The sequence below is a fragment of the Patagioenas fasciata genome, chromosome 1, assembly GCF_037038585.1.
Source record: "Patagioenas fasciata isolate bPatFas1 chromosome 1, bPatFas1.hap1, whole genome shotgun sequence".
In the NCBI taxonomy this organism is placed as follows: Eukaryota; Metazoa; Chordata; class Aves; order Columbiformes; family Columbidae; genus Patagioenas; species Patagioenas fasciata.
In genome coordinates this window covers 147,344,531-147,488,065 of record NC_092520.1, presented here as the reverse complement: position 1 = coordinate 147,488,065, position 143,535 = coordinate 147,344,531, and the positions used below count along the sequence as shown (strand labels likewise).

Sequence of the window (143,535 nt, the reverse complement as noted above, 5' to 3'; positions counted from 1 at the left end):
ATCACTATCATGACATCTTGCCTTCTTCATTTATGTTTTTCTGTAGGAGAATTCTACATCACACGCCATTCAAATCTTTCTGAAATTCATGTCGCTTTCCATCTCTGCGTGGACGATAATGTAAGGTCTGGTAACATAACTGCTCGGGATCCTGCAATCATGGGACTCAGAAACATTCTCAAAGTTTGCTGCACACACGACATTACTACTATTAGTATTCCTCTCCTGTTGGTGCACGATATGTCAGAAGTAAGTAAATGTAAAGATTTGGTTTCTTTTTTATCATCTAGGATGCAACAAAAGGGATTTTTTGCAACGCATATGTTTCGTGCTAGTTTAAGTCAAATGGGACAGTTTATCCTAGTCACGTGCTCTTACCACATCATTGTTCTGGCATTCATATCTATATGGTGACCCACATTAAGGAACCAAACCAGTTAAAAACATTTCAACCAGAAGAATCACTTTTTCTTTTTTAATTCCCACACTGTGTTTTGGACATTTCACTTACTTGATCCAGCTCATTGCACAGTTACACAAGTATTAAAGACGGGACTGCTTGCTTGGGAGTCTTCTGGCAACAGCTCTTGCTTACAAACTATACCTTCAGAGTCACTGATGCAATAGTGCTGCCAGATCACCAGTTTTAATAGTTGCGAGTTAGAAAGTCAGTTTTAAGGTTTAAGTTTTATGAGCAGCAAACCTAGTAAAGCTTGGCTTGGAGTTCTGTATCCCTAAACACCACCTCAGCCCTATGCTGCAGCAAGCAAATTTCACCTCTCCTCTGAACTGTCTCCTTCACTGCCTAATCACTTGCATCCTTAATTTCTTTCCCTGTTTTCTCTCTTAAGTCCCTCAAATGCCAACTAGGCAAGAAGCAGCATACTGCTGAGGCTCTTTGTAGATACAAGTGTGCTTAATTATTGTGCTGAGCTCTTATATTCTCTTCTTTAATGGGACACTAATGTGCAGTGCTTGTCTCGTACTCAGCTGTAACTTTTTGCAGTGCATAGTAATTTAATGCCATTGACAACCTCTTTCCTCCACCACATGTGGCTCATAAGATACTAGCAGAGAAGAAAAGGGTGTGTTTTGATTTATGCGTCTTGCCCTTATCCTGTCACTAGGCATCACTGTAAAGAGTCTTGCCCCATCCTCTTGACATCCACCCTTGAGATATTTATAAGCATAAATAAGAACCCCTCTCAGTCTTCTCCGAACTGAACAGATTCATCTTTCTCAGCTGTTCCTTGTAAGAAAGATGCTTCAGACCCCTGATCTTCTTTGTAACCCTCCACTGGACTCTATCTAGTAGTTCCTTATTTTTGAAGTGGGGATCCCAGAACTGGACACAGTACTTCAGATGCAGCCTTACCAGAGCTGAGGAGAGGGGACTGACAATCTCTGACCTGTTGACCACAGTTTTCCTAATGCATCCTGTGATGCCATTGGCCCTCTTGGCCAGTGGGGCACATTGTTGACTCATGGTCAACCTCTTCTCCAACAGGGCTTCAAGGTCCTTCTCTGCAATGCTGCTTTCCAGCAGGTCAACTCCCAACCTTTACTGGTGCCTGGGATTATTCCTCCCTACATGCAGGACCCTACACTGGCCTCTGTGGAACCTCATCAGGTTCTTCTCTGCCTGGTCCTCCAGCTTGTCCAAGTCTCGCTGAATGGCAGCACAGTCTTCTGGTGTGTCAGCCTTTCCTCCAAGTTTGGTATCATCAGCAAAATTGTTGAGTGTGCACTCAGTCTCTTTGTCCAGATCATTGATGAATAGATTGAACAAGACTGGACCCAGTTCTAGCCCCTGGGGAACACTTCTTGCTACAGGCCTCCAACCAGACTCTGCACTATAGATCACAACCCTCTGAGCTCTGCCATCCAGCCAGTTCTCAATCCACCTCACTGTCCACTCATCCAACCCGCACTTTTTGAGCTTACCTATGTGGATGTTGTGAGAGTGTCAAAAGCCTTGCATAAGTTAAGGTAGACAATATGCACTGCTCTCCCCTCATCTACCCAGCCAGTCATGCCATCATAGAAGGCATCATATGAGTCAGATAATGCACACTTGCATGGATAATTAGTCTGTTTTGGGTTTTTTTAAATAACACTTTGATTTTTTTTCACATGTAAATTTTGGTACTGCCTTTCCTTCTTTTAAAGTGGCTGACTTATAGCAAGATAAAGGCTCACCAGTGAATTACCTTTAACAGTGACTTTTTTAACAGAATTTGATTGGAACATCATGTAGACGTGTCCCCCTTTTGCAAGATCAGCGTCTATTATTGTGAAAGTGCAAGCAATGCAAAAGTTAAAAATGTCCAATAATGAAGCTTTTAAAGGATATACTTCTGTACATAAAAGTAGACTTTTAGGAATGGATAATATTATTTCTGATTTTTTTTCATCTCTAGGGTTCCAGTGCAAGTAATCAACTTGCACGACAGCAGCCTGGTTAGTCATGGGACTCAGTTACTCTATTTCGTATGTTTATTGATGTTTTTTCTTAATCAAGTCACCATCTCACTATATTCTTATGTAGAGGTTTTGATTGCAGGGTGACAATAAAACCGTGGCAGATGTATTGTTAACCCCCTCTTCCTTCCTTTCCCCCTTCAGCTCCTCCCTCTCCCCCCGTCCCACTAAGGACAGGCGATTGGGAGGGAAACAAGGACAGAGAGAAGAGAGTTGGAAAAATTAAAAATGTTTTACTAATGCTACCAATAAAAATAGAGAAAATAATATAAAATATACAAAACCAGTCTTGAAAGTCCTGGCAACTGCTCCGACAGAATGAAGGGCCGGCACCCAAAGTCCTGGACTGGAATCTGCAGCCAACCAGAACTGGATTCAGTCTGTCACTAGGCCTCAGTTTGCAGGGGCGACTAGCTAGGTCATCTCGTGATGTCGGCCATAAGGAAAAGGGATGAGATCCTAGTGATCTCCCACTTTTATATGAAGTATGATGGGAATGGGATGGAATGCTTCAGTTGGTCAGTTTTTTGGTCACCTGTTTCTCGTTGTCTCTCTCACAAGATGTACATCCATTCTCATCCATCCTTATTAATGACCTTACATACCATTTTTTTGTCTACCAAAACATGTATCTGTTTTTTCAGAAAAAAATGCAGCTAATATGCAGACTTTAGCTGACAGGCAAATTCACTAAAAGAGAAACTTGTTTTTAACAAAACCAGGACATCTTTAAACTTTGTTAGTTTTAGCTTTCATTTGCACATCTGTATTTTAAAAAAACAAATAAAGCACAAGGCCACATGTTCAATGTGCTTTGAGAGTATGTTGCTGCTTGAGTGTGTAAAACTGAAGAATTATCTTCTTGTCTAATGCTGGGTTCTTAAAAGATCCTGGTAAAATGGTTTACCTTTTATATTAAGTTTTCAGTCTTTGCAGAGTAAGCAGAAAGTGACCTGTATGATAAGTGTATGTTTAGCCAAAACTGCATTGTGTGAATTGCATTAGCAGCATTGCTTATTACAGTGCTCTGCAGCTGGCTGACCTAATTTGAAATGAACACATATGTAACTTGTTGTTGAGGGAAAAGTGAATAATAACAGGTTTCTGAAAGTTAACCTGGACTTGGTGCCTTCAGCAGCCCCAGTTTTGAATCGGCATTTACCACCTACATAAAAACATTTTTGCAAAGTGGTTAACCATGAGCACAGCTGCAGAGATGTTTGGATGCTTCACTGTGACAGGCATTCGTCATAAGTTTTCTCTGTGCTTTTCCCAAAGGTTTTCTTCTTTTATGGATGGAAGAGTTTATAAGTTCACAGAAGTAAGGAGGGTATTGATCTCAATGAGGCTGTTACATTTGTTATTCTTGGACCTTAATATAAAGCTAATTTTTTTTTTTTAATTAGGAATTCTATTTTCCTTAGTTTTTCTTATGACAAGAACAACAAAACAGTATTTCTCTGTTCTGATCATTAAGTTAAATGAAGGAAAGAAACAAAATCAGACAAGTTCAAGTTCAGGACAACTAAGGTGTTACTGTCTTATTACTGTTCTGAATCTAATATAAACTGATATATAAACTGGGCAACAAAATGGCTCTAAAAGCATGGCATTGCTAAAAGTGCTGGTGCGCTTCCTTCATAGTTACAACATAGGAGCCATTGCTGCTGTCCTCCCAGCAATACCATGAAAAATGTGACTCTTCAAGGGTCATGGGCAGCTGTTTCTATTACAATAAGTTAAGACAAGAATGTTTGGGAAAAAAAGTATAAATGGAACATAAACTGTGTAACAGATGCTTATGAACATTATTTATAGAGAGAGATTATTGATGGGTTTGTTAACCTCAAATAATTCTCATCTGAGTTTCCTGCGTTTAAATGTATAGCTGCTCATACAGTATTTAGCATTTGCGTAGATATAGTTTGTGTCAACATCTTGCTAATTATTAATAAAATTAACCATTTAAATTTGGTTTGAAATCTTTGTCCCACAAGACATTTATGGATATTTAGTGTTTTCATTGCCTGGCCAGCATTGTTCTGCAAAGGTACAAACCCTTAGCTTTATAAAATCAGCAGCCCCATGTAGTGAGTCTGTCACAAATTTGTTTGAATAAAACGGTTTGCAGCTTACCTGTCTAGTGAGTGAAATTGTCCCTTTTTTTTTTCTTAATAAGCAGAAAAAATATCTTAATTTGACAACAAATCATTGCATCCTAAAAAGGCGCAAGGTATGGTCTCTGCTAGTGAACAAAACTAAAGGTCCCAGGTGTCTTTTCACTTGTTTAAATGCTCTTAACCAAACTTTACTATAGAAGATGGGGTATTTGACTTTTTTCCCCATCCCCAGCATTGTATTTTTAATTGGTGCTTAGCCAATCCTTCATCATTTCCATAACTGTTACTTAGTTTGCATACAGAGAAAAATCCTGATAACATGGCAAAATCATGAGAACTTACATTTTTAAAGATGGTTTAGAACTGAATCGCTAGTGTGTCATTTTCAGTTCTTGTGGCTTGCACGCAGTGACATTCTGGATTCAACCTGTTATTTCCCTGAGTGCCCACAAGATTTAACATCTATGTTCCTCTGAAACAGTCCAAGGAACAGTGTCATATCCTGCTGTTTTGATCAGTCCTTTTAAGGCTTAGCTCCCTTTATTGATTATGCAAGGTACTCCTGAGTTGCCTTCAGAGCAACAGGACCTTTCTTTTTACACACTTGTTTTTTACCTAAGCCAAAATGGTGATCAAAACTAACAATAAGCGACTCCATTACTTGTGACAGAAAGCATGCTTAAGCAGATAAATTATAACAAAGACCAAGTATTTATTCCAGAAAGCTTAGAAATGAAAAAAAAGAAAGTTATCCAGCATTGTTCTGTCTGATTAATGTATTTTATGCCCTAAAAGCAGCATCTATTGATTCTGTGATTTACATCACGAAAGAAAGTTTTCAGAAAAGTTTTTTCTAGCTTATGCTTTTTTTAATGTAATACATACTTCGGGGATGGCAGGAGATACTGCCTCTTAAGTTGGAACTTTGGCATTCAGTAATTGTTTAATGCAGCTTTGTTCAGTACACTGTTTCAGTGTTATCAGTTGGCATTCTTAGATAATCTTGCTTCTCAACGTTGTTTTTTTTTTAAATCCTGAAATCAAGCTCTTCAAAAATGGAAGATTGCACGGTGTTTGGCATTGCAAAATAAAGGCTGATTTTATTGAATAGAAAATTACGTAAAGTATAAATTTGAAAAGGTACATAGAATAATGAATTTGTTTCCATAATGAATTTGTTTCATATTCCACCTTGGTATTTACCTTTAGGTGAGAATTTACTAGCTGTTTATATCTGAAAATCCTTCATCAGATGAAAATGGATTTTGTTTGTTTTAACTCTTAACATAAATGCATCTTTAGGGGAGAAGGTTTTGTTCCAGTATTAGGGAGAAGGTTTTTACTGAAGGCAGTGGGTATGCCATAAAACCTTAAACAGAATCATAAAGAATAGCTGGGAATCATCAGTTACTGCTCTTCAGTTATCATCAGGAACCTGTGTTTGGCGAGCTGAAGCACAAATCTTACAGTTATCCCTTGGATGTTATACATTTTTCTGAAGCTCTGCAGGAGAACTAATTAGACCTATTTCCAATAACATTAATAGGATTGGCAACAATATTTTTATTCAACATCTCAGCTTAAAAATTTATAGATTGTTCTGACACTGAGCTCTCCTATCAATAAGCAGTTGCAGTGTGTTCATGGTCACCTATAAGGTATATACTGCCTGCCTAGAATACTCTGGAAACTGAATCACTTTTCATGGTCTGTAATGCTGCTTGAATACCTGATGGGAAAATGTAGTTCTGTGGCAAAACTGTATTCTTTTTAATAACTTCCTTGCTATTCTTGTTGGTTAAATCCATTTGGCATTGAGGCTTTTCATTTATTAATTTTCAGGAAATGACCATTCCATGGTGCTTGAAAAGAGCAGAGCTTGTGTTCAAGTGTGTCAAAGGTATGTTAGTGAATGATTCATCTGGGGTTTTTTTTGTGTTGCATTTGGTGACATCCAGCCTTAACTCAGGCTGTATATTAAAAAACAAAAAAGGTGTTTTTCAATAATTTATAATTTGTTGAAACATACGCTTGTATTGTGTCTTTAAAATTATTAACTATCCTACCAAAAAATGGTCTCAGACACTTAGAATGGAGACTAAAAATGTTTCAAATGGATCTTCACCACTTAGACAGTAGAAGAAAAAGCCCTTGCTGCTATGAGTAATCTCTGAAGGAGAGCAAGAGCTGGTGGTTCTCTACAGTGTAATTTCCAGTGTCTTCTGTATTTGGTTTGCCTCAAACAATGAGGACTTCCAACATTTTTCCAAGGCTAATTTATATACTAATTCATCTCTTTGCTGGAAAATCCTCAGGACTCAACTTGTTTTTCTGTCTTTCCAAGTGGTGTTATTTACTGCATTGTTCTGTGTTGCACTTATAAATACTTGAACCAGTGATTTAGAGTGTTAAAAATGTTAGCAGTGTTAATGCTCTTTCTACCACCTACTCAAGGAACATCTTCCTATTGTGACCTTTACTAATTCACTAATGGAATATCATCCACATAGCCACTTGCATGAAACAAGTATTTTTCTGGATATGTTTATTTGCCCCTAGTGAGTTTCTGTGGACCTTGTAGTTCATTTGTAAGGAGAAGCTAGCATAAAAATGCTGGAAAGTAACTTGAGCAATAAAGGAGAACTGAGCTTTTTCCATATACGTCAGTTCAGATAATTTCTGTTTCTGTCAGATTGTCCCTTTGGCAACAGGCTTGTAGTCCTTCACATGGATGTGATCCCATTAGAGCTAATGGAAAGAGCTATTTCTCAGTGAAAGCAAGCCATTGAAAGAACTCACAGATGTGTATTTGGAGAAACCTCTCAATTCTGCTGTACAGTAGGACTGATTATTCTGCTCTTCAGGAGTATATTGACTTCATAAGTCCTCATTAGATTTTCCAGCTAAAGCAGATTTCAGTCAGGAAATTGACCAAGTCTGATTTAAATGTAATTAATGACATCGCTAGTTAAGGCAGGGATGTACAATGTACAGGGATGTACAATCCTAATTGTACATGAAAACTGTCTCGCCGCTTGTTAATGGTGTAATTGACAGGGAAGACTGCATAGGTAATGCATATAGTATGAATACTGTTTTTTAGGTTTCATGATGGAAATGGCCTCATGGGATGGAGGAATTTCTCGGACTGTACAATTCTTGGTACCACAGGTAAGTTAATCTAAGTTCATTTCTAACATAGGAGACTGTTGGAACGAGAAATTAAACATCAGCAGATCTAGTTTGATTTCTTGGCTGTGCCCTGCTCTTTTTGTATGAGCTTAAATTAATCACTGTGGTTTTGGTCCCTTGCCTATAAAATGGGAATAAGAGGGGTTTCTATTTTTTAATATCCTGTAGTATTTTCTGAGGATGCTAAAATCTCAAACTGGTAAGTTCAGAGTTCAGTCATGTTTCTGCAAAGTCATAAGTGACTCTAGATATTTGAAGTGAATTGTAATTAAGATTCTGAAATGATTTAATTTGGAGTTACAGCTGATCATCAGAAACAGGAAGTTTTCCAAAGGTGGCCAGCACTATTTTTTACTTGTTCTAAAAAGCGGTACTGGAAGTAATATAAAAATCAGAGTTATATTAGGAAAGAAATAACATGTGTTTCTTGATAAAGTAGTAAATGGCTGAGCAAGGAGTAGGCCAAGAATAAGCTAAATAGCGAAGTTGAATCTAATTCTAGAATTTAGAGAGCAGGAGTCCTGTGGATATCAAATGGTACTGTCCTGCTTATGCTACGCAGAAATAATGGATTACTGGAACAATAAATTTACTGGAAACAGATATGTCACATAAATACACAAACACTATTTTTTTGTAAATCTTTTTCCTTTTGATTAAATTAAATAGAATTGTAACACATAGTTTGAAAATTATTTTCGTGGTCTTCTGAAAAACAACCGTTCTCTTATATCAAGAAACAAAGTTGATAGACAATTGATTCTTCCAAACTATAGCAAAAAGCCAAAGCTTAATGATGCAATTTTGGGGTTTTTTTTCCAGACAATTTCTGAGGAAATGTTTTACCAACTGAGTAATATGCTTCCGCAGATCTTCAGAGTATCCTCTACACTGACTCTCACCTCTAAGCACTGAATTTTGTGCAGCAGTAAGATGTATCCTGTTGACAAAGGATGAGATTACAGAGATTCTGAAATAGAATGTCTCTTTTCTGAGGGATGATGACCCTGAAGTGGTATTTGTTGCAATTTCAAGAATCATGTTGTCATAATAAACGATAAATGCTTTCTGTACTTGGTGTCAGCAGTTGATTTTTGCCACTTGCTTTCCGATTCAGCAGAGTATTAATGCTGAATTCCTCACTTTCATCTGAAAGATGTTCAATGTAACGTAGTGTATATAATCTACAGAAATATAAGTGAGTCTCATACTTAAGTAGTAGGAATAAGAGCCTATGATAGGAATTGGATCTTCTGAATGGACTTCAGGTTGTTGAGTTTTAAAAGCGTTTTCTGAATTTGCTCAATGATATTTTAAAAATATGAATAATGTCAGGTGTCTCCTTAGAATAACTTTGACATAATTAGTCAGAGTTGTATTTCCAGAGTCACAGTGACCACCAAAATAAAATGTATTACTGCTTCATTTTACCACTTTGCTGTTATAAAATGGAACAAGCTTTTATGCTGCTGCATTTTGTACATCAGAGAAGTGTTTAAAAAATAAAAATAATATACCCGTGACAATAATTAGAACTTTTAATTTTATTCTTTTTTCCCCAGATGTTAACTTTTTTGCTTTATTTCAAGATAGCACATTCGCAAGTCTGTCATCTGAACAACTGAATAGGAACACTATAATGATCTGGATTCTGTACAGGTATATTTTGCTGCTTATTGATTATTAGTGTTTTATGACTAAGGAATCTAATCAGAAATACCAGGGAGACAGGGGAGGTTCGAAACTGCTTTTCCCCCATCTAGGACAGTCAGACTTTTTAAAATCAGCTGTGGACCCAGATGCTGGAAGCAATGCAGAGATTGGCCACAGGGAAAGTCCTGTGTCTGAGACTGGGGTTCTTGGGGTTCCTAGAAGAGTCAGGCTCACAGTGAAGCAGCTGAGGGTGTTGGAGGTCCCAGGCAACTTTCAGGAGTCCACAGTTTAGTTGTGTAGGAAGCATGAGGATCCTGGCAGAGCTGGCTTTGAATCTGGAATCTCTTTCTATGTATTACTGAAATTCTGCACTTGAAAAACAGGGATCCTGGCAGCCAAAGAAAAATCAAATTATTTTCTATTTTCAGTGTGATTTTTTTTTTTTTTTTTTTTTTAATTTATTTCTTTTGATAAATGTGAAGATTGCAAAGCTCTGTTCTGGAGAGACGGTACTATTTAAAATTCTTACAGAGAATAAAAGGAATATTAATTAGTTCATTATGTTTATAAAGTTGCCATGTAATTAATGATCTCTTAGCTTAGTTTTTTATCAAGTCCTGCATGCTGTACAGAAACTATGTAAGTGACCCAGCAAACATCTATTGCTGAACTGTCAAATACTTTATTTTCCTCTGCCAACAACTTCTCAAGAAGAATCATGCGAGTAATGTGACCTAATTTTGTGTTCTAGAAAAGAAGGATGAAAATTCATCTAGAAGGAGCTGGATTAATCCTGTTAGAGCTCATTTTACATTGCTGGCCCTACACTGAAATTAAACTCTGGTCCCAGAAAAGCAAGTGCTCTAACCACTGTTCTGTTTGGAAAGGGTGCAGTAGCAGAAGTATTCCTTTTTATAAGTTGTGAGACTTATCTGTGTTGTGAAAAAGGTCTGTGTTACATATTTGGTACTTTTATTTTACTTTTTCTTCAGTTAGTATGTCTACCAACAAATAGCTGGTGGAACACCAAAAATTCTTCAGCAAATCATCTTGCTTATACTTTTAGACTGTTAATAGAAATTATGCCTGAATTCTCCTGTTACTTTTATCAAAACACAAAAACACCGATTAATTTAGTATCACTTGTGTAAAACTGGCAGTAGTTTCTAAGATGATAATTAAATGTTTGCCTTTCATTTTTTGAATCTGTGTGTTTTCAGTTCTTTGCAGTTTACATATGAACTTTCCAGCATTGGTCTTTGGTACCAAAAAGAACAAACAAGCTCTAGTGGTGAAGTTTTGGAAAATCAAAGCGGTACGAATGGCATGGGAAAGCTATTAATTATGCTTAAAATTGTACTGAAACCTGGCCCATGTAAATCCTGAATTGGCCTGGCAGACAGAACCTTTGCCTAAAGGACTCTTGATGCATGATCTATTATTCCCATTTTTTGTATCTATTCCCAAGGAAGTAGTGCTAACAGCAGATTTTTAGCTGTCTTCATTGAAAAACAGAACGTAGAGATGGGATGACCTAAACTATACTTTCTCTTTGATCCATACCTGGCAGCAGCACAGAACAGTAGCAGACAGGCTGCAGTTTATGGAGTAAAGTCACATGAGAAATCCTGTTTGGGTCATGAGAAGCTGGATTAAGAGGAAAATGACTCAATAGGCATGAGGTTTTCTATTTGTATATGCAGTGCAGTGTTCCTTGGAAGGATGACAGTATTTAATGCCTTGAGAACGTGCAAAATTGTACGTGTAGCTTGTGTTGAATAAATTGTTCTTGCCACAAAGAGAAATAAGAAGCAAATGCCATTTTCTAGCTTTTTTTAACCTGCTCATGGTGACCATGATCAACTGCAGGTGCCCTTTACAGAATCTGAACTGAGGTTATTACAAGAAAAAATAATTTTAGAGAGTCTCCATTTGTCAAGGATATAGCTAACTGACCTTCAGCCTCTTGTCTTGAGCTGTATGACCTGTGTCCATCTCCTCACGTGGTGCCTGATGACAAACAGGAGGAGAAGAATGCAGATGGTTGAGAAACTGATGTACAGACCTTGTCCTGACCAGGCTGCTGTTACCCTCTTGTAATTCCAGAAGTTTCACTATTAGTAGATACCGCTGCCTGGAGAGGTAAGAATCACATCAGAGTCTTTCCCTCTGCAATAGTTCACTCTGGTAGCAGGACGCAAGTTAATGAAGCACATCTGAAAGGTGTTCTTTTCCCATTGTGTGAGAGGTGAGTGAAGCCGCAGAAGGTGATTATGGAGAGGGGATATAATATAAAGGAGGAAATCGTGACTAACATATCAAGTTCTAACCCAGTTCTGTTTTTTCTGTGAGCTTAAAAGTTTATCACTTCATTTGATCTGGACCTCATTTTCCGCTCATTAAAGTTATGCTTGTGTTGTATTTTGAGCATTAGTCTTGCATGCCACATTTATTTCTTGCCTGTACTATATTCAAAAATACAGTGCTGTTCCCTGAGATTCACATCAGGTCAGAAGTGTGAAGAGATGTCTATCCTTGTCTTGTATCTTTGCCTCACTGACGTATCAGGACAGACCATCAGTGCTGCATAAAAATAAACCTATTTCTTCATACCATGTACTGGATGTGGTAGAAGTCAGCAGCAACTGCAGAATTGTGGTCCCATGAGACCACAGAATTATAAGAATATATTATTATGCACAAGTACAAACAACCTCATTTCTGGTTGTGTAAGTTCTAGTGCCTGACTTTACGCTATAATAGCATTTGAACACCAAGTTGTAATCTTACCCCAGCCTTTAGAAGCAAGTGGAACAAAGCGAACACACATCACAAGGAGCAGCACCTTGGAGACCAGCCGCAACAGCCATTAGAAGCAAGGTGGTGATGGACTGAGTACTCTTGTGAAACTTGCTACACTTGAGAGAAAGAAGGGACTACCTCCAGCAGCATGATGGTATTCTGTATGAGGGAGTCCTTAGAAGAACAGGTTCTGTCCTGCTGATGGCTTAAGCTATTTGTGAGCAAAATTACCGTGGAAAGCTGAACTAAACCCAGAAGGCAAAGAGGTCCAGCAGTTACAGGGAGCGTGAGCAGCAGATGGGATCAGTTCATCCGTCATAGGTTGTGCTTCCCCCTTGTGCTTGCTGGCAAAACAGGCACCAGGCAGCTCCAACAGGCCAGGTGGGGTGGGGTAACAACTCTTGATCAATAAAGTCCATGGCTGGAACTGTGGTGTTGAACCTGCTGAGCAAGTGGGCTTTTGGATTAACTGGAGACCCTCAGATGACTGCAGTGTTTGCCAGGAGGCACATCAGAGTCAGCACATCTACCAGAGAATGTATAAGCAACAACCTAACTGATAAGCTGGATGAGCTCCGGCATAGCCAGTTGCTGATGTGCTTGTTATCCTTGAAATGGAGATGAGTTTATGAACGCTCAGAAGCAGACCATTTAAGTTCCTGGGAAAACTTGCATTGCTGTGCTTTAGTACCAAGCACTTCCATAGATGCTTGCTGTCTAAGCATGGGTGGCAGTCCCACAGTTTCTGAGGCAGGCATCTAAATTACACCTTAATTCCTATTTGGAATGTGCTAAATTTCTTCTTTACACATGGTGCAGGCTGTCATGGTGTTTTTAGGCTACAGAGGAAGCCATAAGAAACCTGTAAAGCTTTTTTGAAGATTAGTTTCTGGACATTAGGCCAGATTCTGGGTAAAGAGAGGTGGTTCACAGTTCTTTACTTCCTACATCTGTCAGGATAACCTGTAAAGGGAGAAAAACAGTGTTCACCCTTATTATAAAGGCTCCAAAAGATAAAAGCTGTCGAAACTAGTCAACATAAGATGTGAAATAAGTCTTACAAACTCTGCCTCATTATTTAAGTTGTCCCATACAATGTGTAATGTCTGAAGTGCATTGCTAAGGAGGACCTAACAACAATGTCATAGACAATGCTGTGTCACCTACCCATCAACTCAGATACATACACCACTGTACCCTGAGTAGGGAAAAGGATATTTAGTCTGTTGCGTGTGTCCCATTGAATGAGCATGAGGAAGGTGGCTGCCACCTGTGAAGGAGGAGAAAACCTCTATCCATCTCCTGGGAGGTGGTTCCTGTCATGAGGACCATGGGAAGGCTGGGGAAGGGGATGATCTGCGGAGGGGATGGCAGTTCATGCAGCAACAGGCTTCATACCTGAAATAGCTGGGATGAGCAGTCAAGAGATGAAGGGCACCTGCTGATCCTACCTAATAAGAGTGTCGGGGGTAAAGCATAAAGAAAATAAACCAAGTGGAAGAATGCAGTATAAACAGCCCAGAGAAACTTGTCAGTGAATAGTCAGCTCTTTTTCTGCTAGATTTAATAACGCCTTTCAAGCATTGACCACATTAACAATCTCTAAGGTGGCTGTGATAGAAGAGTGACAGTACAAGGAAGTCAGCTGGGACAGCAAGACAATCTGGAGAAAGCCGAAGGATATGGCTGGGAAATAACTGATGTAATTTTGCAGACCATGAAACATTCACTAAACACTTAGTAGAATGTAGCAGAACAGACTGAGTAGGCCACAAAAAAGACTGCAGGGGTGGTAGAAGGTAATATAAAGTGTAGGTTGGCAAGTGCAGCTTGGGGAAGATGAGACAGGTTAAGCAAGCAAAGCTGCTTTTGGAGACTTTCTTCCCATTTGAATTTTTTTTTTCATTGGAAAATGCGCTATGGACTTAGGTAGGTGATGCATAGTTCTTGTCTCACTGACTAGTTTCTCTTATTTCAGAAATGACATGGAAGGGAGCTTTCAACCAGAGCTATGCAGGGTTAATAAGAAGTGGAAAAATTTTCTCTAGTGGGGATAATTATCAATACCCATAGGGAAGGAGAAAAATCACAGAATAAAAGAAGGTTCTTGTGTCATGTTTGTAATGCAGACATATAAATATGAAGTATTTAGTAATCAAATATTCTATGTAACATAGAAAAACCCCAAAGCTAGCAGTGTTAAATCATGAAAGAACTCAGCATGGACTCACACGTAATGGTGTGCTATATCTGCACTTCTCAGAAGAGCTGTGGTAGATACTGGCATGCTTCAGACGGCTGTTGCAGTTCACAGTGTCTCTTAAATCTTTGCTTCAGTCACTGGGAATGCAGCAAAAGATCCTGTTGTAGAAAAGCCACCGACCTTGTGCAGTCCAGGGCCTGGAGGACGTGATGTTAGTTTTGATTGTCTCCCTAGAGTTTATTTAGCAGTCACCTTTATTTATGAGTCACCTTTTGCTCTGCATTTTGCTGGTGTAAATTCAAACTCTACTGAAGTTCACTGACTTACTCCAAAATTGCACGGATGTAACTGAGAGCAGAATTTGGCCTTGTGTGCCCTTCCAAGGGTGCTAAGTTTGAAGAGATACAGAGTAACACTGGCTAAATGACATCTGAAGGGGAATATGAAAACCATCCGTAAATATTTAAAGGGTGCAAAGATTAAAGAGGAGGCGGGTTTTTACTGCATGTTCCAAGAAAGGTTTTAACTAACAGGGATAAAACTGAGCAAAGAAAAATATGTAATAAAGTACAAAAATTTATCTGAGAATGGAGAGATATCCACTGTCTAATTTACAAAATGACAGGAGGATACAGCTGTGCCTTTGTGTTATAAAGAACTCTTAAGATGCCTGAGAGATGGCAAGACAGGCTTCATGTCTGCCTTTCTGATTGCTCAGCTGAAATGGATAGGTTTCTCCCTCCTGCTGTTCCATCTTTGGGAAGCACATGCATGACCATCTGGATCAAGACAGACATGGTTTGATCCCAGTTGGCTTAATGTGTTGGTTGGTTTTAAATCTGTATGAAGCAGCATGCCATGGAGAAAACTCCCCATTCCTTCCAAACATAGTTTCTGTGAAAGGCAAAACCTTGGGAGATGAAATCCTTTAGTTATATTAATTCAGGTTTGGATAAAAGGTGAAGAGAGTTATGTGCTACATGACATTGTCAGCTTTTTCCTAATGAGCATTGGTTCATTTATAACAGTGCCAAATAACATCAGAGCATCTTTGAAACCTAGTGGTTTCAACAGGGGTTCAAGGTCCTTGGCTCATGGGCAGGAGTGGACCCTCTGCATATATATTTAGGAGTGTCTTGAACTGGGAAGTTACCAGAGTTGAAGCTGGTTTGGTTGTCTCCCAAAAGACTTATTTTAAGTGCCTTAAACTGAACCATAACAGCTCCTGCCCGGCATAAATTATAATCCTCCAAAATGCTCTGTATTCACTCATGCAAGTCATTTATAGTGACTATTTCAACTTTGTTCCAAAGAACACTTTTAAATCCTGGCAGAAATAGCATCACTCCACAAACAGGGGCCTGCTTCCTTCCGCCACACCTCGTGCGTGCAGCATCCACGTTATCGGTTTTCGGTGTGCCTATTTCCGCAGCGGAAATCCTACCAGCGCAAGCCAGCCAAGCCTCCTTTTTTTGAGAAATGAATCTTCCCTTGCTCACCAACAAAAGGTGGAAATTGCAGTGGGTCAGTGACAGGAGCTTGGCCTCAAGTTTGAGCAGCTACACAAGAGGATGTGAGTGCTTCTGTTGAGTAGTTGTTTGGAAACCGCTGCCTGACCACCAGTTGTTATCTTGGAAATGTTTTTAGCCGTTTCAGGCAATTCTCCCTGCCCATGGAAGTGGTTCTTTCTTTCAAGCAGTCCATAAATTATGGGCAACTCTTTCAAGCTGATGTTGCTACATGCAAAATGGTACAGACCACTCTTGCATTGATAGCTAGTCCTTCTCAGCCCTGTTTATGAAGCCTTCCTGTTAAGACATGTGAACTACAGATAAAAATAAATTGTTGGAAATTGCTGCATCTTTCTGAGGTCCACTTGACTTTGAAACCTTCAAACAGGGAAGTGCCACCTAGCAATGAAGGATATCGTGCTTTCCTTGATGCAGATGCTTTTACTAGTGTCATTTTCTGCTGTTTCAGTAGATGGAATTTGCTGTTCAGATTGGGCCACTGCTGCTTCAGTTCTGCCTTTCACAATGGATGTGCTCTGGAGTCATCAAGGAAGGCAGTTTCCCCATAACATATTTCCTATCTGTTGTGTTTCTAAATCACTTGGTAGCTGGCAATTATCACGAGTCCCAACAGAGATGACAAAGCTGAGTGATGGATGTAGCACTCAACACGAGTGGCATAAAAACTCTGAATGTTCAGCATATGGCACACAAGTGATCACAGCAGTACAGTTCTGATTACCAGAGACTTAATGGGAACTAGCTACCTCTTTCTGAAGTACCCAGCACCCAGGAAAGTGAAACCTCCCTGCCTTTCAAATGATCTAGTCCTTTTAAAGCTCCTGTCATTGGATTGAACAATTCATTCTACTAAGTTGATTTAAAAATGGAAGGACTCAAGTGATGGAATGATAAATTGTCAGCAGTTGCACAGAAGACTGCCGGCAGACTTTTTGGTTTTGTTGTTAGCACTAAATCTACAAACTGTGGGCCAGATAGTGATAGGATGACTTATGAAGAGATAAAATGGTAGGATGAATGACAAAGAGATAACATGTAGTTGATCAGGAAAACTTTACTGACTGGGAACATTATCAGGATGTAGAAAAAGGTAATCATCTGGACAGTGGATGGGATGTTCTGTCATGCACAGATAGGAGAAACCTTCCCCCCTGTGAAACACAGAGGCCACCTCTTGTTCCCATAACTTTGTTGTCAGCCTTAGTTTCAACTCAACCCCACCACAGGCACCCTGAGAAGAAAGGAAACTTGCTTGTTGCTTTTGTGTTTGTTAGTTAGTTGGTTTTAACATTTCATTCACTATTTGCAGGACACTAAGTTCTGTGAGAAGAGAGCAAATCGCATACTTCAGGACACCCAAGTCCTAACTCAAAGGCTACTGGAATTAGTGAAAATGAAAAGCCAGTGACTTGAGAACACTGGAGTTCTCTAGATCAAATCCTAGGAGATTGGACCCCTTAATTATTAAATGGATTTCTGTCTGGCCAGGCTTTCCTCACAACCTTAGTCTTTTATGCCTCTCTAGCCAAAAGCATGACCAATCATGGCCTGTGGTGGTGAAAGTAGTGTGCCCAAACTCTGATAAGGCCTCAGGAGAAAACACCAGCACCCATGTGTCAATTGAAGCTAATTACTTGTAATTGCAGTCCCATAGCAGAAAAAAGACCATTATGAGGGTCTTCTAGCCAGACCAACGTACATAAGCAGTCACACTCTCTCCCCCTGAAAACAGCAGATTTTGAACTGGAATAGCTCAGTTATTCTGTCATGACTATTATCTCCAAGCTATCAGATTAACTACAGTTCAGTTCATGACCCTGTCTTAATTCTGACATACATACAATATTATCTAGGGGAATTTAATAGGCTTTCCCCCCTCAAAAATATAGAAAAACATAGTGAAGAAAACTCTCTGCTGATCAACTGAATTACTCAGTATAACTTAGAATAACATATTCTATATTCAAGAGAATGACTCACACCAACTCTAAGAGAATGCTTGCAAGTAATTTTTGCTTAATGTGATGCAAGTGATGAAGCCAGAGATTAATCTTTCCAGACACTTCCTAGAAAATCTCTGTCCACCTGTTTGAATTTCTTTGCTCGGTGTTCAAGGTTCAATGGGGCTTTGATCAACCATGTGCAGTGGAAGATGTCCCTGCCCATGACAGGGGGATTGGAACTAGGTGATCTTTAAGGCCCCTTCCAACCCAAACCATTCTATGATGCTATGATTATATGATCTTTGCTAGATGTCATTATTCAGGCTGACTTTATGATCTCCTCCGCTCAGTTGCATGCCTAAGCCAAATTCGGGGCTTTTTATGACAAAGTAATGTTAAATACTGGCCCTACTGAACTTTGTGAGAGTTCTGCTATTTGTTGCAGTGGGCCCAAGATTTCACTTCCCAGCATATCTCTAGCAGCATGTAACGGTTAAATAAGAAGATGAATGTGTGCAAAATATGCAAGGCATCAAAGCTTTGCAACTCTTCTAAACAAAAGACTGTCTAGCAGACAGATCTAAAGGCTCAAAATTCAGACTGAGCATCAGAAGAACAAAACTCAGTTCCTCAGTGTCAACAGTAACTCATGACATGTTTAGCCAAAATATCCCCTCTCAACTTCTTAATTTGAAAACCATGGATTATGAAACTCACTCTTGCAAAATTGAGATATGCAGTGCAAGAGTGCTGGGTAAGTGTCATAATATACTTAAACCAGCAGTGGGCAGACGGTTTTTCAGTAATAATATACACAGCTCTTCACCATGCAAATATATATTTCCCAAAGCTCCCTTGTTAGCAGTGTATTGGTGTAGGTCATGTAAATCTAATGAAAAAAGAAACAACAGACCCTTACACATTTCATTTACATCAGTAATGCTCTTCAGATGTTCATGTTTTCTCCAAGTCCAGGCCTCTGCAGAAGAAGAGAAAGCTCTGAACATTTAACTTGCTATTTAAAAAAATACAGAAAGACGGAAAGAAGGAGAAAAAGGACAAAAAGAAAGGCAGAAAGAAAGGCAGGAAGAAAGAAAGAAGGAGAGAAAGAGAGAGAGAGAAAGAAGGAGAGAAAGAGAAAGAGAAAGAGAGAAAGAGAGAGAGAGAAAGAAAGCGAGAAAGAGAGAGAGAAAGAGAAAGAGAGAAATAAAGAGAGAGAGAAAGAGAGAAAGAAAGAAAAAGAGAGAAAGAGAGAGAGAAAGAAAGAGAGAAAGAAAGAAAGAGAGAAAGAGAGAAAAAAGAAAGAGAGAAAGAGAAAGAGAGAAAAAAGAGAGAAAGAGAAAGAGAGAAAGAGAAAGAAAGAGAGAGAAAGAAAGATCCATTGCAAAATAAATTTCCAATAAATTTGATCAGATACCATCCAGTGTATTTTAAACATCCCCCTAGTCAGAGAATTATTCTTAGCCCTATAGTAATCATATGTTCAGTTAGATGGATATCTCTCTACGGCTAGATACACAGCATGAAGGTCAGCCATGGTCTGATCTTTTCTAGAATTGGCAAGAGTCCCACTTCAAGTGGGAGGTTGAACTAGACGACTTCCAGAGGCTCCTTCCAACCAACATTTCTATGATAGCATGATCTCATGCCTAAATTACAACTAAAGGAACTGTGTTAATTTTTTAAAAATCTTTGTGACATGCAGAGCTTGTTAAGTGTATTCACATATAAAGAGTTTAAAAGAAGGGGCTTTCAGTCATGTCGATTCTTTATCTGTGTACACCGCACTTTAGACAACAGTATACTTTTGCTTATAGTAGGGAATTTGCTGAAAGAAGATTTTCTAGCTTCTCTTCTGTGCGAGGAGGTCTGCAGGACACAGGGGCTGGTATGTCCAAGTGCCAGCAGCAGGGGAGATCAAAGATGGGGGGAAGTTACTGGATAGAGTGTCTAAAAGCACATCAGTTACTGGAAGGATACATATAGCTTATATATGTATGTATATGTTTATGTGTACCTGTACCTTCATGTATACATGCACATACATTTTCCACTAATGGGCTTTCCTCCCAATCAGTCAGGGAAGGCAGCAGAATGAGGCCATTGGCACTGTTTGCATTTTACTGAGTGCTGTGTTGTCTGCTTGTGTTGATCTGTGGGACTGGCCACGTAGATATGTACCTACGTATTGTGTATTTTTGTGGCTACTGAGAACACATGCTCAGCATTGCTACTCTCTGTAGCTGAGGGTGCTGAGCTGCTGCAGCCTTGGCTGGATCTGGGCTGGATTCAGCAATTCCCAGCACTCTGAAAACCTCTGACTTTCAAAAGCTCTGACATCTTTTAGTGCTGTTGGAGACCTTACAGCTCATCTGTCTCAGAGCTAAAATAAATAAGACCCACCCTATATACAAAATGTAAAATCAAGGTAGAGAACTGATTTACTTATGACTGCAATGCTGCAGACCCGTGAAGGCGCCTAATTCAGAAAACAAGTTATTTGTCCAACTGCAGACATATCAAGTGTACCACGTACCCATAATATAGAGTTATTCTTACATTTAAGTACCACTTTAATAAGATTTTATGACAACAAGGAGTCATCTTCATGACTGATTACAGAGTCAAGGGTGTTGTTCCTAACTCTACTTCTATCCACAATAGCCTCAGCATTCCGTAATACTTCCAGCTCAGGTTAGGTGTCTTTTTGAGTCTTTTGACTAGACTTCACAGAAGGCTTTCAGATAGACTGGTAACACGTCTGCCATGTAATGAGGACACTTGCCTCATCCACATGTTCCCTGGATTCCAGGACATGCGCTGAAGAGCAGTGGTTTCTCACTCATTCGTCTGTTATTCCATCCAAGCCTGGCTTTTTAACATGTTATTTTCCCTTGACAGTCAAGCCATTCTCAGGAGAGAGCTGGATTTAAATGTCTTCAGGCTGAAACGGGCCTGTAATCTGAGTTTCCTGCATCAAAGAGATTGAGATAATCTTATGTACTGGCAAATATATGCAAATATAGGACATTCCTGCCATGGCAGAAAAAAATCAGGTTGACCTTTCTTCCTCTTTGGTGCTTAACCTCAAAAAAGGGTTTGGGGTTACAAATCCAGACCTGAGAGAAGGGCCTGAGTCCAGTGGCCTTTGTAGGTACCCTTTAGTATTTCTTTATGACTACAATAGATTATGCTTCCGTAGTCTGCTGTCTGCTGTTATTCCTGGGTGACTAATGCTCCTCTGCTGCTGTCAAGGAGCCTGAGTGGGCTCTGGATTCAGCCCACGGCAAGTGAAGTACTACAGTGCTGAGCAAGTGCTGGGGAGCAAACACTTCGGGAGTGGGCAGGGGGCCTTACCTAAGGGAGACTGAAGAATTGAGGGAGCTCTGAAGTCTCCTGGTCCTCTGGCTGCAGCTCTGCCTGCTGAGAAGGGCGACTACTTGCAGCTGGTCACCCTGTCTGATGCCCTTTCTGCTGAAGGTTGCCACCTCCAGTGGGTGAAGCGCTCCCCAAAATGCTCCCTGAGCCTCTGTAGGCAAAATAACGTGCGTCAGAAGAGCTCCTCAGTTGTCCTGTATAAACTGACCCACCTTCATTTGAGTGAAAGGCAACAGCAATGAGCAGCAGTAGGTGATAATCTTTCAGCTGATGTCATGGCAGTGGGAAGAAAACTCAATCAAGGCTGAGTTATTTATTTGAGCAGGGCAGTGGAAACAGCCCTTTCATTCCTATGAGAAGACTAAAAAAAAAAAAAAAAGCACCTTTGGATCTTTCCTGACTGCCCTTTCCATTCAACAGCGTTTTCACCGTCCCTTCAAAAATAGGTGCCAAGAATGTGGAAGTGCGGGCTGCCTATAATACATGCTGGATACATGTCATTTGTGTATTTTCTGCATTTTTATGGGGAAAGATGCATTCAGTTGTGATTCAGGAAGCTCAGGCCATGCACACGAAAAAAGGTCTCTCCTGGCTATCCAAACACCAAGCAATGTCTTCGCTTTTGAGTATCCAAACTAAGGCAGCTTAAGCAGGTTGGCTTTCAGGTGGAGGATATTCAGCACTTTCTGAAAGCAAACCCCACATATCTGAAGTTTAATGCATCTCGTAAATAGGGGTACTTGGAATTGCAAACCTCCTGGGAAAGCCTTGGTCTGCACGCAGTGAAACACTACACTATAAGGGCGCAATCTGGCTGTTTCCCTGGGGTTGACTCACACCAATGGCAGTGCTCGCTATCATGAATAGCTCTGTAAAGAAGCATTCTACCCAGTAATAACCGCCTGCCAGATCACCTACTTGCTACCATCTTAATTTTTACCGTGGAATCATACATAGGCCAGACCTGCCAGACACTTAGAAAAACAAAGCAGGACAATAACAAAGGTGGCAAACACAAGGTAACAAAAAAGAGGTAAAGATGGGTCAAGCTGGAGATGGCAACCGGATTCAGCAGGAGATGGTGTAAGAGGCTTTAACCTCCTGTGTTTGTGTCAACCAAGCAGTAATAAAACATAACAATCCAGGACCTGTTAACAGGCACCCCTGTGGGCATTTCTTAAACTGGTTTCTCAAGGTGGATTTTATTGTGCCATGAGTACAGTTATTTCTTACAACATTATTTTCACGAGAGGTCATTACACATTAAATTAGAGCATTCCCATGCGTTCAAGCTTTTTGTAACAGTAGGAGAAATGGTGGGCTGGAAAAGACAGCTGGGTTTGCACGTGGTATATGTCAGTTTACTTAAGCAGAACCATTTTACTGCTGCTGAAGGAATGCAGCAAAAGGTCAATGCTGAAACTCCACTAAAGTAAGTTGAGCACGCATTCCAGCTGTGAACATATGCCCACTACTTGCTTGATCAAAAAGGAAATTTCAGAACTCTGCTACATGCTTGCCTTGACCCTGCTCCATACCGCCTGTCTAGTGTGCATCAGACAATCTATTCTTTAATCCTGCGTGGAATACACATTCTGGTTAGAGGATGCTTGGAATAGTTGCATATCGTCATTAGCAGTGTAATCTTAAACTGGGCCAATGCATATGGAGAAGTACATGATAGTATGGAGAGGGATGTCAAGAGGGGAAGTGTTATATGAATGCATGAAATGTGTGGTTTTACTTCTTAGTCCTGTGTTCCCATCACAACCTGATCCTGTCCAAATGAGACTCATCTTTGCAGGCAAAAGATAAACTCAGCTATGTTCTTCAGCTCTTGCATTTCCCTTGCCTGTGTCTTCTTCAAATGTTTCATCTTCTAGAGTCTGCCTGATCTGGTCAGTGTCAGAGCAAGAATTCTGTGCTAACAAAACACACAAAGAAGCCACACCAACTTAACTGGGCTCTTAAAAATTGCAGAAGTGAAGCTCTTGTTGCTACAAGAGCTTTTGGCTGATTTAGAACATGCCCTCATAACATCACTTGATAAAAATAAGACTCTGACTTTTTAATAGAACAAATTACTTTGGTTTTATATTTAACCGCAGTCACTGTTAAAGCTATAACTGGTTTTCAGAATATTTTAGGAATCCGATCTTGATCTTCCATATGTTAGAAGCCATCATAACAAATACCTTACATTGCGAGGCCTGGTGAAGAAATAACAAGGTGGTTGCAACCTTAAATACAAAGCGTTTATTTTGTGCTCAGATTTGCTACTTTCTTATCAGAGTAAGTATCAGAAAATAACATTTCAAGGCAAGGAAGGAGGCAATCTTGAACCAGAGAAACTTCCAAATCTTCATAATATTTGGAGAGAGGGCACTGATGTTCTAGTTACTCACAGGCAGCTCTTCAACAGCTCCCAGACTTCAGTGTGAAAAATGGTACTGGTAATAAGGAGCCGTGGTGCTGAGAGCAGAGGATATTTTGACATGGAGAGGTGAGTTCCCTTCTGAAAATGGGAGTTGCAGGCTTTAAAAATATTATCCAATGGCCATTGTAATCAACCAGATGAAAACTTGGTTTACTGATCTCACCTTGTCTTTGGGTTTTGCCTTGGAGGGAAGCTTCAGTCATTTTAACTGTATCGTACAGTCACGGATTAGTAGCAAAACAACTAGAACCATACACAGATTTAAAAGTGGATGTTAAAAATACAAGGCTAAAGAATGAGGTGTTTTCTGGCAAAAACCCATCCCATCTTTTTTTATATTGTTTTTTAATATGGGTACTATGTGGGATGACCACACATAGTACAAAATCACAATGGATAACAATTTGGAGAGTAGAAACAACATTCTGGGTAAGCATAGTAAGCATCTGAGGAAGAATCTATCATTAGCTCCAAATTACTTTCACTGACTTCACAAGCTCACAGTTGACAACAACAAATTTCAGGAAAAGCTGATACAATGAGGGTAGGTCTGGCATCCAGATGGATCCTGGAAAGCTGGAAGATTGGATTGACAGGACTCTCATGCAGTCTGGCATTAACAAATGCAAAGCCCTTTCCCTGGGAAGACATTATTCCTGGCAAAAATACAGGTTGGGCACTGACTAGTTGGGGAGAAGCTTTGCTTTTAGAAGAGGCTGGTGATGCTGGTGAAGAGTGATCTGAACCTAAACTAGTAGTTGTGGCTAGGAAGGCAAAGTACATACTGGACTGCATTAGCAAGATGGACTTGTTCAAGGACCGAGGAAAGTGATCATTTCCCTTGTAGCTAGCACTGGAGAGGCCACATCAAGTGTGCTATGTCCAGTTTTGAACACCCCAGCACAAGGGAGAGATCAACAAATTGGAGCCTCTAGGATACACAAGGGGCTGAAGGATATCAAAGATGTTCAAGGAAGGGCTGAAGGTGCTCTCAGCAACTTACCAAGGATCAAAGATATTGCTAAGCTGTTTGCAAGATTTTAGAGCTTTAGCCACCTAGCAAAGAGAAAATATTTTTGTTTGTATCAGAAAGATGCCTTTTGAATACAATCCTGGATATCATCAGGAAAATTACTCTGTCATACTTCTGTGGAGAACTCACAAACCTTGAACTCTGCAGGTATGTCATAAATGTGTCCTTTCTTCAAGTGTAGAAGATACCAACAGAGCTCAACTCTAACACCTTTCCTCAGGAACTGTACAGGTCTCATAGAATTACCAGAGCTTCTATTATGGTTCAGTTCCACTTCTTTAATTTCATGTTTTAGATTTCCCATGTTTCTTTTTATAATCTCTTTAATAATCCTGTTATTGCACTGAGATATAGGCTGTCTTGACTCCTTCACCTCTTCTCTAATACTGATACCAAAATGAGTTTCACTAACTCTGCTTATTTTACACCCTCTGCTCCTTAATGCTCTAATCTTAAAACTACTTCTACATGTGTCTGTCTTTACTGCTGTAAGTCAGGCCAGTTCAGCAATCTGCAGCAGCAGATGACTAATTTTGAGTGTGAACAGTCCTAGGTTTCACAGGAACCGATGACCACAGACTATAAAAGTGCAGCTTGCTGGAAGCTAGGTACTGGTTGATCCCAGCTACATGCCACTTATCTCTGGTCCTTGATGATGTAAGCCACAATACTTACTAGCTGTCTATTCTCCATATATTGTTTGGTGTTGGCTTTGTACTTTAAACATTTCTATTTTTTTTTCCTGTGTGCCTCTGCAGATCTGATATGCTCCTCACAATTTCCAAGATAAATTTCCACACATGTGCCTTCAAAATTCCTTCCACTCTGTTTTAATATCTTTGAATACCACTTCATTATCTTTCTGTCTCAAAATGATGTGGTTTTGTTATTCTTCTCCTTTTTTCTCCATTTCCTGGACAGACTTTTTCCCCTAATCTTTCTTTGCAGAACTATTTATTATCAGTTATATTGCCTTAAACAGCTCACCTGTCTTGCATTCCTGGTCCCCTGCAAGGTCTCGACAAATTCGGAGCTCCTTAATACTCTGTGGCACAGCTTGAGTCCCCTTTGCTGTATTACTTGCTCTGCTGTTGAGGAACTAAAAATTACCCTGTTCTCTTTCCTCTATTGAGAAAAGGAGCTATAGGAACAAAACCTGAATCACTGCATTTATATATGAAATCTCATTCTGTTTGCTTTAGCCTGCAAACTTGACTAGAATTTAAGTCACTTCTGAAATTGCCCCATTTCTTCATTTAGCCAATGAACTTTCCCTTTGGATGAATTTCTGGTGGCTAACTGAGCTTCAGCCACCCATCTAGGTAGCTTTCTGAGAATGCAGCCTGCACCTTTAATAGACCTCTGTTGATGAGAACAGAATATAGTTCCATATGCACATTTTCAATGAAGAAATGAAAAATCTGCTGTTACTCCTATAGATCCTGTTAAACCTCAGGTCTCTATGTATCAGTCCTGGGAATCAATTTATACTAAATAACAACGAAAAAAAACTCCCTTGCCTTCCCACTCTTATTCTCCTATTTATAGAGGTTCACACAAAGACCAATATGAAAGGAAAATACCAGCTCCATCTTTAGGCTAAAATGACATTTTGGAACCATCAAAAAGTTCAAGCTGGCAGCTGTGTGATCTATGATCCCATGGATTAAAGGCAGAGAATTTAATCTTTCAGCCAATTTTAAGGACAAAGTTCTAAAATGAAAACATATTTACCCTTAAGACTCGTGCAGCATGAGAATGGGCAACCAGAGAGGGCAGAGAATCTCCTGTCTTTGAAGATACTTCTTCAGAGCCCTCAGTGTACCAGGTGTAATTACTGCATACAGCCCCACCTATGCCCTCCAAACTGCACCCTTTGCCTGTTGCTCCAGAACTTCTCTTTAAGCTCAGGGATGCACCTTCAGTCCTGGCCTAAACTACAGCACAGGTGTTTCTGTTCCCAGTCTGGTTCCAAAGGGCTCCTGTTCCATTGTTTGGATTTCCTAGCTTGACCTGGGACCTGATTTATTACCTTGTATTTGTGTGTTGAGCAGTGAACCATTGATGGGGCCTGTTAGTATCAGCACCCCTGCTCTGCTCACTGAGTTTGGGTGCTGGTGAGGACCTAGGACTGTGCCCTGGTTGAAAGTACTGCCCCTGTACATGCTGCTGTCACCCTCAGCTGCTGCCTTGCCTTCCTGTGTGGAGCAGCCCTGTTCTTGCTGCTGCCTGATGAGGTTAAAGACTGGGCAACCTGCTCTTGCTTTGAAGTTAGCACTGCTTGGAGCAGGAGGTTGATGAACTCCCCAGGTCCCTTCTAATGTAAATATTTCTGTGACTCTGACTCATTAGTTACTGAGGGAGTTAAGGAATTAGAGAGAAGATTAATGGGGAAGGGCAAGAGAAGACGAGTTCTTCAATAATATCGTTGACAGTCTAAATTTCCTCCCTGTATGAGTTATTACATGATTGCTCTTTTTGTACATGCAATATGGTTATGGGCACATTGCAGATCAGATTTGAAACCAAATAAATGGAAGAGCTGAGGAAGAAATAAGGTATTTCTGCAATGGGCAGAACAAGATTGAGTCTATGAAACCTGCCATGGGCAGAAACAGGGAACTGGAATCCCACAACTCCTGCAATTTGATTTCAGAAACATAAAGGATCTGGAGAATCTATTTTTCTTGCTCTGGTTCCACAAAGTATTCAGAGCATGACCCAGCTTTTGGGAGGTGGCTGGTGACACTTGTGTCTGTGAACTGCTGCTAGCTATGTAGCCCTAGGGGGTCTTAATGACACTGAAAGAACATGCAGCTGACAACAGAAGCCAGGGGTTTCCAAAACTCTGAATGGTTCACTTAGCTCAGCCTGGAGTTTTGATGCCCTTTAAAAGTTCTCCCAACTGCAGATCTGGATGCAAGGAGGGGGAGAATGAGGCACATTGTGCAGCCACTCTCCGCCCACCCTTATGTAGCTGAGAATGTGCAAACGCTCTCGCACAAAACAAAAGGAACATGGTCTTTGAAACACACCCCCGCTGTCAAAAACATCCAAGATACTGCAGCCAGGATAGTGAGACAGCTGCCTAATGCAAATATGTGTGAAGCATCTGCAGGGCTTCAGATTATGGATTTGAGATTGCCTTTCAGACTTGGATTGAGAAATGTGTCTGTGCCACTGAGAGACGGGTGCAAGAGGTTTCCAAGCAGACACCATCCCTGCAGATGTTGCTGAATCCAACAGCAGTCTGCACATCTTTACCTTCAATCTGCTGCTCCATTGCTAGGTAGGCTGCTGAGAGCTGGGTAAAGGATTCATTTCCAGAGTGAAAGACTTCCACTTAGGTGTCTCCATGTGTCGCAGTTCCTGTGAAACACAGACCTTGTCAATGAAGGTAGTGGAGTCCCGAGAGTGCTTCAGCTCACCCTGAAGAGGACACTTAATGGGTGGTGAGCTGTGTCAATTACTGGGCTCTTTGTATTAACTAGGCCCGCATTGACTGTACTGCAGGCTTAGACCCTCAGTGAACATGAACCCACTGAGATGTAGACATCTCCACAATGCTGTCTGAACACAAAGAAGTTTCTCACCCCAAGTAGCCCAAGGACTCTTTTCCTAGAATGAGGCTCTGCATGACAGGCTCTCACGGCAGGAAGCCCTGCATATTGACCCCTTCTCCTCTCTCTGCAGTAGCTGATTTGGTCTTCCTCTGTGGAAGAGCAACACGACAACAGGGGTTACACACCTGTCTGCCTTAGAGGATTTTGAATATTTCAGATGTGGTGAGTCCAGCCAAAATCTGATGTAGCGTTACTCTTCCTCACCTCCTGGGGACCAATGAGCAATCCAATTGTGTGATAGAAACATCTGTTATGCTTCGGTTCAAGTCTTATGTTCCGTTTAAAGACTAAACCACTCTCCCTAAATACCAAGGGTCTGAGGAGTTTCACTTCCACCCCTCCAGTAGCTTCTCTTCCCCCGACAACACAGAGGGGGAATGGCAAGAGGGCGGGGGAAAAGGTCAGGAAGAGACGTCAAAGATAGGGTCCTTTCTATGGAAATTAAATGACAAATCTCAATGGTTATCAAAGCTAGATTACAAGTTTTAGACTCTCAGTGTTGCCCACTCTGCAGGTAAATAAGGTTGACAAAACCAAGAAAGAGTTCGGATGACTGCACAAAAGGCCCAGGATTCATACTTCTTTGAAATCTGAGGAGAGAACCAGACCAACAGATGAAGAACTGACATGCAAGAGAAAGTCCTCAACTGAGCTAATGATACACAACATAAGGAAGACATGGTTACCCGGTAAATGGCAGAAATCATCCTTAATCTTCTATACTGGATTACAGGAAATAATCTGAGTGGCTTCCGCAGTCAGGAATCACCCAGAGACCTGGCCAGCTGGCCTCTTGGACAAAACATAATCATCACCACCAAAAAAAACAAGTTATTTTTGTTTTCCTATCAATAATGCTACCTAAATGAGGCATTTAGCATCCCTGTTCCTGCAGTGTGCCTGTTCCTGCTGTAATGAGAAAACCACACACGTAACGAACTAAAACCAAATTAAACATGTTCCATGTCATTCCACTCTCCTAATAAATAACACTGAACAGATCTCTGTGGGGGCTGGTGGCTGTCACTTCTTTTTTTTTCAAGCTCAGCATTTTGCCCTAGGACTGTCTGTCCTTGTGGAGTGGGAACAGCTGAGAAGGTAATGAGAGAGGCAGCGTGGGCTGGTGTGCAGAACTCCAGCTTGGGAACCCATAGGTTAGCTGTGGAGTCACCACTCTGTCTTATGACAGTCATTTCAATCTCTATAAGATATTCAGAGGCAGACGTGGCCACCTCAGAACTGTTCTTCGTGAGATTTTATTGTGCCACGAATGGAGAAAGACCAGAATGTCAGCTGCACTAAAATACACCTCTCACTGACATCTCTGCACCACAGAAGGATTTTTCTGCACTTCCAGAGATCTCCAGAACTCCAAGTTTCCTTCAGCCTGCACTAGCAAGAGCTCCACAGGGGAGCCAGTGCAATCACCTGCAGCTTTGGGTGTTCCCCTTCTGACTCAACACCACCTACTCTGCAGGCTGTGTGGGTTTCCTTCTTCTCCCAGAGCCTAGAACAGAGGGAAGTTGAAACACAATTCCCTTTCCCAGAGGGCTTCCTACCTCTGGATTTCTACACCAAGCCTTAAACAGGCATAATCCCCAGCGAGATCTTGTGCAGAAAACAGTAAAGGATGCAAGTTCTGCTTTGTTACATCATGATACATTGCGAACAGCTCTGCTGAAAAAAGGACATTGTGATCGTGTCATTACGAACAAGATTTGCCTATAAGCCTGTCTGTGTGCAAGCACAGCAAAGTTACTGTGTCCCTATGAACTAGCTTCTGTGGTAACTCCTCAGAAAAGAAAGATGGGTGGGTATGTTTGATATATTGGGGCTTGACATGCTCTCTACAGAATATGAATTTAGGATGAATAAGCAGTAAACCAGGATTTATTACAAGCAAGCTAACTTTTTAAAATATTTTTCCCTCAAAAATATTAGCAGGAATATGTTCTGCCATTTGTGCCTGCCTGTAGGAAATCAGCACGTAAAAACTCAGTGACAGTCTTTGTGGCAGAACGGGAAGATAATTATTTTAAATTACTTTCTAAGTTGTTTAACTTACCCACTCTCTTACCCATGTATGCACATGCACCAAAATGCATGTGCCCAAGTGGCCTGTGGGACATGGAGGACGAAGGAGGACACCTGTTAAGTCTTCACTATGTATCTTAGGTTCCTTTTGACTGGTAATGACAAACTGGGTTTGAACAGGTCTTTTATATGCTTTAGGAACCAGGAGTTTTAATGAGGTGAAACTTTTGCTTCAGAAGCTTGTTTGCTTCAGCCTCCAAGAATCTCAGACAAGGTTCTTGTCCATTGCCTTTATTAATTTGCGGTATCTGAATGGCTACAAATCTGCCTCTCTTTTGGATAACAGAAAGAAAGAGAAATAACAAATGTGGTGTGCTATAACACTTTTTGTCATCCTTCTGCTACCAGATCTCAGGTTTTCTGCTGGTTAATCATCTATGGTGCAGCCCTAATTGAATCTAATGATGGCAAAAACATGCTCCTCAGTGTTTACTAGTTTTATGGCTATCAGTTGGGTCCTTGAATATCAACACATGCCATCCCTGCAACCCTTGGTCTTTTTTTTCTGCTGCTTTCATACTGTGATTCATATTTCATTCATAACAGTCCTAGTATTTGTGTTACAAATCTTTACACGCTGACCAAAAAACCCCATTAGCCTAACGATGGTCTGATGGGACTCCATGGTCATACTTGGGCTAACAGACTTTTATACAAGTTATCCAGAGACTGCAATACTTCTCCTGTTACTATGATCACATTTGTCACCTGGAAATCTCCCTTCTCCTCTGTTCCACCTCCAGCCTGGGTCTTCAACACAGGCAAGTCTGTCCTTCTGTGTTTAAGTGAAGGATTGCTCTACCCAGGCCTTAAAATAGGGAAAGACTTGTAAGAGATTTGAAAATGGAGCTTAGGACTCTAAGTCATCATGCATTTTTGAAAGATGTGCTCTGCATCCATATCACGTTACTGCTCAGCTGCGTAGCTTTTCCTAGACTATCTGAAAGTGGATCTGTACTGCTGTGTTCCAAAGGGGGGGTTATTTTAATATTGTACTAAAATACTGACAATGAAAACTTGTTACTTTAATTAGGCAGTAAGCACTGTCATCCTGGGTCTTGAGATTTTGAGCAAGTAAAGGCTGATTGCTGAAGTAAATTTTTACCATTTTGGAGTTCACAGGGTTTATTTTACTGCAAATGCTATTGTTGTCTCCCTTGATGCCTTCCAAATTTCACTGGGGACATGAAGCCAGGACAACATACTATCTGAAAATCAAAGCCTTACAGTGTGTTTTCTTAAAACAGTTATTTCATGGGCCAAGAAGACAAAGCCAACCAGAATGAGACATCTTTTAGAGGAGATAAGCTTGCCTAATTGAACCAGAAGCTCCAGAATTTACATGGCAGTTCATCTTCAGACTGTTTTGCTAATACACAGGAAGTCAGCAACCTACTGGTCACAGATCAGACTACAGAACGTTTCAAGACTCATTTCAGCTCGAATGCAAAATTGCTGAGCAGCACAAGGCTACAGTATACACTTCATGTCCCAGCTGCACACCATTTGGTCTTAGGCCAGATACCAGGAGTATTGGTCTCATGAGGGCCGAATGCCCCAGTGAAATCACCATTTTTAGCTATTTGGTTTGGGTTCCAGATCAAGCAAGAGAAGTTCTGATTTTTGCTGGCCAGCGATCTGGCCACACTTCCCATACGATATGCTGTCAGTTCTAATTGCTCAGCAAGCAACTGCAGGTAGGAGGCTGTCCCGTGATCTAGCTACCCTGGCTCACCACAGCTCACAGCAGGCACTTTGCAGCTGGGCTGACTAAAAGCCAAAGCAACACATTCAATAGACTTGGCAGAATTTATCCCTATTTTTTGTACTACCATTTAGTATTTATTTGAGGATCGAGAGTACTGGGATGTGACAGGGTGCATCCCACAAATTGTTCCCTGACTTGGGCCATCAGAACAGTTTGCTGGGAATCTGCAGTGGCAGATGTGCCAGCACAAATTAGAGAAGCATTTTTAGACCATGACCAGGCTTTGCTATGAGAAACCTGACAAAGGAGACACAAAGATGCAAAGGTGATCAAAAGGCAATGATGGAAAGTCAGCTCTGCACACTTCTCCCTCAACCCATGAAACCACCAAATGCTGTTTTGGCTGCTGATTGGCAGCTGTATTCTGATTTCTCTCCTAGGACACTGATGATGAGCAAACTGCAAAATTGCACTTGAAACATTCTCTAGGGGGGAAAAAAAAATCTATTGGAAAGAAAAAGATTAGGCAATGTTTCTAGGAGTCACATGCATTGGGAATAGGCAGGTCTTCAGACTGTAGCATAAGACAGCCTAGGACCTCAACCTTCCATCCCTACAATAGTGAGTCTGGGCTTTGTTTCCCGCTGATGTTAGCCTCATAAAGACTGCAGCTATGCTGAGGGGTTGTAAATAATACTAGTATTATTCCTTGCTAAAAATTATATATGCACTTTGCATAGCTGAAAAATCATGAGACGAAGTAGAAGGCAGGAGAGAAAAGGGTCTGAAGCTTTTCATTGTGAGAAAAAGGTAGAAGATATTCTGCGTGCTGCTTCAACAAAGCCAGAGAGACTTTGAAACGCCACCTGGCATCAGCCAGGGTCTAGTCCTGTGGTTCTCAATCTTTTAATAGCTGACCCTTTCTCAAGAGAATAATCAGCATTTCATACGTCACTGAATCGAACTGCTCACCTGCCTCAGGGCTGCCATTGCCTCCCTGTCACGGTGCTCCTGCGTGAGTGCTGGCAGTATCCAAGGTCTCATATTACAACGCTGTTAATGTGAAACTGTATGTCACGCTGGGTGCTCTCAGTTCAATTACGCTTCCAGGTACTCTCTTTATTAACACGCAGGCATCTCAAATGACATAGGCGATGCAAGTTCTGTGCTCTGAAAAGTTGATAGACATGTTGGCAAAAATATCTTCATAAATTTCAGTCATTTTTGTCCCAGTAATATGTTAATATGTGCTGTGAAACTAACTAAGAAAAAAGTCTAATCTGTCCAGCTCCAGAGAAGCTCAAACAGCATCAGTACAAAATCAGCGGAAACAAGTGAGACAGTCTGAGCAAAGAGAAGCAGAGGAAAATCGAGATGTTCAAACATTATTACAAAAAAAAAAAAAAGAGTATTTGGGCTTGAGGAAAAGAGACAGTGAAACAGTAGGGAGGTGTAGCCATTTCCCTTTTTCCTCTTCTTTAATGCATTACCTAAGCCCTTGCCTTGTGAACACAAATACAGTTTCACCCCTGCAAGAGGCACACACCCTCCCCAAATAAATGTGATAATTTGGAAGACACCTCAGTGAAAAACATGAACACTTAAGAACACATCAATGTTCCCAGCTACATACAGCTACAAGATCAATGCTCCAGCCTGCACAGTCTGCTCTGCAGAACTGACGCTGCAAGCAGCAGAAATGTGCTTGTATAAAAACAGCAGAAGCAAGCCCTGGGGCTTTCTCTCCCTTTGACATGGCTTACCTCTCTGTTAACCAGCCAGGAGCTCTCCTTTTAGAGGAACAGACAAGCTGTTAGCACGTGGGCCACTACAGTAAGAGGTGTCTTGGATTTGCTGGGTATTCACAGCAAGAGCAATGACCGCTTCAAGCCAATTCTCCCCAAATATTCAGCTGCCCTGACATACACACAGTGATGGGGCCACCAAGGAAGTGCCTGCAAAGTTGTCATTGCTTGCTGATGAGGTCCATAACTGTTTTTACATCTTCTCTAAATAAGGAAGACGCTGCCCAACCAATTTGATTCCTTTGCTTTCAACAGCCAATGAAACCCCACTCCTGCCTCCGGTCTTGGGTGACAGTGCTCACCAAACCTCAGCCAGCCCGAGAGGACGGCAGGTTAGTGTTACAGTCGTGGCAGGCTTACCTTCAGCAAGCTGTTGATGTCAGAGTGATGATGTGGGGAGGGACAGCCTCTGCACTATAAAGATGGGTCAATCAAATATAACCGAGGCTGCCCACCGGAAAGCCGGATCTACAAAACATGGTCCCCACCAGTTCGAGTCCTGCCGGCCTGTCTCTGCTTCCAACCCAACTGTTATCGGGCTTTAGTTTCATGTCAGCAATCTCTATTTGCTTTCCAAAAATAAGCCTCTGCCACTATGCTGAAGGGAGAAAAACAAGAAGGGTGGTATTTTTAGGGCCATTAATTCTGACCACGTGCCCAGGAGGTGAACCGGATGGCCACGGCACAAAGACTTCTCATCACTATGTCCTGCGAAGCCAGCATTCACCGGACATTGCCTGCTTTACTTCTCCTCGGTTTTCTAGCTGGGATTGCTTCAGCACATCCAGTTGTAAGCAGAACTAATGGCACATTGCTGGAAAGAGGATGGCAATCTCTGTTGTCCAGGTCCATTGCTGGGATGTCAGGGGAGAAGTCAGATGTGAACTGGGAGAGTGACTATTTGCTAGGAATCAAGAGGCAGCGAAGGCTTTACTGCAACGTGGGCATCGGGTTTCACCTTCAAATCCTCCCAGACGGAAGGATAAGCGGAGTTCACAATGAAAACCAATACAGTGAGTTGCATCCAGAAATGAAATAGAATAGATGTCACTTAATTGCTGTGAACTCTAGTAATTACCCTTCATAGAATGTAAATGTTATTACTTGATATTATTAACCTGTGCTACATCTGTTGCCTTTTAAAAGTCTCTGGGATCAATAAACATTAGAACCCTCCAGGCTGGAACATGTCACAAATGCTTAGACAAATTTAGATACAATTTATTTTTATTCTGCTTTACTTCACAGATGTGAAAAGACAAATCAGGTTGAAAATGGTCTCCCTGCTGTATTTTCTCACTCCTCACTTTCTCATTTGCCTTTCAAATTCAGGAGGCTGTTGCCGAGCACAGAGTACCAAAGTATGATTTTTGAATCCCAGCCAATTAGTGCTTTCAGGACACTCCATCGTGGAACAGGATGGCTGTTTCTCATTTGCTTGTTCTTGTGGGTGCTGGTCTGTAACCATAAGATTAAAAGAAAATCACTAGCCCTATGGATTTGAAATTCCTGTAGAAGGTAGCTGCTAAAATCTTTTGCAGCTAAGATATCGTTGGGAGACTTCAAAATGCAAGCTATACTTCTTTAAAGCTCAATAGCAAAGGCTCTGTAATTACAACATGTTAGATGAAAATAATTGGCTTATTAGAAAGTCCAAGATTTTGAAAGGCCAAAAGAGTCTGATAGAGTAAAAGGATTATATACAGCACTTGACTACAGTTCCAAAATTATTTTAATATTCTATGGCATGTAGGAAAAAACAAGATCTTCTCTGTTGTGTTTTTGTTATACTAGACTAGGGAGATAATTCTAGTAAAGAAAATATGAAGTGTTCATTAGGGTTTTGAAAAAAATAAATTATATATGAATTGATTAGCTATAAATTCTGCGATCACTTCTATTGAACTTCTCGTTTTTCAGGTCTCTTTGAAATATCCACTGTAGAGAGAGGTGTTGTTAGCCTGTTTGGTGTGAAAAGTGCTCTCTTCATTGCAATGAACAGTAAGGGGAGGCTCTATGGAACGGTGAGTACAAGTGCAAACAGTTTTTCAAGGCTTAAACAAAGGCTGCAAAGGTGTTTGGTTTCTTTTGTTTGTGTTTTTTTGTTTGTTTGTTTGTGGGTTTTTTTGTTTTGGTTTGGTTTTTGTGTGTGTGTGTGTGTTATTTGTTTGTTTGTTTTTTCACTCCTGGAAATCTCTAATTGCAAACAGAGAAAATAGCCTTTCAATCATAGGGAGCCTGTCCAGCCTGGTGTCGCCAGTGTTATTTAGTGTGACAAGCAGCATGGTTGTTAGAGGTCTGTTATTTTAAAGCTTTCCAATAAGATTGCACAGGGAGCACCCTAGGAAAACAAACATATTCTGCAAATAGTATGGATTAATTAGATGGCCGCTTCTAAGGGCTTAGCACTGCAAACATGTTCTAGTAAGACTGAATTTTGTTGCTTTCATTTTGTGGTTGTGTGTAAAGCAAAAGCGTCTGCTCTGGAAAAAAACCCTTGGAGGTAAAGCTTGTGTGTATGTTCATGAGTCTGTGTGTGTGATTGCATGCACATGGGTGTGCATACAGGTGTGTGTAAGAGAGGTACAATTAGAGCTATGTATACTAGCTACCATTAGTAAAATAATGATCAGATCCTCCCCCCCCACCAAAACCAACCCCACCATGAAGAATAAATAGGAAGTCTACCCTACAAAGTCAACATATGTGTCTGTGATTATTTTAAGGACCACTTTTGTGAGACCAGGCCCAAAGAGTGCAAAACCAATAATAGCCATTAACAACGCTATGCAAGTCATACTGAAATATCATCACCATCACCCTCATCTAAAAAGTGCTAGCTATGCCATCTAAATGCAGTTTAATCTCTGAGGCCTGAGCAAGACATCTCCAGTCTCAACATTCAGCAGAAAAGGGGCTTGTTGGGAGGTGCATTTAAAAGAGGCTGGCTCTGGGCAATAGGCAAAAGCCATCCATCTCAAACTAATGACTGGTACTTATTGCATTCATCTTTTTTTGTCAAGAAACGACAATGTAATTTCCTTTGAAATAGCTGTAATTTCAACAGAGCATTTCAGTTGCTTAATAAAATACCGAATGTTGTGGAGTACCCATAGCTGTTACTAATCTGGTACATTCCTTCTCCCACAGATAAAGAGAGCAGGACATTTTAAGTTTCATGTCTGATTTCAAGCACTTAAAAAGTGCCACAAGCCCAACTGCTTTGCTTGACTAGGTCTTTCAAAAGGAATGCAGCTTTGAGCACACTTTGAGCAAAAGGCTTTGAGCACACTTTGATTTTTTTTTTCCCAGTTCAATCCAGTCTTCCTTATTTTCAAAGACATTTTTAAAAGTTGTAAGAAATGTGCATTTTCCCTTCCTCAGTGCAACGGCCCAAGTTAAACTCTTACAAACTTTCACAAAGCAGTCCAAATGGAACAGCACTAGTGGTGTCTCATGTACCAAACATTTAATGTTGGGAATTATTCTGCTTTCTCTTCTAATTTCCTCAATGGTCTGTGTTTGTCTCCTGCTTTTCCTTGCACCTCCTCTCTCAGATAACGTCCTCTTACTGGATTTATGTGATGCAACATGAAGAAATATAAAACTTCTCCTGCTGCATATCTCACTATCAGTTAAATATGACATCACTAATGTTTTAGAAAAAGAAAAGGTTTAGAGATGATCTGAAGTCTTATTCAAATACCTTATTCAAGCAAATAGTTGTCCCTGCTGTTTGTAAGAGAACTGAAGGTTTTGATAGCCAGCGTATTGTTCTTTTATAAATGATAGGACCTCTTGTAGAGGAGAGCTATCAAATAAAGCTACATCATTCGAGCGAAAGAGTGTGATGCTGACAGAAATCATTGCTTGCAAATAAAATGAAGAAATCCATGATTTATGATGAATTAATTTGATCTGTCACAGGAAGTACACAATCCATTTTCTGGACAGGTGGCATCTGAGTTCATCTGACACCAAATTAGCACTGAGGAGGGAGATTTATTGTTGGATGCAGTCACCCCAGCACCACCTGTTGCACACTGCAACAAGTTCTGCTGTAAAAACACTGTTAAGAAAAATTACTTGGGTCTTCATGATATATTTATTGTTCCTGCTTTGTTCTTCCCCCCACCCCTTCCTATTCTTTAGGCTGTTTTTCAAGATGAGTGCAAATTCAAAGAAACCTTGTTGCCCAATAACTACAATGCATATGAATCAAATGCTTACCATGGTGCTTACATAGCACTCAGCAAACATGGGAGAGTGAAGAGAGGAAACAAGGTTTCTCCTGCTATGACAGTGACCCACTTTTTACCGAGAATATGAACATGAGCAAAGCAGAAGATTAAATCCCAGGAAAAACTGTTTCATTTTGCACATGGGAATAATCTCCCAGGTAAAGTATTTATACTGGTCATAGGAAAAAAAAAATCTATATATGTATGTGTATATTTTGATAAAAATATTTGTACTAGATTCATCACGTAGCATATGTAATACGATGCTGCTGCTCTTCTACTCTGTACAAAATTTACATGGCTGTGTGCCTCCTTTGGTGCTGAACAGAGAAAAATGCAAGCTGGAGTACAATGGAAAAAATTTATTTGGACGATATAGAATGGCTGTGGATAATAATCTAATCAATCATAGGTTATCTACTAATTAATATTAATTACCTCAGACAATAACCTTTCCTAGTGAGCTGTTTACATACCATGGGCCAAATCATCAGATGACTTTGCTCCACCAAAGCTTCAAGCAGTTCACTACACCTGAATATCTGCCTGCACCCCCTCTTCTGCACCTTGTGTCCTGTCTTGTAAAGTCCTCAACCTATTTTGATCGTTAGGGTGCTGATTCCACAACTGTTTCTACACAAGCAAACTGTCTATCCCCAGAGGCCCTCTGTCTCTGAAGGGATTCTCCGGGGTCTTCTCACATGGACTTGTTGGTAAAATGAAGACCTATAATCAATTTCACTTAGGAAGGGCCACAGGATAAATCACAGATGGGTCCCAAATGTAAAATATATTTGGAGCTGAGGATTTTGAATGCCGCCTCCTTGGTGTTTTGTGAGCTTAGTTTAGACCTACCTCAAATATAGATGTGTACATCTTTAATATGAATACATGTGTATATATGTAGACACGGGGTGTGTGAGTGTGTATCCATGTAATTGCATATTTTTAATGAATTAATCATCCCAGTCTCTAGATGTCCAGGTGTCTTTATATGCATACACATGTAAAAGAACATAAATATTTAAAGGAACTGTATTCCATTTAGGCTGAACCTTGTTAATCTCTAATAACTAGAACAGGTCTACAGGATGCATTTTATAAAATGAATGAAATTCATGAAATATTCCAGTGAAGGGTTATTTTAGAAAAATTCTCCATTTTGAATTTTCTTCTATTTACTGCTTTAAGTATATTTGGTTCTTCTCTATCATACTTCGCTGAGGTATGAAGGACAGAAGAAGAAAGTTACACAAGCACGGCTTCTTGGCTTGAGGCAGAGGAATTTGTGCCATAATTCCAGTTTCTATCGCTTGCAAAGCATCAGTTTCAAAGACAACAGAGCAAGCTGTATGAAATACTCTCCAAAGCTCTCCTAGAAGCCATACAAATGGCGTGTAACCTCGCCTTACTATTTTGACAACCTTTTTTCCAGATCACCAGTGAAGCTACATTCTCTGTGCCTTTGAAAGAGTATTTTAAGAGTCCCTATGTGAATAGTAACTATAAATGGCAGTTACCAGAAGCCTTGGGATTCCTGAATTGATGTCGTGCTCCTAAATTTGAAACTAGATTCAAGGCAATGTCAGAGCTTGAGCATTTTCAGCATAGATGGACCATGCTGCTGCAGAAGTGAACATCTGAGTGCAAGATAATCTCCCATGTCCAGCCAAAATGTGGCTATGTCCAGCCTTGACATGCCATTCTATTTGCAGGGGGCATCTATTCGTGATGAATTTGAGCCTTCTGACATGCATGAAAAACACTGTCAAGGCCAGATCCTCAGTTGGAGCAAACCAGCCTAGTAAGTCTATCATTTATAACTGCAGAAGATTTGGCCCAAAGAGCACACCTACAGGGATGTATCTACAGTCATGCTTTCTGAAAAATTGTCAAGACAATAGTTTTGTGAACAAGATACAGTTTTCCAGCTCCTTTTGTGTGATTTACACTTGCATTTATTTTGCTCAAATATCAGTGATGATCACAGTGTAAATGAAGAGAAAAAAAGAATGGAATATTGCTTACAGTATGTGAAAGGGACAATTTGGATATGGCAAAGGAAAGGAGCTACTCTTCATTTTCTGGTCTTGCAGTATGTAGAAAGAAGTCAAGTTGGTACACTTTGCTCATCCACAATGTGTGCAGCAGTTTGCTTTGGAAAAATGTGCATTTTAAGAGAAAAAGCAGGATTTTTGAGTGGAGAGAGTGGGTCAGAGAAAAGTTTGATGGATATCAGACAGTTACATCAACCTAGAATCACTAGAGGTACAGATAGAAGGACTACAGCTGTGCTGAAATACATTAACTGGCAACCTGTATCTTTGTGTTATCTTCCTAATTGTCTTTGAAATTAAGTTTTAAGAAGGTTGGAAGAGTACATGCATTTAGAAGAAATAATAGTTCGAATGCTGACATGTAAGTTTCTTTCTGATTACAGCTTAAACCAGTGTCCTTAGGATAGGATGAAGTCAGTTCCCTCTTAAACCAGTGCAGTATAGAGTAATTTATTGTTGCCAGTACTGGTAAGTAATGGGATATCTGGCATAAAAGGTGAGAATCAGACTCACTGAATTCATTTTGCACATACTGGTCAACAGTGAGAACAAGCTGTAGACCAGGTCACAAGAAGCCTGTTTGGATGCAGCCTGCTGGGCTGAACTTCTCCTTAAGAATTGCAGACCCTTGCAGGTGCAGTTTTGGTGGGCATTTGGGAAGCCCTACCCATCACTCTGCTGAGTTATTTTTTATATGACTGCTTTTTCCTTATTACTTATCAATGCCAGCCAGATCAATGTTGAAGTCAACACTGAAATTAAAAAAAAGGTCTCCCAGTTCCAGGAATCCTGACTAATATGAGAGTGAATGACATCACTGTCAGAAGTGACAATGAAAGATGCCATTGTCAGGAGTGATAACTGCATCAGAAAACCCCTCCAGCATAAGCAGTGCAGTAATGAAGTGTTGTGGAGTTTTAGACTAGTTGGATACAATACTTTGACAGAGGTACTTCTTAAGAGAATGCATGGCTCCATTCAAGAAAGGAGTCAAGGCACGGATTGACACACTGCTGTGGATGTGCAAGTAGTCTAGGGGTAGCTCACGGTAGCAAAATGCACTCTGGTAGTGTTCAAGAAGTTACACAATTTGCCTGGAAAATGGCCTGATCCTGTTCTTTCTCATGCTTGGTTAGCTAAATTCCACCTCCTCCTCCTCAGGACATCATTACCTGCATGGGAGCAAGAGGATTTAGGAAGACCACCCATTTTACACACCTCAGGATAAATTTGTTGAGCTGGCACAGAGGAAAAAAAAATTGAAACCATTTATAAACTGAATGTATACGATACACAGGCTATGGGGGGAATATGGGCATGGTTTGGCAAACTCTAAAGCAAAACTTTCTTTGAAACAATAGTTCCACTGATATGTGACCACATAAAAACCTCATGAAAGTAAAGGAGTTTCCCAAATCAGGGCCAAATTAGGAACCTATTATTGATATTTCTTGCAGTGATCCCTTTCAAAGCATATCTCACCTCAGTGTGCATTAACACAGGGCCATGAAATGGGCTACAAGCTTTGAAAGCATTGCTGTGAATGCCCCACTGCAACCTGTCTTGCCCATATTTTGCACATGGGATTCTCCTGTGGAGCGGATATCTGTTTTCAAGGTTTTTTCTTCCATAGGCAAATCCCATAGTAAATTAAGACCTAATCCACCTCCATTAGAAAACAATCTTGACTGGAACTGAATCATGTTCTTAAATAATCTAATTTTCCTCAACATGCAGAGATGCAGACACACACAGTGGAAAAGTGGAGTAATGTTTGTATACCTCACGAACTATTTCAATTCCAAGATTTTATTTTGCACAATAAAATGGTGCCAAAGTTCTCACTTTTTTTTTTTCACTAAAATATACCTCATATTCTGACTCAATATGGACTCACAATTGAGACTGTAATTTTTCAAGAAACACAAAACTGTCCAATAATTTGTGAAATTGCTTCTATTTTTATATGTACGTGCTGCGCACAATAGTTTAATGTATTAATAAAATAAACTTTTATATATTTTGGTAGTGTTTTGACTCCAAATCCCTCTTAACATTTGTTTTATTCCTTGCTTCAGAGTCACTGTATTAACACACGTCCCCCCACAAACACATGAAGTTTTTATTCATGTCTAAAAAAAGAGGATGTATTGGTACACTTAAAATTGTGGTAGACTTTTGTGTTCTTCAGGCTTCTTGACTGGGAAGTCATAAAAGAATCATTCTTGTTGTAGACAATCTGGGAGTTTCGTAGAAGTGAAGGGAAATAAAACTGCAATCTGATTAAAAATAAGTTGTCATAGTCACCTGTCTAAATTCCAAAACTTTTTGCCTGGGAAGCTTCTTGTTCTTCTCTCCTGTTATAATACTACTTGTCAGTGTGTAACTGCACATGCATAAGCCTTGCCTTATTAAATAAGAAAGGCTTTTTTTTTGCCTGTTTGTTTGTTTTTAAATGGCTTTTTCTTCTTTCTTGGGACTAACTTGGGAGGGCAGCTTCCTGGAACATCTCTGAAGGTTTTTTGCCTCACTATGCCTCAAAGTTGAGTACTTTGGAAAACCCTGCTACATTTCAGTGATTTGGTAAGACTTGTGTCCACCCCTCCACCCCCAAGCTCTCCTGTCGTGATTGCAGAACTTTCTCAGCCTGCAGACCCAAACTGAAGTATTAGAAATTAATAGCTGAGAGTCTGCCCCCTGCTTTTTCATCCAAGCATGCTATTTAATCCATACCAGCATGACACTGCAGAGTGGACAGTTCTTCAAGGATCTGATTGCTGGTTGCCCTTCTCAGGAGCACAAGAACATCAGCAGCACCACGCTGCCTAAACATGAGTCTCCGCATTTGTGTTTCAATGGCCTGCGCTTCCCTGTAGCAGCTCCCTTTGCTTACCAGGAGTCATAAATTCCCGCATACTGTTATTGTGTGTGTGCCACGTTCTGCCTGAGAGAGGGTGATGTTTCACTGGTGGGTTAAGCAATGCTTCTGCCTGCTATAGAAGTGCCTTGTTTACAGCTCTGAAGGACAGGCACTGTAGGTGAAAGTGGGGACAGGAGAAGATAGACAGCCCATGCGCAGTGACTGCAAACAACAGGACAAACCAGCAGCTGATGCGAACGAACCTAGCCCCAGCAAAACAGAAACTTAAATGCCCTGGTAAGAAGTCATCTCCAGAGGCTAGGAAAGGCTACATGTGGCCAGCTGACAGGACACCCCCTCAGATGGGCTAGATTCTACTCCCTGCATTGCGGTTTGCCCTTTGAGAGGTGAAGCTTGCCAGACACAACAGGTGAGCGTCCAGGTGCCCTGAGAGGCATGGACGGTTGCCATTCTACCTTCCCACTGCGTGCTCCCAGCTCAGGGGATGAAAATTCTTCAGGGAATTTGGGGGACAAGAGATACTGGTTAAGGCCCACACTTCTATGAAGAGCAGGAAAAGTTTTGGCTGAACTTAGCTCAGTTTACGTCATTTTCTGCTTCCTTCCAGGTCATTTGAAATTTAATGTTGTACCTATTCCTACAGGTATGGCTGCAACACAGTAACCTTATGCTTCACCTCACCACTTCGGCTTGGTTTCGTGCCTCAGTAGCTCTCTGCTGCTGATCCCAGGCTCTGTTCCCAAGATTGTAAAGCTGTGCAATGCTTGTGAGGGAAGGAAAAGCTTTAACATGCAATTGAAATGAAAAATCAAACAACTTAAAAGTGAGCCTCTTCTAGCTCCCTGCAATAATCCCATTTCTCTTCTTTTTTCCACATCTTTTTCTCTGACCTGCCCCTGAAAATATAACTGCTTCTCTGAAAAGTGCCTCCCTGCACCCAAAGCAGAGCACAGGAGTATCCCAGCATGTCCCTTCTCTCCCCTCTCCCCCAAGTCATGCTGCTCTCTGTGTCTCCTGGCCTGAAGCCATTGGCTGAGACCCATAATCTGTCCACTTATCCAGGCTCTGGCTTCTCTGATGACCCACCATCTACATGAGGCAGCAGGTGCTGTTTTCATTAGCTGGATGAGCCTGGGTTGTGCATAGCTCCTGATTGACAAGCCAGCCCTGAGCTGGCTGGAGGTCACAGTGTGAGCAGCACAGGTGAAAGCAGGCAGCACTGCACCTTCCTGAAGCCAGCAAAAACTGATTAGCAATGGCAGCAAGACTCAAATAAATAAATAAATGTAAACATGATAGGCAGTAAACACTTTCTACTCAGAAAAAGCTAAGGGCTAAATGAGTATTCCCCTGGGTACAACCTGGCCATGGAATCAGAGATATTTATACTAGAAGGGATGGCTGGAGGGCTTCAGTTCAACCTCTGGCTTGGTGCAGAACCAACTTCAAAGACAGGGGAGGTTTCGTAAGGAAGAAACTCTTCTATCCACAGCCCCTGTGAGAGCTTCGTGGTTCATTAAGCTCTGGATAGCAACTCAAAAAGCGTCATTCACAGACAAAGCTCTCAAAGGGGTCACCATCACAGTTCATGCTTTGCTGGAAGGCAGTCTAAGAGCTGAAAGTATCTTCCTATCAGGCCTTGACACAAGCCACATCTGGCCTGTGCAGCAAGCAGAAAATTGCTTTCCACCTGGAACTCACCCCCACCAACAAAAATAACTGCACAAGTCATCTGAAGGACTCAGTCCCTTAAGGCAAGAAAAGACCAAAGAAACCAGAAACAAACAGGCATTCTGACAGCTCAGGGATGCAGGGCTACCTCAGTTGTGGGTACACAAGATTTGGGGTAGCACACAGGTACAAGAATCATGTGGAAGAACACCCCCAGACCACTTTCTGGGAAAAGAGCAGCAGCAGTGCTATTCCGAAACCTCGATGCCACCTATTGCCTGCTAGGGACAGGTAGAAAGAGTCTGACCTCCTGAGGCTGACTACTGCACTTTTTTGTTTGCTGTTATTATTATTGCCCTCTCGTGGCCATTCTGTTATTTAGCAGCTAGATACCAGCAACCAAGCATCGTTTCTGAACCACAGGCCTGGGCACAAAGGTAAGAGGAGGCCACCACCTCACGGCTGCAAATAGATTCCGGCTTCAGGTCCTACCGTGTATTAGTATCTGTTGCACCCTTTTGCAGGAAAGTCACAATTTTAAGTGGGGAGCCACAGAACACAGTATTTGGGATTCAGGTATCTTCTTGATGAGGAACATTTCATAACACTAGGCAGGTAAATTCATTGTGAAAACTACTTTGTTTTCACTCCAAATTTTCCAACCTGAAGATGTGGCAAGGTTTTTGCAAACATAAAGCCTGCTCACCAAAAGCAATGCTGAATAGAAAGCCTTAAAGAATATAAAATGACAAGGCTTATTGGATCCCCCTGCTGCTCCACACAACACCTCCGACTGGAAATACTGTTTAGCAGCACAGAGCACCTTGAGCAGGAAAGCAGAAAGCAGCAGCCTTTTCTAAATCATACTGAAGACAGCAATTTTAAAGCATGTTAAGAAATTCCTTTTTCTTCCCATTATCTCACTGAATGCATTATTACAAGTAGTGCTGTGGGATCATAAGTGATAACAAATGATATACTCTCCAGTTCATCGACTACCAGAAATAATCTTTGCAGGAGCCCTGGGGAAGATGCTGGTGCTCTGGCTGCCAGGGGGCAGTGTGCCACCTGCAGAAACAATAATTTTGGAGGAAGACAACAACAACCAAACCAAACCAAACCAAAAAAAAAACCAAAAAACAAAAAAAAAAAAAACAAAAAAAACCCCACCACTGCCAACAACAAATAAAACCCAAAAAAAAAAAACAAAAACAGAAGGAAAAAAACATAGGTCAGTCACACACTTAGAAACAAGCATATTGTTAAGAAACAGCGTATTGTTAAGAATAGATATTTATCTCACCAGCAAAACCTTAAGTATCATATAAACGCTGCTGTTATTTCCGCATCAAATACTGAGCTAGCAGTTTTTCTAGAAGGGTGGCAGCTACTGTATCAGAGTGTCATGAAAAAAAATGTAGCCAGATCTTTCCTCAAAGGAAAAAATAAGCTTTTAATTCAGTAAAACAACAACAACAAACACCACCATCAAAACCAAAACAAGCCAACAACAAAAAACAAATCAAAACCTTTCACATAAGTTGTTTACTTTCCTTACAATATGTAGACAGGTACACCAGAAAAGTGGTAACTGAAAATAATTTGCTTTTCAGAAGTTTTCAGCCATGTCTTTTAGATCAAGAAAGTTCATGGTAGAAAACATCAAGTTTTATTTAATAGGTCTTCATTTCCTCTCTGGTTTAAAGAACAGATACATAACACATGTTAGTGTGAATACATTTTTCTTTCTTTTAAAAGTGAACCTCCTGGGAAGTATCAGTCTGAGACCAAACACCCAGTCTGTGCTCTCTCAGATGATGTTTATCCTACTATTAGAAGACAGGAATCAGGTTTAGGCTTGCTCAGTGTATTTAATCCAAGTCCTCAGCTCAGTATCTGTGAGTTTTTGAGCAGAATCCCAGTGCTGATCCTAGGGGAGAGAAATAGGATTGGGTTTCAATGGTGAAATCACATGGGAGCCTAATTGCCTCCTGGTCCTTTTCTCGTTACTGAAATGTGGTGTTGCATGCAGGAGACCACAACATGGTCACAGTATCCCAGCAGCTCTGGAAAGCCGGTCTTTTAGGAACCACAATGACAAACCAAAGCAAAGGTGAGAGCTTGGTAAAGTCTATACATCAGCTAAACCCAGCCTTGCAGAAGGCCAGGCCTATAACCCTCAGCAAGGTTGCCCCAAGAGCCCAGCTTTGTCTAAACCAGCGTGCACGGGGACAGAGCCACATGAGGACATCAGACTGTGATAGCGCAGGCAGAGTCAGTGGTAAAGAAGCAGGATAGGCTCAACCAGAGCTTCTTTTTGGAAAAACAGAGAAAGAAACATCCCAGAAAAAAACAACCAAACAAACAAAATCCCACACCAAACATCTAGGGAGATGGGACTAGAGAATGCAGAGGGAAGAAAAGGAAAGGGGAAAAAAGGGAAGACAGGCAAAATAAAATCAATGGCTGACAAAAACGTGAATGAAGGCATTCATGATAGCAAGTGATAGGGCAAGAGGAAATGGCCTCAAGTCGTGCCAGGGAAGGTTTAGATTTGATATTAGGAAAAAATTCTTCATGGAAAGGGTTGTCAGGCATTCGAACAGCTGCTCAGGGAAGTGATGGAGTCACCATCCCTGGAGGTGTTTAAAAGACACATAGATGAGGATCTTAGGGACATGGTTTAGTGGTAGAGTTAGGTTAATGGTTGGACTCAATGATCTTTATCTTCCAAGCAAAATTATTTTATGACTCTATGATTCTATGAGATCTGGTTCTCTGGCCACACAAGACCTTGGACCTACAAGACCTTGCAAGGTACCAGCCTTATACAGGGCTCTGGCATCCCCAGAGCACCAAATCCTTAGCTTGGCCTTAAATGGCCCTGGTAGCCCTACCTAGCCTTACCTGTACCTCCTGGAATGAGACATATCACCATAACTCTGGAGATGAGCAAGGTGTTTTTCTGGAAACTGGCATATCATACTGGGGTTCTATAATTGTAGACACAGAACAGTTTACAGGGTGCTGGACTAACATTTGGGAGTCACAGGCTCAGTTCTCAGCTCTGCCACAGGCTTCCTGTGTGACCATGGACAACGCACTCTGTCCCTGCACTGTCTTGTATGCAGGAAATGCTGCAAAACCAACAGTGTAGAAAACTAAGTCAGCCATTTGTACTGAATTGGGACACCTCTGATAAGCAGAGAGTGGAAAAATACATCAGCAATGTATTTTTCACATCCTAATAATATCATTTCCATCTTCTGTATGATGCCTTTCATGTAGTAAAACTGCAGCTACATTTGCCCTCTCATCTTCTCCAGTCTGAACAAACCCCACTACAAAGAAATTTCCTTGTATATCATGTGCTGCCATCTGCACACATCTAAGTGGCCTTATTTTGGCTTGTTAACATCTCTCTTGCAATGTGGAGCTCAAAACTAGACGCAGTGTCAGATGTGGCCTCACAAAAGGGAAATAAACACTTCCTTTGACCTGTTAGCCATGCTTTTGCTAATGCAACCCAATATGCCATTGTTTTTGAAATGGTTAAGAAGTCTCAGAGGGTAAGGAGTGGCAAAGGCAGAGAGTCCATAAACCAGGGATTCCCCCTCCAGCCTCTCCAGGGAACTGCCAGACATTCATTGAAGACAGTTTTGTGTAAGAGCATGACAATGGGGTGAGATTGTTGTCTGGATTTCATAAAGTGATTTGTAAACAAATTAAAGTGTTGTGAAACAATTCGGTCCCTACAGAGCTAAGCAATGATCAATTCCATTCCCACTGTTGCTAAGGAAAGGAGAGGATATTCAGCATCTTTGACAGACATTTGCAGACCATGACCTAAAAGCGTCTCAGGGACTTCAGAGTGCTGGTCAGTATTGGCCATGTAACTCAAGATATGCTTATAAAAGGAAATAAAGAGCCCCAAATCTCTTTTGCATTCTCTATTTTTTAGTTTTACTTCTGGCATTTACTGAAGCTTCCCTCTGCATAGGTTTAAGCAATGGAGGGCAGAATTAGTCCCAGGTATTCAACTACAGGTGACTTTTTGCCTTGGAAAAATCACCCAACTGCAAGCTCTTGTGCCTCAAGCCTGGAATCACGAATGACTCAGCAGAAGCCAAGAGGACATTTTGTTTCCTTGTCAGAACACAAGAGTGAAGTAGGAAGTAAGAATGTCTTCCAGCTGTTGGTAACTGAGGGGGAGACTGAGGCTAACACAAACAGTGTGGGAATCTCTAGGTGTAACATATATAATGCGAACTGGAATTGCAGTTAACTGCAGTGACCAATCCTGGCTGATGAAATAGCTGTCACTGGAAAAAAATCCTAAAACCAAACAACCAAGTATGCAGCCACAAGCGGAGGTTCCTTTTTTCTCTCCAGCCGAACTCTGCATCCAGCTCAACCCAAAAGCATGTTTGTTTTGGAAGCCATAGTCTGCTGAAAAGTGTTTGGCCAAAATCCAAGGGACCAATGAGTCCAGATGGGCTGAACAAGCTGTGTCCTTGGATCATCAGATGTGAGCATATTATTCAATCCTGGATTGCATGCATGCTTATTATTGTTGCTTATTTTTTATTACAGGGTGTGGACCAAAATTCTGTCCCCCAAATTAACTGTTTACAATTCACAATTTTGTTGTGTGTTTTTGATTTCATGGACCAGAGCTCACAGCACTAGAATAGCTCCTCCAAGGACAATGCAACCAAATGAATTTACGTCAAATGAGAAATCATTAGCGATAATGTATAAACCAACAGAGTTGTTTGTAATTATATTTGTTTCAGGGCTGTCTGGAGAAGAGCATCTCTTTTTTTTTAATATTTGTCATGAGAACTTATCCATCCTGAGTCATTCCAGGTAGTCAAAGCCAGTTTCTTTTCCTGGGGTTACTCTGTTTGTGACCTGGGCCCAGGGCTCACCACACTAACACAAATCTTCCAGTTTACTGAGGATGCAATAGGTCTGCTGCTAAAACATAAGGAAGGTAGTTATGATAAGCAGCATAGGTGTCATTCAATGAGATCATCATATTTTTCAATAGGACTTTTACTACCTCAGTTATCCAGTGAGGGACAAGCTCACTTATGTTTACCACATGGTCAAAACACAAGCAGTTATTGCAAAGTAGTGGACACATGGCAAATCCTTACCCTGCGTTGACTCTTGACAAAGCTTTGATGCAGCCAGGCGTTCAGATGTCAGGCTGAGCTGATGGGAACAGTGAGTAGCACAAGCAACTTATTTGACTCTAACCTCATGATCTTGCCATGTTTGATCCACAGTCCCTTAATGAAAATAAGTTAAGTACTTCTGCACTTTAATAGAACCTTGTAGCTAACACTATGCAAAAGCACTAGATCCCAGTGCTAGAATAACAGCAATGCTGGGAAATAGGAAACTTTACATAAACAAGAGTTTTCCCAAAACAAAACAGTCAGACTACTTTCCGTCACCTTGGAGTGTAATACAATAGAAGTTGGATGCATTAACTGATTTTCTTGTTTAGGCTGTATATCTGGATCCTCAGTGTTCCTAAGGACCTAGGAGCATGCACACCAGAAGAAAGAATACACTTTTTAGATAAGACACACTACCTGGGTAGGCAGATCAGCAGAACTGGGTGTGCCAGTGATGGACCAACTGTAGCACAGGGCAGATTTCAGAATCTAGACAGATAAGATGCAGCCCTTCCATGCCAGCTCACCAGAACACAACATTTTGCAAAGACAACAACTAGAGGAATAGAAAATGTGGGAAAGGGAAGGGGACATTTATGGGGTAGGCATGGGTGCTACACTCTGTAGATCTTGATCAAATCTGTAGGCATCATGTTGTAGACTTTAAAGAGAAACTTGCAGATTTCAGAAGACAAGGATAGTATCGAATAGGATTTATTTTCTACACCACTACAACAATCAACATGCAGGTCTAAAAGCCAGTTGGGTGACTGTGAAATTTCTTCTGTGTGAAGTTTCGTATGTATGTTTGTGTTCTGCACAACGCCAGACTATGTTGAGCTTGTTATCAGCTGTCATGAAGGTGTTAACTTGAGTTCATTTCCAGTCTTTTCCCAGCAGTGGAGACTGAGGGGTGAATGAACCATGGAGAAAGAAGTCTTGAAGTGACATCAGGGTCAAAGAGGTATATTCATGTTCAGGTTAGGCAGGTGGGCTAGCCAGCCTCTGGCATGTAAGAAGGTCCATTAGGGTTATGGAGAGGATAATATAAGAATATTTTTTAATTAAAAAACCTGTTATGTTGCATTTCTAAGTTTAAATTAATGTTAGCCAGCAAATCTTTGTTTCTGGAAAACTAAGCAGATTGATGCGACTCCAAAACTTCAATAAAGACAGTAAAAACAGTCTGCTTGTCTTCTTTGGAAGAGAATGCATTTCCCAAACAGCCCTGGCATGACACCAGCTTGTGCCAGCTGTGAAGATGGCCAAAGATCAGTAGGGCCTGGGTGCAGGATCAGTGACCCAGCAGCTGATGAACCTGTGCATCCAGGGCACAAAGTGTCAAGTTCCTCCTTGCCAGCAGCATGACAGGATAGGAAGGCAACATGAAGAACTATTGTGTCTGCAATACACAAAGAAATATTGCACATGCAAATCTACCTGAAAAAACATTTGTGATGAAAAAACTGAATCAGAGGCAGAGTTAAAGACTTAACCAGATTTCTGTCAAATCTAATGAGTCCTTGTCTATATGCGTCAGGTGCCCCCATCAGAGAAATCTCTCAATATACCCCAGCTTCTGAACAAAGATGAGCTAACATAACTTTAGGTGAAAAAATGAAGTCATTGTTACTCATCTGGCCTTGCTCTTTATGAAGTTTAGTCTCCATGTTGTTCTAAAGGAGTCCAGAATAATTTATTACTCTTACGGTAGCTTGGAAGACCTTTATACTTTCCTTGCATTGAGAAGTACTGGGGACAAGGGCAATGCTTGGTTCGGTCACCGGCTTCTTCATTCACTGCTTAGATTTTCAAATTGAAAAATTACTCTTAAAACTTATAGAGCAAATGCTTCTTGAATCAATTTTTAGTTTCAAGGAGATCCCACTAAAAGTAAGTCTAAGAGCTAAAAAGCAACACATGCAATTGTACTGAAGCAATTCTAACCTCCTCAGTCACATACTATGTCATTGATGTTCCACAGCAAAAGAGCCCTTGACTGATGATGAGGTTGTCTACATATTTTGTCTGTTGACGGTTTCACTGCATTTCCCCCGTGCTTTGCATTTTCCATTCTTCATTTCTTTAAAGTAAAACTTTATCTCTCTTCTTCCAGGAGACAGAATTGAGTGAAACCTGTGAACTCAAGAGACTGGAGTAAGTTTAAAACTAGGTTAGAACAAAGTTTATTATCTATTCTCTTCTTCTATCTAATAAGGGAAAATTACTTTATTAGTTTACTGGAAACTGTAAATAAATGCAGTGATATACATTAATTACTATGCCCAATGTCATAGAATCAGAAAAAGATTCAGGTGGGAAGAGGCCTCTTTAGGTTTCTAGTCCAAGCTGAGATAAGAGCAGCACCGAACTCCCAAGCTGGATCAGCTCACTCAGGACCTTGTCCACTCAAGTGTTTAATATCTCCAAGGCTGTGGAATACAGACTCTCTGCGTATCTGTTCGAGTGCTACATCTCAGGGAAATAATTTTTAACTTCTTTAAAAAAAAAAATTTCCTTTGTTTCAACTTGGTTTTGTACAGAAATTATGCATTACAGAGCGCTGTTAGAGCAGACCGTTTAAACAAAGCACTATCCATGGAGATGGCTGGCAACCAATTCACTCATGTTTTTCTTCCTTTTTTGCTTTTTTTCTGACCAAGATAAAAGGTGTGTTCTGCTCCTGCTTTATTAGTTTTAAGTCCTCCTTTTTTCAGTGCCATTCATTAACTTCATGCCACTCTGTCTGGATTACAAGCACTACTCAGAAATGCTTCATAGTTGCATTTCAGATCTGTTTGTCAGAATATTTTGTAATATCAGTGTACCTTTTTAATCTTGCAAGGCTGTTCTTTGTTTCTTTACACCTGAAACCAAACTTATGCTAGAGTGGTCCTTTTTTAAAACGTAATCTCTTCTTCAGAAAAAAAAAAAAACCCGGAACTTACAAAACTCAGGTGCAAAGCTGTGCAGGTAGCCTGGTTAGTTTAGACTCCCTAGACATTATCTTCAATTTCATCTACAGAAATATATTTGCTGTATAGTTGAAAAGCTAAGGGTTGTGGAAAGTGTACTGAATTTTTCCTCCCAAACAGATTTGGAAACAGAAAATAAGAAAACTATCATAGAGGGAAAAAAAATGCATTTAAAAGCTTTTCTTTATGCTTAGAAGGCTGTCATCTCCATCCTTCCTAACCCCTTGCGTAAGGGCAAACATTTCTCAAGAGTAAACTCCTAATGCAGCTGAGAAACCAAATGCTCTTCAAAGGCTGCAAGTAGTTTGCCATGCTTGCAAACTACATTTTGCATTTGACTCCAAACTAAATGCCACCAAATCCTGCAGGTTTTTACAAGAAACAAGGAGTTTATGCATCCAAAGAAGTATCTATAAAGCTGAGTTCTCTGCTTCATGTGTGTTGATGTGCAGGAGAAAAAACCAATCCCTTGACCAGTTCAATAGCAACACTATTTCAGCAACATTTGACTATGAGAGTTCAGATTCAATAAACAGCCATAAGCAAACATCAAACATGATAAGAGCATCAAGAAATTCAAGTTCCCTTTAACCCTGAGTACACAAATACTTCTGTTTCAAATCTGAAATATGGCACAAGAAAACAAGGCTTCCCCAAGGGCACATTTCTGTTTATACTGACTTTGTTTCCAGTACTAAGAACTGAACAGAAGTGAAAGACAAAAGATCCACTGTGGGCAAAATGCTTCACAAAAAGCTGAGTGCCGGCCTTTACACTAGAGTGTATCCAGGAGGAGCCCTTCAGAGGCTGCTTTTTATCTTTTTGCTCCCCCCCCCTGCAGACAAAATGGAAGATATCATAGATATCTTATTGGTTTAAAGAAAAAATAAATAAAGCAGCAACATCTTATTGGTTCTTTCAGTGCTATCAGCTCCAGAGTCACGTCAGCTGCTGGTTCAGCTGCTGCTCACCCCAGGAGACTGGACAGGGCTCTGCTAGATCTGCCACCCTGGGACCTGTGTCTCAATCCACAGTCAACCTGCCAGGCAAGAGCCACCTGGCACACATTTAATGTCCTTCTCATCTCAGGTCTGCCGGGATAAAAATAATTTAGTTATACTGCATTAGGGAACACAGGGAACAATGGAGATCCGTCCATGGATGTCAGAAGAGCCATGCAGTGAAACGAGGGATGGACAAGTGCTGCACGTTCTTACTGCTGGGCATGTGGATTTTACTTTATAAAGGGTAGACTGAAGCAAATAAAAGTTTTCAGGCTGGGATCTGAGCAGCAAGAGCAACAATCCAAGGATGCTCCATGAAAGCCCAGAGGGATCTCCGTGTGAGAAATCAGATTGACTTGGGCTGTCTGGTTTTTAGGACAAAAAACACCACCTGAAAGCTGATACAAGTACATGTTTAGGAGCAGAATTAACTTGAAACTCTCTCATTTTAATGGTACATCATGTGAAACTGCAAGTTGCACACTGAGAGATCAAAATATGTATTTTAAAATGTATATACATATTTTAAGGCACAGATCACCAGGAGAGCTTGATAACACAAGACACTGAGAAAGGACATTTGGTTCAGACACCTGTATCTTTCAAGCAGATTACCTCAGAGTTTGCTCATGTGCAAAGAGCAGCAGCTACCACAGCCAACATAAAAAGAGATTTTGTCTTCATGCCCTCTTCCTTTACTTTCTTGGGGTACCCCTCACAGCTGCACCTCTTACCATGACCATTTGCCTCCTACTTCTATGCTGGGACCCACCCTCAGATCCTCACCACCTTTTCTCATTTGTTTCACCCTAGGTCAAGGACATTGTCTCATCTACCTACCATCAAGCATATTAGATGATTTATGGGGTTGTTTGTGTCCAGGTGCTGACCTGAGCTGCAGGAGAGGCAGGTCCCCACATATGGAAGGGGCTTCCCATCCCCAGAGGAACAGGTGTCGCAACCCAGAAGACTCCATTTCAATTAAATAGAAGCACCTTTTTGGAAATGGAAGGTATCAGCAGTTCTCATCATGTATTGTAACCATTCTCTATTCCATAATACCTAAGAAAATTCAGATGCTTTAAAATGACAGAAACACTGTCTGTTCAGAAAACACGACCTTTTAGGGACTGGTTCTGCTTTGACTGGGAGCTCTGCCAAGGATTTCAGCTGGAGGAGGAATGAGGCCCTTCATTTCAGTTAGAGCAAAACAACACTAACAGCATCACAAATGTCCAGCTGGGACATTTACAGGCAGGGAAGTCTGATTTCTTATCTACCTCCACCTCAGAATACAGTGAAATACTGGGGCTTTCTCTTTCTGCCTGTCTGTGTTGTGTTAAATTTTGAAAGCTCGTACTCCTTAGAGCCACCAGTAAAAAGCCAATCCCCCCCTTTCAGGCTTGTGAACCAGAGCTTATGCCAGTCTTCTGTCTAGCTGGAATTAAAGTGCCAAGAAGAAAAGACAGGCACTTCTCTGGAAGACCACACATCCTGTAGAGAAATGCATTGAGGAAGCTACTCCAGCAATATCACTGTCTGAGCTGTCTGTGCAGGTGACTTAGCACTTCTGAAACTGGACATGGATTTCCAAAATGTCTGCTATATAGAGAAAGGGTGAGGGGAAAACAAATAGAGGACCCAAAACAATATATTTGGCAAGCACATTGCAGAAACTGCTGGTACATGCTGCGGTCCCAGACCCAGTGGGCTGTGCTTACCTCATTTGTTTCACGTAGGTGAACATAGCCAGGATGTTTTCTTTAGTCGTGGGCAGTGTGACAAGAATGGGACATCCAAATAAGGTCACTCAGGATGTGTTTAACAACACCGGGTAAAGCCTGTGGCAAAGGCTCATGCATACACATACACACAGAGCATCCAGTGTATGTACCGTTGACTTAGGGCGTCATTATTCCTAGAATAACTTTTGGAGAGGCACTCCACCCTTGTATTTCCAACGCTGATGATGTGATTGTCCCAGAGCCAGTTATTACAGTGATTTTAAGGAAGAGGAGGGAGGGAGAAGGGCCCCTGATTTCTCTGACCTCTTTGAAGAAATGCAGTGCAAAGAAAACTGTTTAAAGGCAGAGGTAGTTTTAAATCTGTCAACCCAAACTCCCTTGTGGTCTTTGAAACAGCAGAGAGCAAGAGGCTTCCTGAGGCCATCACAAATACCCAGAGAGCACAGAGTTCTGAAAAAGGACAAACCACACACCTGTTTAAACATAAGTCAATATGCTTTATTAAGCAACAGTGCTACAGATGCTGCTGTATGATGAAAGGTAGCCCAGCACTGTGAGGGAACGTGAATTTTACTCGTAGAAGAATATTGGAAGGAAAAACAACTTTTAACCTACAAATTTTTGATGGTGCACTTTCAAGGGGTCTGCAAAAGATAACTGAGAAAAAAATCACTTGTAGCAACTTAAATTTGTGGTAAAAAAAGCTTGCATTTCTCTTGTAAGTCCTCTGCAGTTGACTGAAATCACAGAATCACAGAATGCTAGGGATTGGAAGGGACCTCAAAAGATCATCTAGTCCAGTCCCCCTACCAGAGCAGGAACACTTAGATGGGGTTACACAGGAAGGTGTCCAGGTGGGTTTTGAATGTCTCCAGAGTAGGAGACTCCACAACCTCCCTGGGCAGCCTGTTCCAGTGCTCTGGCACCCTCACTGAGAAGAAGTTTCTTCTCAAATTTAAGTGGAACCTCTAAATGGTTCTAAATCATAAGCAATAAAAAAAAAGTAGTTACTTTGGTAGCAGCTGGACAAGGAGTGACATGCAGTTGCTGAGATCATGATTTTACAGATGTGAAAAGGTAATTTTTGATCAAAAAATGACCTAAGGTTGAAACTCAAAGCAGCCAAATGGGGGGGAAGTCAGATCCCATGCTTCTCCCATGTCCCTGACACATGACACCAATCCCATGCTTCTCTCATGATCTTCTGTACACAGTTTTGGGTAGAATTTCCAGTTAACTGATCATATTTAAATAAATTACAAAACTTTCCACTGAACATTTGCTTTATTCAGCACAGAAATTTATTATGTTAATTTGCAGATACTCAGTGCTTTGTTTCCCATTTGCTGTGTGCCCTGGGCTAGCATTCCTCGTACACCCTGTACCAGTGAGGCACAAGCATTACCGGGGTCACAGTTGAGACACCCAGCCCAGGTGAGCATCCAAACTGACCGGCTTAGCCAGACCTGCGCTGCCTCTGGAGCAAGGAAGCAGCAAGAGGAGGCCTGGGACAGAGGCATGGCAGAGGGATGGAGGGGAATGAGACCCACTAAGGGTCAGAGCATCAATTGTTTTCTCAAACGAATTTCGGCCTGCAAGCTGAAGCCTTTCTTCTCCATCTTTTGCTTTCAACTTTCCTCTGAAAAGCACATTTCTTTACTTTGTCTCAGTAGTTCCCCACATCCACCATGGGTAGTACCTAGGAGCTGTCCCCCAACTGCCCTTGCAGGATGGCTCCAAGGAAAGCCTTGTGCAACCTGACACTGACTATCTAGCATTCCTGCAATGAGAAGTGGAAAATGTGGAAATACGGTCATCCTGACTGTGGCAACACCTGTGTTCAGTCCTAAGGCATAGGTCAGCCCTGTCTTTTCCCACCAGCAGGTCTCAAGCTCCCCAGGTGCTCATGGTGCTGTTTTCACAGCACACACTTCCTCTCCTATGTGCTTAAAAATGTAGGGTCCTCAGAGGAGGAACTAAGCTATTTTCACGTGTGAACAAAACTTATGACTAGCTGTGTTATTCATTTGGATTAAGGTAGAAGATAAAGAAGAACAGCAGTTCTGAGCTCACTGAAGTGGTTTTGGTCTTCAAATTCAGTGCCACTTTTTTTCCTCTAAACCTTGCAAAAGCTGTAAGACTCTGCAGCTAATTCTTTCCTGAGAACTGAGAGAAGCTGTCTCAAAATGGTCAAGCATCTCAGAACAATATAGAGATCTAAAAAAGCAATATTGATATACATAGTAAAAGTGGCAGAACTATTGTTGTTACTGATGAAAAAGCATAATGATACACAAGAAGAAAGGTTGTCATCACCTCTATTAGACTAACAGACACAGCTGAAAAAGTAAGCAAGCTTTCATATGCCTAGTTGCTTCATGAACTGAATGGGTAGGAAAAGGTAAGCAGCATACCAACAGAAGGAATAAATGGATCACCCTGAAATAAAAAAGAAATGGACTGTTACAAAAAACACATGCAGTGGTTATTTATAGATTTAATACAACAACAACAACAACAACAACAACAACAACAAGTCTATGCAAAGGCAAAATTTGCATTATCATCCTCACAAGCAGAGACTTAAACAAATTCACTTTAGCCCAGCAGCTTAAACAGAACTCAGAAAAATCTGGAGTTTTGCTGACCCTATGGGAAACTTTTGAAAATGCCAAACAATTTAATCATGTGAAGAAAGTCTTTGCTTCCCTGATATATAAAAAAAATGAAACAACTGCCCACAATTGGTATGTCCTAAAATGGGGTTTGAAAAAATTTTTCAAACATCTGAGAACTGCTGCTCTGCAGCTCAGACAACAGAGAGATCAGATCAGTGCATAATGGCAAGTACAGAAAAATTTCGTGATGAATATGAAATATCAAACCAGAAAAACTGCGTTCACAAAAGAATCACAAAAAATTCCAAGAGGACACACTATTCTATAAATGCTTCTCACAGAAACTTTTGCAATTGCTTCAGAGTTATACATGTGCATATTTCCATGGTAATCTAATCAAAGGGAGCAAGAGAAAATCAAAACAAACAAACAACAAAAAACCACAAACATTTGTCTTAATCCAGAGTGAAAAGTATTGGTGAATAATTTCAGCAATAAATAGATACATTGCTTTAAAAAAAGAGAAGAAAAAATAACCCTCCTTTCCTTCTAAGCTATCTTTTAAATGTAAGTAAAGCTTTTCAGATGTTATAACCAGTAAAACTTCTATAGCCTAGATTTGCCTCTCAGTGAAGACAGCTTTGTCAGTCTACTTAGTTTAAGATATGACCCTTATACACTTTGGCTAAAAATGCTGTCATTTACACAGGTGTATATACACTGATGCAAGTCTCTAGATTTACACAGGTGTGACAGAAGAATTTGGCAGAGTTTTGCTAATTTTAAACAATTAAAAAAATATCAGATCAACTTCTGCAGTTGGCTACAGTTGTATCAATCCATAATGTGTTTGTTGCTGATGGCACTGCTCCACGGCTTGTTAATGAAACTAAGAATTTTGCATACTGTGTCCAACTAGAGACAGTAACTGAACCTAACACTGCTACAATTAAAACCCTCAGATTTCTTTAAAGAGTATATATTAATTTATTGTTTAGTACTCTTTTCAGTTTTTTATTAATTTTTGAAAGAAACCTTAACACAGACTAGTTTTATAACCTGCTATTCCTATCATAATTGTTTTACCTGCATACAGTGTCTCATTAGTACAGCTTTTTCATACAGTAAATGGAACCACATTTTTAAAATCAAACTATTTGTTTGTAAAGATGCAGAACATTGGCAGAACAACTGAAAAGCAAGTATTGTATCTTGGAATATTTTTTAACATTGCTGTCCATCTATTGCTTATCAGATTGGTCATGTCCCTTTGTAGTTCTCCCAAGCTTGCTTGTTGTACCCTGAAGCAGTAAAAATGTGCCAGTATTTCAGGTTTGATTCAGATCTTAGCTCTACTGGCCACACTAACCCATAAGACTCTAAAAGGCTGCCAGCCAGATGTGCAATGCAGGAACAAACATGCAGTTTCTGAGTGTTTTACAAGTAATTTTCAGCTGTTTGGCCAACTTTAAATTATTGAGGTGACTAAAAATGAAATAGGAGAAATAAAAGGGATCGTTTATTTGAAGTGTGTTGTGTTCATATCAAGTTTCCTTTGCTTAAGTGGAGCGAGACAAACATCAGCCCAATGGGCTCACTGCTAAACTTAGACTGTAATGAAGGGGGAATCAGGCCTGGGACAACCTAACAGCAGCTTTTGATACATTTGCAAAAAATCTTAGCAGTATTCGATGTTTTCACTAGATCAGAATGTGGTTTGGAAACTGAGAGAGGAGGTAGGAACCTGAATAAACATTTCTGAAAAAAGAAAAAAAAAAGATAATGCAGGTCTGAAGGGTCATTCCCTTCAGTAAAAGCAAAGTGCAGTGGATTGCTCTTCCTGGACCTAACAGTAGGGGCGTGGGAAGCTTTCAGATGTCACAGGGTTGTAGATAACATTTGAACATATGATTAGCTTTTGTGAGCTGTCTTTAGAAACCTTACATTTTTCCACCCCGCACCTTAGCCAGAGATCCTTCCCTTGAGGTTTCAGGACACTTAAAATGTTGCTTTGACAAAAATCAAGGATGTGGAGAAGTTTTTCCTGTGTGATGTCACTTTGCTGCCCTTTATAAGCCCCTGCAGAAAAGAAGGGAAACCTATCTGAAGATTCACGCTCCAGACGCAGGCAACCAAGGGGCAAGGGAGAAGCACAGAGGGGCATCGAGTTGCAGATACTGACCAGAGCTGGGACCACTGAGCCATGCTGCAAAACAATCCCTACAGCTGCCTGGGCTGCATGCTGCTGGCTCTCTGCAGCCTGAGGGCTGCCCTCGCCTTTCCCAACTCCTCTCCGCTGCTGAATCCCAGCTGGGGGAATGGAGATCGCCTCATGCACCTCTACACAGATACAGAGAGGAACAGCTTCCATCTCCAAATCAATGCTGATGGCTATGTTGATGGCGCTCCTCACCAAACCATTTACAGTAAGTAGCTTTATGGGAGCAGGGGAGGGAGAAAATGAGTTTTACTTTCTCACTACCTCTAAAAAATCCCCTTCTCTCACTAGGTGGGGAAACAGAAGAGTATAGATATGAGACGGAAAACATATATCATTATAAATCTCCTTTTGTTTAACAAATAAACAAAATCACTTCAAAAAAATCTAGTGGATGGGGAATTTCATTCCTCACCTAAGAGAAGTAAAGTTCCTGTGATACTCTGCAAGCAAAAACTACCTGAATTATCCTTCACCTCATGATTTTACCCACAGCTTCTTGTGGAAGTTCCTGTTAGAGTTTGGGATGAAATCCCCTAAATAGCTACTTCCCATTGCATTGACAGTATCACCAAAGGAACCGCACTGAGGAAACACAACACAGCAGTGGTGGAAAACTGATAGCATCTGTAAAATTTTTATTTTGAGGTAGAGAGCTGATAACTACTCAAACTAGGTTATTTCCTTCCAAATACATCAATACATCTCTGCATTGGAAATTGGTTTGTGAGACAAGCTTCAAATTTGTGTCTTTAGCTGTGCATAGAACATGGGTAACTGAGTATGCAACAGTCAATTAAACGGTGGGAAATTACGAAAGGCCAGACTGTCATAGAATCATAGAATCATGGAATAAATCATAGAATGTCCAGAGTTAAAGGGACCCACAAGGATCACCGAGTCCAGCTCCTGCCAGAACAGAAGTGCTCAATGTCTGGAGTAACCATTTCCTACTGTAACTCGAAAGTTCTCAGATTGTTTCATCGTAGTTTATTTACATGTAAAACTACATGTAAAACTTCTTTGCTGAATACCTGGCCAAAACACTATAGTTAGTAAAAATGATTGGGCTTTTTAATACTTAGGGTTCTTTCATAGCATTTCAAAAGTACTTCTAACAGCACTCAAATCACAAGTCATCATAAAGTCATGTTTATTGTTATTGCTGCATAGCATCTTCCTCATCCACTCAATCAAAAATGTAAGCATGTGTAATGATGTTTTTACATAAGTATATAAGGAGTAAAGGATATATTTAAAAGTTATAATTTAATCAAGGAGAAAAAAGGATCAAGGATTCTACTATTTTATTTTCTTTTTTAGAAATTACTAATGAGACACTTGCATGGATGCTTACACTGTCTTATTATTAATCTCCCTGCATATTTAAAGGTTTTATAAAACTCATTTTATGTATATTGGTCAAGAATCAATGTGATGTTTTAGAGAACAGCCAGTGGAATACCATGTTTTGCCCATATTTGCCATGAAGTAAATACACCAGTATTTGGAATGGTGAAGCAGGAGAGGTGGATATCAGGAAACAAAAGGGGTCATAAAAAGACGGGTGACTGAATCTCTGCCCAGTGAGATGCCAGATAAATGAGAAGTGCTAAGTTCTGCCCCAGGGGTGCAATAACCCCCTGCAGCCACACAGGCTGGGAGGAAGCTGCTCATGTACAGCCCTCCTGGGTAGGACATGAGGGTTACAGTGGGCACCAAGTCAAACATAAGTCAACAGCACACTCAGTTGGAGAGGAAGGCAAATCACCTACTGCAGTCAGCAGGTCAAGGCAAGTTACTAGGCCCACTTTAGTCGGCACCTGTGAAAATGCTCTTGGAGCACCAGAGCAACCTCAGTTCAAGATGGATGTGGAGAAACGAGCTGGTCTGGCAGAGGGTTTTCAGGATAGTCAGGGGCCTTGAGCACACTCTATTGGGAAAGGTTGAGGGAGCTGGGCTTGTTTAGTATAGTAAAATGAAGAGTAAGGATAATCTAATACGACAGGGCAGTCACAAAGGCAAGGGAGTCACAAAGGCCCTTTGGGAGTGGCCGATGACAGAACTAAAGGATAATAGCCCCAGACTGTGGTTTGTGACTCCAGAGCAAAAATAATTGTCTTTGGAAGGTTACTGCAGCACTGGAATGGGCCACCCAGAGAGGTGGTGGCATCTTCATCCTTGGAGTTTTCCAAGGCTCAGACAGACAAAGCCATGGGTAACCTGATCTAGGGTGGGAAATAGCTCCAGTTCACATGGGAGGTTGGTTCAGCCCCCCAGAGGACACTTCCAGATGGATCATCTGTGGATCTGTAAGGCAATGGTGCAGAGTTGAACTGGGTCCTGGATTTGACATCTTTGTTTTTTCTAAACAGGTGCTCTAATGATCAAGTCCGAGGGTGCTGGCTCAGTAATAATCACAGGTGTGAAGAGTGGACGCTATCTGTGCATGGACACGAAGGGAAACATTTTTGGCTCGGTGAGTAAGCTTTACTAAGACTCAGGACTGTAAGGCAGGTACAGTCTGCTTTTGTGGTGCCTGTTTTCTTAGCTAGGACAAATCTGCATCACTACAGCAGGAGCATATAGATGTAAGGGAGCTAAGGATCTGCCATTTAGGTTAAACTTTTCTCTCTTCTTTGATTGTATTGAGTTGTAGAGCTGAAAAATATCATCTGAGTTCCTGCTTCGGTAAATGCAGGCAGAATGAGATCCAGTGGTGGACCAATGTGAATTCCTGTTATAGCGCAGAGCCATGGGTTGGGAGTAGCTTAGACAATGCAGCCTTTTGAAAGAAAACAATGTTATTATTATAATACCTTTGCTGAAAACATGGGCATGAATCACAGATCCAACAGCATCCTGGCTTGTATCAGGAATAGTGTGGCCAGCAGGAGTAGTGATTGTGCCACTGTACTCAGCACTGATGAGGCCGGACCTTGAATCCTGTGTTCAGTTTTGGGTCCCTCATAATAAGATGGACATTGAGGCACTAAAGAGAGTTCAGAGAAGGGCAATGAAGCTGCTGAGGGATCTGGAGCACAAGTCTGATGAGGAGCAGCTGAGGGAACTGGGGCTGTTTAGCCTGGAGAAAAGGAGGCTGAGGGGAGACCTTATCACTGTCTATAACTACCCGAAAGGAGGTTGTAGCATGGAAGGTGTTGATCTCTTCTAACAAATAACAAGTGGTAGAACAAGAGGAAACCGTCTCAAGTTGAGCCAGGGGAGGTTTAGATTGGATATTAGGAAAAAATTCTTCACGGAAAGGGTTGTCAGGCATTGGAACAGGCTGCTCAGGGAAGCGGTGGAGTCACCATCTCTGGAGGTGTTTGAAGGGCATTTAGATGAGGTTCTTAGGGACATGGCTTAATGCTAGAGTTAATGGTTGGGCTTGATGATCCTGAGGGTCTCTTCCAACGGAAACGATTCTATGATTCTACATTTGACTGAGCATGAGTTGTCTGAGTGACAGAGCTGGCAGATCAGAAAAACATTTGCTGCTGGATCTCATCTCTCTTTCAGTACTTGTCCCTCACCAAATCCCTCTGCTCACAGGTGTCATTTTTTTTTTTTCCCTAAGCATTACTTCAGTCAAGAGGACTGCATGTTTAACCACAGGACACTGGAAAATGGATATGATGTGTACCAGTCTCCCAAACACAACTTCCTGGTTAGCTTAGGCAGGGTTAAACAAGCTTTCTTCCCTGGTATGAATCCACCACCATACTCCCAGTTTCTGTCCAGGAGAAATGAAATCCCTTTGTTTCGATTCAACACACCTGAGCCCCACAGAAATACTAGAAGTGCAGATATTGATCCAATGGATCCTCACCAGATCCTGGTCCCACAGAGAAAGATCTCCGCATTTGGATCTCTGTTGCAGCAGCAAGCAGACTTTTCCCACATGCCCAAAGAACCCATGAGAATCAACCAGAATGATGTGGTCAACCCAGATGACCCACACGCTATGATGGATGCCAGGAGGTACGCAAGTCCCCGCTTCTACATTACAAGATAACTGGAGCCCTGCCATTTGCAAATTGAAGACATGGACAAATGTAATAGGCAAAGGAACTGCCTGGCACACTCTGTGTGAGTGTCAAAATGGCTATTAGAAACCTGAAGGACATTGGCAAAAAATCCTTTATTTCTAATGTTGTCCCTATAGATGAAAGTTTATTGGAAAAACAAGTTGGACATTTTCTAGTTGGGGCTATGTTTTACTGGAAAGAAGATGCATTTTTGAAAAGAATAATACAAACATTTTAGAGTCTGAATCACCTTAGGTATACATCCGTGAAAAAAAAAAAAAATTCACTTGAATGAAATGCGAAAATGATATCACATTCCTGATGTAACTGGCAAGAGACCTGGAGTATCTGAGATTCTAACAGAGGCAGGGAATCCTCTCACTAGCACCATCCCTGGCTGTGCAAGCACAGCAGACAAACGGACTTATGGTGTGCTATATCATTATATAAAACCTACTATTAGTATATATGTTTTTAGCTGTTAAGTTGGAGCTTCAGTTTCTTTTCACACCCATAGGAGTAAAAAAGTGGTGGCATTGCTGTCACAGGAGCAGCACACATGGAAAACAGGAGTAACTGACAGGACAACAGGACAAGATAAAATGGTCTGGGGCAGAAAGAGTAATTTCTGATGCTTATTGAATCCAAGCTGAGGTCTGGGAAAAAAGAGGAGAGTTTCACTGTTCTCTCAGATTATTTTATGATTCTCTCAAGTCCTTATCTATCACATTTCTATATTCACTAAATTCTAGCATCACAATATGGAAATATACAGAGACATTCATTAGTTTTGCATATTTCCAACCCAGATAGAAGTAACAGGATTACTAATAATCAGTACTGGGTTAAACAGGATGGTTTGTTTTGCACACTGCTGAACTATGCAAGGGGAAAAAAATCCCCAAAATTATGACTTATAGGTGTCAAACTCTTAATAGCTCATGGAGACTGTCATATAATGAGTGAAAATGAGGACCGTATTTTGTAAAGGAGAATATAAGTTTAGCATCTGTGTTTCTATTTAGTTCTGAGCAGGTATCAGATGCTTTATACCTGTAAGAGTGAAATTACTATTAATCAGGAAATCTCTAATATTGACCAAGCTTTTTCCCTAGATTGGTGTATGTTATGGGTATGTTTACTTATCAAAATCTAACCTCCGTATATACATCTGAAGTTTACAAATCTTTAGCTAAGATGCAATATCTGCAGAGCAGAGCTTTTGATGGTAGTTTAGGTGTCAAATTGTTAGCTGGTAGAATTCAGTAGAGCTTGACTGGTTTTAATGGAGGTATATTCATTTCCACAAGGATTCTGAAAAACGTGTACATACTAGCTGTTTTTCTCCCTTATTTATTTTAATTTTGATTCGATCTTCTTGTAATATTAAATCTGTGTAGTTTTGAAAACGTTATGGTTGATGTACTTCATAGAAATCTATAGCAAGATACCAATGAGCTGCAGAAAAGTCCAGTGTGGTAGAAAATAGAGAATAGCTTTTTATTTTGGTGTGTGTGCATGTTCTGCATGTCAAGCTGCAGATTCTTCTGTTTTGTTTATTTAGTATGTTTAACAGCCTGACAAGAGTCTGAAAATGGGACATTTGTCCCAAGTGTCCTCATAGCAATAATGTAAAAGACATTAAGTTAGATTCTGGTCCTGTTCTGTCTGTCTTGTGAAATAATTCACTGAAGCCACTGGAGTTATAGCAGCGTAACAAAATCAAAATAAGGCCCTGTGTGTTCTTTGCTTTCATTGAAGTTGTTCTGGATTTAGTGCAGAGGCTGTCCTACTGACAGCATTTAAAATATATATATATATATATATATATATATATGTATAAGCATGTATACACAGTATCTCTTTATCTACAACATCCAACTTGCTATGTTAGGAAAGTCATAGGGCCTGATTCTGCTGTTAGAATAGTTTTCCTATGTGGAGTGATTCCCAATTTGTATTAGTTCTTAGGAGCACAGGGCAAACCAAGTGTTTCTGTCATGTAATAAATTACAAGATTGTTTGTAATCCTCTAAACTCATCATGCTTTTGATTAGTTTCAAAAGGAAGGGAGTGATTCTATTGGATTTAGGAGAATTGTAGGGTGTGCAGATTGTTGTGTATTTTCTTGCTTATTCAAAATACAGCAAGATTTCTTACCTTGCTGTCTACACAGCGGGGAGCTGTGATTTTATTTGTATGTCCTAGTTTAATAATTTTACTTGATTCCTATACCATCATTCGTGGCTTTTGCTCCTTGAGAACTCCAGGCTTCAATTACATAAGCAAATTTTTCATTTACCATAAATTGTTGTAAGCTCCACAGAGCTCTCTAAGACTCTGAGTCAATGGACCCAAACCAATTTGAATAACGGGAAATGCTGTTGGGGTTAAATCTCTATATTTTCTCTATATTCATAAACTAGAACAAAGTAAGAAGGGTTACTCACTCCACCAATAGCCAGGGCATTTAGTCTCTAAGCTAAGAGTGAATGCACAATGGGTTTTGCATCAAAAATCGTATTTGTAACTATAGAAAACTGTATTGAAATATCAGAAGAATTAATTCTTCAAAGGAGATGCTGGCCATCAACAGCTAGTAAGAAAGCATTTCTTATTTATATTGCAATATTTATTTATTTATTTGAGTGGGTCTTAAGTCCCACAGAATATTTATAAATATTTATAACTATGTATTACAGATACTGTTTTCTTTTATAAAAGTACCAATAAATTTTTCCTTCTCTCCAAATGGTGGATTTCATGTCATCTGTCCAAGCCCCTCGATCCCAAAGGACTTGAGCAAATAAATGGTACTAGCTGTGTCTGAAAATGTGTGTGTTCCACTATACCCTGTGATTTTCAGCCTCATAAATTGCAGCTTTCTGGGTGTTTCCTGCACCACAACTGTTCAAGTTCTGTGAAAGATGATGAGAAAAACAAAGCCTTAGTAGGACTAAACTGACCATGAAGAGATTGTCACCTCTGCTGGGAAACTTCCTCAGCAGCCTAAAAGCAATGGAAAGCCACTGGTCTAGCAGTTCAGTCCTGCTACAAAATATTTGTGATCCTGCCTCCAAGATATTAAGGTAAAAGATACTTGTTAAATTACCATTACTGCTCACTTATTGCTGCTCATACAACATCTTTTAACTCCATTCCTAGGGCCATGCTCAAGGTCACAGACTGAATAAGTTGCCAATACCATCCTCATAGTTCTTTCCTGCAACGGTCCCCAGACTGCTGCAAAACAGCAAGTGTCCATGGGTGTGACAGATTACCTCCTTGCAGTGCTTACCCTCACTACAGACACTACACAGAGCTCTGCCATAGTCAGGAGCATAATTTGCATCTGCTATGGTGACAATGTCAAGAGAAGAATCATATTTCCACCAGGTACCACAGTACTGTTGCACTTTGTGGGCATGAGGACAATGGGCTTCAATGGGAGGGTGGTCAGGTAGGTGAAGGACTCTCTTTTCCAAGATCCCTTTCTCCTCCCATTGCTAAGGTTTAAGTCCATGGACTTCAAAAGGTGAAGAGGCACAGCAGGACTGTGCAACAGGATTGAAGCATATGAGAAACTTAATAGATGCCAAGGTATGAGAAAACAAAACAAAACAAAACCAAACAACTTGTATAATTTAGTCTCCCACACACTTGAAATACCAGTACTGCCTTGGGATGGTTCAGACTCATTCACAGTAAGCTGTGCACAGGGAGAGAAGAAGAAATCATGCTGCAGAGAAACCATGGCCCCAGAAGCCATCTCTAACACCTCTCTTTCCAAGAGCAGGACAAACACAAAGATATGTTCTGTTGTTGTCTCTCCTTACCTGGGAAGCTTGTTCTGTTGTGAACTGGAACTGCAACCAGATCTTAAAGCAAGGAATAAATGCTGAGAAAGAGGAACAATCCAAAGACTGACATTTTATGGATCATGAGGTGCTGTTAGAAATTATTTCTGAGGCAGTTTTCTGCATAGAGGAACCCAAATAAAACACCAAGCATCTGCAAGGTACCTTAGCACAGCACTGAAGGCAACAGCATGGATGATAATGGTACAAGCCAATCAATGAAACCCAGACTGCCTGTTTCAGGTGCCCTTCTAAAAGCAGATATCTCCTGAAAAAAGCACTTGGTTCCCATCTCTAGGTCAAACAAATTCTGGGAAATGTAACTGAAAAGTGAAGTGAATCTTTTTAGAAGTGTCTGTGAATCGTGACATTAAAGAATAGTACTTGAGCAGAAGTGTGAATGGAGACTCTCAAAGGACATCCCAAAATATTCATCTCATTGTAAACTGTAATTTTACACAGTAGTAATCCTGTATTCCTTTCCTCTTCCCTGACTTTCAAAATGAATACGCTTGCAAGACATTCAGGTATTTTTTTCTTCATTCTTTTTCAGGTAAGAGTACCAGACAATAGGCGTGACCAAAGCCCAAAACAAAAAAGGTTTTTGCCAAGCACCAATCAGCCCCTGTGTTTTCTTATGGAAGGGCTAGGCTGTTGGTGGACTTGCCGGCACAAGTCGAAATGTTGTTAATGCTTCAGGCATCACGAGGAGGCACTAAGTGCCTCCTAGCACAAGCCACACCTGCTGAGCATGACATGAGCTCGTGCAACCACTCATTCTGCTCTCCTGCCTTCCACGTGGGCTGTTTCTAGATTCTTGTCATCACCCACCATCCTTGTCTTCATCCTTTAATTTGATTTAACCAGAATTCATCCTCTTTTTTTTTTTTTTTTCCCCATTTCTTATCTGATTCTGTGCTTCTAAAGAAATAATCACAGGCATTCAGAGAAAGTCCATGGTGAGGGGAGAAAGGGGCTCATATGGAGGATTTATGCTAAAGTTGAAAGACAAAAAACATTTCTTCACCCTTTTCATGCAGACACCCATGTCTTTCACAAGGTTGAAAGAAGTTTTCTGAGTCATGTACGCTTGCAAAAGAAGAATGAAGAAAGACTAGAGTGCTAGTCACAAAGAGGTCTTAGGCACTACCAGGAGATGAAGATTATGAGGCATATTAGGCTACTGAAAGAAATGAGAACCCTTAAGATTTTTTTTACCTGGAGTTGTCATTCTAACAGAGGAAGACATGAGATGAGTCACACCTGGTCCAGACTCCTGTTCCTGACAGTGACCAGTACCAGGCATCTGAACGGATGGTCCCAATAATGATAGAATAGCATCTGTTTTTTTCCAAGCCTTGTGACACTGTTTTAGATCGTAAAGCACGATGATTCACGTACCTTCCAGTACTCTTGCACTTCCTTTTAATCTGTATTCCTTTAATTTTGTAAGTCTTCATTAACCTACCACACATCCTGTTCTACATTGCGTCGTTAAATTCTTGATCTAGATAACATCTTACAGAAATCTCTGTATTTTGCTTAGTAACTTGAGAACTATGTGGTTTTGCTGAAGCAACGGAAAGCTGCACACTGCAGACGGCAGGTTGAATAAGACCACAAACCCATTCTGGAACTCTGAGCAAACACCCCCAACAATTCAAAGAACCTCTGGCGCATAAGTCAGGAATCTGTCTGTTGAGTCAAAGGCACATTCCTAAGTACAGCCCAAATGTTTTTAGAAGGGAGAAGAACTTATTTTAAGACTTAAGAAGCAGTAAGATTGGAAAGTTAGCTGAGTTTAACCTCAACTTCTATTATTTTTTTGGTGGTTTACCAAGCTGGAAATCCTTCTGTAAAGCAGGTCTCTCTATCTTCTGCCCTACTCTGCGCATTTAAACGAGATACAGGACTTGTACCATTCATCTGCCCAAGAGTCAACTTAATTCTTGTTGGTTAGCTTACAGGGTAAGCAACATGCTTAGGAAGGCACAGTTCAGAAACAGCAACATTCCTAAGTGAAATATTGCCTACTAATTCTCCCCAGAACTAACCATGTATTAAACACCAACTCCTGGATCTATTGGTAAGAAGAAATATTTTACAAAATGCTGTTGGTGTCTATCTAAATAACTCAAGGGTTTTGATTTATTTAACCCAGGTCATTGTTTCCTGTTTTCAAGGTACAGTTACATTTCCCAACCCTTCCTTAAAAGCAGCAAGAATTACACATACCATTGGAGGTGAGATCTCATCACTGCTTGTACAATGGGATTAATGACTCCTTACTGTGACCAGAGACACCTTTCAGGATCAGGCTTGGCTTTCTAAATGCAACAACACCAACCACCCATGGTAGGTCAGAGGTTAATATTAGTCCAGACCGTTCTTCTTTTGTTGTTTTCAACAATGGTCTTCCAGCATGTAGTGGACAATTCACGTCATTGGTATCAAAGTGCCTGAGCTTGCAGTCTGTAGTAGCTTGTTTCATGCCATCTCTTTAATTTCTCTCTTCATATTCGTCATTTCTTCCTCTGCATGGTATCCAAACCCACATAGTAATTGATGATGCTTCCTCACTAACATTTTCACATTCCTGTATTTTTATTCGAAGTCATTACAAAAAAATTGCTCCATGAGGAACTTAAATATTAACTTTACTCCAGCTCAGCATTTGACCTTGGACATTACTACTTACTCATGTGCTTCTAAACTGCTTGCATACCTACTTCACCTTTTTTTTTTTTTTCCTAATAGTATATATCTTTTCCAGTTGAGCTGATGGTTTCCTTTGTGTCAAGTGTTCAGTTAAAATTCATCTAGATCACATTCCATAACTGATGTCTAGGCAAAGAAAAGTTATTTCATCAAAGAACTATCAGTTTAGTCTGGTGTGAACTACTTATGGTAAAGAACTGATTTAATTATATTGCAGGTTTCTTTTATCTCTCTTGTCTGTAATGAGATTCTCCTTCAGAATACCTTCAGAATTCCTTCTAAAGTCCTGAATGTTACTAAGGTCAAGTTAACAGTTCTGTAAGATTACTTTGTCCTCTGTTCTCAAATTCAAAAAATGTTTTATTTCCTCTTCTCTAGTCATACAGTTCCACACCCAACTTGACAGATCTATTTAAAATACTTGCTTACGGATATGTAATTTTAGATGTGTTTTCAGAATTCTGGGATAAAGATTAGTCATTTCCCCTGACAGAAGCATATTAAATTCTTTAATTCTTGGCTTTAAACGTGGTATTTTCCCTATCCTCATTCCCATTATCCACCTTGTGTTCAATACTGCTGTAAATGAAATAATCCATTCTGGGGATATAAATTAAGACTATCTAATGTCTATTCTGTTTACATAATGCAACATTTCTGATACTCCTTGTTCTCTGTTTCGATATAACACATCTCAAGATGTTTGTGCTACTTTTCTATATTTATTTTGCATTATCATTGCATATCTAAGATACAATGTTCTATATGATATAACTTTCTTTCTACTCCTTGTAGGCTCTCTTCCCAGAATCAGTAAGTTGTTCTGAGATTATTATTGCTCTAACTGGGCCTACAGACTCTCCCTGTAATTTTTGCCTGTTTCTGATGTGACTTCTAGATAATTTTTACATCTCCAATTTAAATACGTAAAACTTTCCCCCCTTTCTTCCATATTAAGTCAATTTAAGTCTCCTAAGTATAGCTGACCTTATTAACTAATGTTGCGATTCTTAAGTATAACTGACCTTATAAAAATAATTTTATCATTTGTAAGTATAGGTGACCTTATTAAACTAATTTTGTGATTCTTGCCCTTCTAAAATAAAACCTTTTTTAGCTCAACTTTTAACTTCAGTAAATTCACTTTTCAATAGCTAGCTCTTCCAAAATACATTCATGACTTACCACAGTCAAGTCTAGTGCATCAAACCCTCTTTGGTTTAGCTATGGCTTGATCAAAGCCATCAATGATCCTCTTTGGTCATCAAAGAACATCACATCTAATCATGCCCAAAAAGGAGTTCTGCCTGGCCCTCAAGTGCACTCCTTTAGAGACCAGTAATTGCCCATACATGATTTATGTTTTCATGCTGGTATCTTCCTGTGCCCACATTCACAGAATCATAGAATAGTTTGTGTTGGAAGGGACGTTCAAAGCTCATCTAGTCCAGCCCCCTGCAATGAGCAGCAACATTTTCAACTAGATCAAGTTGCTCAGAGCCTTGTCCAGCCTGTCCTTGAATGTCTCCAGGGATGGGGCATCTACCACCTCTCTGGGCAACCTGGGCCAGTATTTTAACCACCTTCACTGTAAAAAACCTTCTTGTACTACATACACATCCACACTGATGCCAATAATAAAACAACCAAACACCTTATGAAGAGGCTAAATATTCCCAAATGCCAATGCAAACATTCCCAGATTTCTTCTCAAGGCCTCTACTATTGTTCTCCAGTTGTGCTCTCAGGGGCCCCACTACCAGCTTCTAGAGTTCAGGCAGGAGATGCGTAGACTCACACAGGGCTCCCTGCACACCGGAACATCCCAGAGATGTTTGCAAGTGACACTACAGCGATCCCAGCAAAGGAAACCTGCCCAAACAGCACTGGATTTACCACGTCAGGTTTGCCATATCTATGGATGTCAGGGAAACAGCTCACATATTCTGCACTTGATTTGTACTCATGTAGCTGCCGTTTGCCTGGGATTACTACCTATCCAAAAACATCAGACTCATGGCCAAAGCCCTCACAAGAGGGACACATCTGGGGAAAATCTGATATATTTCAGGTCCAGGCATGTGGGCTGTGGATCTGAGGCAGTCTCATGAAATACCAAACGCTTGGATAGAGAATGCATCTGATCTAAATTCTGTACTTGGAAAAAAAAAGAGGAGGGAAAAAACCCCCACCCTTCTCCTGTTGCAGAGACAGGGCTATGTCTGGAAAACAGAAACCAACAGAGAACTGTGGGAATAGAGCAAATATCTTGAAAAAGGTCTGATACTTTAGAGAAAGGAAACTGTGATACTACCAGTGCGCTCTGCCAAAGGGCATGCCTGATGGCTGCTAGACATTCAGCAGGCCTGCTAGAAGATTATATTGGTGGAATCAAAACTGAGAAACAAGTGGACTATAATGCAGGGAACTTTGAACTCTTCTTTGTCTTTTCTGTCACCTTTTCCAAGTCAAGGCCAGTCTGGTAAAGCATTGCTTAAACATGACCAATGACTTTAGCAACGGAGGTCACACCACCCCTACCTTTTGAAGCACCACTTTTTATGAGCAGAATACCACTGGACTCTTCAGCAAAAGAAAACATTAGGTTAGAATGCTGGGGACTGAATTTCCTCTTGATCTTGGTGATCTCCAGAGTCACCTTTTCATGTCCTCCTGTTCAGCCGAAAAAGCCTGCCAAGACAGCTTTTAACTTCCACCAGTTGAAAAGATAATTCTAAAGTATGCATTGGGTCTTTCAGATCTGACTACAGGTCATTATGTGGGCAAGATGACATGTTTCTAACATTTATTTCAGGACTACGTTATAGAATCATAGAATCATTTCAGTTGGAAAAGACCCTCAGGATCATCAAGTCCAACCATAACCTAACTCTAGCACTAAACCATGTCCCTAAGAACCTTGTCTAAACACCTTTTAAACACCTTCAGGAATGGTGACTCCACCACTTCCCTGGGCAGCCTGTTCCGATGCCCGACAACCCTTTCCATGAAGCATTTTTCCTAATATCCAATCTAAACCTCCCCTGGCTCAACTTGAGGCCATTTCCTCTTGTCCTATCACTTGCTACTTGGGAGAAGAGACCAACACCCTCCATGCTACAACCTCATTTCAGGTAGTTGTAGACAGTGATAAGGTCTCCCCTCAGCCTCCTTTTCTCCAGGCTAAACAGCCCCAGTTCCCTCAGCCGCTCCTTATAAAAGACTTGTGCTCCAGACCCCTCACCAGCTTCGTGGCCACCTTTTCTTATAAAGGTGTTCAAAAGGAATGTAGCTTTTTCTTATCAGTGGAAGTGCTTATCGTCCTGCTGATGTGTTCAACAGTTCCATCTGCTTTCACAGCCTCTCTTGGCAGCTACAGCTGAAAATCCACCCTGTAGTTAAGGCCCTGTCTCCTGCTGCTGATTAGAGGCTGGCATTTCACAAGGACAAAACATTCATTGCCCACTACTGAGTAATCCCTCAAATATTTATATTCTGTGACTATTCCTAACAGAACCATCTATAAGTGGAGCTCTCCTTTCCCATGATCCCAATAAACTGTACCGAATTACTGTACAAATGTACAAGTGTCACTTTATTAGAAGAGTAAGGAGAAAGATTTAAACTCAGTGTCAATTCAGAGACTTTAAAAGACCAGTAGTATACACAGATTTAAAGAAAAGAGGCTTACAACTAATTTCAGAAGCTTCCAGAATTACTGATTTACTTTTACATGCATAGAGAAGTTTACACCTGATGTAATGAAGCTGAAAGGAAAAGGACAGGCTGTAAGATCACCTGAGCCAGTATCCTGTCTCCAACGATGTCAAGGGCAGGTACACATGGAAAGAACACAACAGGGCAACTGCAGAACGTGCTTGATTCCTTACACTACCTCAGCCACTGGCAGATGTGTTTACATTAATTTAGTGTGTTTTACAAAGTCTTAATGAGGAGATTCTGGCTCTTAAGTTTTTAAGTTACTTCATTATCATAGGAGCTCTTTGGAAAACCTGAATGGTTTCACCCTTTGGTATTTTTCATGGCTACACACTATTGTACTGTCTGCTTGCCCTATGCAAGAGTTAATACAAGAATTTGTTAACAGTAACTTAAAGAAAATAATCATAAAGAGAGGTTTCTTAGGATGGGTCCAAATTTTAATCACCTACAAATACATTACAGAAGGTAAAGCAAATTATAGAGGAAAAGTCAAAAATGCCTATGGGAAGAATATTACCCAAAAGTTGCAAAATAAGTAGATGTTCTCATAAGATATTTACCTTGTCAGCAAGAGCAAAATGTTAATTAACCTGCTTGAGGGTAGGCAAGAAAGAAAAAGAAGCCTTTTAAATTAAGGGAAGCACAGTAATCACTAATGTGTTTTGAAATATCTTACAAAAGTTACTGACTTAAAGAGGAAAACATATTAGGTCTCCACTCATTTTCTAGCTGAAGGATGCACATTTTCAACTTGGTTACTCTGGCTCCAAGAAGTAATAATGGAATGACTCACAAAATTCAGGACATGGCAATTACAGAAAAGTTCAAGCTATTTAAAGCACTAACAGGATAGTCCCCTGCTATGGAACTTGCCTTCTTGAAATAAACAAGTACTACCAGGGACAGGCAAATTAAGAATGAACTCCAGTCTCACCCTCTGCTATTAACTCCATTAACAGTCATAATTAAAACTTTTCTACCTTCTTTGGCTGTGCTCATCAATTAGTACTCAGGAGCCCTCTAGGAAGCTGCATTTCACAAGAAGCTCAAGGAGTATGTGCAAAAGCCCACATTCCCATTTTTCCTTCCTGTGTACATAGCTTATTTCATCCAGTATATTAAGAACGAATGATTTGTGAAAAAGAACTACAGACACTTTTAAACAAGTCTTGAGCAGTTCCCCAAGCTACCACTGCAATCTCTGGACTTTTGATTAGAAATGTGCCCTTTTTAAACTTACTGTTTGGGTGGTAATCATGACTGATAGCAGTAACAGCTGGCTAGCCAAAGACTTTTCCAGTTAGCTGGCTTTCTCAAAAAAAAAAAAAAAATTATTAATTTTCTAAACTTTTTGTTGTGACTATTTGAATTCAGAAAATTTTACTTGAGAATAACACTGAAACACTTTGCTTAATAATATCTTTGTTTTGAACAAAGGCTGTTTATATAAAATGAAACTTGACATAGAGCCATTTTGACCAAAGCTTTTTTTGTTCTTGAAAAATCTTAAGTTTCCCAGGATTGTATTTTATGAAAATTTCATGTTTGTTGGAAAACTCCTAGTTGTAAAAGTTTGCTCAGATACACTTGCACATTTACAAACTGTCTCATACAGGGAAAGAGAAGCCCTAACAAAGTGCCTTTCCTCAGTAAAGAAATAAAAGGAAGCCAGCTGATCAGCAGATAACAAGTTTAGCCTGTCAATGCAAGAGTTCAGTATAAACTCCATTTAAATTCATCAACCCAATTTAAGGGCGTCTAATCCTTCACATTATGTAATGTGTTAGAGGTTGAAAGACCAGTCTTTGCTGACCCCAGTTACCAGTATCCATCTGTGCCTATTGGGTAAGCTGCTTTCCTCTCCAGAGACTGGTTTTTACACACAGCAGCAGATGGTTTCCCTGTTGTTGGCTGCATAACAAGCCCCACCACAGGTAAAAAGGCTTCAGTTCATTTCCAGGGTTTTGAAGACCACCTTAGAAACTCACCTCTGGTCACTGCAGGGCTGAACACTTCCCATTTCATCCTCTGCGTTTCAGCAGTATTAGTATTGGACGAACAGCACAAAAAACAGCAGCACACCTCCATTCTGTGTTCAAGCAGGAATCGTGAGAACTCTCCTATTGAATCACAGTCACAGGAACGGAAGAAGCAAAGTACAGTCACCAGCACCAAATTAAATAATTACATTGCTGTTTTTTTAGTAAGGCCCCAGTAAAGTACAGGTACCCACTTGCTCAAGGAAAAAACAGCAACCTTTTTTTCCTCCTCAAAATTCAAGTCTCTGCTTCAAGGCAAAGAAGCCAATTAGTTCAAATTACACAAGACAGCATATTTTTTAAAGTTACAAAAAATTAAAACTTCAGTTGAACAGTTCGTTTTGCACAGTTGCAAACAATTTATATATGTCCTTAACATTTTCACATCAGTGGTTCTTCCAGGTTAGAGTCTGGATAGCATTGATTCATCATACTTAAGAAGAGCTCTTTTTTTACAGTATAAGACCAACCTGGGGGTTTTCAGAAAATTAAAAAAAAAAAAAAATAAAAGAAGGTATATTATCTGAGCAAAGTTTCATAGAGTAACATTATCAAAGATTTTTACCTCAGAAGAAATACAGACAAAATGGAGTTCTACTCAGAAGCCTTTAATTTTTTTTTTAAACAGGCTTAAAATATGCACATGAAGAAAAAGTATGTGGATATTATAAATAACATAAGTCAGATAAGCTTACACAGTAACACTACAAACATCCCAGTGGGGAAAGAATGCAGTACCAACAGCAACTATAAGCAATCAAACTTGCCTAATTCTAGGCAAAAATATTCATCCATCAAGTGTATAACTGCAATTGACAACATAGTTCTAGTTCGGCCCAAGTTGCCCTATTGATAAGGTTCTTTTTCAGAAGAGAGACTGTTATTTCAACTATGTGCACATGAGGTTCCAGGTTATAGTTAAAAATAAATACTTTGTTTGTGTACAGTGCTCTTCAACAGAGGTCTCAGCAACACTAACAATTTCTTACAAAACACTCCTGTGAGGTAGGTATATCATCATCCCCACTTTACAAATGGAGAAGAGATTTGCTCAGAGTCTCACAGCTATTTAGTATCAGAGCCTGGAACACACCCCCTGGCTCTGTACCAAACCTTTTCACTAGGCAATGCTCTTTTTTAAGTTATACTATTGCATTCAAAAAAGTTATTTTAAGACAACATATATGTTTAATATTACAATATAGCATTTTGTAATAAAACAAGAATACAGTATAGCTCATCTTTGACATACCATTCCTCTCCCCTCCCCAAATCTTTTACTGGGAGATAACAAAAAAAATATATCGGCTAACAAAAATAAGTTTTTAAAACTATGCACTGTAAGAGCACATATGAAGGTGACTGGAAGTATTATGTTTCTGTTTATAAAGAACATTTGTGTTATTTCTCTAGTGCCAACTTGTATCGGGCACTAGTGCCACGCAAATTCTTTTAAGATGGTGACCAGCTGCATGTCTTCAGTTTCGCAGTTTAGTGTCAATAACTCCGCTCAGTCTCAGTCATTACTACAGATACCTTTCCCAAGCTTAGCATAATTGTGATATAAAACCACTTCCCCTACAAAGACTCCTAAAACACTTTTGAAGCTACACATTCAGCTCCCACATCCACTAAGTGAGAGTCTTGATTAAGACAAACACATGTGATTTCAGGTTTTAACAAATTTCCATTTTCAAGTTTTACAACAAAGTGACTAACTCCTGTATTGGGACTGACCGAAGACAACTGAGACTTTGTTAAATTTGTTGGCAAAGTACAGTTGAGATCTGAAACAAAATAACCAATCCAGTTCCTCATGTAGGCTCCATGACTCACCACTAATATATTGGCATCTAATATTTTAGAAGCTCCACTGTTATCAGAGCTAAGTTCTGCTTCACTACAGTGGTTTGTCCAAGGGAAAACTAACTGTTCTTCAGATGTTCCTGAGCTGCTTGCTGCACCATGCATGTCTTGTTCTTTCTGTTCCAATCCAACAGCTAGCTGACAAAGAAATTCAAAAAAATCCCTTGCACGCTCTCTTACCTAAAGAGAAAAATCAGAAGAGTACATTATGAAGAATGCAAAAGACTTCAGCTTTCAGAAATCCCAGATATAACTACTTAAGTTAGAAGACAAACATTTATCACAGATAAGTCTCAGAAATCAGTAAGTTACTGAAGGCTGTCAAAACTCCTCTGCCCTGTGAAGCCCAGTTTGAGAGCAATTGCCATCATCCTCCTGCAGACAAGAGGAGTCAGTCTCAGAATCTGTATTTTAGTTCTAAAGAGATCCCCTCCTTGGCAGCCACTGTAATCAGGTTAAGTATCGAATCATAAAATACTAGGTTGGAAGGAACCACAAGGATCATTTGGTCCAACCTTTAGTGTTTTTAGCTTGGAAAACAGCTACCTTTGGTAGGAGTAAGCTCTCAATAAGATGTTCCTAAGTGCACAATAGCTGCATCTACATTGATGAAATGGCCTAGAAACTAGAACACAAATAAATACTGTACTTCATCCAGTGTTTCTCCTCCGGAAGGTGTGAATGAAGGACACTGCTCTCCAGCAGCCTTTGCCATAGCCTTGAGGTCAGTCAAAGGCCTTCCTTCTGCAACTCCATATTTCTGTAAGAGGCAGGTTACAAAAAGCGAGTTTAGCAAGATACGTCAAGTCTCCAGTACAGCTTCCAAAGCAAGCATCTCTTAACAGCTTTGTTTTCTTGGATTCTCAATCATAATGTGCAGGCTTAACTACCTCATACATTTTATCCCAATACTGGGGGGAGGAGGTATCTTTATATCTGCTATTTAAGTATATATATACATGCTGGGTAGAGAAATACATTAAGAGCAGCATCTCACCTGAAGAACTACCATTCAAAACATTACCTCCAGCCTCATCTTTGCCTTGACATTTTTTTATACATTCTTGACACCCTTAGAATATAAGGTTCAGATGTCTTTGTAACTGAGGTCATATTGCAAAAACCTCTGCTTGTAGTGGTTCACACGAGGATAAACTCCATTTACTTTTCATTTGCAGAAAGACTACAGGGAATTATCTTTCTCAAGTAAAAAAACAAATAGTTTCTCTACAGATCTCTGAAATCTCCACAACCAAGGAAGAGTCCATTTTAAAAATCAGAATTTTTGAAGAAGACAAACAAACACAACAACAAAACCAACCAACCAAAGAAAAAACAGAAGTCGTCCATATATTAAAAATAAAAGATAAGGTCTCCTCCCGTTTTTTTCAAGACACATTACTGCTGCAGACAGCATTTTCAGAAAACAAATAAAGCAAAAAAGATCTTGAAGACATATGTTAACAGACTCAGAGAACATGCAATTAACTGCCTTCAATGGTATGTTTATTCCCAAGACGCCCAAATGCAGAACCCATACATACCAGCTAGTTATTCTGGATCACCGGAAGTCTCATTATAAAACATAATATTTATTATCTGTAATGTATTTTACACGATAGATATACTTGGATGTGCATTACAATTTTTGACCTTGAAGATCTTTCCAAGACACACCACTGACAATGGTAAAACAAATAAATATTTCTCTCTCTGAAGATTAATTCTTCACTACCACTAACAGATGAAAAATATATTCAAATGGAAAGCTTTGGTGTTTCCTTGAAATGCCCAAAGACAGTAAAAATGCTGCAGTTACGATTAATATTTTGAGAAAGTAGGAGTTGATGCTATACTGTCAAACACTCAGTTACACACATTCAAGAAATCCAGATGTTGGCAAACAGGATACAGACATATACTCGTTACTGAGGTTTTTTTGACTTCTGTGTCACTATCCACTTGCTGTGGATATGCAATTAGCTGCCATAATAATTAATTTCTTATAGTCTTCAGAATTTAAATGTACTGAAATACATTTATTTCAGGCTCTCAATCCCCTTCTCAAAAGCAAAATATTGGCAATTTAAGAACACTAAAATACTAAGAGATAAGTGCTCTGAAGCTGCTGAAAATTAAATTCTAATCTTAAATGTTTTTCCAGTATTCTCGCATGAAAACAAAGCATGAGAGAATGAAATTTTCATAATAGGGTCAATGACATATGTTCTTTTAAAGGGCTTCGCTTCTTTTCATGCAATTCGAACTTAATTTCAGTTATCCAGAGTAGCAACTTAAAACTTCTGGCCTCCAGACACTGTACTGGCATTTCTATGCATCCATACAAACATCATGAAAGTGAAAAAAAGTTGTAACAGAGACCTGAGAGTATTCTTTCTAAAATACTGTATCACGACCCATAATTTTTTCAAAAAGTCAAGTGGTAAAGCAACTAAAGACGGGGTGGGCATTTAACTTGCTGGTTTCAGAAGAAGAACAAGAATTTCTGACAGAAAATGATCCAAATAGGAAATGCTACAACTATGTTCTGCTACTTAAACACTTATTTGCCTGCTGGCAATATGCCATCCCACTTTTGGTTTTGTAGCATTTCCTTATTTAAAATTCAGCTGACACTCTCAGTGTAGGATCTGAAGGGTGATTCATAGCAGGAGAAACTGTCAGAATCTGAGTTTATTCTGATCAAGACCTATTTAAAAACAGACCAGAGGAATAATTACGAGCATTATCAGGCAGCGAGACTAATCAGGAAAGCAGATTGTTTCATGGGCAGCAGAGGAGCTTTCCTGTGGTCTCTATGCAAATGAAAAGGCATGAGCAGCTAAAAAGCCAACAATGACTTGTGTCATCAGGCTAGAAGAGGTAGGCAGAGGGAGTTATCTTTAACACTCTACATATGGTGTTAGAAAACAGAGCCAAGTTTTTTATTACATTTAAAATAATTCCCTCTACATGTAAATCTTACCTTACTTAAATCATTAGAACATCACATTTACAGCACTGGTCACTAAATTTTGGCTTTGCTTCACGATTCTGCAAACAACTTATAGTACCTGATGTGAAAAGTTCAGTTTTCAATGACTAAAACCACAAGAAATAGTGCTCTCCACTGTTAAATCTACCATTTAATAACACAAGATACACATCAGCAGTAAGTTACATTTTCAACCTCTTCAGTGCTCAATATTAAAACAAACTCTTTCGGCACTTACTCTCTCTCGAAGTCTTGCATCATACTTGATTTCCAAATCTTTGCAAAACTTATTTTTTCCTAGAATTGTGTCAGCAGTCTAAAAAGTGAATATACAGTCACATTATCAACTTGTTTTCTCATGTGACAGATAACACCATCTTACAACACCACAGTCACTGTGAATCACATTAGTAGTACCTAACAACCCAAACAAACAAGATAAAAAGATTTTCAGCCACTCATTTCTGTCAGAATTGGATATATGACCTGCATCAGGTCACAAAAGGCAGAAAAGCTGCAATCTTCTGAAATTTCTTTCACAATTCAAAGTCCAGAATAATTAAAGACACCTAGCAGCCATGAAAGTTGGGCAGCAAGACACAAAGCAGCAGTAGGATTTACCGTACTTGTTACTCACAAAGCAATCACCGTGACACATTCTTTACACGTAGTACATGATTCAGACTCACAAGCAATATATTCCTAAGAACTGATGAGTTAAAGCCACTGCAAAAGACATAGCATCTACCAAATGAAATTACTTTCTGGCAAGTGGCTACTTAATGCACCTCAGAAATCAAATACTCTTGAAGCAGTTAAGAGGCAGGACGTTGTTTTCTGGCAACATACTGAAGTGTCTGCCTAAACGTTGTGAGGAAAAAATACCCTGGATGGTTCACTTGGGAAAACAAAAAAAAAAGTCTCAAGCTGTATTCACCTGCCTTTTGATAGCATGGCCAAGAGACAGAGAAAACCCAAAGGGCTTAGTTTGCTTTTAACAAGTCTGGAAATCTTGACATTTTTTTTCCTTCCAAGGAAGCATGTGATTTTGTGGGTGCAGGGAGAGCAAGACAACTGATCAAAAGGAAATTCTGATACTACTTTGGAAAAAGTATTGCCTTATATAGACTCTAGAGTGCTGGCTAACTTGCTCCTGTTCTTAGATGCACTGAAGTATGGTACTGGATTAACCTACAGTTTTGACTGGTAATATCAGCTGGAAGTCTCATGGAAATGTCCACATCCAATTGAACTGACATTCAAAGCACTCATTTTGAAAAGGCTCCTTGGACTCTGGCAAATAAGAAGCAGCCTTGTACTAACAAGATTTTATGATCTATTTGATGTATTGCTTAGGAAAGGCTTTATGTTGCAACCTTGAATTTCTGTCACAGAGTAATGTCAAATTCAGAGCGGGCTGAATAAATTTCCTTGTATACATGAATAGCATAGTTAATTGTATGATTGTATCCTGAAATTTCTCCAGGACTCACTCAGTACATAGAATAGACAACATTCACATATTGAGCACTAATTCATACTCTGAACTGCAAATAAAAATGAATTTTCATTTAATGTGCTGAAACCAAAATCTGCCCTGAAGAAGAGATTTACCTTCCTCTCACCTTTCCTACACCATCCATTACCAGAACACCAGCATGGTTCAGAAACATTACCACTTTATAAATGGAAAAGACTCAGAGATTTTTTTTTTTTTCCCTCAGTTCTCAGAGCTCAACCTGTCCCAGTCCTGAACCAACCTTTGGCACTGCAAGGCTCTTTTCCCAACAGAATGAGCATCTCACAGTAGGGCCTCATAATCCCCTGCAGATGCTGATGTTATGCTCTGTTAAGCTTACAAGTCTTACGGAGTTATGATCTGCTCACGCCACATCCCAGTCTGCCCAACTAGTCTATTTTTTATTTTCATGTTGCAGGTTGGCCTGCTAATTTCTGGACCTAGTCTGGGACCTTCCCTCCTAGGCTTATTCTTTCAAACAGGCTTCCCTCCAAAGCTTCTCTCTGCATTTCCTATACATGCTCACTTTGCATCTGTTTTCACTCTCAGGATTCCTGCCCAGCTAGTACCACTCTTGGCATATACTCCTGTTTTCTCCTATCCTGCCCAGGCTTCGATGTTCATCTGTCAGCCATGGGCAGTAGCCAGAGGACAGTGTACCACTCCTGATTCCAGTAACCAGTACACACCCTGACTACAGCCGATGGAGGAGATGCTGCAAGGAAAACTAAACTTTACCACTAACAGTTTCTTTAAAAAAAACAGGTTTTTTCCACTTTTGCAAGGGAATTTGTGCATTCCTCTCATACTTGAGCTATGAAGTGACAATTTAAAAGACACTTCTTCATAGATATTTAGCTGCCAAAAAAAAGGGAGTTCCATGCTAATGGAAACTGCAGCTTTACACATCTTTGGAAAAACTTCTGTGAAGTCTGGAAAGCTTGTCAAACAAGTGGCAAAACACATTTCCTTTATGCAAAGGACAAATTCAGGTCTGTCTTCTACATTACGAGTGTGCAAATGCTTCTCATGGAAAAGGCTGTCCGTAACATAGGGAAAAAAATTACCAACATCACTCTCAAGCAGCTGAGCATTCAAAATCAACTCCCCTAAGGCAGACACATAGCACAGACAGTCTTAGAAATGTTATAATGCACTATAAATGTTTTTTAATTATAATCACTGCCATTCACACACTTAAATGAAGCAATGTGTCAGGCAGTTATTATATATTTTAAAAATATTATTGCACTCCTCCCTCCCTCTGTGTTTGTTTTCTGCCTAAGTGGTGCTGCTACAACAGTTTATGGGACTGTGCTGCAAAACTGATGAGCAGTACTGATGATTTAAGTTTTAAGAATAAAAAAAAAGGAGGGATTTATACCAGATTCTGTCGATCTGGTTTACAGCAAGACTTCATAGACTTTTTGTAGCAGGGCAACAAAGCAAAAAGCAAGCAACCACCAGGGCTACCAAGAATCACTTGCTAGTTTCAATCACATGAAGTCTCCTGAAATCATAGCATCAGTAAAAGAAGAAAGAATTAAGGATAAGGCTTCCACAGGAGACAGGACCTTCCTAGAACAGCTGATCTATGCCTCTACATTTAAAAGTTCAACTTCTCTAATTTTTTGAGTATTTTGTAATCTTGTACACAAAACCACATATAATCCCACTCAGTAATTAACATTTTTTCCAGTTTAATCAAACTATTAAAGTAGTGCATCAAAGTGAGAGGTGTGATATTACCTTCCTGCCAAAATCCAACCACTCTGCATATTTAATGATCCTTGTACTGACTTTACAGCAAAAACTGATCTTGCCTATAGTGGTCTGCATTCCTGCGAAAAACACAGCATATAGCTGCCATGCATGACAGCACAAAAATATCACCTCAAATTTGGTTTGTTTCTTCAAAGAAACTGACTTCAGTCTGTGTTACCTCTAAGTCCCAATTACTCCTTTAGCAAGAACATACACACAGATAAAATAAAGGCAAATCCATAAGAACAAGACTGCATGACACCCTGCAAAGCAAGATGGCCTTCACTGCTTCGTATCTGAGCTGCTTCCATTGAAATTCCCTCACACATAGAGGCTGCCTTGAATTCTACACAACTTAAACTGCAGTTCTAAGTCCATCAAAATAGCTTTTGGCTCTCTGTCACTGTAGTATTCTGGCATCATCAATAGCAAATGAATGTCAAATTCTGAAGCTAACATTTACGTTCAGTTGCCTCAAGAAACACTTACCTGCTTTGCTCGAAGGAGGTCACTTGAAAAGACATGAGTAAACTTCACATTACTGAGAAATACACCAGCAGCTTCCGCTTGTCTGAAACCAGTTGCAGAGAGCGGCTCATCCACTCCTTGACCTGCAAAATAAAAACCCATCAACATTAAGACATGCACATTTTAGATCATTTAGCAGCTGAGCAAGCATGGCAGCAATAAAGAATCTGCTCAGTTGTAAGAAAAATGTTCCTCCTTCAATAAAGTCAACCCTTAGTAAAAGTCACTGTTCCTCTGGTGTTCCCTAAACTCTGCCACACAAATTGTATGAAAAAAAGGAGTACAGGCTATGAAAACAGAAGTATTGTTATCGATTGTATTCATATTAATGTATATATAAGACAAATTTAAGCACAAAACAGAGGCCTACATTTTCTAAATGTGAGTAGTCATTTCAAATCACTTGTCTTTTTTAAAATGATCACTGGTAGGCCTCCTGCAAGAGGAATCTCACAACCAAAACTCTGTAAACAGATTTGTTGATTGTAAATAAGAAAAAAAGACAATACAGCTGAGATACTGTTGTTGATATTAAAATGCATATATGGAAAAAGTATGCACATGAGGAGAGTCACATCCTGACAAACATGAAATGCCTGCTCCTCCCCATTCCTTAACGTTGACAATCCCTTGAAGAAATAAGACAAAAAGAGATTCTGTGTAAAGCGGAAAGCAGCACACACTCTTTGCCAAAGACACAGTTTCACAAGAATTTTACAGCTGATGTAAACACAATCTGTTGTGGTCTCTTCCTCTCCCCTACTCCACCTTGCACATTGACACTTAAGCTCATGCAGCTGCATAGCTGATGGAACAAACCTAACTGAAAAGCAGTAACCCTTCCGAAAGTTGTTTTCAGCCAGAGTAGTCTGTGAAACTTAACTGGCTGCAGAGCTCTAGGACAGCACTGAGAGAGCCAACACTTTGGTAATCCAGCTTGAATGAAACAGGTGTGCTCCTGTCACAGCTCAGAGTCTGTAAGAGAACTGAGAACTGTGCCAGAGGGACAAACCTTTAACAAATTGCTATGTCCACACTTGTGCAACCTATTTTACTTTCGTAGGAAGTCAAAGTAGAGAGCATGTAACTCTCATTAGACCCAGAACAACCACAAAAACATTTTTCACCAAGCAAATGAACAATCATTTATATCCTTCCAATAGTAAAAGACAGGACACCAGAAGTCCAGATCTTGAATTCTGAACACGTTGTCCGTAGTTCAGCCATGTGAGAGCCTGCACCCCACTATGCTGGCATAGGTCTTACACCTCTCAAAACACAAGATGCACATGCTTCTCTAAGAGTTGGCAATGTTCACATTGAAGAAGAACTCGCTACATGTCATCTACCACAGAAGACCAGGAAATTAAACAATGTCATTGGTACTTCTAATAACATAAAGTGTGGGAGTATTTATTCACTTTATTATTAACACAAAGCCATGCTGCAAGAACTGTAAATTGCAATGTCAAAACAGAGGTAGGAAAATCTGGAAGAGTTATTCTTCCTCACAGCATGTAGCAGTGTATGAAGTTTATTTATTCAGAACACCACTAGGTTCCTTGTAGCAGTGAGCCTCAGTTTTCCTATAACAGACATCCAAGCAGCTCAGTGTTTTCACTTCTGGATGTACCAGTCAGCCGTCACTACGGAGAAGTCTGTTTTGAAATGTTTTGTCTAAAGACTGCCTTTCTAAAAAAAGATGGGATTGAACAGTTCAAGCATTTAAACAACCTTTACTTTTCATTTTCCCTTGCTCTACTGTAGGCTTTTTTTTTTCCCAAGTGACAGATAACCTTCTTAAGGCAACAGCCTCCTTTACAACATGACCTTTATCTATCCTTCTGCAGCTCCTTACCAACTCCACCATACAAATGTGCACCTGGCTGGTTCTTCACCAGAGCTGCAGTTCTCACTTCTCATCTGAGTCCCAGGAGCCCTTTTCCCAGTCTTCATACTTCTGAGATTTAACACAGTGCTATGGGACATTCTGGCATCCTCAATAACAGGTGCTGCTATCACTTTGATTACAAGTAACCTTTTTTTCCCCGTTTAGGAAAAGGAACTACTGGAATACTATTTGTTGACATTCTGTGGATACCAACTTAGAATCTTAACAGTTCTATACAGCTATCAAGCTAATGTCCTCGCTTATGAATAAAGTCCTTAAGGTTTGCAATATTATTCCATAATAATAATAATTAACATTTCAGTAGTTGGTTACAGGATTTCTCATTGCACAGGGAAGAATAAATTTCCACCTCTAACAGCTACTAGAATAATTGATACTAACCTTGCAGTATCTTGTCTTTGTTGAATCTTGTTTCTCCACTGAAAAAGATTATAAACAAACAAAAAAAAATCTTCACTCACAATAGTTTTAGTGCATGTTCAAAGCCATTATTGTATTAGATACCAACAGAAGACAGCAAAGTCTGAATATTAAAGTGAGATGGAGTACAGCATAGCCTCTTTTCAAAATATGTATTTGAAGACTTTAAAATAAACCAAAAACATTTTCAAGCAGTCAACTCCAATTATGCAGTCAATATTTACTAAAACAAACCTACATGGAATAAAAGGAAGGGAAGTAATTTCTTAAATGTATCGTAAATGCATTATAATTTATGTACTATAACAACGCCTCCATTCTGGAGAGAAGGAAGATGCAGGAAGACTCTAAAGTCCTCTTACGAAAAGCATGTACCAGATAACTGGACGTGTGCTTTAAAGGGAAGCCAATTCAAGAGATACCAAAGATAGCAGCAGAGCAGGCTGCACACCTTGAGGTAACACAGCATTAAGAAACCAGAACTGGAGAAAAACTACTAGAATGCACATCACCTTCTTCAGGAATTACAATATCTTATCTTGAAAACCATAATTAACAGTATTTCAAGAGAAGAGTGACTAAAACCATGTGCAGATTTATTCGGGAGGGAAAAATCTAACAACTAAACTCAACATGAACAAAGTTAAGCATGCTGACTTTGTTGAGACTCCTCATCTGACTAAAATGTCACGTGCTTAAGTTTTTGCAGCACTAAAGCCAAGTGTGCTGCTTAGTTTTTATACAAAGCGCTATAACCACTGCTGGGTAGAAAGCTTCAAAATGAGCTGCAAATAGCTACTTGATCATAGAAGGCCAGTACTTTGAAGAGAAAATGTTTAGGAGAAGAAAAAGTTTAGCTTTCATAAAAATTAGAGTTAATTGTCAAATGCAGGAAGCTGGATCTATTTAGTCTAGTTAGTGACAAATTTTTGTCAATATCCAGTGTAGCTCGAAAGAAAAACTCATCTTGCCAATTTTAACTAAGTCACAAACACCAATCCATTCATATTTCACAGTAGAAACATTAGACTAACATTCCTAAATGAGCGGTGCCCCACCAGAGAGCTCTTGGCAGGCGAAAAGTCTTATGACTGGTCACCCAAGAGTTCACAAATAGCACTTACTGATGTTACGCACAACCTCACACTTCCACCAATACTAAACTACGCTGACATAGCTTAACCTGCCCAGAGCAGACTCACGCACCTTCTCGCACCTGCTAACACCGGCGGCACTGACTGCTCAGCCCCTCCCAGGTCAAGCGCCTCCCAGCCCGGCCCACAACGATGCCCTCCGGGGCCGCAGAACGCGGATACCCCGCCTGCCTCAAGGGCCGGGCCGGGACAGCGCCCATTCCGCCCGCGGGCTCCCTCCCGCCGCAGCCCCGCCCGACTGACCGACCGACCGACCGACATGAGGCCGTTATCCCTCAGGGGGCTGCGCGCGGCCAACGGACCGCCCGTTATCGGGGGGCAGAAGCGGGGGAGCGGAACTCCGTTGACGCCACGGCCCGTCCCGGCATCGGCGAGATGCGGGGGGAGGGGAAAGCAGCGAGGAGACGGGGAAAGGGCAAACCCGGCACCGGCGGGGTTGTGCGGCGGTACTCACTGCCGGACGACGGTCAGCCCGAAGCGAACCATGGCGCGGCCGCGCAGGTACAGCCCCAACCTCCCCCCGCCCGCCGCCGCGGCCTCCTGCCCGCACTGCGGCGCCCGGCCGCCCCGCGCCCGCCGCTGACGTCATGGCCCCGCCCCCTGCCGTCCCGAGGAGACGGTGGGTGCGCGGAGGCGGGAAAGGGTGGTAGGGCGTCCTCTCCGGGGCAGTCACCAGCGCAAAAGGGTCCGCTGTGTTCCGCCACCCCCCAACCCAAACAAAAACAGCTGCCAAACCTCTTGTCGCAGGGAGTTGCTCAAAAACTTGGCTGCGTCGGCTGCCGAGTGCTCGCCGTGACGTCACGCAGGTGCTCAGACGCGCGGTTACCTGCCCGCTCTCCCAGAGAATGATCCTCTGCCTCCTTCTGCACGAAACATGTTCGGCGCTGCAGCGCACGCGTTCATTGCCTTAATATTTGGCAGAGGCTGTGGGGAGATGTGCGAGTTCGCTCTGCGTTTGGTAGAAGGAAGCGTAAGGAACGGGGGAGTGGGGAAGGGGTCTGGAGCTCTATGGGCTGCAGCTGTGGGCAGCGCACTCACCAGCCCTGAAAACCTCGATATTTACAGTCTTCATTTTTAAAAATGAAAGGGTAGATGTATCCATTCTGAAGCATGTTTTAAGGCACGTGTTCTTACTTTGCAATTATAATCAGATGGCTTTCACCTTAAAACTCTAGTTTTCACATAATCACATGATGCTGAGACTGGAGACTTGAGTAAGTTTACACCTTGCAGAAGATGTAATATTTGTAATATTGCCAGGACTGTGCCCTTGTGGCCAGGAAGGCCAATGGCATCCTGGGGTGTATTAGAAGGGGGATGGTTAGTAGGTTGAGGGAGGTTCTCCTTCCCCTCTACTCTGCCCTGGTGAGACTGCACCTGGAATATTGTGTCCAGTTCTGGGCCCCTCAGTTCAAGAAGGACAGGGAACTGCTGAGAGACTCCAGCGCAGGGCAGCCAAGATGATAAAGGGTGTGGAGCATTTCCCTTATGAGGAGAGGCTGAGGGAGCTGAGTCTCTTTAGCTTGGAGAAGAGGAGACTGAGGGGTGACCTCATTAATGTTTATAAAGGGTGAGTGTTGCAAAGATGGAGCCAGGCTCTTCTCGGTAACAACTAATGATAGGACAAGGGGCAATGGATACAAACTGGAACACAGGAGGTTCCACTGGAATATGCAAAGAAACTTCTTCTCAGTGAGGGTAACAGAGCACTGGAACAGGCTGCCCAGGGGGGTTGTGGAGTCTCCTTCTCTGGAGACATTCAAAACCCTCCTGGACACATTCCTGTGTAACCTCATCCAGGTGTTCCGGCTCCTGCAGGGGGATTGGACCAGATGATCTTTTGAGGTCCCTTTCAATCCCTAACATTCTGTGATTCTCTGTGATCACGCTCGGTCTTGTTAAAGGCAACTAAAACCAGTAAGAACACTGACCGGCAACAGAACTTTGCTCACAGTAATATCAGTGGTTGGATAAATTACCCTAATTAAAAATCAATTAGAGGTCTTTGAAGCGAAATCGTACCCCCAAGTACTCATTGACAAAGATGGGAGCTGTTCTGAAACAACGGTTTCAGACCAGCAGTTTACAAGTAGCAGGTGGTGTGGGCACCTACAACACAGGTGTCCACAACCAGCTGGGGCCATGCTGGCCCTGGTCAGCTGAAGTTCAGAACTTCCACCTGTTTTCTGAAATATGGGGCAGATTGTCATCTTCTTCTTCAGGTCCTTTTCACCCAAATCATTTCAGCTCCTGGGAGGTAGATGGGAGATTGGTGGAATGTGGCTTTGGGATCCATAGTCCTGGGATGGGTGAGCTTCATGTTAAGACTGTTGCAGATTGATTTGTTGGACAGAGGCCACTTTTGCTCCACAGCCACCACTGTACTTGCGAAACAGAGGAATTAGGGGAGTTCCAGAGGGAGAGCAAAGCAAACCTACCAACTGTGAAAAACATCACACACACTCTGTATCACAATGATGTTTTCAAACTCCAGAGTAAAGCTGACATTTGAGCTAGATCAAATAAATCAGCTCTCCTCTTTTTGCCTTGCAGTGTTCTTTCTGGGCTGACTGACAGCATTTGTGGGAAGATGTAAGACACATCAGTGTTTTGTAGTTCACATTTCTTTCCTGTGCATTACCTGCTGGGTGAGTAAGGGGATTCTTCCTTCAGTTGCTAGGGTTTGGCATTCAGACTCTCACTTTCCTTAGTGAGAGTGAAAAAGCAAAGCCATAAAAAAAAAAGTCTCAGAAAAGCAGAAGTTGATTTTGCTTTTTCTTCCCCATTTCCTGTTTTTGAAGATTTATAGAAAAACATGCATATATCTTGGCAAACTGTAAGGATATGGTGTAGAGGATGTTTTCCTCAACACAGAAATACAACATTCACCTCAGGAAAAGTCCCTGTGGCCAGAAATACTAAGGATTCAAAATTATTGATATTTTAGGAAATTAACCATAAAAATTTGGTCAACTCATCACTCTGTTATTGATGTAGAATACAATAACAGTTAATATGTATTTTATGGTTTCAGAAAGCAAGGAAATACATTGGAAAGTCACTTAAGGGTGAACAGAGACATCCAAGGAGCTATAATAGCACATAAGAACAGAGAAAATATCATTTAAAGTAATTTTAATCATTTTGATAATGGCAATTTATAATAGTCAATGAGCGCAAGGGCCAAATTGCTATTACTAAATAATAGTATTATAAAATTACTACTGGTAAAATGGACAAAGTAGCAGAAGAAGCAATTACAAATCATTCTTTTCCCCTCAGAAAGCTGAAGTTCTATGGATTGCAGACAGTGTGATTAACCAAAATGTTAGTTGGTCAGATAGCTGAGTGTATTTCCTTTAGGCTTTCACAACCAGATGGAAAAAAATGCTATCTAAAATCAGTCATTTGAGAAACTCTTCTGGGTTGCCCAGAGATCTGACCTAACTTTGAATCTGGTTTTTGCTTTAACACCAAACAAATTCTAAACGAAGACTAAAACATAATTTGTTTCATGTGATAGCAGTTTAAAAGAGATGCTAAATAAAATATTTTATGCATCTGTGGGTCTGTTTCAGTCCCTTTTTATCTTCCGTTGGCAGTGTGGCACAACCCTGTATTTCTGCAGCGCCTCTCCTCCACAGATTTCAGAACTGACATTTTCAAAGGGTGAAACTGGTGACATGTCTAGCCTCTAAATGAGCCAGTGCCAAATGACTCAGCTCTGACCTATTTCTATTGTATCACCATTAAAAACAACTCTGTTTTGCTACGATGATAAGACCGTAGCTGTGTTTCAAGCATGTTTCAGAAGGACAAGAAAAAAAATACAAGCCGACGCTGTTAGCATCTGTAATCTTCTAAGTGCATGTTTTGATACAGGTTCCTTGCAAAAGCGGCAGCTTTTCAGGCAAAATTTTAAAGGGGCTTTGTCTGAAGTCACAGTTTGGGTTTGTGAGAAAATAGCTCAAACGGCCTACAGCTTCTGACTTACCAGCCTCATGATTTTGCTGCTAGATCATGTTTCCCCTTTCCCCTGTTTAGTCCTCTTATCTTTGCTCCTGTGTCCTTCATCTTTATATCATATGCACTTTTTTCCTGAGCATTAAAATTCTGATTTTTCATTTCTTCCCCCTCAGTAATTTCTTTGATCTGCTGTAGCACATCATGTCAGTCTGTGTTCATGAGCCTATTTTTTAAACTGACCCATTGAAACTGCTTGTAAAGCACAACTGCTAACACAAGCACTGTTACTCATCAGATGAATAGTACTTTGAGGAAGTCATTTTAGGAAGAAGAAACTTCTGCAGAGCTGTAAATTAAAATTTTTTGAATGATAACACTTTTTTTTCTATTTAAAATTTTAAACTTGAATGATGTTGACTATCTGGTAAAGTCCTCATTATATGGATCGTGTATCACTAACATCAGACAATTTCATCAATCTAGTTATCTCAGTTATCTAATCTCCATGAAATGACAGTTGGCAATTAGGAACACAAAACTGAAATAATCAGCTGGACTATCTCTTCTGCAGCCCACCTGTCACTCAGGATCTGACCTTGCTTCCTGCTCTTACAAGTACACTGGCCCAGCAGAAACTGAGGCTGAATTTCTTCAAGGCTTTTCCTCTCCCACTCCTCTCCCTGTGTAATATGCCTCTCAAAGACCTGCTGGCACAAAGAAATGCATAACTTGGTCAAACCCAAGCACAGAAGTTGTGCTGTGTCTGGTTCTTGAACGAGACAGGCTGGAGAACATGGCCATGCAATACCTTTGCGGCAACTACATCAGTTGCTTTCATGGAAAAGTAACTTCAGGAAAGTGTTTAATTCTTTTTAAGACGGTTTTCAGGATAATATAGGAGCTGCAAACAGGGAGCAGAGCCAGTCCCTTGTGACTGCCTGGCTGAACAGAAAAAAAACTGTGCTCCTGTAACAACAGCACTTCAGACCAATTTGCCCAAACTCCCAAGTTTAAGTCAGCTGCAGACTTTCTGGTTGATGGAGATGTTCAGGTGAGCCGTTGGAGAAGTGAGAAGGTTCAGATAAACATTTGACTTTCTAGAAGACTCAGAAACCCCAGGCAGCTCCTGGAGGAGCTCCAGGAATAGCTGCAGCTGTATGAGTTACGTTACCGTCATCTAGCGGTCCTCCAGCAGTCTGCACCCACAGATTTTACTGTCCAATTTTAGCCAGTTCCCGTTTAACAAGCTTTGCATTTTGCTTAGATCATGTATTTAATCTTTTGCTCTGGTGCTGCTAGCCATCAGGGAGAATCACACCCAAATTTCATGCACTTCTGTTGCAAATTTCTGTAACATTAGGCCAAGCCTTAATACCTAAGCTTGGGAAACTAAATAATACCATCAGGGCACTTAGGAAAGATCGATACTTCATCGTGTGTAAGAAGCAAATCCAAAGAAATTGAAATAAAAAAACGTCTTGGAGAAGCAAAGAGGTGTAACTTGAGGAAGCAGAAAAAATTGTGAGAATATTTTTTTTCAGATGTCCTGGGTAAGAATCCTGAATTCGCTACTCATCTTCCAGCTAGTTATGTCCACCTCACAGTTTTGCTCAAGTTCTGAAAACTCCAGTCATCAGAAAGGTCAATGTATCGCTCTTCAGGGATGCTTGCTAGTCTCCTGCCAGATGAACCAGAGTTTTTGCTCTAAGAAGCATTACCAAGTAATCTGAGGAGCTGCAGCCCCAAAGGCGGCCAGTCTGCTGACCTTTCTCCTTCACTGCTCTGTCCTAATTCTTCTTGTAGTTTCTGCATGTTACATTTTGGAAGAGCTCAAATAACATACCAGTTTATTTTTAGAGAAAACTCAATAGCGAGACAGAGCTATCACTGCATCATTTCCACAGAAGGACAGACATTTAAGGAGACAGACATTTTCCCCTTATTATTTTCCTTCATTTACTGTGCTGTGCATCAGATCCTTTATCTCTCCCTATCAGGTTGCAGCAGAACTCAGGGCACCCGCTCATGGCAGGCATCTTGCATATAGACTTATACCTAAGCATAAATACTTCAGATTTATGCACCTTAATTTGTAAGCCTAACAGGTCTTGATTTAATGTATCTGCTACCGAGGGACACCCTTCCCCATGGTGCACCTGAAGCCCATGCTAAGTGCTGGCCTGATGTTCTCCCTGACAACTGTCTGTAACAAGACTCCCACAATTTTCACTCTTAGCCCCTGGCAGCATCAGCAGTAGCATCAGTTGCCATGCAGTGTTTTTGGTGTAAAAATACTGTGGTACCTGTGCCCCTGTGGCTGCACACAGCTGACACGCAAATCACCCTTGAGAATGCTTTTAAATATATTGTTATATTAAGAAAAATGAAAGGGTGTGTGGAGTTTTTTTGATATTTGAAGAAGGTACAAAGTAAACGTGGTACAGCCAGCTTTCTCCAAAGATCTCCAAAGGGACCCCCAAAGTCTTTTTAAAATAAACTTTCCCTTAATTGGGAGAAATGATTCAGTGTGCTGTAGGGGGCAAAGAAGTAGAGCATGGCCTGTTTGCCTTCGTGCCAGCTGGCTGGCTTTGGTTTGCAAACAGCGCAGAGAAGGCTCTAATACAATTCTCTAAAAATTGAATGCAACTACTCTATGTTTATGCCTGCAAGTGCCTGCAGAAGGGTGTGAAAGTCAGTAAGAGAGTCACCTGCATGAGCATAGCCATACTTTTTCCTGACCTGTCTCTTCCCTCTGAAACGTAAGATTAAAATGCATCTTTTCTACCTTACCATCTACATTGCCATTAAGCAGTCCATGTGTTTGAATGTGCATGTGAGGTGCCCTTTGTCTCTTCTGCTCTTTACCTATAGGACGTTCAAGTTATGGTATGCTTGAATATGCTTGTCATTTATGCATCCTCCAGTGCATCCTTTCCAGGGAGAGTATGGATGGCTGATTGGTTGTGGCTGCAGAGAGCAGCCTTCACTGACCTAGGGAGTCCTGTGCGCTGATTTTAATAGGATGAAAAATCAAATAGGATTAAAAATCAACAGCAGAGCGCCGACTGTCTTCAGCAGGGATAGAATTTTGTTCTGTTTGTGCTGGTTGCTTAAGATTTATAGGGAATTTAGTTTTTTTAGAGCAGAACAGAATGACATAGTTCATGGACAAATTAAAAAATATACCAATTGCAATAGCAGTGTTTGAAAAGACTCCTGCAACAAATTATTAAGGATGTCTTTTTTGAAACACCAAGGAAAATTCCCTGCTTAGAAAGACAAACTGCGTTTCTAGTCCCTACAGAAAGATTTGGAGAAATACAAAATAAAACATAATCTGACTCATATACTAAGACTGGAAACACTGAGCAATTGTGTGGTGTTTTTCTCTTCTGAAATTTCAGTGTTAAAGCTTTACTCTCTTTGCCTCCACAGTTTTCTTAAACATAAAAGTCAGTCCAGCGTGCAGTTGTTTGAAAGCATGATTTTGCTATGTTGTCCCACCTTAAAATCCTCAGGGTGTCCTTATGTAAAGTATAGGATCATGATGGGCAGGAATTGTTTGCAGATGGTAAAAAGACAACAATACAAAATGGTTTCACAGGCCACATAATGGAACTTAACCCTATTGTATGTGGCTTCTCAGCATCCAGCCAGCTTTCTTCAAAGGAAGGGAACAGGCTGTTGTCCAACTAATTTCAATTGTAGCTTCTCCGCACTATATCCACTAATTCTGAAAACATACATTTACTTAAATGACAACAGAACATCTCTTTTCTGCTAAATCTCCATCTAGTAAAACTTCTTAAAACACAAAACTGCAGCACACAGCCATGAAGTTCTGGAGGGGCTATTGCTGACCCTATAGTAGGAAAGGAATTAATCCCTTAAAACCTGAAATCAAGTTGGAGAGTATCTTTTGAGCTTTAAACCATAAATGGAAGGTGCAAGAGCAGCCCTTACAAGTTATGCCTAAGAAACGCTGCAGATTGCTGGTCATGTTGTTAAGTAGTGGCCAGAGGAACACGAGGACTCGTGATGCTTTAAAATCTCCACCTTTGGTGCCGACAACCTGTGAAATATGAGGCTCACAGGTCACTTTGCAAGGAAGTCTTAAGACTTTGCCTGAAGCCACAGCTTCCAAGATTTGTGCCATTATCACTAGAAAGGTCTGTAAATCCTGACTCACAATCTCATTATTTAATTTGCATTTCCTATCCTGTCCATATTTTATTTTTCTATTTGTTCATGTCTATTTATTTTTGCTCGTATGTTTCATTTTAGCATTATGTTTTTCGAGTATTTTTCCTTTTCCTTGTTCATTACATCTTCTAAGGTTTTTCCCTTTTTATTTTTGCTTTCATTTCTCTTCTCTGGTTTTGGCTGTATTACTCACTTTATGATAGTGTTTACTTTTTCCCCAGTATATCTGCCCAAATACCTGTTCTTCATTGTTCAGTGTGCATTTGCTCTCCCCAGGGATGCGTAAGGGCCTAGCATTCAGAAGACTGCTACTGGATGGGAGTGGAGAACAGACCATGAGGTGAGGCCAAGGATGTGACATGGGACATTGGTCAATTCACAGCAAGCATCCCAAAGTAGGAGACATGGACAGGGCAGAGGGAAAGGGCGAGCATCCCACCTCCTGGGTGCAGGCTGAGGACAGAGACTTGGCATGTGGAGGCTCATTTCTTCCCTCTGGCTTCACCACAAAAGCCCTCTCCTTTTCCTCAGTTTGCCTAAACCTTATAGGAAGAAAAACAACATAGGTTTTGCAGTAGCCTTTTAAATCCAACATACAACAAAGGGGAGATTTAAATATTTATATTAGTTGCAAAACTGTGCACTCTGTGTACTTACGAGGACTTTTCCACCAGCTCAATTTGATTTCCACAATGTTTTTGATCCAGCAACTTAACGTTTGTAGGACTTTGCTCTCCTTAAATCTCACAGGACTGTTTCACAAAAGAACCATGCCACAATTTGCCAATGCAGTAGGCAATGAGCTAGGTTGTAGAGGAAAATTTGTTCTGTGACTGCAACATTCAACAGTTCACATTTTATAAGCCTGCTAACACCATCTACCTAGAATCACAGAACCACATCTCCTTCTGCACCATCTTCACGCTAAATGAATAAAACCAAGACAGGCAAATTTAGGTCAAGGTGAGTTTATTGTCCATACAGCATACCTAGTCCCGCCAAAACACTTTTCTTAGAACCATCTTTAAACTAGTCAAAACAACAGATTATTAATAAAAATGACAACACTGAACACAGAAGACCTTTTAAAAGGTAATCGAGACTACACTGTACCAGAGTCTTATCCATCAAAAACACTCTCGCATACTTTCTAAATACTTTTGTTTACACTGATCATGTCTACTACTGCACTTTCTAGCATCCCCTGACCATATAAACATCCACACCTCTTAAAGAGCACATTGTGAGAGAATAACGTTGACTTGATATGGCATCACACTCGATAAAGCAAAACAAAAAAAAAAGTTTGAGAACAGAAACTGTGCAACCGAGAGTGATTTCTGAGGTACATGAGAACATGGTAATAAAACATAGTGGAAAAAATCCAGTGGCCAGGTAATTTGCTGAGTAATTAAGAACCGTCTGATTATTCAAGCATAAATCATCAACACTGAAATGGGATTAATAGTACTTTTTCACAAGCATGTTGGGTATATAATTGATTATGAGGTGCTCCTACACTACAGTAATGGGAGGGAGGGCAAGATCATAAAAGTACCATCAATATGAAGCTGAAATAAATGCTTTTAGCAATTGTGCCAATCCTTTGGCACTTGTGGAAGTATAATCAGCAATGTGGTTTTTTTTTAATTCATCAACAGGAAGATTTATGATTTCTGCAATCCAGGGAAAAAATCTGACACCTCATTTTCAATAATAGTATTCATTTTTTTTAACGTTAAAAAGAAGTACTAAGCAGTATTTTAATTTTGAATGCTACTGTGAAAATGCCCAAATTGTAGGTTTTTCAGACTTCAAATACAGTACGCTCCTGGGTGTAACCAGACGGTTGGTATTTTTTTGGGTATGTCACTGCAGCTGGACACTCGTGCCCCCGGTGGTGACCCACCCACACCTGCTGGGTCCCTACAAGGGACTGGGGCTGCCAAACCCCAAGGGTGCAGCAACTCCCCTTCTTCGCCCCTACGACCAACATGCGAGGGGCCGACCTCGGTGCCAGACCTCACCCCACTTCCCACCAGTGCTGTGGAGCCCCAAGGGGACGATACTGCAGAGGGGACCCCCGCCTGGGACCAGGGCACCACAGGAGGTGGGACGGAAAGCAGGGGCAGGCACCCTAAATCCTACTCCTGCCTATTCTTCACCTGCAGCATGCAGGGGAGCAAACCATGCAAATGGAATGGATACGGTGCCCAGCGTGCTGAGGACATCCCGCTGTCTTGGGGACCCTCTGCCCACTCCCCTGTGAAACCACGTTTGCTCATGCAGAAAGGCTGTCAGGGAATGATCTGATCTCTCATTTATGTGCTGCATGTGGCTCCTGAATCTTGCTTCCACAAAATTAACATTTTTTTTTTTCCTCCAGGAGAGACACCATCACTGAACTTCAGGTGCTCCCAACATGGAACATCAATGTGGGAGGTCACGGTGGTGAGAACAAGGCTGTCCCCAACACCAGTTTTTGGGAATAAGGATGTCCCAGACCAGCTCTGGCAGAGAATCAATGCATTTTTTCCACTATGAGTAGGATACCGAAGACCGAAACGGAGCCAGCGCCCCGGCTGCCTGCAAACTCTCCCCGGTGCGACCAGAGCATGGGCCCCGGGGAAAAACCAAACTGTCACTTTGTGAGGTATTGTGAACATGGGAACCATTTCTGTTTTGTCCAGTAAACCTGAGGTAAGTATACTGTCTTTGCAGGATGTGACTGAGAAGGAAGAAAAAAAAAAAAGAAAGAAGGAAGGAAAAAGATAAAAAAAATAATCATGAACACGCTATTAGGAAAAAAAAAACCGAACAACTGTACAGGGCATTTCCAGTAAATCAAAGAACTCATCATATCTCCACTTAACCATCTACTTCAGGATTTGAAATTTAAGCAGTAAAATAATATATTATAAAAATGTTTATAAAATAGCAGCACACTCAGTGAAACAATACAGCTAAGTACTGTTAATGTGAATAAGAATGAAACAAATCATAGCTTCTTAGCAGCGCAAAAAAAAACCAAACAAAACCAAAATCAAAACAAAACACCCCTCCCCCCACAAAACAAAAACAAAAAACCCCAACAAAACCTTAGAATCTTAATCCATTTTCTACCCTCATCTAGCCAAATACGGCTGAGTCCATTCATATAATATTCTTCAAAGTAGCATGTTCTTTCTGGATTTCTGTCTTAAAAATGCAAACATTAACATTTCAACCAACAGCTTCATACTGTATAATTGCAAACTGTTAATACAATTGTGCAAAAAAAAAAAAAAAAGTTGCTCCAACTCCTTTGCCTTCTAAATGCCTCTTCGTTACAGATGGAGCAGAAAAATAAATTCAAGTACAATGAATACACCTTTGCAATAAAACTCCAAGTCACACACCTTGATGTTTACCACTCGTGTCTTTTGCACCAGCAATTTTCTTTTGTTGTCCATAGATAAGCATGCAGGTGGTATTAAGATCCTTCTGTGACACTGAACAATACAAATCATCAGGCTTTTATCCGGAATGTCATGACAGGAATGTCATCTGAAGCAGGTGTTGGTATTTCCAGCAACACTGCAACTAACCAAGTACACCAGATACTGGAAAATATTGACTATGAAAAGCTATATGCTTTGCTTTCGTGACTTCTTAATTCTTTTTTTTTTTCCTTTATTTTATTTTTTCTTTTTTTTTTTTTTCCCTCGGCAAAATCGTCATAAACCATCTCATTTAATCCCTTAGGAACAATTTTCAAAGTGCTTTTCGAATGAAATGGTTTACAAAAATGCTCACTGTGGATCAATAAAGTTAATGAAATGCTGAAAAAGTGTGTAGGGGCGGTGGGGGAAGATGGGCAGGTAGAAGAGGGATCAAATCAAATCTCATCTTCTTTAACACAGTGAGGATATGTTAAAAAGAAAGATGGACAGAGCATCATTTAAATGTCTTTATGGCCAAGCTAAGGAGCTGCCAAAGGTTAACATTGACGTGAAGCATTAGTGCTGTAAAGGACTATAATGCTTTTCACAGATGATCCACCACATCTTGCAATCCAAAGGTCAGAGGCAGTCTGATTAGCGAACTGGTCGGAATTAATTGGTGCATTTCCCCCATCTAACATGAACACTCAATAACTTTGGCTTGGCCCACAGTTGGGTAAACGGGATTGCCCTTATGCCAAAGATGCTGCTGTGCTTAGAATGAACCATTTCTAAAGGAAAAGTAGAAAAAGTCAAGAGGGGAGAGGGGAATTTGAAAACAAAACAAAACGAAACCAAACCAACCCAAAACCAACCAACCAAAAAAACCAAAACAAAACAAAAACATCAAAGAAAAAAAAAACACCTGCTCTTCCAGCTGGCAAAATAAAGCATCTTCTTTCTTAGGTAGCAGCTACCACAGACAGCAAGAGTAAACAAAACTAACATACAGAGATCCAACAAACACTTCTGACTAATAACAGAGGTGACAGATCAGCAAATCTCTTCTGCACTCAACATGGTTCAATTGCTTCAGGGATCTTTTCCCACTTTGCCCTAAACCCTTTATTCTATTGCTTTGCAATCTAGTCAAGCCGTAAAATCGCACACACGATTCCTTTCTTAAATCTAAAAAAGGGGTGTATGCACTAGGTCATAATACACAGACAAGTATACTCTACTTTGTTCCCACAAATGCAGGCTTATATTTATCTAGCTACTTTGTATGCTTTCATAAGCATTTAATATCACTGATACATAATCAAATAGCAATTACCAAATATATTGTGGGATTCCCTTCTGTAGAACATCACAGGCACCAAATGCTTTTTTTTTTTTCATTATTCAGTTTTTGTATTTTTTTTACCTAAAAGAGCTTTAAATACGTTCTATGTGGGAGCAGATTAAAAAAAAAAAAAAAACAAACAAAAAAAGAAGATTTCACTCTAAAAATAGTAACAAAAATAAAAGGGCAGGGGGAGCAAGCGTGACTTTCTGTGCTGATGTCCTCACAGGTTGATATCTCTCACATCTGTGGGAGTGCTGGCCTGGTCCAGTTCGTCCACCGTCTTAGAGGGGTTGCTTTGCTGTTGCTGCTGCCGGACTTGCCTAAGGCTGTTTACTAGCACCGCCTCGATCTGTTCTTGACAAGCTTTAAGGCAGTCCTAGAGGACAGAAAGCAAATTGATCTGTTAGTGGAGATAGGTAGGTTTCTTTTCCTTACTAGGCTACTAGACATTGGAAGAGCATCAATTTGGTATTCCCAAGGAGCACCTGCTGTGGCGGAAAATGACCTTGAATTCTCACAGGTAATCACCATGTACAAACTCCCTGGGTTAAACAATGATAAAGCTGTATTTATTAGAATCTTCAAATTTTAGTAATTCACTTGTTTGTGCTGATTTATGTGGTCTTCTTCAGCAAGAACCCAAAGCATTGCAAAAAACGAAGGGCAAAGTACAGGAATTTTTGCATTCTGCTGTGCAGGGTTAGGTGACTTGCGTAGGTCTTCACTACAAAAAAAGCTGCACTTTTCTCCTGAAATAACCAACATGTGCTATACCAAGGTCACACAGACAGAGGCACTTCAGTCCTACCATCAAGCAAACTGATGGTAAATCAAAGGAGTTTTGAGTTCCCTGAAAAAGCGCAGTGCGCTCTCTGTTTTTATCACTCACGCATTTGGGTCCCCAAGGCAAAAGCAAAAGAAGGGTCTGTTTATCTGTGAAAATTCACACAAGTGGAATTAATGACGCAGCCCCAAACACGCAGCCACGTTATCATTCTCTGAGCGCATTCCAGAGAAAAAAAAGAGATTTCAGCAGCTGAGGAGAAAGAGGAGGTGCAGGGTACACTCCCATGCCTTCAGTCTGAGAACAGCATTATTTTAACAGCCCTACGAGTATTTATTTGTGATAATTCACAGAAGACATTAAAGCAAGTACTGCTACTAGAAAAACAATTAAGTCAAAAATGCACAGCCAAGCCTCAGAGACCACTACTTTACAAATTATACTACACAACACTTGGAGAAAGAGCAAGATACAGTACAACAACACAAATATTACAGGATGTTCTGCATTCTTGATAATATGCTGGAAGACCAAATAATATGGATATTTAAAAAAAAAAAAGTGTGAGAAAGCATTGACAAACACTTGGTTATAGCAGAAACTGAAAAATAAAACCCAAGCCATGACTGTATAAACACAATGCCAATTACATGCAGCATGCTGGGGATGTGAGAGTATCAATATGACACTGTGTAGGTGGGTAGATGCTGCTACAATAAATGTTTTTTCTAAAATGAGCCCTGTGAAGTCCTTCTACAATACTGGAAAAGGTATCGATCCCATAAACTCACTGAAGCCTCAGTCTGTGTAAGAGCCGGGTCTCTCACAAAGACTTCAGGCAGCAGAAAAACACAGGTTTTGGTAGCAAGGAGTTTCACTGCAAAGTATTTTAACCAGAGCACGGGCAGCACCTGGCAGGGGTGGTGAGACCCGGTATCACCATTCCCACTTTCAGGCAGAGGAGCTGAAGGACAGGACTGGGGACTGACCTCCACGGGGTCCCACGGATGCTGGTATCAGCCCAGGAACTGAGTATGGGATGCAACTGCAGCTCTGGGGACACCACCCACTTTCTACAGGCAACACCAGGTTACTCAGAAGAGTCTGAAGTATTCATGTATGGAGGTTTGTCATCCTAGGCAGACTGGCAAAACACGTCAAATGCAGAGTATCTGCTCCGCTGACGACATTTACATTCTAGACGGGCGCAATAAACTCTGGTGGGTCATGTACACCCGTTTTTCTTGGCTACTAGCCAGCAGCTGCTAGCTGCAAAATTACATCCTCTCCTCGTCATGAAACAGTCCCGCTTTATATAACAAAGCATCATAACCTTTCTCTGAAGGCACATCTGCCAAAGAGAGGCACTGATGGACAGTTTTTCAAACTGATCCAGGAAAAAGGGGTTGGATGAGATGCTGGCTATAGAGAGAAAAATATTCACAGTGATGTGGATTACACTAGATACAGCCAGAGTGAGATGTCATCGAAATGTATCTGGGCTACCTGTGTGCAGTATGACTCAGAAGCTGGTTCCCTCAGTGTGGTAACATCAGGGTGAAACAGAGTATGGGGCACGGTGACACAAAAGAACTCTGCTGCCACATCCTGTGCATGTGGCAGGCAGACTGAGCCCTCCCTTTTGTCCCAAGAGCTGGGGACTGCTCCTGAAAAAAAAGCTGTGGTCCAATTAACTGGTTCATAGCTGTACCATACCTACCGCAACACCGCTCTGCTACAAGTAATGCTTCTCACTGCAAGCAGCTTTCCCAAGAGCTAAACTTTCCCACGATTTACCCTCTGCCTCAGGCTGGCTTTTTTATGGAAGGAGAGAAACCACTACAAAACGTGCTGCTATGTCAAAGGAAAGGGTTAAGGAAAGCAGGTGATTTTAGCAACATTAGGCAGCTCTTAACCAAAGTTTCCAATTGTCTTTTTTTTTGGAGCAGATTAAGTATAACTAGAAATTGGCATGGCACATGGAAGGAGGGTCAGATACTTTTTGATACCCTCAAGAAATGCAGCCAAGGTTAGCTAAGACACATGGCTCAGAAAACTGCACACTGCATTCATTCAGAGCCCTTATGGTCAAGGAGGCCCATGCTTTGAAGGAAGGCAATCACTGTCCCTGGTTGCATCTAAGCCCAGCTGAGCACAGGAGGGTCCCTGCAGGGGTGCACAGGAGTTCCCTGCCAGCCCAGGCACCAACATATCCTTCCTGGGGACATCAGATTATAGGAAAAATGACATGTATGTGCCATACCACTGGTGCAGAGTCAGAATACAGACAGAGCATGATGTCAAAGGAAGCTGGGACACAGAAGGACACTGTTTAAGATGGCCTGGGGAGCACTGAATGCTGAATTCAGGCATCTGGCTGTAGGCTCCTCATCTCATGGAGCACCACACTCTGCTCCTGAGCTCCAGCTGGCACCAGTGTAACCCACAATACAGCAAGGGAGTTCTGCAGCCTACCCTTGGTCACATCAGTCCTTGCCCATACAACGGAAGGCCTCCTTTGTCAGATGTGTTGCAGAAATCACCCAGAGCTCTTTGTAGCTCCCTCTGGGTTGTGCCCTGATTTCCCTCACTCCTGTAATTCATCCCAAGACTCTAAGCAGGAATTATGCCCTTGGAAGACCAGAGGTATCTCATGGGTAACACCACTGCATTGCCACAGTGAGTGCATAATCACAATCATCTGCCACCAGTGAATAACCATGGGGCTCAGAACCACACAGCACTTGAAATGTCAAGTCAGCTCGGTGGGACGCAGGTATCATTGGTGTACTGAAGAAATGACCACTCAAGAGAAACGGCAGAAAGGCTGTGTTGGCAAACCCTGGTCACAGTGTGCCTGGTGGCTGCTTCCCCTTCCCTGGGACAGGACACCAGCTCATCCCAGCACCCAGGCTGTGGCCCTGGGTAGACACATTGGGCTGCATCTCTGCCTCCATCCCCACACCAGCACCCACCGCCTCTCCCAGCACCCCATGCTGCCCAGCTCCTCCTGGGGCAACCCTGCCAGCAGGAACTTAACCCAAAAACCTCACAGTTACCCAAAACAGGGTTCAGGCATCAGCTGCATTACAGCTAGGGTTTGACAGAGGGGGGTGCGCCTAAACCCAGGCCTCCCAGAGCTGCCTGGCAGGCAGAGCCCTGGGCAACTGCCCATCCCTGCCTGCACTCCCATCAGCTGGGGGCTGCAGTCTGCTGGACTCCTGCACCTGGAGACAAGGGAAGCTATAGTATTTAATTTACTCGGAGTGGAGCAGGAAGCCTCGGAAGTGAGAGACTGAGGCAAACGCCTCATCTCAATGGGGTTCTTCCTTTCCTTTCAGCAAAAGGTAAGGAGAAGAGGGCTTCTCTGTCTGTCACCACCTTCCTGCAGCTGCTGGCAAAGGTACTTCTTTAAGGTAAGAATATGTATTTCTGTTTAACCAGGTAAAGGGTTTTTTTTTATAGCTAGGGCTTGCTCTTGCATTATTTGGGGCTTAATGATTTCCTAATACTGTATGGAATTGTTTGTTTAACAATAGCAGCTGGACAAATTCCTCGGACTTTCTTCTGAAGCATCTAGCTGGCAAAAGCTATCAGAAACTCAGATTAAAAAAAAAATCTGCCGCTATTAGGTTGGGTGGGTTTTAAGTCCACTGTAACCATTCACCTGTTTGCGAGAGGGCAATGGCGATAAGTCACTTCCAGACTCAAGGCATTTTCAAATGGAAAAAAAGAGCAGGGACACTACTTTGGAGACACTTGTAACAGAATACTTTCATAATGCACTTTTTTTTTTTTTTTTGGTATAAGAGTGTCTTATTTTAAAGCTCAGTGGTGCACAATTTCATAATAGCATGTCCTTCTGAAAATAAGCCAGATTTTGTACAAGCAGCTTCAGACTGGAAAGCTTAATGAGGCAATTTCCTTGCAGCCAGGCTTGGGGAAGGAAGGGTGGTAACAAGGCTTGAGCATCTGGAGCCAACTTTGTCTGCTTCTAAACACCCTTATATACGATCATTTACACCGTTATTATACAAACTTCTGATGATCAATATGACACATCATTTAATGTATGAAGAGAATAAAGTCTCTAGGTAATTCTATAGACAAATGGTTCATTTCTGATGTCTTTATTTTGTACATAAAACTGATGAAGGGGTCCAGACTGGAACTGTCACAGTTTTCATGGGTTTTATTTCCTATGTGGATCCACAGGCCACAGACGTATCTTTTCTGTCATGTGTTAGCTCTGGTCTACACTTAAATTTTGAACTTAAAATGATGTACCAATGAATTCTTCGAAACAAAGAATGCTATGGCAAAATGACCAGCATGTTGCATTCAGCATGAAATAGCTTCCCAAAAAAGTGCTGCTGTTTGCATACTAATACTCAGGTCTTTATTAGTCTGAGTAATACATTCTGTTTAATTAGTCTTGTCCATGAAGCATCCATCCAAGAGCTGAAATTGTCTGGCTAGCACAAACCCAAACTGGTGAAATCTTTCTTTCGCAAGTTGTCAAGTTCTACAATCAAAATCTAGTAAGGAAAAAAAACCCAATGCCAGATTCATGAGTGAACCTCAGTCATGCAGCAAAACGTGCTGGAACACAACAGCAGATGCACTCTCCAGTACTGATGATGGAGATACAATAAAATCATCCACATGATGCTGTGACTGCAATCCTGGAATCCTGGCTCTGTGCAACATCCTGGTTTGCTGAAGATCACGCACAGGCCCACATCACTGCTTCTGCTGAGGTGTTCAGGTGACACAATGGGCTTTTACTCACTGTGGTAGCTGCAGGACAAGAGATGATAGCTGGCACAGCACAATGGCAGAGTGAAACTGATGATCTTAAACACCTTTTCCAACCTAAATGATTCTGTGCTGGACAGATTTGAGCAATGTGTTTTATGCCAGATAAGATGCCAACTAAACTTGCCAATGGCTTTTTTAATAAACTGGAATTAGCAGAAGTTTACACCTGGCAATGTGACATGAGCAAAGTGCTTGTACTCTCACATGAAAAATCCTAAAACCACATTTGATATGCACTTGAACCACTGTCTCACCCTGCAACTAGGTTTAAGACGTATGGAGTACACCAGCTGAATGGTAATCTCATGGGTGAAAGGAAAAAAATGAATTTATCATTAATTTATCATTAGTGTCTTATCAGCCCAATTGTCATACTGTGATACAACAAGTGGCTTATCTTAAAGATGGGGCTACCACTTCTGTTCGCTTCACTGGGCCTTTCTGTCAATCCAAAGTTAAGTGACACAATACAAAAAATACAAAAAAAACTATCAGGACAAACAGCCTGGCCCTCCCATGATGCAGTGGTTTTAACCCCTCCAAATTTCATGTGGATTTGCTGCATGTGTACATATTTTACTGGTGAACTTTCATTTTGCAAGCTTTAGATAACACTGACAAGGAAAGTTAAAGCTTTAAAACACTTAACAAAGAAAAAAAAAAAAGAATTGCACTATTTTCAGCAAATCTTCCTTGAAAGAACACTATAATACACGGAAGAAATGGCCCCAGATTTTGCAGTACAGGAGTACAGGTCATTCCTTCAGAATACTGTAGGGCTGCCTTTGTTGTCTTTATAAAGAAGTTTTTTAAGTGTGTGTCACATGGATCAACTTCCCCATTCTTCTATATGGTCTAGTAGTTTTAATGATTAAAATAGTTCAGGTACTTTCCATTCCATAGTTTTATTTTTACTTCAGCATGTACAGAACTAAAAAGGCAATTAACTTTTGGGTGCTTTTTTTTCTGAGACTTTTTCATCCCTGGGTGATTTTACTAGCACACTTGAAATACATTTGAAGGAAAGGAAATGCTTTTCTGTGTCTGACGAGGAGTGTCCTCGTGGCTGTGATTGAAATGCTGGCAGTGAGGATGACTGGAAGGAGGAATCGGCAGCGCTATGGCAGGATCTACTTCAACCAAATAATAATTGGGGATTTCAATTTCCATTCATGCCAATCTTGAAAGAAAGCACCAACACTAGGAAAGATCCTGCAGAATACTATACATAATTAATTTTCTTGAACTTTTCAATACTTCTACAATATATTTGCCCTATACTGCCCCCCAGCTTCCAGTTTTAAATTGTTTGTAGCACACTGACAAGCTATTAGGGGAGGCATCCCACTCAGCTCAACCAATGGGCTCTTGCTTTGCACTGGTCATTACTTGGATTTTCAGTCCTGACTGCTCCAAGCTCCAGGACGACCCATCTCATCGTGACCCACACAGCCTGTCACCCTAGCTTAGTACCAAGTTCAGCTTTACCGAGTGTAAGACATCCTCTCCATTTTGCAACATCATGCCTGGACTGATTAAAAAAAAAGGGGGGCCGGGAGGGAAAGGAAAAAAAAAGTAGGAGGGTATTCAAAAGACATTTTATAGCTGTTTTAGCAACTTGGCTTGAGTTTCTGCCATAGACTTTATGTAGCCATTTTCAAGTCTTCCTTGGTACCTCATCCAAACCGAAGCTAACAGATAATACCTCGTGGATGACAACGGTCTCTGCATCAAGTCCTGCAGTAACTGAGCAACAGTACGCCACCTTCTCCACAAAGCAAAAGATCACTCCTCTCAAATGCTGATAGTGGAGGGCTATCGAGAAGTGAACTATTTCAGCCACACATCTTTTCTCTCCTTCTCCATTTTGAATCAATCCAGAAGCTCTGCAGCTGTATGCAGACTGTAGCTGTGTATTTATTGCACCTACTCCCATGATGACAACCACTCTAAAACACATTTAAACCACCAGCTTCATTTCACAGCCAGGCAGGGCCGAGAAATGATAGCGCAGCCCTGGATCCACACTGGTCACCTAACCACAGGTCTGGAAGACCACGGGCTCCTTGTGCCAGCAGCCACCACAGCTTCGCCGCTAGCCGACCCCGGCAGGCAGGGAGGATGCTGTCCAGAAGTGATGAACTGAGCTTTGGTCCCTTCCACAGTGCCTCAGGACACAGAGCTTTTTGTATCGTGATCTTTAGATTCTCCTTTTGCATTTCAGTTTTGGTCTTGCCTGGGAGAAGAAATAAGCAAGCTTACACCAGCAAGGCTCCTAATGTTTGTTTTTTTGTCAAAAACTAAATTTAGGGAAACATCTGGGTACATGGCAACTGGTCTGAGCACTGCAGCCACAAAGCTTTTGTGCATCCAAGATGGCACTCGTGGAAATACCAGTGTTCACAGAAAATGTATTATGGCAGCACTTAAGGAAGAAACTGAAGACTGCAAAACTATTGTTTAACAAGGTTCCATTTTAATACTGTTAAACTTAGATATTGCTTATCCCTTGACAAGATCTTAGCTTTATGATGAGGTGCTGTGCATCAGCAATCACAGAATAAGACCAGCACCAGCCAAAGCCTGAGCCAGTTAAACAGCTTTGATCAGATCGGTGAGAAACAAGTGAAGAGAAGCAACACCATACCTGGGACATACAGATGTCCAGCTGCGAAGAACAGAGCTTGGTAACCCCAGGGAATCTGGCAGGGATCGGCACATCTGCCATCGCCACCACAGCCCTGGCTGTGCCGAGCCCAGGCCAACAGCAAGGCCAGGTCATTAAATCCTTTGCAATGTCAAGGTTGAGGACAATCTCGCTCTGTCACTGAGTGGGTAATTTCTTAAGGGCTTTCAGAAACCAAACTGCAATCCTACTCTCCTTTACAACCAGAAGCAGCAGAGTAATAGTAAGGCTGTTGTTACATATAACATATGCTTACAAACAATGCAAAATACTGAGCTATAATCCTATTGGATGCTTCTTGATGCTCCTGCATTTTCTGACCAGATTTAGAAGCCTGGATAAAAACGCTGAGTGCTTTGCTGAGGGCTCCAAGTCCCAAAACTAGGAAAGGTGCAAAAGCCCTCTGGAGTTTTTGTGTTAAAGGGTGGCTGGTTTTCCACATATACATTAATTGCTTCACAAATAACTGTTAACGCCTGGAATCTCTTCCTCTTTCTTTAAACTAATTGCAAAAGGGAAACCAGAAAATAACTTTTTTTAGGTGCGGGACCTGGTATGATAAATTGAAAGGATGCTGGAGATATGTGAAGTGACAATACTGTTCACCCGTCATGTATGCATTGCTTGGATAATTGAGGAAAGCAGCAATAAGACATGCATTAAAGAGCTGGATTTACATAAATTCCAGCATGGAACGTGTCATCTGTACTCCTAAATACAAAAGATGTCTGGATTCCTCCGCTGGTTCACATTTAAGCCCCAATTCAAACCTCTCCAAAGCACATGCTTCATTGTTGACATAAACAGGGATTCCTTCCCAAAGCAGGGCCTTCGTGTGACATGCACTGGCCTTTAGCTCGCCGACATTCTCCAAAACAAGAGCCTGAAAAACTGCTATGGGAAAATCATGCCCATTTACTGTACCTCAGTGATCTCATAACTAATGGACACAGTTTAAAAACAGAAATATTTTCCCTCCTAAATGTGTCTATTTTTGCTACAGTAACAAAGGGCACCAATTACAGATAAGTGTCTATGTCTCTATTTTTCCATATGCAAGTACAGAAAATAGTGATTTGCTGTTTGAAAGGGCATTTAATGCAGACTCAAAAAAAACCCCCAAAACAACAAAACCAAAACACAACCCTCACCAAAAATCCAAGACTTATCTCTGCCAGAATCTCTCCACTTACTATTGCTATGTTATTGTAATAACGCAATATATGAGATGACTAACATGAAGCATCTGAAAGATGGCACATTTTTCTCTACAATTTTTCAGTCTTTTCAGCATTTTGAACAGTGTACTTTCTAGATTCAGTTCTACTGTTTGCTTCAACAGTCAGTCTGTTGGTTTCCTGTTGCTGGTGTGGGTATTTCTCATAGCAACAGGAGGGAACAATGTTTTCAGAACTAGAAAAAGCGAGAGTGAAGCCAAAGCACTGGCAGTGTGATCCAGGGGCAGATGCCATGTCTGAAATTAACACTCCCTCCTTAATGTGACTTGGGATTTCAGGCTAATCATCTCTAACAGGTAGACTTTGCAGCTGTGACAAGTAGCGAATCTACCCCGCTGTAATGAATGCAGCGATCGCTTATTGAAAAAGGGGATTTAAAATAAAAAACTGTGACAACCCGCCTGCATCACACAAAGCTGTACGAGCCAAGCAAAGATTTCCCGCTGGAGGTCGGGGGCAAGTCTCTGACCACCATCTCCATCCCTGGCCCGTGAGCTCCTCCGGCAGCCACGATGCTCTGGGCTGCGGAGCCGGTTCCTGGGGGGGGGCCCGGCTTCCTCAGCGTGCCGGCCGGGGCTGTATTTATGAATGGATGTGACGGAACTCCGCCATGAGCCCGCGGTGTAACTGCATCACCCCATTGTTGCTACACACGCACAGCACTCACTGGGGAACAAAAAACTGAATGAAGCGGAGCAGCTGCCAACTCAGGCAAAGACAACTTAGGAAACTATCTCATTCTTCCTTTCTTTTGGAGGCTATTTGGTCTGTTGTTTCCTTGCATACAAAATGTGGTCTGCAACAAATAAGGCAGGATAAGATACAGCGAGTCCTGTTACTTGGTTCCAAAACCACAGGCCCTGAACACTACAAAGGAGGGGATAAACGGTGTATGTGCTCTAGTGACAATGTTCAAATGCTATCCATTCTAGATGGATTATTGTATACTTCAGCTCAATAGAAACTGAATTCTTCAGCGTGGTGGTTCTGAATGTTGTTTCTGTGCAGAAATTTGCAGAGATCTTTATGAAGGGACTCTTCAGACCTTGGGAAAAAAAAAACAAAACAAAACAAAACAAACAACCCAGCACAGACATACATAGCACATTTAAGTGGAGATATTTTAAATGCCATTTTAAATGCCATCCAGTGTTCAGAACAGCCCGACTCCACATTTTAAAGGGCTCAAGGCCAGCTGTTTGACAGGACTTTAAGAAAAGATTGGTTCCATTCTTCTTCCTACTTCAGACCTTCAAATAGGCTTTGGATTTTCAAAACCACTCAATACACACCAGTTCCCATCTGAGAACAGTCTTTTAAAAAGGACGTGAGCCCATGTACAAGTCCACATGTTGGCTCTGCCTGAAAACCTTCCCCCTGCAGTTGATGCCGGGGATGACAACTCCTTTTATTGTCCAGATGCAACCTTGAGAGCTGGGCTCTAGGAAGAAGATGCTCCTTATGTGCACATACAACCCTCACTATCACACAGAGTGAACCTGGCCTGCCCTTCTGGCAGCTATGGTACTGCAGAGTTCATTACACAAACAGCTACTAACCAGCTTAATTTGGCATCTAACCATGCCAGTATTTGTAAATGATGTAAGCCTGAACATGTTTTTAATATGAGATAATCACTTCTATGTTTCAGTGCGCTCAACCTCATAGAAAGAGGTTGGAAGGGACCTCTCAAGGTCAACCAATGTAACTTGCTGCTCAGAGTAGGTTTATCTTTAAAACTTAGTTGTGTGCCTAATTCTCAGTGACTTTAGCCTACAGAATTCTGCCCGAAGATGCTTCTTAACAAGTAGAGGCCTCATCTACCTACCACTGTAGGAGTTTCGTGAGCTCCTCAGAAACCTTAATGTACTTCTCCTCCATGAGGAGGACTCAGGACAGACTCAAGGGAGATGCCAGCAGCAACCAGACCAGGGCATGCATGCCCTGCACATGATTTACGAGAATGCTCCCAGGCAGGGCCAGAGAAACTGGTTCCAGACCCATGGTTAGCATGCCGGACTGCCAGCTGCTCTTCCAGGAGGTGAGGATATAGATCTGCCCAAGAGAAGTCTGTGGCAAAGCAGAGCATTGATTGCAAGGTCGTAAGATGTGCCCTACCCATTCAGCTATCCTTCCTCATATCCTGTAATTGTGCACGGCGGGGATGCTTGTATCCTCCTCTGAAGCATCTGGCTCCACCGGGGACAGGATACTGCATGCACTGGAGTGCTGGTCTGGGATGCTGTGGAAATTCCTGACTTCCCCAGTTGTTTATTTTTCCACTGCAATGACCCACTAAGAGATGCACAGGGAGCTCAGGCGTTTCCTGTGAGCAGGTCTGTTAACTCTTTGCCCACCAGGCTCTCCTCTCCCTGAAACAGCAAAGGAAACGTTCCCACTCTCTGGCAGCAAAACAGCTCAGAATATGCAATCCCCATCCTACAGAGCTGTGCGAAGCTGTGTGGGACTGGTTCTTAGCTATTCTTTGGAACAATAATGATCAAAAAAGGCAATTTAGATACACCACACAAAGCTACTTTCACTACCCATAAGGCTGCTGACCTTCTCGGTTTCTCCAAGAGTAGCTACCTAGTGTTTATTCTCGTAGATGGAAGGCGTAATGAAACTGAGGTTTGCATGGCCTCATTGTTACTGCCTCTTCAGACTGTGATTTAACCTTCACCAAATGGCCCAGGGCAGCTATTTATCAGAAATAACCGTTATCCCTAGAACGACACTGGCAGGATGCCGCGTATTATCTTGTCTGAAGTCTGGAGCGCTGCTTTGGATTCATACAAGAATAGCTGACACCAATGTGTTTTTGAAAGAAATGCTTGTGTGTTGGTTGTCTGCTTACTCAACAGCTGGGTCCTAAATTAAATGCTGTTTATTAATAATGTATTTTTGGTCTAATTCTTAATGAAACATCTAATAAAAAACATCATAGTACTAACTGCCAAACTCCAGTCTCAGTTACACCAGTGTAAATCTAAAATAACTCCACTGATTTCAGTTTTTGGTTTATGCTATTTCCTTACAAACAGATAGCACCCTCAAATTATTATTATAAAGCAGTTATTAAAGTTCAGAAAAGCTCATTGCAGTTAAGTTGCATCAGGATTTCATTATCATTCTCTATTTTCATACGCTTGCAACTTTGAAGCTGAAATTTTTCACGCTTGACATTTTTTGGAAAGCCAATGAGAAAGTCCCATCATCTGCTTCCATGCTAACAATCACACACACCAAAAGAAAAAGATGCAGAAGCCCCATGGACCCTCTGGTTGGGAAGGACTCTTCCCCAGCTCTCTGCTGTTTCCTGTGGGCTACCAGGAGGCACAGTGTAGAGGGGGCAGGGAGCAAAAAGTTTTCCCTCTGCAGAACTGTAATTTCTGTGAGTTCCTTTGCTTTTCTACCACGTGCTGCTCCTGAAGCCTAGGAGCTCTCATTTCTTCCTCTTCCCTAACCTCCTCTTTGAAAACGAAGTCATTCACACTGTGTGGATGAATTAATTGTGTTGCTGCAGGAACAGCTCTTGGGCATCAGAAATTAGGAAGTGAGAGAACTGAAGCTGTTCATTCAACTTCAATTAAGTCCCAGCATATAATATATTACAATAGTCTTTACTCTTCATTAACACAGCCTTAGGCTAACTCTTACAAAATCTAGCCAGTACATTTTTTCCAACAATACATTTGACAGATGAGGATGGTATTACTACCTATTGCTGAGACTGCCCAATACCTCCCTGTGACCCTGTTTTCAGTTGCTTATTTCTCCCTCAAGCTTTAATAAGTGGGATGAAACTTTGCAATCCTGGGCCCTGATTCCAACACACAAGTTACAGGAAAGTATCTACCAAAATATTTCTCCCATTTCCAAATAGCTGGCTAATGAAAAATACACTATTTTGCCCCAAGTTAAAAATTCTGTCCACCTTTAGTTGGGCTGCAACTTCAAAGCTTGCAGGAGACAGACTTTGAGTTAAGGCCACCTCTGCCATAACAACAGAAACATATTGACAAAATGACAGCACCTCTAACTTCTGCAAAGACTTAAATTTTTTAGCGATTAAATTATTCAGAAGCTCCTTTTGTCCCAAGTGTGCCCTGATTTGGGGGCCGAGTGAAAATCTCCCTCTGCCGTCTGTGCTGCTGTGGTCTGAGACCCTTCTTCTCTTGGGAGAGGATGTAATCACTAAAATGTTCACAGCTCTTTCTTATTTGGGAAGAGTATTTACTTTTCTTTTTTTCAAAGTTGTATATGCTCAGCCAAATTCAGGAAGATTTTCACCAGGATGGCAAAACCACATTTCTGACCAGAAAACCACCAAAAACCAAACAAACAAAACCATAAAATCTGCTAATTTCAAAGAAAAGTCATGAAGACATTTTCAATGCAAAGAAACATAATCTTTTTATTTCTAGCCACTTAAGAACTAGTAAGCTGTTTTGACAGGTATTTCCTTTCAGACTAAAACAATGATAGAAAAATTCAGCACAAGAAAGTTTGTCCAGCCTGCAAGATGCTGAAAAAGGGCCTCACATTAAGAAGCACTGGGATGCTCAAGAAAACTTCAAGTCCCTCCTATATGATAAATAACATAAGCTTTAAATGTGTATCAATAAATAACAAATAGAGAAAATACAGGAAAACTCCAAAGACAGCAAAAAAGCCATGTATTCCCATGATAAAGTAGTTCTGAGTATTATGCTCACAACATGCTTGGAAAATAATTAACATGGGCTCTACCATACCAAGGAGAAAGAAAATTCCATCAGAAACACCCTACTGTGACTTCTGTCCCTACAAGCCTTCCCAAATATCCCGAGCACCCAGACCGAGCAGAGGAAGAGTCAGCTGGGATCCCGATTCAAGCAGGGCTCCACATGTGAAGCAGCAAGGCACTCACCAGCAATCAGAAAGAAACACAGAGAGACGTGCAGCAGGAACACTCGTGGGAGTGGGTGTGCAAGCCAGTAGCTGCATCTATCCTTGCAGGACCTTCTGAACATGACCCCATGCAGCACAATTGCAATAACTCAAGGGAAAGGTGACTAAGGAACAGGATACTGCAGAAAGGGTTGCGTCAGGAAGCGATGCTCAAAATGCTTTTGCTGGCAAAAAATATGGGTAAGGAAGGGAAATGCTCTTCCCTGTGATCAAGGAATCAAGGTACACCTAAATATCTTGCAAGGTCCCAATGAGGTAGCCCTTGTGGACCTGGCCCATGTGTCAAGCCTGCTTGCCTGCACCTAAGGGCTGAGTATCATCAGCACCATGCAGGCCTGCCCATGCTGGAAAAGAGCAAAGAGGGAAAAGATCCTTGTGACTGTACAGGGAAACTCTTAGAAAAGATGAAGAACAACCCTGAACAACTAACTCTGGCATCTCAAGAAAGATGAAACCCAGCTACTCACAGCTACTCAATGGTTGATCAAAATCCACCAAAGACATCAAATACAAACACACCAGCAAGGGTTACTTTGGCATATTCCTTCCAACAAGTGTTAAAATACTATGGAAACAATATCAGAAGTTTATCTGAAGCTCACCAATATGGGGAACATGGTCTGATGATGGCAAGACTGGAATCAGCTGGAATAGGAACAAAACTATGAGCTCTGCTCAGGGTATCTATTCTAGGTCTGGGTTTTGGTGGTATCTGAGCATTTCCTGCCTCTGCCTCCAAAAAGATTTCCAAAGGATTACCCAGCAATTTCTGCCGGCAGTGATGTGCTCTGTTCTGCATCACAGCAGCAGAAGTAGGTGCTGACCTTGTGAAGGCTCCCCCTAAGCTTTCCAATTACTCTCTTCTTCTGCACTCTGCAAGCCTCCCTGTCCCTCCTCTGCCACCATATGGGCTATTTGTGTTCCCATTCCTCACCCCACGCTGTCATTCTCTCACTCCCATTGTTACCCTTGTCCTGTTGACTACCAAGGTGGTTCATTGGGCTGTATATCATCTATAGTTGTGGCACAAGAAGCTTACAGGCAATGATGGTTCCAGATACTCCTCTCATCTCCATCTCGGCTTGCGGGACTGCCCTGTGCCATGGTGCACAGTTCTCCCCACTGTTTGTGAGGCTGCTCTTGGCAACTTATCAGTGAACTGATCCAGCTTAGAAACCAAGCAAGCTCCCCTTTGTCTGACCAGCTCCAAAACAACAACAGGAACAAGTGGTCCTTCCTCCCTTCTTTAAGCTGGATCAGTTCCAGGATGGGTTTGAAATACAAGGATATGGACAGTTGTGTGAGCATAGATGAGCAAAAACAAGCACAAAAATAAGCAGTAGCCCAGCAGGAACAAGTTAATCTGGCATCATCGTATAACAAGGAAAATTACAGTGGTGGGGCACCAACCTTTCAGACACTCCATGGAGTTAAGACATGGAGTTATACAAGAAGCTCTCAGTGGCTAGCAACATTTTCCTTATTCTGTAGATATTCACAACCTTGGCTGAAGACAGCATCTTTGCTAACAAGATGCTAGCCTCTCCCTAAATCTTCATCTTCCTCCACCTAGTTTCTCATGTCCCTCTCACATCTACCTGCTTGTAAGACTCCTCCCAGACATTTGCTGGATGCAGCATCTAACTCATCATGTTACATCCAGTCACACAAACATCCAAGGAGAAAATTCCATTCAGGCAATAACTTCCAATATCAGTACCAATAACAGATAATTCTTATTATCCACATAAACGAAGTAAACTTAACGAATTTATGCAGTTTAAACGTGACAACTATACAAATAAGCTTTGTGCAATACTTGCACCAGGCAATGCAGTCTGAATTGTTATATAGGATTCTCCTCCTTACATGCTCCTGCTGCTTACTGTAACGTATCACCACTCTGTTTCTCCACATTTATAAACAGACACAACAGAGCAACTACCTGTGTAAAATTTTCATTTAACCTGAAGTAAATGTCTGTTAATTTTCTGCAGCTACTTGATTCACATTATAAGCATTCAGAATTGGAAATGTTCCTTTTTCTCTGCAAAACCCAGTTCCAATCAAAAGAAACAAGAAGCCCCAGAACAGCACTTGAAAATTAGGATCCATTTCGATGAAAGGAAAAAAAAAAAAAAGTGAAATTCTTCCCTTTTTTTTTAAAGGTGACTACTCCTTTTTAACCAAAATGTAGAACATTTGTTGGCAAAAAACTTTCTCTTGACAATGTTATCACAAACCTAATGCACAGTGTATTTACCCTGCACAGTAAAAGCAATCAAAGGACTTGTAGCTAGCACATGTTAAGGACGACAAATTGGAAACTGATATTTTTATGGTAAAAAAAAAAGCATAATCTTATTAGTGGCCTGCATTTCAGAAAGTCTTACTCATTTTCTTTCGAGTGAATTTCAACGTAGCTGAACATGTCAGCTTCACATGAGATGAAACTCCTATTTATTCATAGACCGAGTAGTTTGGATTTGCAGAAGCATAAGCTCTCCCCACAGTGTCCCACCGACATGAGGATGCAGCACGAGATGCACCACTCCTTGGGAAGGCACCTTGAGCACTCCTTTCAGTCCTCCCAGGTTTCTGCTGAGACTGCTAAGTACAGCTGTCGGGTTTGGGTTTTTCTGATGTCCCCATCAGAAGCTGACCTCAGACCAGCAAACTCACTTCTGAGTGAGCTTGAGCACAACCACATTGAACGATTGATCAGATTCACCTCTCCTACAGAAAACAGGACTTTCTGACAAGGAAAGAAATGCCCTTCTTGGGGCAGGTTTAACAAAGTTACAGACAAAAACCCAGACATCCTGGGCTGCACCTGCTTTGCATCCTGCCAGTGCCAGAGGATTAGCTCATTATTCTCTTCCTCATTATTCACTTCACAAGTGAAAGGTGTTTAGATGGTAGCTCAATAAGGACGAGGAGCAGTTTCAAGGTTGCAAACACAGGACTGACGCACATACTGGTTTGCCTCATGCCCCCAGGGATGCTGTTTACCTGCTCACCCCATCGTCCAGGGCGGTAGCCAAGGCAGCTTCCCCCTACAGCAAGTCTGACCATCACCCACAGTGGGCAGAGCAGGCTCTCCACACCAAGCTGCTGAACAAAGCGTGAATGAAAATCGATCCTGCAGGGGAAGCCAAGGAGCTTTGGACATCCAAAGCACCACAGGCAAGGTGCAGGCTCCACGCCTGCAACCCACTTTCTGCAGGAAGTCCCCACTCCTTCGCTCCTTTGGGCTTTCAGGATCAGACTGGGTTTGATGGCCCTGTTCTCTACCGCACCCACAGAAGTGAAAGGAGAAGAGGAATGTGGGACACTCACCACATCTGTGTTTGTGATCTTGGCCAGGAGGTCTGTGAGGCTGTCCCCATCATCGAGCTGAAGGCCACAGATGGCTGCTCCCACACTTCCAGTTGCTATCATTGATGGTGGGTACAGGGCAAAGTTAAAATCTGCAAGAACAGATCTGGGAATTAGTCCAAGCCCAGACAAGAAAAGCTGCAAAACATCAGAGGCAAGCAACATAAAAAAAACCACACCCAAGAATAAAAAACGGGGAAGTAGAAAAAAGGGAAAAGTGCCACTCTTTTTGGTCTGGTGGAGCTCATTAGTCATACTGCTCATCACAAGCAGTCAAAGGAGGGGTAACAGATCTGCAAATTAAAATGGAAATGTGGTTCAGTCTTTTCTTCTCACTGATGCATAAAGTAAACCTGGACAATATTTAATAGTCTTTCCTTAGTTTTAAAGAAAAAGAAAGAGAAGAAGGAGGCTTTCTGTAATTTATGTCAGAAATTTGGGTCTTGGTCACATTAGAGCTCTCTGTATAACCGTAAAACTAACTGGAATAAGGTATCACAAAGGACCAAACTGAGATTTTTAGTCACATCAATTTTTAAAGACTTAATTAACTTGAGCTTTTAAAGACCTGTCCAGGAAAGAGCTTTTAATTAACGATTCATCTTTACCACCTTTGCAATTAGTAAGTGAGAACACTTACAGCCCATAGCTACGTAACCAAAGAAAAAACAAAGATCACGTTTGTCATTACTGCTATTTCTTAACAAACAAGTTGAAAATACATTTCAAAACTTCCTCTCACACATCTGCGTGGATCAGGAGAGAAATGAAAATAAATGTTCTTGTGACCTTCATAAAACAATTTAATGTTTTATGATACTGCCGTAGACTCTGGCTTATTGACATGTTTTACTAAATACGATTTCTAGGCGATCTTCTGGATTACTGATACCTTCCAAAAACAAAACCTGGTTTGTAAGTTCTTTGGTTCAACAATAATTCATTAATAATCCTTTCTCTGTGAATTTTCAGCTGGGGGGGAATGGAGGAGAAAGAAGAGGAAACCCAAATAAGTAATACAAAATAAATTACAAGCAATGTCTTTGGTCTATTTACAGAAATGGAATGTTACAGCAAACTGCCCTTCTGTTAAGGGCAGATCCCTGGCCTTCTCTTTTCAGCTCCACAAATTCTGTAACCCTGCTGATGTCTGTGCGACTGCTCAAGTTTTAGACATGTGGAGAGTTGTTCTCGGGCCTCCCAGACTCTCAGCTGGCAGATACTGCAAATCTCTGTGGAGATGGTATGTTCTCCTCCAAGCTGGAATGTGTCCCTGGGACCCATGAGGAATGAAGCAGTCAGGTAAGAATGGGACTCAGGTCATAACGTTCATCCAGACGGCATGGAGGAGGGATGTAAGAAGTGGGGAGATAAACCCTCACGTGGGTTTATCTTACCCACAAAGCCACGAGGAGACGACTACCTGCAAGCTCACCACTGCATGCTGCTGAAGTCCACTGTTTTCCCTACTGGGAGAGCTCAGCAGACATTACCCTCTGACAAACACTTCTGAAGGAGCAAATTCCCACTGGCAGTAGCAATGAACTATTATTATGAAATATATATATATATATATACATATATAATTATTATAAAAATAATAATTATGCACTACTGAGAACTCACTGCACATAAGAAAGCTAATGTTTTTGGAAATTAAGTTCTATTGCCCCCATTAATGAGTGAATCAACAACAAAACCTTGACTCCTACTTATCAGTATGGGATGCAGCCCTGAGGATGCTGATCTCGGCACATGGTGAGGTAACAGGAATTCCTTTCACATTTATTTCATGTGCATTTAGACATGCACACGCAAGGGACAGCCCCATCCTGCCTGTAAATGGATGACCAGGGAAAACAGACAAGACTGCCTGACACGGGGCACACGCACTCCCCAGAATGGACCCTCAAGAGCAGGTCACAAATACAGTGGGATTTTAAGCCCTCAAAACAGCTGTTGGTTTATGCTGTTTTGCCTCTCTTCTTGCTTATTGCTGCTGACAGGGGTCCCCAGGACTCAGCACTGGGTCAGATGTTGCAGTAACTTGTTCCTGTAGGTTGGTCCGGTAGGTAGTGGCTCCACGGAGGAAGTGTGATAGATGGGCCACCAGTTTACAAAGCCCAATGGGCAAGAAGTTTTAAAAGCCCAATAAGAAAACCAGGAATAGTTAAAGGACTTAAATTATGAGAGGTTTTTATGAAGATCATAAATGTTTATGTGCCTGCATGGCTGTCCTGAGTCTCCTCCTAGTTCATGGAGGAAATAACAAGTGTCTATAAAATTTAAGAATGTTCAAACATTTATGGAAGAGACCTGGCATCCCCAAAATCTCCTCTCATCTACATAGTGATTCATGAGCAATCCCACTGATTTATTTAGAGAATTGATAAATTGAAGCAGACTACATCTCCACGGGTCTGTTTCTCCTCTTGCACACACTGCATTTGCTTGGGTTTGTGAATCCTGTGTGCTCGCATTGGCATAGATGAGGCTACACATGGGCCAACGTGGCCCTAAGTTGGGAAGTAACTCCCAACCTTTGGACTTACCAAACCGCCTCCTAGCTATCCATGGGAACTACAGGTGGCAACAGACTTTCCATAATTTACTGCTCCTTGTCTCAAGTTTCAGGGAAGATGTAGTAAAAAGATGAAGTGCAACCTCTCAAACTCTGCCGGCATTTGGAGAGTCCCTATGGAAACTATGATGCAGTGGGTGAGAACGAAAACCCACCCCGTCCCACCCACCATTTGAGTCAGCAGCAGGGAGAAACAGACCCACTCGGAGGCCTGGACGGACCCACACCCTCATGTGTGGTCACTGAGGCCTCATGGAGCAGCTTCACCCAGCCCTGAGCAGCTGGTGGGGAGACCCAAGCAACAGGGATCTCTCGTGTCTTGCACCCAACGCTCAGCACTGGCCAGGACAGCGGGCTGAGTGAAGGACACAACTCCAGCCTGCTCTCTGAACTTCCTTGCCTCCCAGGGGCTTGCATCAAGACCTTCACGTTATCCAAATGCCGGTTTTCTCCTGGTTGATTTTACATCTTCTCCCGGAAACCGTCTTCCTAGGAAGCTGAATAAAGAGCCACAGTGCCCCTGCCAACTAGCACTGCTGTAGGTCTGCTTCCACGTGGGGTCACATGAGAACATTTCTATGCCCAATAACCTTGTTAGTTCCCTTAATGTCATTCATAATGCAAATGAGACAGCGAGCGAATGGCCAGAGGCCCGGAGTGACTAAAGCTCAGCATCCAGAAAGTCTTAGATTGCCTCTAGCTCTAAACTAACTTCCCTCCATAACAAGCACCATAAACTTGGCTATCAAAGCTACACATGCCCAGTCTTTGTTGTACAACAGGCAGCGATTTGTATCACTGGCTTCTATTTTTAGCATATTAATTAACTACTGCAACTGGTGAGGCAAGTGTCTCCAACTGGAGAGTGTGGCACCATTGTCTGAAGTCTCGCGCTATTGAAAATCATGGCAGTGACCCTCCTGCTGATATGAATTTAACCTGACATGCCCACAAAGGGATAGGGGGTGGTGCACCAATTTTGTGCACATGGTTCTCCACATCACCCTGGACCCTGTTAGTGTGGAAAGAGCTCATTGAAAGAAAAGAAGCCACATTGTGCTGGGCCACCTAGAGGGTTGAATAGAAAAGGCTGAGGAAAAGAGCAGGCAGCGGAATAAAGGCCGTAATTAACATATTTCCATATTCAAGCAAAGCAATAACTACGTGAAATGTTTGTCAAGGTGCAATGAAAGCATAAATATTAAGTACCGTATCCGAGGGGATGCATAACCCCCCCTGAGTCCTTTACATTCCATCAAGAAATTCAAAACAAGCTTTTTACATATTATTTTCAACCATAAACCTCTATTCCCACTTCCCCCATGACAACTAGCCAAGTCCCACCAGCCTCACTCAGGTTTCACCCAGGTAAAACTTCTCCCAGAATTAAGTCAAAGTTTGCCCTGAGATTTAAAAAAAAAAAAGAAATCAAAGGGGGAGAGAGAGGACCTAAACACAGCTGAAACAGATGCTCTTACTTTAAATCTTTATTGGAGATACTGAACCCTGAATTACAGAGGGAATCTTGTAAAAAGCACTTCTTACTTGACACCTGAAGCAAGGCTACGGACTGTGCACAGCCTTGGCTAACAAGCACCCAAAGCCTGTGCGGAAGACACGGCTCTGTCTCTAACTTGGTTGTGATTTATGTAATTCTGTGGCAAAGTACAAAACAGTCTCATTAGAAGTCAGAGGAGTAGTGCAACAACGTGTAGTCTACAAAAATCTGAGCACATCAGCACGTCAAGGAAGAATTGGGTTATTAGAAAGCAGGACTTGTTTTACCTTCTAATCCCAGGCAATAAACAGCAGAAACCATCCCATTCCCATATAGGTATCCCTTTTTTCCTAAAGGACCTTAATAAAAACAAGGGGCCAACCTTGCGCAACTCAACTGACTTCACTGCTGGAAATACAAGAAGCCAATATAAGAAACGGTGCCCTCTGAAACACAGCCACCTCTGGATCAGGCAGCTGGAGCCATCGAACAAATTCAGGGTACCATGAATCTGCACTCTGCTTTCAGACTGGAGCCAACACAGCCAGGGCACGCACGTATGCACGTACCAAGGATGTTCTTCTGCCGGTGTGGCACACGTAAGCAGTGGCCAGGTTTTAGGACCCTGCGCATCATGGCCAAGCTGTTTTGCTGGCTCTCTCCTGATCCAGTGGACTTCACGACCTCCGAGCCAGGAAAATGTAAGGTTTGACAGTCAGGGAACTGGAGACAGGAACCCAGAGAGGTCCTGCAAGGGGAAGCCCTAACTTGCAGCCAACAAATGAAAACTGCCGGAAGGAAAAGAGCATTGACAAATATCTAGGCTGAATGTTCTCAGTGTGCCAAAGCCAGGTGGGAACTCTACCTTCTTACAATGACCCTTGTTACGACTTTCGCCACAGGTTGTTTATTTGTGGTCGGTTTGTTGTTTTGTTTTGGTTTTTTGTTTTGTTTTGTTTGGTTTTTTTTAAGCAGCCAGTTTTCATCTCTACAATTTGATAGAGGTTTATTTTCGGAGTTGCAAATGGAGAATTAGAAAACCCTGTCTTGAGGAAGACAATGCTTTCACATAGGGGGAAAAAAAAAGAACGTTACCTCCATGAGGAGAACAGAATCATGACAATCATCTATATGGGTTATAAAATTATATAGATAATAATTGAGTTTCACCCAGCCTCAAACTTCACCCAGCCAATGACTCTCCTATGAGGACAAGCATGCATCTATATTGTACCAGGTAAGTTTAGAAGAAAGGTCAAAGGGAAAGATATAAGCAGTGAATTTAATTCTTGCCTGTTGTGATCTAAATGCAATTCCAGCACCAGTGTGCTACCTTTTTTTCAAATGCAGTTGGGTTTCACAGCATTGGCCATTTTTTTTCTCTTGCTCTTGTTACTTCTACAACATACAGCAATTTTTCCCCATGTTAACTATCTCTGCTTTTGAAGGCAAAACCAGACAACTCTTCAGCCCTTAAAAACAGCGCATGGCAGTGCCAAGTACAACCAAACAAAAAATTGTCAAGTAAAATAGGATGCAAACCTGCTTCTATTCTTTGAGTAGGCAGGAGACCATATGCCTTATTACTAGGCTACAGTAAGGCAAAAAGTATTTGGCCTTTACACAAATGGGTCTAAAGTATCCTAAATACTAATGCTACATCACAGCCATCCAAGTGAGGTAGAGAGAGGGAAACATGTTAAACAGTCTATGTAAAGTATATGAGTACTTAGTAAAACCTGCTTACTAGCTGATCAGAAACTCTATTCCTGAACAACTGTTTGCACTGACTTTTAGTTACATTTATTCTACACCTTCAGTAAGGAAGCTGAACCAAGGATCAAGATTCTGTTTGCACATGAGCCATCGAAAGGTCGGATATGCAGCTGGTAGGAAGGAGGGCAACTTATCCGGCAGCACAGGAATTACATCAGCTTGTATCCGTGGAGTCTCTCTTCCTCCATTTCCTTCCACCTCATCTTCCCAGATCTGACAGGTCCTACAACTTAAAGAGTGAGTATGCTCACAAGACACACTCCCCTGGTCCTGCTACTTTTTGATGGAGCTTCCATGGTTCTTGTGGCTTAATCTCTCTGGAAAGCTCAATATGCTGATATGAGCTGCCTCTCCCAGGAACAAGCAAGAGCCTTCTTTTGTATGACAACAGATCGATATGGATTATTCTTTCTTCCATCATGCAAGATGCATCTGTGCAATCACTGCCACTTTGCAACATGTATTTTATTTCCAAGAAATTAATTCACACAACAAAGCCTCTGTGGACTTCTTTCCCTCTGCAAAGAATATGTCCTGAATAAAACTTGTATCATATTTTTATCCTCTGCAGGGACAGACCCTAGGTACTCTTATATTGGCAGACAGGGGAAGGATGCATAGTAGACTTGCCCAACAGGAGTCCTGAGGACCAAATATGCCTCTTAGTGATACAAAGCATTCCATGTGGTTACCCTCCAGATCACTAGTAGGGTTTTGGGCCTCATCTTGCAGTCTTAGCTCAGACAACACTCCCATTGACTTCCGCAGAACTTCTGTCTGAGTAAGGACCCAGCATTTGGCCCAGGAGTTTTAAAAAAGCCTTCTCAGCTTTCAAATGCAGATGATTAATGTCCCAGCAACAGTGGGCAGAGGTTTGGCATGCACTACAAAACTGACTTAAAGCTGAAATTTTCCTCCACTTTCTTAGCCTCTTTGCCGACATAGGCTTAGAAAGCCACCAGTCTATGAGATGCTGCATTGTATCCATCATGGGAACATCTCACCTGCCATAGGACGCGGCTGAAGCACAGGAGAGACCATGCAAAGGGCTGAGTCTAGGAATCCACACAAGTTGCCTTCTGTTTCTGCAAATCTGCAAAGCTTTTTGCTTCCAAGTTTTGCATGCCACCTAAATAAAACACTGAAAACCTTCTCACTGAGATGAGCCTCTCCATTACAGTTTGCATTTGGAGATGTACAGCTCCTCTTCTGGAAACCCTGACTTGCGCAGCCTGTCCTCCCTCAAAACCCACTCCCTTATAGGCACTGAGATAAAAAGGGGTATCCTGCGCCAAAACAGTGGCACGTACAGGCTCCAACAAGAGAACGTAAGGCAAGGAAGCAGCTGTCCATCTGTGACTCTGAACAGCCTGGAAGAAATGAAGGACACACTGAAGTCAAGGAAATAAAGAATGGTCCTCTTCTGGTCTGCATGCAGCTCTGTAACCAGTGCCCTTTCCCACTCCTCTAGGAGCGATTCCTTGGCTTGGAGCATGGCACATACAAGCAGAGAACCTCAGAGAAAACATTCCCAAACTAGCGAACACCGTGTGAGGAGACAGGGGAGGAACAAAGGGTACAAAGCAACGATCCCAGAGGGCAGAAGAAGGATGATCTCCATTGGGCTCACAGATATACAGGATCCTCCCATGCTGAAAAATTAATAAGCATAAATTTTGCCAAGCTTTATTTTAAGGAGGGTTCAGATGCAGCCTCTTAGCGCCTTTAAAATGCAGAAGACTCCTGAAGGAGATTTTAGCTTGGATGAGGAGCCATCAGTGGGATGAGATAACAAATGACATCATGACAGACTAGGCTATGCCAGTGCTTGTAAATCTATACGCGCTTCCTGCACAGCAAGCAAGGCAGCTTGAAGAAAGCTGGCCTGCGCGTGGACAATTCGCAGCCAACAGATCATGTTTTTGCTTAATGATGCACCCTGTTTGCACGGTCATGGTGCTGGAAGCACAGCCAGAACAGGCTGTGGGTGAACACCACTTTCAGCCATTTCCAGTGAAGAAGGAGGCTCCTGAAAGTATTGCGGATGCAGGGCAGGGGAAAGAGAAAACTTCTTATTCAGCTTCTGTCTTGCTCAGCAGCCATACGTTCAGATGGGACCAAGAGCAACGAGGGATACACTCCAGTTTCAGCCATGCTCATGCAAATCCTTAATCACTGCAAGGACTGGGGAGAGGCTGTGGATTTAGATCCATGCAGCTTGTTTCAGAAACTGGGCTCAAAATAAAGACAGAAATAGAGAGAATGACAACAATCTAGAACATGACTAAGAGGAATATACAAAAGAACTGAATATCACCTCCTTTTGCATAACATTCAACTGGAAAGGAGAATAGAGATGTGTATCAAAATGATTCAATGTATACATCCAGCACAACATCCAGAACTGTAAATGGCCGCTTCCCCATCTCCCTTAGGTGATGCAAAATATTGCAGGACCAAGATCCCAGCTGTCTCTGTGAAGGCAGGGAACACTCAGGAATTTCTGGTACACCGCTGTTGCTGCAAAATCAAAATGGAGCAGTTCGTAATGAAGAACTCAGGTTAGAGGAGAAAAGCTAAAAATATGCCAGATTTTGCACGATGCACTACAGAAGAAGAAAAAAATACTTGAGAGATGAGAAAGCTGCACTGAGATTAATCAGGAAATAAAAAGATACTCAGTGCTGTGCTCCAAACCAAAGCTGTTAGCCAGCCAGGAAGGTCAGGTCTCGCGACAGTAAAGAGACAAAACCAGGCTAAAAAACTGCATGGAGGGAGCAAGGGAAGAGGCAGACACATGTCAAAGGAGGTCATCCTGCTTAAAGAGGGCAAATGGGGAAATGAAACAGCAGGCTTAACCCAAGCCAGTGGAGAGCAGAAGCTTTGAGGGAGAAAGGGAAAGAAGAAACACAGTGGCCAACGAAAGCTCTGCAACAAATAGGACAAGAAAAGGAAATGACAACTGGATCTGGAAGGAAGTTTGATGAGAAGGGGCTTTTCTTCATCAAGGAGGGCAAGAACAACTTTTGAGAAGAATGGCAGTGAAAGGGAAATACAGTAGCAATAACACGACATTTCTACAGTGGGGCAGTACCTTGCTAGTAAACTGGAAATGAGGTAGAAAACTGGGAGTGAGGACTTGGTAAGATCTCTGCTTTCAAAACTACAGAGGTTTGTGGGTCCTCCTCAAAACTAAATGCCAACTAAGTGGTCTGTGGAAAATTAGATGAGAAGAAAAGAAAATCTACAGCCACCACTATTGTGCCCTGTCTTCTGGGAAGCTCTGTATGCAGCAAATTATGTCTTTCACATGCAAGAAAAGAAACTGACTTGTTGCCTCTTTAAACTCTCACAAAGCACTTCAGTTCCTGCATTGGAGACTTACAACATGAGAAGCAGATCACACGTGGGAAACACATGAAAGAAGTGCATGACTGGTTTAAGGGTTGGAAAGGGGATGCTATTTTGGGTCTTGGTAAATGGACTAGTAAATCATGGAGCTAACTGTGAAAAAAATAATGGAGTAAAGGTGGAAAGAAGCCCCAGACTTCGGAAGTTCTTTCATGGCCCACAGTGCTGTGATGATCTGGTTATAAGGAAAACTGCAAGGGCAAAGGATTACAGACCAGAATTTGAAAAGTTAAATCATAACTAAATCTATGTCTCTCAAGAAAACGTCTTCTTGGAAGAGATAAAAATAAAACAAAACACTATTGTAGGAGGTTAAAGCAAAAACAGAGAGAGAAGATTGGTCTGGTTTGGAAGACAACATCCAGGTACGTCAGAGGTTGATGGCTGATGGTGTTGTGAGGGAATGTCCACAAGAAAGACCACCTTCATTAGAAGAAAAAGAGCGGTGTGAAAGAATCCTAGGTAAGGCGAGAAGGCAAAGCTGATATAATAGGTTAATCCTAGAGTAAAAATCTAATCAGTCCAGAAATGACTGATGAATTACCAAGAGTGATCCTGCAGACTTTGAGCAACTTGGTAGCCAAAAACTCAACTACCCTAACTCAGCCAATGTAAGATGCTCTAACACAGACTGACTGAGGTAGCAAAAACTCGTCTGCATTGTAAAAGCAGTCACTGCATCCCAAATATCAAGAAGCAGACATATCAGCAGACATTCATACCAACAGCTGCACACCATCTTCCTTTTCCCTCTGCAAACACACAGGCAAAACTCTTTCTATGACAAAGGACTAGGTATGTCAAACTGTAGTGAATGCAAACACCAAGCCATATACTACTTAATAATAACCCTGGAAAACACTACATGCTGTTTATCTGTTCCAGGTCTATAGGTCTAGCTTCTAAGAAGTGGTCTGTTAATCCTTTGGATGAAATTAAGAGTACACTTATTTTCTAAAAGTCAATGGAAGGAAAAGAAAAAAAAAAAGCAAACAAAGAATTGTGTTTTGTTGACAGGTATAAATTAAAAGTCTCTCTTCCACAGAAGGAATGATTGTCATCTAAATATTCAGAAACTGTATTCAGACAACCATACAACAAAAGGGGAGTGTAATGGTTCCATACGAAACAGACCAGTTTCACTGTGTTCTTGGGAGTGAAGTTAGAGAAATAACCCAAATTAAACAAACAAACAAACTTTAAAAGTTGTCATTCCCTATGCTTCTGTAATGAGGTAGCATCAAATATACATTAAAATACAATTTTTGCCTTTATCTGCACAGCATCCAGTTAATGAAAAATTTACAAGCCCATTAATTTAATGCATTAGCCCAAAGCATTTTGGGCTAATTCACCATAACAGCTTCTAGTGTTTTGGTTGTCCCATATCTGTCCTTACAAATGACCTGTGGCCCTTTAAAAAAATTAAGTGAACAGGCAAAGCAGAAAATCATATGGTCTAATCCAGTCTTATTGACTTTACCACAAAAGCACCACACGTTAGTAGGAGCAGGACGGCAACTGCGCTACAGCTCCCAATTGTATGGGTCCCGTTTATATGCCATTTCAAAGCTTGATTCATGAAGCCTTTTGCAAGCAGTTCCACTGGCTTGAGTGGCTCTTCCCATGTCACTTAAGGATGGAGGGGGTGAGAAGCCCTCGTACCACCAGCGACTCATCTGCCCTTCCAACTGCAGGGCCAGCAGCAGAAGCACCCAGAGCACCTTGGCCTACCTGTGGCACAAACAGCAATGAACGTTTGCGCATGCTTCCGGATCAAAAGCAACTTGTCTTTAGGCAGAGGCAGCTTCCTTAGGATGTGTTCAGTGAAATCGTGCGGGGTGACGGCTGCAAGGTTCCACTTCAACTTCCCCAGCACCACCAGCTCCCATTCCTGCAGGGGGGTAAAGGGATGGGGAAGGGAAAAGAAAAGCCATAAGCAAACCTGGAAAACAAACCGCCTCACTTATTTCTCTGATTGTAATTATATCACTGCTGAATTGGTTTTGCCCAAACATTTTTTTCCATATGTCCCTACTGCTTTGAAGTTGTTGACTTTTTTTGTAAAAAACACTGGAAATGTCAAGCTCTACTGAATATAATGAGACCTGGCAGCTCCTGCCAAGATTTTACTTTTTTTGTATCCAGTGCTGAATGCCCACCCAGAAAGTTTAGCCTGCAATTAGATATTGCCAAGGTCACTGTGGTCCTTTCCTAGTAACTTCTTTTAAATGGCTATAGTCCTTACTTTATAGCCATTTAAAGTCCTAGGAAAAACCATGCACAAAAATAACATAGATGTACATTCTTTTTTTCAACACTGGGGAAGTTAGCTTAATGGCATTCTCTCCCAAAACTGTACTCAAAAGCTCCTGCAGATAAATCTGATGGTGCCTGAACTACTTCAAGACAGGCTTTGTGGAAAGGAAATGCATGTAACACAGCTGAGCAGTAGCCTGTGTAAATTATCTGCCAATAAATCATGTAGGATCCATTCCCACATTCTTTGCACGCCCAAGACTTCCAGGGAAATCAAAAGAAAGCTTGGGCACATATGTAACTCCTGGCCATTCCCTGCAATAGGATTACATGTAGAAATGGTACCTAATCAACAGAACTGGCCACAGGGTTCAAGCAGGGCTAGCCCTGCATGCTTCAACATTGAAAATAAGTTTTGAATACCTTACAGTGCCCTGCAGAGTGAACAAAGCTCAGGCCTTGGACTCATTTTTGTCTCATGCATCAACCATTAGTTATGAACTAAATTCTGTGCACTGATTCTTAAGTCCTGATGATGTGTGAGCCTGATGGAGCCCAGCATGGAGGGGAGCCCCAGCTAAGCTTGTAGAACTGGCAAGTCAAAAAAAAAAGTCCCTTAGTTTTGCAGCCGAGGAGACGTCAACCAGTGTTGCTGAGAAACCATAAACATGGACCCCACAATGCCATTTCTGCAGTCATTTCTCTGAATAGATGCCTGCTTTAACAGCAAGTTACTTTCCTACAGACATTCCTGCTGGATTATGACAGAGCACTCCATAGCTTGAAAATTCATGTTCACGTATGCAACTGGCCCCAGAAACTAGATTTTTTTAATTTCTCAAGAAAACCTGTAGAATGTTTGAACATAATGGCAATTACATTAACTAAAAACCGACCTTCGCAACATTACTAATATGGTATGTTTTGGTATATAAGGGCACTTACTCTAGAAGACTAACTACAGGGAAGTACTTAAAACGTGCTTAAATCCACATGGCACAAAAAGGCAGGCACACTGTTCTACATCTTCCTTGTGAAGGGGCCACAGCACTTGCCGCAACACTCTGGACTATCAACAGGACACCTCATGTCTGACAGTCATGGCAGGGTTTGCAGTGCAAAGCTCTTTACTCTGCAGAAGCATGAAGTCCCAGCCCCTCCCTGGGGGGAATTCCCACTGCCTTCACCCAGTGATTCATAGGAGAAATTCTCCTGGGATTCCGCTGGCTACGTGCATTCACCAGGATCCGTGAGAACAAAGCTATCTGACTGGATATACGTCTCACCAAGAGGCTTAAATACTTGCCTATGCTCTATACCATGGAGTGCTCTGCAAATATTAATTATTCCATTAAATATTTTTAGATTCCTTTTGTTTCTGCTTGCACCATGTCTGAATTGCACACAGCAGAAGTACCAGCATGAAAAGTACCAGACGTGACTTTTTACTCACAGCGATGCTTAACCCAAGCTGAATGTTCATCTTGTCACCTGCCTCAGTGATAACCTACGGGGGAACTACCTTCGCAGAAGCCACACTGGCAAGCCTACAGCTTCCCAAGTTATAACACCAGCCATTTACCCTCTGGCATCGGAGCCTGCCTAGATCCCACACGATGGCAAAAGTCCTCCTGGCCTATAGCAAGGACAGGAATCCACCCCGGTGACACCGTCGGGCACCTACAGCAGCTGAACAGGCTGGGCGAGGAGAGGGCTCCGCAGCCGGCGAACCCCTGGAGCGGATCCCCCCGGAGCGGGTCCCCCCCGGTCCCGCCGCGGCCGGGAGTGCGGGGCCGCCTGGCAGTCGCTCCAGGACTCAAGTCCCGCCCGCCGCCGCTGCCGCGTGTCTGCCGCCAGGTGGCGCCGCCACCCCGCGCCGCCCGCCCCGCGCACGTGCGCCCGGCACCTCCCCGCCGGCCCCGCGAGGTCCCCGTGCGGGGACACCCGTACCCACGGGGGGACAGAGCGTGTGTGTGTATATGTGTGGAGGCCGGGGGACACGGTCCCCGCCGGCAACACTGTGCCCGTGGATGAAGCTGGGAGCGGGTCTCAGCGCCACATGGCCGGGTGGCTGCGGAGGAGCCAGAGCCGTCAGGGAAGTCCCGCCTGTCACTGCCGCCCCAGCACCACACGCCCGCGGTTTTGGGTCGACCCCTTTCTTGAACCTTTAGCTTTTTTTTTTTTTTTTTGCAATTCACAGCGTGTGTAAAAACCCGTCAAAAGCGTGATTTTTTTAAGGGAGGGCAGTGGCAAAAGTGACGGCTTGCCGTGCAATAAAGGGAGAGGGAAGGTGAAGACCACCAGTGCAAGAGCTGTTGGAGAGAAGGTGGAAGGGGGCTGCTTACCAGCAGCTCTTGGGGTTTGATGGAATTGTCCGTGTATATGCACAGCTTCTCGGCTGTGAGGGGGATTGTCTCTTTCAGCTTCGAGGCCAGGAACATGCACACTGCGCCCAGCAGCTGCAGATGGCACTTTCGAGTGGGCACCACAGCTAAGAATCTGTCCAAGTAATTCATGGCCAGAGGGAAAACTTCTTCTTCACACTTCTGCTCTTCACAGACCTGCAAAGTGAGGAGTGTGGGGAAGCGAAGATGGGTTGGGAGGGGGATGAAGAGAGAAAAACATAAGAAGGAAAAAATAAATAAATGAGTGATCCCACCAAATAGACCACTGCCTCCCTGCTATGGCTCCTGCTATTTTTGTTTCCCGGGGAGCTAAATTTTGGGGGAGGGGGAGATCTCTGGAGAGGCTGGGAAGGCTGTCAATCGGCTTTCACATTCCTTTAGTTCATTCAGTAAGAAATGAATTCAAGACACTGTGTGGGAGAGCCGAAGAGCCCCATCCAGCAGCAAGCTAGCAGCCTCCGACTTTTTTTTTTTTTGCGACCCAATTTTTCTTTTTTTTTTTTTTTTTGATTTCGTCATATTTTCAAAAAATCGATAAAAATATTAAAACTTCCCCGGGGGTCCCGGTTTTGGTGCCGGTGGCATCCTGGGACGGTCCCCTATCGTTTCCGACAATTGCAAAAATTCCCCCGAGGGGTGTCCCCCAGTCCTGTGCCCCCGATCCGGCGTGGGAGGGGAAGGACGGGAGACACAGCGACGGCGAGGTGGGGTGGGGAGAGCCCGAGCAGCCCGGCTCCTTTTAGCAGGAGACAGCGAAAAAAATGTTTCAAAAATTTACAAAAAATCGGAGCCTGGGAGAAAAAGCACAAATCGCACATGAAAACCAAGCGGGGAGCCTGTTCTTTCCAACCCAGGGGTTTTGGTCCGGGAAAGATCTCCCCCAAAGGAGATCCGAAGGGGCAAATGATGGGTGGTGGGGCCGGGGCAAGGCAAGCGAATCTGCAGGGATCTGGGCCCGCTGCCGCTCCGCCTGAAGTATCGGGGCGAAGGGGGGATTCGCCGACCGCTCGGACTGCCCCAGCAGCCCCCTGCCAGGCCGGGGGGACTGGGGTGCAGCGACGGGGTGCACTTCCGAACCCCTTCTTAGAAAGGAGGGGTAAAGACGGGCTCGGCGCCTCCGAGCCCAGTTGCATGCAACGCAACATGGCGAAAAAAAGGCACGTCCTCACCACTGCATACGTGGGCACAAAATCCTCGCTGGGCAAAACGCGGGGGGCACCGGGCACCCTCCGTCCCTCGCCCGGCCCCGGGCGCAGCTCCCTTTTCCCAGAAAAGCCTCCATCTCAAGCGCTCCCGGCCGGCCGCAGCCGGAGGCGGCTTTTCTTTGCTTTTTAATTGAAATTGACTTTTCCAACTTCCCTTCCGCCCCCCACCCCATTTCCTCGCCTCCAGCACCCCCGCTTTGCGGCAGCCCCCCTGAAGGGGCAATTTCCACCGGGGTCTGTCGATGCTCCCCGCGCCCCTTCCCCCACCGCAGCACACCGGGTGAGCTCAGGAGGTAGTGAAGGGGGGAGACGACACAAGAAGAACCCCCACCGCGACCGTAGGGGCAAGAGGCTGCAAGGCGAGAGGGGGACGAGGCGTGGCGGAGGTGCTGCCCGCGGCGAGGAGTGCGCACCGGCCACCCTGCTGCCCCCCTGCCCCGGCCGGCACCGCTCCGAGGGGCCGGGGAAAAGCACCGGGATACAGACCTCCAGCATCCAAGTGGCCACCATCCTCCTCATGAAGGGCTGGATGTCCTTCTGGACGCATTTGAAGTAGGAGCATTGGGGCAGATACCTCTCCTCTATGGTTAATAAGTTGTGCAAAACGCGGTCATCGTAGAGCAAGTTTGGGTCAGGCAGAGCTCTCCTCATGGGATCCACCTCGCAGCACAGCAGCTCCATGTTTCCAAAGAGATCTCCCTCTTTCTCTGATGGAAAAGTTTTTTTTTTTTTTTTGGAGGGGGGGAAAGGGGTGGGGAAAGGAGAGGGGTAAAGGAGGAGGAGGGGTAGGTGGGTGGGAGGAAGACGGCAGGACTTTCCAGCTCGCTCCTGCCTCCCTTGAAACTCGTCTCTCCCTCTCTTGATTTCTAGCCTAAAGTTGAAGCAAAAGTGACGCAACTCGCCAGGGCAGGCAGTTCTCTCTCTCTCTCTTGTTATTATGGAGAACAGCAGCTGGTCAGACGTAACATCAAACGCGTTTTTTTTTTTTTCCTCTCTGTAAGCTAACAAGGAACCAGGAGGCCCTCGTATAGGGACACATACACAAATGACAGCTTCTCTTTTTCTTCCTTCCAGCAACCAAATTAAATCCGCTCCACACTTTCCTCTGCGGGTGCCCGTCTCAATCTATTTTCCTCCCTCTTATTGTAAGAAACTACAGGCTCTCCCTCTGTACCTACCGAGACGATGGGGGCGAAGGATGAAATGTCCTGGGGCTCAGCAGGGTGCCAGATGCACGCCCCGTTCCCCCGCTCAAGCCCTTGATTCACTCCTCCCCCCTCCGGTACCCCCTTAATCTGCAGCTGCAGGGAACACACAGCTCCCTGCTAACTGCAGCCTAACAGCAAATCCGAAGAACACCCCAAAGCTCCTCGAGGGGTGGGGGTTCGGCGGCGTTCGCGAGCTGAAATCTAACAACAATCACCATGCTACTTCCTCCGGCACACATACGCGCTACTAGCAGGGGAACCGTTTTAGCACGGCATGGCCACACTGATATAACTTTCTAGGAAACGCAGCGAGGGAGGGAGGAGGGAGAGAGGTCACCGAGCGGGGGGGCGGGAGGGAGAGAAGTTATGTCCCGTACCGGGTGACTTCCACCCTACTCGGACCTCGCCGCCGTCGCAGTCGCTCCCCGCCTGCAAAATGTGTCAACTTTGCGAAGTCTCTGCCGCTGCCTGCTACGGAGAGCAGAGGCTCCCGAGGGGGAAGGAGCTTCCCGGGGCCGGCAGGGGATGAGCTGCCCGGGTGGGCGCGGAACGGCGGCGGCCCCCCGGGGCATGCGAAGAGCACGCTCCTCCGAGCGGCCGTCCCCCCCCGCACCGCCCCGGGCGCCGTGGAGGTGGGCTAAGAGGGAGGGCAAGAAATACCGCCTTAAAAGTGTGAGTGGGGAGTTTGGGGCGCCGCTTCCCCTCCCTCCATTTGCATAGCCAATAGCTCTGGGGCTCTCGCCGCTGCGCGCTGATTGTTACCGGGCAGATTATATTTTAAGGACGCATGCTGTCCGCCACCGAAAGTAGCCCGGGAGGAAAGGGGGCGAGGTGCAGCCCCCTCACCTGACCGCACCGCCTGTCCCGGGAGCGGCACGGGTCCTGCCGGAATCGAGGAAGGCGGGCGACCGGCCGTCGTTGCCCGGAAATGGGCAAACGCACCCTGTCCCTCGCCAGCCTTCGCCCCTCTGCATCAAAAAGGATGGGAGGGATGGGACCAGCTTTGCCGTGGGTGGCATCTCTGCGGAGTCCAGCGGCAGGGGGTCCCTTGCAAAACCCGGCTGGAACGGCCCAGCACCTAACCCGCCCGTAGGAGCAAATGTCTACTTCGCCACCAAAGAGCCAGCAGAACTCCCATCCCGTCGCCGGTAACACGGAGCCGGGTCAGGACAGCCGGGCCGGGACACCCGAGCCCTCCACGCGTAACTAGCAGCATTTCCTCGCAAAATCAGTTCCGCGCCCCCCTGGTCCCGGCCACAGCTGAAACGAAGTGGCGGCGGCCGCGTCCGGACGCTGCCGAGCACTGTGTGTGGCCCCTCGCCCGCCCACCCCCCCGAGGCGGGAGCTTACCGGGGCCGAGCCCACCGTAGGCGGAATTGGGCAGAGCTTTGCCCAGCAAGACTCGCGTGTTAGGAGGGAGAAAGAAGGCAGCGAGGAGGGGGTACACCCCGCCGTACGTCGAGGGCGGTGAGCGGGGACCCGCTGCGGCGCGGCGTGCTCCGCAATGAAAGGCTCTTTAAGTTCTACCATTCATTTCCCCTTCCTGGCTACTCCTGTGAACAGGGAGCGTGTTGTGTCAGCGCACGTTTTCCTTCTCCAAACTTAAATTCATAAGCGCTCCCGTCTGGCTTTGTAGCCCGACAATGCAGCGATTGTGATTTATGTGGGTTTCGGGGGGGAGGACAACGGGTGTCCTAATTGTCCAGCACCGACTTTCCGAAATGGAGTGATGTCTGGGGCACGGCGCGGCTGCCGGCGGCGGCGAACAGGGTGAGGGATGCGGGGGCCCCCGCTCCCTGCGATGGAGCGGCCGCCGGGAGAGCACCCAAGAGCCTCGCGGGCGGGCAGCTGCCTCCCCGCCACCTTGCTGGGGAGGGGGTCCCATTAAGGAAAAACAAAACATAACCCTAAATCAATAAATGGAAGCATGCCAGCTCTGCACGCGGAGGTGCCGCTGATCTGCAGCGACGTCATTAAAAAGACAAAACCAAACAAACCAAAACACACCAAAAAAACCCCACCACTTTTTCGCCGGTGCGACGGCCTTTTTATACTCCGTACCGTTTCCAAAGGGGAAACGCCGGTCCTGTGAAACGTGGTGGGCGCGTAGGCAGCCTGGGCGGCCGTCGGGCGCCCCGCGGGCGCGGAAACCGGCGTGCCCGAGCTGCCCCCTTCGCCTTGTCCCCGTGCCCACGAGCTCTGCTGCATGCGTTTGGAGGCAGCAGATGTTTTAACAGCCTCCGTGTAGAGATTACCGAGTGCCATATGTTAAATACCACCCTTCCCCCCGGAAAAAAAACAAAACAAAACCAAAACTTTTCGCACTTGCTCCCCCTCTATTGCTGAGCTGCTTCGCCCGTATAAAAGCATAAATGATTAAATCAAGCATCGTCGGATATGCTTCTTCCGTCGGCGGCTCCGGGAACGGCGGTGCGCGCAGCTTCAGGTGGGTGCTCCCGCGGAGCAGCGCTGCGCCCTGCGCGGAGCTGCCGCCTCGCCCCGGGACAGCCGCGCTGCTGGCCCTCCCCACAGCCCGGTGGGAGGAGATCGTCCTGTCCCCAGCCTCACCGCAGCCGCCCGAGAGCAGCGCCGCGGTCACCACTTATGTTTTGGGAGCCCCTTTTCTTCAGGTCATCAAATTGTGGTGTCACGTCTCCTCACCATTAACCCACACTCAGTTATCACGAAATCGGTAATATGTAATGGTATTTTATTGGTGTTAGTCCGAGAGCGCTTCAAAACCCGGTGACTCGCGTTTTTTTAAAAAATAGATCTTTAATTCGTCATCACTCCTATTTATTTCATTTATTTTCTTTGCGAATCCCAGAAAACCATCTTGAAGGTGCTTCGGGGGACAGCATGGGATCAAGCTTTGCATTTGAACCGCAGACCAATAGACATGTTGTGTGTGCGCGCCGGCAGCTGCAGGTTTTTTGTTTGTTTAAATGAAATAAGTATTCCCTTGCAGTGCTTGAAACCTGAAGACTGGAGTGTGAAACGTGAGAATCTGAAAGTGAAACCGACTGGAAGCCAAAAAAGAAACAGATGAATGTATTTCCACTGTCCAAGCTGAGGAAAGCCCCGAAAGGAAACAAACACTGTGGATAAGAAAATGTGTAATAGATTTAAAATAAAAATATTCCAGCTTCAGTCACTGGAAGCAGCCTATCTTGGTAGTTTCTTTCTTCTTTTTTTTCATTTTTAATTTTAAATATCTGATTTTTAGCTGTTCAAGGGTAAATTCCATAATTCTATGCTGTGCATTCAACAGGAACAACATAATAAAAATCGTATTTTCTTTCCTCTGTTTTCTGATTAAAGACTAGAAAATTATTTGGATACCTCAGGAACTGCTGCGCATTGCCCATGCATTTTCAAGGAGTTATTTTTAATTGTACAGGCAATTTTCAACTCTAAATACATGTGTAGTGGCTGCTTTATCATTAACAGCCACCTTAAACAACATAATTACTGAGCAGGTGAAATATATCCTGTAATAAAACTGTACCTGTCTTTAGAGGGTGATTTTATGCAGGCACAACAGTTGCAGCATTAACTAATGAATTATGTGTGATTGCTGAACATACATTTAATTATTTACTATTTTCTGCTTTATGCAAAGTTTCTTCTTTATTCTTTCTCATTCTTTAGCTTAAACTTCTTCAGAGCAGTAATTAGAAACTGTGTTTTTGCAGTGCCCAGTGCAAGGAGTGCACAACTCCACTCAGAGATTTCTTACTAGGGGTGATGGGAAGGGACTCAAAAGAAGAGCTACAAGAATGATCGTGTACCTGGGACTCATGCTTGAGGCTGGAAGACTTCATAGATTGATTGCAGTTAGCCCAAAGAGACTCCTGGGTTGGACATGAACATAAACTAGAGAAATCTAGAGAAGTTCAGGCAGATTTAGGATGACAAAAGTGGTAGCAGTACATTTAGGTGAACAAGGTGAACTTTTCAACTGCAAGTTTAATTGATCCCTTGGTATCTTATTTAGGGTTGTGTCTTTAAGTTTAGGTGGGGTTAAAGCCTAAAAATTAAAATCTACCACAAATCACAGTTGCAGAGTTGAAGGAGGAGCTACTGAGTGGGGTTCTGTGACTAGTTACACCAAAAAAAATCAGATACGTAATCCCTGTGATGCATTGTGGCCTTAAAAGTATTGGATCTATGGATCTGTATAAAACCTATCACCTGCGGTAACGCAGGCACATGCAGAATTAAGGTGAGATCCTGCAGCAAAGGAGTTGGAACTGATGAGAAATTTCTACTGGAGCTGAAAGTCTAGAATTGGGATTTTTCTTGCTATGCGGGAGACATAGAAGTTTTTGTTTTGCTTAACTCTGCTGGTACCACAGCCTTATCTTGCAGGGGTGCCATGTACTTTGCAGTGAGTGCTTCTGGCTCGATTCTCTCCTGGGTGAGCTGGGTGATAAGGCTGCTGTACATTTGCAGGGAGCAGGAACACGTAACAGGTGCCTCCCACACACCAGGAAATCAATTGAAAGGGAGAGCACTTGACATTTTTTACAGGATCGGGCCCTTGGTATGCAGAACTGTACATAAACACAGTCATTCTTTTTTTGCTAAGTGATGTGGGGAGAAGCAGTGTGGCTTTTGGAGCAGATGTTTGACAGAGCAAGAACCGTTTTGACAAATTACAGGTATGAACCATTGATACGTCTTTCATCACTAACAGGATGATAGGATCTGAAGGTGACAGAATCAGCTTGCTTTTCTGCTTAAAATTGACTGTGATCTTAACCTCTTGCATTCTGCTGTGTGATTTCCCTGGTCTCTGGGATATTTGTAACAGTGAATTCAAAGAAGGCTTCCACATTAAACACACGATCTTTTTTTCTCCAATTTTTTAAGCATCTTGCTGTCACATATCTTCCTTCAGAAGTAATGTTCTGACCTTCCTCTCTGGTCTCTCAGTCTTGATCCAATATATGTGGTTTTACTCTTACCAAAACAAATGTGGAGCTTCAATCCCATTGTATTTTCTTTCTGTCTACGCTGAGGCAAAAATTTTACATTTAATATATGCCTGTAGCATGCCCAGGTCTATATATACAAACAGGAGAGAGGAAAGGAAGACCTTCATAGCAAATTGATCCTTTTATGGGGAACCGGGAAAGGATACTGCATGTCTTGGTTGTCTTTACATTGCTGTTAGATGCAAACTAATCATATTTATTCCTAGAAGCAGCTGTATTTTGAAAGTAAGTATAACAATTCTGTTAATCTGCAGTGAGAGAATTGCACAGGGTCCCATGCTGGGTGGTTTACTGAAAAATACGAAGCACACATTGTCTGGCAAATAGCAAGAAACTTTGCATGGAGCTACATCAGTATGAGATTTTGGTTTGGAACCCATGTGAATGACTGTGTTAAGTGACAACTTGTTATGGACATAAATTGGACATCTCATTCTGTGCAGATATATAGAGCACATCTGAGTTCTAAAAATAGGTGGATTTTTAAAGGAAAGAAAAATTATGTTTCCCCTCAGCATTTGGCTTATTTCGTCTTTAAAATCATCAAAACCTGTCCATAACAAAAATATTAGTTTCACAAGTATTCTGACATAAATACCCTTTGATATGGTATTTTGGATGTCTCCCTTGCATTCTGGGGACTACGAAATACTCTCTAGATCTGTTGACTTTGGGTCTTCTTAATGTAGTCAAACAAACAAATAGAATGAAGAAAGTTTTATTGCTTGACAAGCAGACAAGCACATAAAACCAAACCAAAACAAAACAAGAGTAAACCAAAATAAAACACTGTAAATAAAAGCCCTCTATTTAAGTAAACAATTTTGTTTGCTAATTTCCTCTTCTAAAACTGGTAAATTAAAAACTATTCCACAGATAAATAGTTCAGATATTGTACTACTCTGCTCTATGTCAATTACATCTGCACGTGGGAAACTTAATTACTTATAAAACAATAATAGCCTAAAAAGATGACCTTGCATATAATATTGATGACCACCTGAATGCAGCACTATCACTTGCTTCTTTTTTCTCTTTCCTTCTCTTTTGTGAATGCAGTATTTATTTCTGTAACGGAGTGTCTCAGCACCAGTGTGCTACAGATGAAGAACTAAGCGTTTTGAAGTTAGTCATGAAATTAAAGCATTTTGAAAGGCTGTGCCCTTTTTCACAGCGGCAATTACACCCAGAGTCTGCAGTCACTTCCCAGGTGCCACATGGCTTTTGAAGACATGGTTTTCTTGATAAGAAATGGTGGGTGGTATGAAACCCCTCTCACCCATGAGCTCCTTACCATCCCTTGCCACCCCAGCTCCTCAGGCTCAAAACTGCTGCCGTTGTTGAGGCTTTGCTGGGTACTTGTGTGAATAACCAGGAAAAAAGACCTCAGGGACTACTGACCTTCTGCCTTTCTGCAAAGGGGTGATGAACGTCTTTGTTTCAAGCTCTAGCCCCAACCATTCCAGATCTAAGCTCCCAGCACTTTCATGCAGGTAGTTTTTGGCTGACTGAGGTGTTTTGCTAGGCATGGTGAAGGTCTTGTCTGCTTTGTCTGAGGTACATCTGAAATCTTCAAGAGATTCCTTTTTGTTCTGGGCAAAACTCCTGATGCCGCTTGGGCAGGGGCTGAGACAGGAAAGCAGCTGAAGTGATAGCTGCCCTCTTGTTGAAGTGGAAAGAAATTCTCACAGGTCTCAGCAAAATCTGCTGCTGCTGCCCCTAGACAACTCCCAAAACTCCTCCAGCAACCCACAGGAGCAAAAAAACACTTTGCCAGGGATGGCAGCATCAGGGTGGTGGTGAGTGATTTCTCAAGGGCTGCTTCTCCCAGGGCTATCAGAAGAAACATCCTCTCCTCTCTGCAGCTCTGCTACCTCACTTCTACGGCATTTTGTTTTGCTTTTGACTAGGAGACCTTTTTGCTTGATTACTGTTTTCCCTGATTCTAAAGTTGGCGTTCACAGGCACGCACAACTTCCTGTGCATGACTTGATGCTCCCTAAAGGGTGGTGCTGCCTTTCATCTGTTTTACTGGATGTAAATATGCACAGGTCTGAGAGAAACGTGTCTCATAGGGAGAGTTAGTTTGGAAGTCATCTAGTCCAGTCCACTGCGCACAGCAGGACCACCTTGCAAGATAGATTGGGTTGCCCAAGGCCTTGTCCAGCCAAAACGTCCAAAGATAGGGATCCCACAGCCTCTCTGGGTAATCTGTCTTGCTGCTGTACCACTCTTAGGGAAGAAGAACCTTTCCCTTGTGCCTG

The 143,535-nt window shown here is 42.0% G+C and overlaps 5 protein-coding genes and 2 long non-coding RNA genes across 19 annotated transcripts in view; 3 read left to right on the top strand and 4 right to left on the bottom strand.

Moving 5' to 3' along the window:
• FERRY3 (FERRY endosomal RAB5 effector complex subunit 3) overlaps window positions 1–8,866 on the top strand; it is a 21,074-nt gene extending 12,208 nt beyond the window's left edge. For all 5 annotated transcript variants that reach the window (XM_071817103.1, XM_071817090.1, XM_065842383.2 and 2 more), the window contains 4 exons: window positions 47–249; window positions 6,444–6,501; window positions 7,705–7,772; window positions 8,616–8,866. In XM_071817103.1, the coding sequence (XP_071673204.1) occupies window positions 47–249; window positions 6,444–6,501; window positions 7,705–7,772; window positions 8,616–8,708 (422 nt within the window). In that variant the 3' untranslated portion in view covers window positions 8,709–8,866. The remainder of the gene's footprint in view (window positions 1–46; window positions 250–6,443; window positions 6,502–7,704; window positions 7,773–8,615) is intronic.
• Window positions 8,867–9,002: 136 nt separating this feature from the next.
• LOC139829482 (uncharacterized) lies at window positions 9,003–34,135 on the bottom strand. Of its 2 annotated transcripts, none has more exons than XR_011741972.1 (4): window positions 33,963–34,135; window positions 33,172–33,369; window positions 28,039–28,143; window positions 9,003–9,834 (listed from the first exon to the last, which is right to left on the bottom strand). It is a non-coding gene; the product is annotated as an uncharacterized lncRNA (long non-coding RNA). The 2 variants fall into 2 exon arrangements; XR_011741973.1 differs by lacking the exon at window positions 9,003–9,834 and adding an exon at window positions 18,784–18,905.
• Window positions 9,880–13,201, bottom strand: LOC139829485 (uncharacterized). Its single transcript, XR_011741975.1, has 2 exons — window positions 12,237–13,201; window positions 9,880–11,580 (listed from the first exon to the last, which is right to left on the bottom strand). It is a non-coding gene; the product is annotated as an uncharacterized lncRNA (long non-coding RNA).
• Window positions 34,136–34,329: 194 nt separating the features above from the next.
• FGF6 (fibroblast growth factor 6) lies at window positions 34,330–42,602 on the top strand. 2 transcript variants are annotated; one of them, XR_011741969.1, is made up of 4 exons: window positions 34,330–35,017; window positions 35,925–36,028; window positions 38,157–38,403; window positions 39,961–42,601. XR_011741969.1 is itself a non-coding variant. In XM_065858721.2 (3 exons), the coding sequence occupies exons 1-3, from the start codon at window positions 34,678–34,680 to the stop codon at window positions 38,331–38,333; spliced, it is 621 nt and encodes a 206-aa protein (XP_065714793.1). In that variant the 5' UTR covers window positions 34,330–34,677; the 3' UTR covers window positions 38,334–42,602. The 2 variants fall into 2 exon arrangements, 1 of the variants encoding a protein (XP_065714793.1); XM_065858721.2 differs by having other exon boundaries at window positions 38,157–42,602.
• A 17,986-nt stretch (window positions 42,603–60,588) lies between these two features.
• Window positions 60,589–64,621, top strand: FGF23 (fibroblast growth factor 23). Its single transcript, XM_065829392.2, has 3 exons — window positions 60,589–60,811; window positions 62,979–63,082; window positions 64,184–64,621. The coding sequence occupies exons 1-3, from the start codon at window positions 60,589–60,591 to the stop codon at window positions 64,619–64,621; spliced, it is 765 nt and encodes a 254-aa protein (XP_065685464.1).
• A 12,942-nt stretch (window positions 64,622–77,563) lies between these two features.
• TIGAR (TP53 induced glycolysis regulatory phosphatase) lies at window positions 77,564–89,717 on the bottom strand. 2 transcript variants are annotated; one of them, XM_065844039.2, is made up of 6 exons: window positions 89,584–89,717; window positions 87,937–87,974; window positions 85,605–85,726; window positions 82,071–82,148; window positions 79,487–79,597; window positions 77,564–79,017 (listed from the first exon to the last, which is right to left on the bottom strand). In XM_065844039.2, exons 1-6 carry the CDS (start codon window positions 89,613–89,615, stop codon window positions 78,562–78,564), a joined length of 837 nt encoding a protein of 278 aa, XP_065700111.1. In that variant the 5' UTR covers window positions 89,616–89,717; the 3' UTR covers window positions 77,564–78,561. The 2 variants fall into 2 exon arrangements, with proteins under 2 accessions (XP_065700111.1, XP_071673183.1); XM_071817082.1 differs by lacking the exon at window positions 89,584–89,717 and adding an exon at window positions 89,182–89,569.
• Window positions 89,718–98,250: 8,533 nt separating this feature from the next.
• Window positions 98,251–137,639, bottom strand: CCND2 (cyclin D2). Of its 6 annotated transcripts, none has more exons than XM_071817076.1 (6): window positions 135,550–135,852; window positions 133,799–134,014; window positions 130,929–131,088; window positions 119,890–120,020; window positions 119,563–119,661; window positions 106,967–112,642 (listed from the first exon to the last, which is right to left on the bottom strand). In XM_071817076.1, exons 1-6 carry the CDS (start codon window positions 135,742–135,744, stop codon window positions 112,637–112,639), a joined length of 807 nt encoding a protein of 268 aa, XP_071673177.1. In that variant the 5' UTR covers window positions 135,745–135,852; the 3' UTR covers window positions 106,967–112,636. The 6 variants fall into 6 exon arrangements, with proteins under 6 accessions (XP_065698544.1, XP_071673177.1, XP_071673180.1 ...); XM_071817071.1 differs by lacking the exon at window positions 106,967–112,642 and adding an exon at window positions 137,622–137,639 and having other exon boundaries at window positions 112,649–119,661; window positions 135,550–135,770; XM_071817060.1 differs by lacking the exon at window positions 106,967–112,642 and adding an exon at window positions 136,649–136,759 and having other exon boundaries at window positions 112,649–119,661; window positions 135,550–135,770.
• Window positions 137,640–143,535: the final 5,896 nt, after the last annotated feature.

Coding starts and splice junctions, on each gene's coding strand:
- FGF6 (XM_065858721.2), top strand. CDS start 34,678: ATGGCCACGGCACAAAGACTTCTCATCACTATGTCCTGCGAAGCCAGC. Junction 35,018..35,924: donor TCACAATGAAAACCAATACA/GTGAGTTGCATC, acceptor CTCGTTTTTCAG/GTCTCTTTGAAATATCCACT. Junction 36,029..38,156: donor AGGGGAGGCTCTATGGAACG/GTGAGTACAAGT, acceptor CCTATTCTTTAG/GCTGTTTTTCAAGATGAGTG.
- FGF23 (XM_065829392.2), top strand. CDS start 60,589: ATGCTGCAAAACAATCCCTACAGCTGCCTGGGCTGCATGCTGCTGGCT. Junction 60,812..62,978: donor TCCTCACCAAACCATTTACA/GTAAGTAGCTTT, acceptor TTTTCTAAACAG/GTGCTCTAATGATCAAGTCC. Junction 63,083..64,183: donor AGGGAAACATTTTTGGCTCG/GTGAGTAAGCTT, acceptor TTTTTCCCTAAG/CATTACTTCAGTCAAGAGGA.
- TIGAR (XM_071817082.1), bottom strand. CDS start 89,390: ATGTCGGTCGGTCGGTCGGTCAGTCGGGCGGGGCTGCGGCGGGAGGGA. Junction 87,975..89,181: donor GTGTTAGCAGGTGCGAGAAG/GTGCGTGAGTCT, acceptor AATCTTTTTCAG/TGGAGAAACAAGATTCAACA. Junction 85,727..87,936: donor CAAAGACAAGATACTGCAAG/GTTAGTATCAAT, acceptor TTTATTTTGCAG/GTCAAGGAGTGGATGAGCCG.
- CCND2 (XM_071817071.1), bottom strand. CDS start 135,744: ATGGAGCTGCTGTGCTGCGAGGTGGATCCCATGAGGAGAGCTCTGCCT. Junction 120,021..130,928: donor CATTGCTGTTTGTGCCACAG/GTAGGCCAAGGT, acceptor CTGTTCTTGCAG/ATTTTAACTTTGCCCTGTAC. Junction 119,662..119,889: donor AGATCACAAACACAGATGTG/GTGAGTGTCCCA, acceptor TTTGTTCAGCAG/CTTGGTGTGGAGAGCCTGCT.